The sequence below is a fragment of the Acanthochromis polyacanthus genome, chromosome 7, assembly GCF_021347895.1.
Source record: "Acanthochromis polyacanthus isolate Apoly-LR-REF ecotype Palm Island chromosome 7, KAUST_Apoly_ChrSc, whole genome shotgun sequence".
NCBI classification, from domain to species: Eukaryota; Metazoa; Chordata; class Actinopteri; family Pomacentridae; genus Acanthochromis; species Acanthochromis polyacanthus.
The window spans coordinates 38,982,326-39,118,460 of record NC_067119.1 but is presented as its reverse complement, the minus strand read 5'-3'; the positions used below and the strand labels follow the sequence as shown (position 1 = coordinate 39,118,460).

Sequence of the window (136,135 nt, the reverse complement as noted above, 5' to 3'; positions counted from 1 at the left end):
AGAAAACAAATCCGAAATAATAAGAAAAAAATATGTATAAAAATATAAATAAAACTCAGTAGAGTCTATACTGGTGGGATGTGTATGAAGTTTGAATTATTCTGATCCATACTGTATCTTAGAACTGCTAGTGATTGTTTCCTTGATAAAAACAAATTACCCCTGGTTGATTTCTAAAAAAAAATGAAGATAAGAACAAGCCAGTATTTTGAAAGGAACAGTTCCTCAAGATTGGGCTCCTTTCAAAGATCCACAAATCTCATCTCTAGCACAAATGTCACTTGCATACTTTACCAGAAAAAAAAAGAATTAAGTCTGATTTTCATTTTGATGGAAGTCATCAGGAAACACTTTTTACACTTTACTGTTGCTTAAGGTAATTCATCTTGTAATTATGAAATACTGTCTCATAATTAGGAGAAAGGTAGGACTCCATTTCATACGTGGTATCTGACTGAATGCAATGAATGTAAGCTTGGGTGGTAATCTAAGCAAAACAAATGAGGACTTGAATGAAGAACATTTTCACTAGTATAATATGGCAAATGAGGCTGCACAGCGGCTTGGTGGTTAGCACTGTCACTTTGCAGCCAGAAGATCCCTGGTTCACATCTCGGTGACTCTAAATTTCCAGTGGGTGTGCTTGTTTGTCTTTATATGTAGCCCTGTGATAGGCTGTTACCTGTCCAGGTGTCCCCTGCCTTCACCCAACACGGTCTCACGGGGATTCGTGAAACTGTTACGTAAATTTTTTGTTTCTTTTTCGTGCGCACCAACACGATTTCGTCATGTTTTTCGTGCCGCTCACCACGAAATGTTTTTCGTGTTGCTCACAACGAAACCCGCTGTGGTAATCACAGCTGAAAGTGGTTTATACCAGCGGATTCATGACGATCTAAGCTGTCCATCGGCGTATACTGCTTGTGTGATCGCGTTTGCGGCCGCCGGCCGCCGGACATTCTTGAAATTCCTATGCAAATTGGGGAAAAAAAAAAAAGGTAAGTGTACCACCGGGTTATGGTTATGGTTAGGGTTATGGTTAGGGACGATGTCATGCAAAATATAGCGTTGGATTCGCCATGGTTTTACATTAAAAATATAATACACACATTCGTTTGAAATACGTTCTGGGTGGCACGAAAAGTCCGCCGTTTAAAATACATTGGTGCGCATTTCGTGGTGAGCGGCACGAAAAACATGACGAAATCGTGTTGGTGCGCACGAAACCGAAACTAAAACTTACGTGACAGTTTCACGAATCCTCGTGAGATCGGGCTGCTTCACCATAAGTCAGCTGGGATAGACTCCACCCCCCTGCATGAGGATTAAGTGGAGTACAGATTATAGATGGATGAATATTGCAAATGGGTGAATAAGAAACACATTGTGAAAAGTAGAGAAGCATCAGAAGAACAAAAAGAACTAATCTGTGCAGAACCCTGAATGTGACAGTATATGTGGCCCAGTGGGGCTCATTTCCCATGAATGAGTGTTTGACAAACCACTGGACATTCTACTTCTTTCATTAAAAAGTTTACATCTGTTTATGCAAGTGTAGTCTTTGTGTGATTGTTTCCAAAATACTACCCCCCCACATGCACAGACAGACAGACAGACAGACAGACAGACAGACAGACAGACACACACACACACAAAAAAAAAAAACATGCTGATGTTCACTGCATTAAGTCAGGTAGTGCCATCGGCCCTGTCCTCTCAGATGTAGTGATGATTTATAACCACTTCAGCCTTTCCTATGATAATAAGGTCAGAATTACAAGAAAGTGTTTGCATTTTTTTCTTTTATACATAAACTACTTTTCCATACTGACTTTCAGTTTCTGGTTACATGTTTTAATTTGCCCCTTCTGATAACTAGCCAATTATAAAGTGTAGATATAAAGGACATTTCTTACATATACAATGGATTTCAAAATGAAAAAAACTTTAAAAATGAAGAAGAAGAAATGGTGAGAAAGACAAGCTTGCTAGAGAAAATATAAGCAGAGGTTATTTTGTTTCTGATTTGCCAAAAAAAATTACACCTTCACAGTAAAGTTCAATGGAAAATGACTTGAAATGATAGCAAAACTCTCTCACGTCTTCTTTTGATGTGATGGTTGGGGAATGTAGGAGATCACTAACAGAGGCTGTCAAAGCAGGTTAAAGGGAAACGTGATCACCAAAAAGTAGATTAGTACGTCACACTGTACTGTAACACACTGATGGAGAATAACAGCATCAGAGAATCAGAGGGGGGAAGCCTTTGTTGAATCTCACAATCTCCCTGCATACATCCCCTTTATGTGCACTTTCCCACCATTGTTGAATGGAATAAAAACACAGTTGTGTCTTCTGATAATTATCTTAAAAGATTGGGAAGGTGAAGAACCTGCTGGGCTTGGAACCATCTCCTTTCCCAGGTTGCCAAGCAGCGGGACGCCAGGTTGTTTAAAGCAGTCCCACTGGGCGTCTCTGAGGCAGCGTTCAATGAGGCGCCGCCGGCGACACTTTCCCCCAACAGCTTAGTGCTCATCAACTATTTAGATATGCACTTAACGCTCCTGGGGAAGCTAACGTCTAACTGCTGGAGGAAGGAGGGAAAGGAAACACTTGTCAAGATAATGGCAGTAGGATGAGAAAAAGGGAGAATTCTTTGCAAGACTGCATTGCCAAAATCACACTCGATTAAAACCAATATTGTGGTGGCTGGGATAGTTCCTCTTCAGGAGAGTGGAGGGGAGAATGAGGGGTGGTGGTGGTCCCAGAGGTGGCCCCTCCCCTCACTATTCTGCCTGTAAGTCAGTCCCCAGGCACACAGCTATGAGGTTTCTTCCTCTTCTAGAAGACAATATCCCTCGCCTGTACAGACGCATCCCTCTCTGTCTGTTCACAGCCCTCTCTCTCACCCAGGCTTTCAGACTCCCCATAACCCCGTTCTCCAACACCCTTACCACCCCTCCACCACCACACACCTCCACCATCAGCCCTCCTCCCCCGCCTCCTCCTCAGTCCTTCCATCTCCATCGCATCCCCAGACTCCCACAAGCAACTCCATGAGGGGTCGCATGATGAATGAGCAGACAGTCAACAGGACCTCTGTGTGTGTGTGTGTGTGTGTGTGTGTGTGTGTGTGTGTGTGTGTGTGTGTGTGTGTGTGTGTGTGTGTGTGTGTGTGTGTGTGTGTGTGTGTGTGTGTGTTGGTCAGAGAGTGATGACCACAACTGCCAGAGTGATCACAGTGGGATTCATTATGGCGACAGACAGGGCCGCCTCTGAAACACTGACCATGTGTGTGTGTTTGTGTGTCTGTGTGTGTGTCTGTGTGTGTGCGCATGTCTTGACAGGCCCTCCACTAAAATGGCGTCTGAGGATTACACACTGACTGGGATGGAATAAACAGTGCTGTGTGTGTGTGTGTGAGTTTGATAAATTATTTACATCACTGAGAAAGCAGCGTCGACACTGTTTATGCCCGCACCTGCTCTTCTCAGTGCTTAAAAGATGATTTATGTGTTATGGTCACATTGGATTTCTGCAACTATTGGTCTGCCGTCTTCTGGGACATAAAGTGGTGGTTACAAAGTGCCGCAGGCTCGTTTGGGAGGCGGCACACCAAGAAGAGAGGAGCATCATATAACTGGACCAGGCAAACTCCTGTCCTGAGAGCTGTTACAGCAGTTTGTTTGCTCTTACACTCAAATGAGTTATGGACACACTAAGGGAGGGAAGGCGGGCAATGCTCGCCATGAATCTTGTAGTGTAAGAAGCTATCATCAGGATAGGTTGACTCTACTGGAAGTTAAAGTCCCTGCTAATGCTGAACTTAGGAAGAGAAAAATCAGGCATTTCTGTGTGTAGCATCGGAAACGTCTACATTGCAAAAACTTCTCACATCAGCAAATAGTACTTTAACAAGACAAATTTGTAAATTTCAAACAAAATACTCTGCAATTTGCATGTCCACTCCCATCTGCACCTGCAAACCATTCCCACCTGCACACTGTGGAGTTCCACCTATTCTGCATCATCTCCCATCCTGCAGGAAAAGCACAATATTTTACTGTGTGGCAATATTAAGAAGATGCAAAATTATATTTACTTTCATACAAATTAGTTATTCCAGGGCTGCACAGTGGAATAGTGGTTAGCACTTTCGCCTTGCAGCAAGAAGATCTCTGGTTCAAATCCCGGCCTGGGATCTTTCTGCATGGAGTTTGCATGTTCTCCCTGTGCGTGCGTGGGTTTTCTCCGGGTACTCCGGCTTCCTCCCACAGTCCAAAAATATGCTGAGGTTAATTGGCTAATCTAAATTGTCCGTAGGTGTGAATGTGAGTGTGTTTGTGTGTCTGTATATGTAGCCCTGTGACAGACTGGTGACCTGTCCAGGGTGTCCCCTGCCTTCACCCGAGTCAGCTGGGATAGACTCCAGCACCCCCCATGACCCTAGTGAGGATAAAGTGGTGTATAGAGAATGGATAGTTATTCCAGGGCAGTAAGTACACGTCATACATTACTTATTATTACATGTGCAATAAGAATGTTGTTATGACTGCGGTCGTATGCATGTGTGTAGTTTTCCCTGCGCTCTGTGTGCTTCCTGTCTATGTAGCTATCTTATATTCAAATAGGGCTGTGCTGACGACAGGATTGGTTGAGCTAACAAAGGTAGAGGTACAAAAGGCGGAAGGATGACGTTGCCAGAAGTCAGAGAAGGTCAGATGGGCGGGCCATCCTCCATGACGTCCCAACCAGCACACACAGCAAGCACAGCCTTCGTTGTGTAGTAGAATCCAGTGCTGTGGTAGTTATACGACGGGCTGAGCTGCTACTTTGTGTTTAACTTATTTTCAGCTGTTTGTCGAGAGGGAGGAAAGACTTGGTATTTAATTTTGCCCCTTTATTTTGGTAGGAAAGTCAAACTCCCTGTTTTTGTCCACCATAACCTTTGCTTATCAGTTCACATTTATTGTAAATAAATTATTATTTTCTCAGAGGAACGTGTTTGTGCAGCTGTTGAGACCTGTGAAGGAGGGTACTTCAAGTTGCATTCGAGTGTCCCCAAGGCTGATCGTAACAAATGGTAAATGGTTTCCTCTTAAATAGTGCTTTTCTATTTAACACACTCTACACAAAGACATTCACACAGCCATGTGCTTGCCTACCACTGGAGCCACAGCATATGTTATGTTATCTCATAGCACTTAACATAGTAAGGTAAAGACCTTTGTGCACAACACAAAAAGCATAATTCTTTGGTCTGTCTGGTTTACTGCCAATAAATATGCTTGTACAATTTTTGTCTAATGCAGTTCAATATAATTTTATTCACAACATTAGTCATCTCAGAGCACTTCACATCATGAGGTCAAGACTTTACAACACAACAGGCAATCAAAAAAGTGTTTAGACTTTCATCTTTTTAGTGAAATAAGTAATTCGAACAACTTCAGATTAAAATGCAACTATATGAAGTCATAATAGAGGCAACATTTTGTCATGAAAAGCCTTTCTGATTGGTGGAATATTTAAGATATCCCATTTGTTTGTTGTGCAACTCAGCTAAAGGCTTTCATGAAGAACTAATTTTATCTTTTCTGTGTCTCTCCCAATCCATGTACAAGCCACAGTTTAGATTTACATGCTCAGTTGCTTGAACTTTTATCTACATCAGTACACATCTCACATTAATTTATCTGCAAAGTTGCACCAACATTGCTCCACTGTAGCGAGCAGAATGTGAGCGGCGACTTGTCTGAAGCAGCTTAGCTTCTGATTGCATCATTTTCCCCGTAGTATCTCCCAACATGTCCCAGATATCAGTCTCCTGCTGCAGACAGGGGTGTCACAACTAGATTTACATACAGCTGCAACAACACAGACACCCAGCGGTACCACAACGCCACACACCAACTCAATATTTCATAGCCGTATGAAATATGCCTGAATGTGTGCACGGCATCTGCCATCTTTAGGGCTTTGCAGGCCCCAGAAGGCCCGTTTGATCTGTAATTGGGAAGTGTGCTGAATTAATCAGCAGTTTATCTGCTTTTTAATTGAAATAACACTTTCAAAAAAACACAGATAACACAGAGAACAGCAGCACTGATCCTTCCCATATTGTCTTTTGCCTATTGTCAATTTTCGTGTGTGTACTCACTAATGGCCCGTTGAGATTCAAGTAAAAATAACAGTGCTGGGAATCAGAAAGAGCTAATAAAGAGAGAAACATCTTCACTGTGTAGACGGAACACTGTCTGACTGTTCCATGGAGGATTCATCTGATGTTTGGATTTTTTTCCTTTTCGATGTTCTATTGTTTTTGGGGGGCTTTTGTTCATTCCTTATCATAGTCCTCTTCAGCTATAAACAGTCAAATTATAGTGGATTATGTAATCCATAAAATATTTCTTGCAGTTTTGCTTAGTAAAGCCTGAGGCAGTAAGCTTCTGGCACCTGCTATGTTAAAGACACAGTAGGATATCTGCTACTGCTTCCTGCAGGTCAATGTGATTTTGAAAAATGTCTTTAAAACTGTCACACGGAGCAGAATCTTCAGCCAGTAGTAATTACATTTTACATTAACTAGAAAAGCACTCAAAGAGCGTATAACTCCACCAAGGCTGTTCATTCCCCCGTATGTCATTGTCAGAAATGCAGCATTTGCTTATTACTTATTGATGATCAGAAATCACGGCAACATAGAATGTGTCCCTTTAATACAGATGAACCCACAAACAAAATGACCTTCCACTGATCACAGATGTGTGTGGATGGATACCGAATCACGTGACCTAAATATGTAGCGGGCGACGGGAATGGATGGGACTCAGAAACACCCCCACTATTTAATCAGTTGTTCCTTGCATCATTTCTGATGGATGAGTCCCGATAAGTTCACAGCGGTTGATTTGTAGTAGGATCACAATCATGTGATCATCAGCAGGAAGCTGATGTTGTGTTCATTTGTTGTCATGGTTACACTGACGCCATGTCGCTGCTTTTTAGTCTCTTATGGATAACGGTTTTGGTTGTCAGACTTGCCAGTGTCGTTCTCATCAAGCTTGATTTTCCAGCTAAAGAGCTCTGATAATCTCACTATGTACACTACTACCTGCTGAGCATTAAACAGCAGCCAGACACAGCTGGTGTCACCATACTGGAGCTCTTACAGGCTAAAGGGGTTTTTCTCAGTAGGTGGTTAGGAGTATGAATATTGGACTACCATCTAGTGAACACAACCATGATCCCAAATAAATGATTTGGATCTTTACTGGATATGCTGAATGTGTAGGCAGATTTAGATTTTTCTGATTTATTAGTTTATCTGAACAGTGTGTAATCACTGGCTACTGTGCATATCATCATCATGGTATATATTTAGTCAGCAGCCTTGTGTCTCAGTCCTGCCCAGCTGAGAAGCCTGTTTTAACTACATTCTTTGTTTTTCAAAGAAAGTCGCCATGTGCTGTCAATACAGAACAGAAATTGATCCTCTTGGTTTCCTGTGATGTTGCTATATTCATGGTGATTGTACTGACTGTTAAACAAAAGTATGGAAGCGTCTCCCACCATCCCCTGACAGCAGCCATAGCAGAGGTGATATAATAAATTGTTATGGTGGAGATCAATGTCTGCGGGAAGAGGCGAGGGAGGAAGGGAATGAGTCTCATTGTTTCTGCTCTCTGTGCTTCCGCTCTTTAAGGAAGATCCCTGGCTGCCCACATGACGGATGGCAACCATTCTGGAGTGGCCGTTTGGTACTTGGCATCACGGTGGACTGGGAGCTCCGGGCCGTCAGGTCTAAGACGGCGGCTGTCCCAAGTGCTCTCCAGGCAAGGCCCCGAGGGGTCTCTGCACTGCCTAGACGGAAACGAGGCACCATAAATCAGCCCATCGAGGGGGCTATGTTCTGCTTCGCCATCCATCTCAGCCCCAGGTCCCTGACGGAGAAGACGGGGCAAGAGGGGTTGCGAGGCATAGGGTAGAATGGGTTCATACACCTGGGAAGCAGGAGGGGGAGCTGGAGGGAGGCAAGACAGGGCAGGGGTCTCTACCAGCCCAATGATCCAATAACCCAGGGGCCAGGAGAAGATGTGAAGAGAGGAACCACCAGAGAGGCCACACCAAGAGTCATAGTCTGGAACAGATCCTGTACAGCACCAGACTGTAAGCAGATACAGTATGTACTGTACAGAGCAAATTAAAGGATAATTCCTGTTTATTTCAATTAACCATCATCCATACACCGCTTAATCTTCAATAGAGTTGTAGAGGGCTGGAGTCTGTCCTAGCTGACTAAAGGTGAAGGCAGGGACAGGTAACAGTCTGTCACAGGGCTACATATAGAGATGAACAAGCACACTCACATTCACACTATGGACAATTTAGAATCACCAATTAACCTCAGCATATTTTCCCTTTGAGAACCCACATAGGCACAGGGAGAACATGCAAACTCCACAGAGAAAGATCCCAGGTCCAGATGGTGATGTGACCCAGGGATCTTCTAGCTGCAAGCTAACAGTGCTAACCACCACATACATATGAGTCACTAGGACACCCAATTTAAAAAAAAAAAAAGAGCTACGTGATAGCTTTCATTCATTTTAATTTCTGTCAATCTGACAAACATTACGTACAATATATATTCTGCTTTTAGCTCAGTGTGGATCTCAATCAGTTCCTGACAACAAACACTCTGTAAGAATGAAACCATTGACAGTATGGTAGCATAACAAATGAACCAAAACAACAAATCTTTACCTGTCACACTGTGATTTGACAACAAGAGAAACTATCAGGTGCCCCATCACACTTTGTTGGTATCAAAGTCAACTAATAACAGAGAATGTTTTAAAAATTGAGCATAAAATAAATAAACCATCACATCATTAAATTAATATTCAGTAGTCCTGCATTAGCAGCAGTAGAACTCTAATCCTGGCTGCCATGTTCCCCACCCTTTCACACTGTTCAGGGGTAATCTGGCTTCATTCTTCTTGAATTACTGCTTTTAATTCTTCTAAATTCTGTAGTTTATGCTTTGAAACAGACATTTTGATCATCCACCACAGATTTTTACTGGGGCTCATGTCTGGGACTGAGCTGGCCACTCTGAGACCTGGATGCTGAGCTCCTGCAGCCAAGTTCTACTGGTCCTGGATCTGTGGCAAGGGGCATTATCCTGTTTTGACCTCGACAGAACAGTGTATGTGCAGAGGGGAGCATGTGGGTTTGGAGAATGCCACAATACTTGGCAAAGTTCAATGTAAGATGACCAACACCAGCAGCACTCATGCATCCCCAAACCATGATACTGCCTCCACCATTCTTGACAGTAGGTGCTGTACATGCTGGAGATAAGACTTCACCTGGCCTTCTGTGAATCCTCACATCAGCAGGAGGAAGATAAAGCTGGAAACTGGACTCATCTGACCACAGAATCTTCTTCCACTTCCTGGCTGTCCAGTTCTTGTGTTCTTGGGTCCAACGACGTCGGGCTAACCTCTGTCTCTCATTGATCAGGGGCCTCTTGAAAGCTTTGTTGGACCTTAAGCCATGATCTAAAAGTTGGCCATGTACAGTGCAGGTGGAACACTGGACACTAGTTTGGTTTGATCACTGCTGCTGAAGCTCCTGTGATGTCATTTGGCTGTTTTTCCTCCACATGTTGATCAGGAAGCAGTCACTTCTTGCTGAACAAACTCTTGGACGCCCAGATCTTGGTTTGTCTTCCAAGCTGTTGGTTGGTCTGTTTTTCTGCAGAGTGAATCCAACTGCTGAAGGACTGCATCTGCACTTCCTGGATATCTGGCAGCAGCTGTACCCTTCCTGGCTGAGAATCTGTATCTTCAGGTGTGTTTCCTTCATTAGGTTCCTTGTTTGAGACATTTTTGTTTCTGAAGAACTTTCAAATGTGCTGCTTTACATAGACATGAAGCACAGCTACAAAAATTGTGTCTTTTAATATAAAGCACAACCTTCATTAGTGGATCACTGGGACCAAAATGACTCAATACTCAAAATTTCTAATGTATTTTTATGGAACCAATCAGTTTTCAGTTTTTAATAGCTTTTTTAGGATTTTTTGTGTGTATTTTGGCTGCGACTGTATGAAAAGAAATTGCACTTGAAGAACTAATACTGATTCCAAATGCAATATTTCACAAATGCAACTTTTTTTCCACCTCTGTAGGACTGGAGATGCAAGACAAGGCCAAAGTCACTGGACACAGTCCTGGAAGGGTAAGACTGCAAGTTTTGAATTTCAGATTTAAATGTGTAATGACAGCAGCAATGTGAGCAGCACTGAACTTTAGCATACATCCAGACCTGTCACCCCTTACCTAGCATGAATAGTTAAAACACATCTAAATGAAATGTTATGCTACTGCTACATGGCCACTGATGCTGCTTGTTACTGAGGTCTGAGAGGGTGGGAGTCAGAGCATGAGCACATATCAAAGGGTAACAAGACGAAGCTGAGACTGATTTAGGGTGCATGAGAGGGAGTTGGTGTGTGTGCGTGTGTGTGTGCATGTGTGTGTGTGTGCGTGTGGACCATTCATGTCTATGTATCCATGTATGCGTGTGTGTGTGCCTGTGGCAGTAGCAGGGGTCGAGCAGAGAAGGCTTTCGCTCCATATCTTCAAACAGCGGCATGGTTTTGTGCAGCAGGACCCTGCAGACGGTGGCAGTGCCGGGGGCTGCCGGGGTGGCTGAGAGGAGTCACACTGCTTCAAAGAAACAAGACACAACTGCAGGGCAGAGCATCTGATCCAAGCATGAGCCTCCACCCTCGAACCAACCAAAGCAAGGAGGAGAGGGGGTTGGTCGGGGGATGGGGGGGATGACTTCTCTATTCACCGTTGCTGAACTCTCTCCAGTGCAAACAAGAGAGAAGCAGCGAATAAGTTTCAATTACAGGCCGTGATGTAGCTTAAACACCCGGCTCCATCTCCCTCCATCTCTCCTCCTGGGAGTGGAGCCCAGAAAAATGTGCCAAAAGCTACAGAATAAAGTACAAAAAGATACATTTTCTTAAAAAAAAAGAAACACAGCATGAAAAAGTTCACATGCTGACATGCTGTCATGTTTCCATTTTTCAAGCTGTATTGTTTGAAAAAGTAGTGGTAGTAGTAGGAGCAGTTCTCATCGAGGTTGGAATGGTTCACTGAGAAAAACAAAATCGTACCTGATGTATTTCTAAAAGTGCATGTTAATTTTTGCATCACGTCTTTGTGTAAACCACTTATTTTTGAGTAAAAAAGACATTTGTAAATCCACTTCATTTCAGCATGTCTTTAGTCTTTTTGTGTGTGTGTTTGTTTTCAAAGTGTGTGATCTAGTTCATTTTAGTAGTTTCCAATAAGTGTTTTAAAATAAGATCTAGAATCAGAATCAGAGTCGGCTTAATGGCCACGTACATACACAACAAACAAGGAATCTGGAATTTGGCTGTTGGTGTCACGCTAGGAATGAGGAAAGACAATAAAAAAACTATAGAAAGAAGGGGAGAAAAAATAACAAAAGAAAATGAAGAAAAAATAATAGTAATAATAAAAATAAAGATAAAAGTATATACCGATATTTACACGCATGAAATGAATATATAAATTCAGTAGTGCAAACTGATAATTGTTCGAGTGCAAAAACAAAGAATACTGTTCTCAGTCCAAAAATAATGTGCATATACTTCGGTATATTGTACAGGTGGGGCTCAGCGTTTTTTAAGATGATGGCAGTGTCGAAGAAGCTGTTCTTGTGTCTGTTGGTTTAAGTGTCCGTGGCTCTGAGGAGGACGGGGGGAGGACAGCTTAGGTCCAGGGTGAGTAGGGTGACACTCTAGGACTAGATCATTTTTAGAATTTCTGTATTACTCATTTGAAGTGTGAACTACTTTTTTTCCAGATGTGCATGCTTGATTGCAAGTTACATTTACTCACTATTTGTACTTATCAACTGACCATTTCTTACACATTACCTATGCCTTATTCAGATATGTAAACTTGCTGCTTTATCGGTAACATTCGCTTCACACAAGTCAAAGTATGTCGGTCTATCTATCAGTGTTACAGCATTCACTTTAAACTTGTGCCATGTTAGACATAAATGTTGCTAGATCTGACCTAGGTTCATTGCTGTGGCAACTTTTGCGGAAAAATGACCTGTTTTGTTGATAATCCAGATTTAACAAGAAAAGCACTCAGAGAGCGCAGTGCTCCGGCCAACGCTGCTCAGTCATTGTATGATTACCGACTGATGAAATCTTAAAACAGTTCATGGTCTGCAGCAGTCGATTGGTAGTAGGTCACAATCATGTGATCGTCAGCAGGTAGCTGACTCGTTTTCACATTTTCAGTGACGCCGTGATGCTATCTTACAGTGATACTGAAATACTTAAATCCTAGGATCCAATCACATAACTCTGCTGTGTTCCTTGGTGGAATAATTATGCTACATTTGCAAATTATCAGCTTTATCTTTTCAGCAGAGGAGAGCTTGGAGTAACAGCAAAAACAGCAAAAGTAAGCAAAGTAGTGGCAGAATTAGTACTGATAATGACGGTAGTAAAGGTGGGGCTGATATCAACAGGAGTGGAAGCAGTGTTTGTAGCTGCAGCAATTGCAGAGAAAGTGGAGGCAATGAAGTTTGGTTTCCTGATAATAGGTGGTTACACAGAGTGAGAGAAAGTAACATATTGAACTGTGGTTGCTGGTGTCAGATGTGAATGTCCTCCTTGATGTTTCTCCAATAATCCACTGACTCCTTGTCAGTTCCCTCCTTGTGGATACTGTAAGTTGTTTTCTTCAGACAGCTGATGTTCAGTTGCTTGTCCAAGATCTTTACCATTCAACAAATGTCTCTCACAGCTACACAGATCTTAGAGTGCCTAATATGACTTAATTCTCACACATCCACTATAGTCTTAGTATGACTGCTGAGAAAAACTATAGTTTAAACTATAGTTTAGTGCTTTAGTGGCCTTCAGGACAATTTTCAAAAACAGGCAAAGAAAGACATGCATCTTACAGTTTTACAACCTTTATTGTGATACTTCTATGTTTGCTCCTCTGTGGACCAACAGAGTTATCACACATTCATGGGTTTATTCTCTGAATAATATTCTTGATTGCAACCTGATAATACAGTTAGGTGTGGGGCAAGTTTCAGTATGTTGCAAGCGATTCCTGTTCACAGGTGCACTACCAGTCAAAGGTTTGGACACGCCTTCTAATTGAATGGTTTGTCTTTATTTTCATGACTATTTACATTGTAGATTCTCACTGAAGGAATCAAACTACGATTAAACAGACATGGAATTATGCAGTAAACAAAAAATGTGAAATAAGTCAAAACATGTTTTAGATTTTAGATTCTTCAAAAAAGCCACCTTTTGCTTTGATTACCGCTTTGCACACTCTTGTCATTCTCTGGAGGAGATTCATGAGGTAGAACCTGAACTGGTTCTCCAAGTCTTGAAGGAGTTCCCAGAGATGCTGAGCACTTGTTGTCCCTTTTTCCTTTACTCTGCAGTTCATCTCATCCCAAACCATCTGGATTGGGTTTAGGTCAAAAACCATCGAGCATCGTAGCGCTTGATGGTTTTTGCGACTGCACTTGGGGATACATTTAAAGTTTTTGCAATTTTCCAGACTGACTGACCTTCAGTTCTTAAAGTAATGGTGGGCTGTTGTTTCTCTTTACTAATATGGATTCTAACAGTTGTTAAATAGGGCTGTCAACTGTGGACCAACCTGACTTCTGCGCAACACAACTGATTGTCCCAACCCCATTGAGAAGGCAAGAAATTCCACAAATGAACCTTTACAAGGAACACCTGTGAAGTGAAGAAGTTTCAGGTGACTACCTCATGGAGCTCAATGAGAGAAGACCAAGGGTTTGCAAAACAGTAATCAAAGCAAAGGGTGAACATTTTGAAGAATCTAAAATTTGCCTATATCTAAAATATTGCACATATTGTCTAAAATATCCATATATTGCAACTGAAGAGTGAACGTGCATAGAAACTATTTAGCAAGCAGCGAATTCTGAACCAAGCCCCCGGGAACAACACTGACTGTGCAACAAGCCACAATACTACAACTTTCACATTCACACAATGCACACTGGCCCAAACAGTGTTTTTCCATGTAATCATTGAAGGAAAAATTTGAATGCACTTTTCTGAACATTCCAAATCCAACAAAATGACTGTATTATCAGATATTGATCCAATTTGTCCATTAACATTTGGAAAGGCAAGACAAGTCGTGTAATTGTTTTATTTCATTCAATTTCAAGCAGGCAGGAAGTCAGCAGAATGTCAGCCAGCTACATACTTGGCTGAGAAGGATGCTAATGTGCATTCTCTGTGGGTCCAAAATTGTGAAAGTACGTAGAATATCTGGGAACCTCATGGAGGAAACCTTTCCAGCTTTTGTCATATTGAACGAGTTTTATTCAACTGAAAGGAACACAAAAGCATTTCAAATACCTCATCTTCAATGATCAACACTTAAAATTGATTGTCTAAAACAACAGATTTACAGTTGAAATATTTTGTAAAAAGAATGGATAAATATTTGGTGAAACATCACGGATACATGGTCGAAACATCTAACTCCTCCCATGAGCAATGCCAATTTAAATATGACTGAATCAAACTATACATTGACTGTACATGCATAAATACTGTAATATCTGCTTATAACTGTTTTTTACATCACAAATTGCTATGCTGCTTATAAAAAGTCATTTGTGCTTAAAATAATTGCAGCCAATGGAGTCAATGAAGAAGTACTTGATCTAAAATTCTAAATGACTTCAGATTTTAACGTGTCGCACTCTGTTGGCCCTTTCAGATCTGCACTGCTTTCAGTTAACCTGACAGCATCTCAGATTGTGTTGACTTGACAATAAAAGTCATGGCCATCTCACCAGGTCAGACAGAGCAACATTTGCCAATCACTTTCAACACAACCCAAATTTAAACTTCAAGTTGTGTGCAGTGATTCAGGGAGTCCTTTTTTGACATTTCAGCAGCAACACTGGCCCAAAAACATTACACAGAGTGCCAAAGATGCAGTTTGTGGCCAGAATCATAAAACACCTTGTCATTCACTTCACTGTAAAATTTCTCATCTATTACAAACTGAAATGTCCATAGAAGTACACAGAGCAGGTCAGAGTAAAGAGGCTCACTATAATGTCTGTAACCTGGGATTTTAATGAGAGCAGAAGTTAGTTTGTTGTCTTTCCTCTGAATTTGTTAAATACCTAAAGCATTAAAAAGCAGCAGGATCCTCATGAGCGTCTCTAAAACATGAGGGAGAGCAGTGAGCACATGGAACAACAGTAGTAATTTCATTCATTTCTTATCATTTTAAATTGTCCTCAACATGGAAACTGGATCGGCTATGATCTAACAGCAGACCACATTATGTACTCTCCTTCATTTAAGACATGTGAGCTATCACTCACAGAGTCAAAGTTCAGAAACTGCTGTAAATAATTTGATACACAACGGATTATGATTTAGTGTTTTTTAATGATGATATGCATTTCATAAGTATATCACATATCCTGTGGCTCTCCACCACTGTGATGCATATGTTTAAATTAAACTGAGAGAAACATTACCATAACAGTGACCTATGTCTGAATGCAAAAAAAACTGTCAATGTAACAGACTGATGAGGGCAGCCATGTTATATATTCCATGGAAAAGGACCTATCTAGTAGTCATGGTAGCACTAGTCGTAGTGCTAACAGTCGTAGGAAGTTCCACTGGCACTGCGAGGTGCTGCACTGCTTCAAAGAATGAAGAGACGACCGCAGGGCAGAACATCTTCCACCCTCCAACAAGGAGGAGAGGGTGACTTTTCTCCTCACTGCTGCCTGATTCTGTGCAGTGCAAACAAGAAAGAAAAAGTGCAAAAGTTACAATTACAGCCCGTCACACATCTTAAACACCCGACTCCATCTCCCTCCATCTCTCCTCCTGGGAATGGAGAACCAGAAAATGTGCCAAAAGCTACAGAATAAATAAAAGAGCTGCAAGGGGGGGTGACTCTTCAAATGAATGCTAATTTTTACTAACACCCCCCAACACCACCACCACTGCATCCCACCACCAACAACTTTGTTCACATATTGATGCGTTCTGCAATCAACTTCAATGGCACGAGCCATCTTGTGGGAAGAGAGAGGACGATCAAGCCGGGGAACTGGAGAGAGCGAGAGAAAGTCAGAAAAAGAGGGGGAAAGTGAAATGGGGGTCCCAGATTATTTCTTCACTCAAGCCCAACCACTGCTTTCATTAGCCCCCCATTAATTAGCCTCCTTGAGCTCATTTGCAAGTCAATGGCTGTGGCTGTAGGACCGGCAGCTTTGAGCCGCAGCACCCCTGTGATCTCTGGGTCCTCCAGCCCCTCCACCCCTCACACAGTGGATGCAAGCCTTCCTGACAATTAGTACAAAAGAGATTCATGCTCCGTATAGCCAATACATTATTCATATTTTCTCCTCACTTAAATAAATCATAATGTTCTTGAGGGTTTTACTTAAACAACATGCTTTCTCTCCCTCTCTTTCTCCCAGTTATGGTCCATTCTGTTAGCTATCCACTGAATGAAATTGGTTTGCAATGACCTTGCCCCATATTGGGTCACTTCCTGAACAGTGTGAGACAAGCAAACCCCCCCTCCTTACCCCTCTAGTCTACCCTCTCATGTCTAAATGGATGGACACATCATACTCCAAGTGGTTAACTTCGAAGAATTCCAGTTTCAGAATCATAGAAAAAACAGTCAAGTTGTATTATGTAGAGTTAGTTTTGATGCTTTCGACTAATCAGCCTTTTTCCCACAGACACTTGGACAGAAAATCCTCTTGAGCTATGAGTGCTCGCTCTGAAAGCAAGCTGAGGCTTCGTCTGGAGGATCGTGGGCCCTGATGCCTCATGTGTCCTCCGCATTGATCTGTTAACAGTGTTGTGTTGGTCCAGCGCAGTCTGGACAGAGCAGAGCAGCTGTCTCAATGATTTAGCAGCCCTTTGTACTATTATTCATCTGACTGGAGGGAGTCAGTGTCCAGCTGAGGGCCTGCATCTTTTATGACCAATTGCAGTCCATTCAGACAAAGGTACTTCCATGGAATACTTTCGGGACCCACAGCACATGTATATTGATGTGTATGGCTGCATATTGATTTTGAACATCCTTCTTTCATTGTGAAAAGCAGAAGACTTGCTATGCTAAGATATGAATTTCTTGGGCTACCTTTTAAATTGTCTATCTTGCGTTTTCCCTATTTGACGTTGATATCATTAGACAGATGCTGTCATATTTTCTGCCGCACTTGTCACGTTAGTTAATCCATCAGTGCCTGTCTGACAGCTGTCTCTTTTAGCTGCAAACTTCGCCGCTCATTTGGAAAGTTGCACAGTGGGCTTCAAGGTACATAATCCTCCACTTTCTCCCTCAGAAGTTCTGCAGCCTCACTGTGGCTGTTGTATATTTGAGTGTTTTACTCCAGCATCTTGGGGTCCGGGAGATCTGAGGCTTCAAGTAGACACAGCTAGCCTGTCACTTGAGAACGGGTAGAAACAGGTAGTGCAATTAGCCAGCAGAGAACATGTTTATCTGTCAGCCCAAAGACAGGATGGGATGGCTTTGAGAAGCGGGTGGTGGGAGTGGAGGAGGGGTTGCACTGCCCCTTTTAACTGTATACCGGCTATTAGACTATTTCACAGAACTCATTTTCAGATACAAAAAGGGGAATACCCATGCTTCCATCGCCCCCCCTCCACCCAATTAGTAGAAGAATCCCCCTTTTTCAGCATTTATTACACCTATTCAGTATTCTGGATGCTGCTATCAGTTTTCCATAACTAGGCTGCACAAAGAGCAAACGCTCCATTTGGTGTGATTTGTTGCCCCGCTTGACCACTTCTTTGTCTCGGCCAGGCTGCCTAAGCGCTGTGGAATGGTGCACCCCCGCTGTTTTATCAAGTCTGCTGAATCCGTAATGAAATAAGTGAGGGTGACAGTGACAGGGGAGGGAGGGGAAGTGGAGGTAAGAGCAACAGACTGCCTTATTTGAATCATTTAAGCAAGACGCAATTACGGCTTTGCTCGACGCCGAGGAAACGGCCCATTTTAAAGGCAACACAAATCAATGGGCACAGCAATGGTGATATGTTTGACAGAAGTGCCTGTTAGTGGTATACGGCTGCTCTCGAGGATCATTACACACCCTGCAGACAATACATTATCACCAAAAGAGAGGAATGACAACAAAGAGCAGTGGAGGCGAGGAGGGGCCATTGGGCCATCTGTATCATGGCCCTGGACGGTCTTTCAATGAAAGAAAATGGCACTTGGTTTGCACATTTTCAAGTAGTCTCACATTCTTTTGGCACTTTTGCACACTTTAAAAAATATCTGCAAGTTTTGCCTGCTGCAAGGTGTTCAGCGTATGACTTATACAGTTCATGCTAAGAACAATGGAACTGTAATACCCTTTATATTTTGCCTATGTGAAATCTACATTCACACTGGTATGGAATGTGCTATATGTACAATGCAGTTACAGAATGTGTCTAAATTCAGAGTTAATAAAGTGCTTTGACAGGCAAAGCAAAAGCAGGATGCTCAGAGAGCAATTTAACAGAATGCCACAAAGTAAGGAAGAGCAAAAGAAAGCAAAAAAAAAAATCATTAAAATTCATGATAGAAGCAGAAATACAGCACACCAAATGCCATTATAAATACATACAACTGAAAGATTACAAGAAAAAACAGCAACAAAATTTCATCACAGTAAAATGGGTTTTAAGAGGTCACTAATTCTGCAGCCTTATCTACTCAGAAGCTGAGCACCACCTTAATCCTTGACCTTGGAACTGCCTGAAGGATCCTACCTTAGAATCTAAGGCTGCAAACTGGTCCACATAGAGTCAACATTTCTGTTTCGTGTTTACGTATAAAAGTCTGCTGTAAAATAAAGACGTGATGTTTGGTAAACCAGGAAGAAGCAGAACTGTGTGTGGTCTTTGATTTGTGATTGTCCCCATTTGGTGCACCTTTGGTCTTCAGTTGGGTCAGGTCCTTGGATCTGGTACATTTGCTTGCAGGTCTGGTTTTATTTAGCCACTGTTTCATATTAGTAATCTATCTACATGTTTACTGGGATGCTTTGTATATAAACTAGAGTGTAGATTGGACGACTAGAATCATCTAGCAGCATTACTGTAGTCAGTTCTCTGAGTTATAATCTCACCTGCCATAAACCTTTTCTGTTTCCATCCAGTTTAATATTGATGTACTACCCATCCTGTGGGTACAGTTGTATGATGTCAGAGTTTCTAAAGTCCGACCTTGATGATGTCATAACAATTGTTTTATCTTGTTACAAATCAGGGTTTAGGAGTTTGAAAGTGTTACCAGACAGGGTGTGTCTAAGGACTACTTCATGATCAGTCAGAATGAGTTTGTAAGACATGCTGTTCCACTGTGTCACAAATCAAAAGTATTTATAGTCGATTCAAATGGCCTCCCTCAAAGGCAGAATAAAAAAGCTTTCCTTAGACAGGAAAGATGTGATTTTGCTTAAGCAAGGGGATTATGGTGCTCATTTTCAGACAGCTTCTCCAGGAAGATATTCATCATGTTCCTCTGAGTCGTACACATGAAAAGAGAGAAGACATGAAAACCTACACACTTTTTCACCTCCACATGGCTGGCCAGTCATATATTGTTGGAAATTCAACCTCCTATTCAGAAACTGGAAAGGTGTGAGGGTCTCTGGCAGTCAGTATGAGCAGATAGTAAGGCTGAGTTCATGACTGAGGATGACAAGTTCATTTTTGGGCAATGAATTCAGAGTAAATAAAAGCAAGGGTCTGCTTTGATTTCCATCATTCTCTAATCTTGCGCTTCCTCCTTCTCACCCCTATAAATGTTCTAAATATAACTCTTTAAATCCATTTAGGTTGTCATAAGCCTACTGCACATGGATGGACTATTCTGCTAGTCAACTTCTACAATAAAATTTACCAAAAGTCATTTTTAGGGTTAGTGTTATTTGGTTGATTTCAGACAAGAAGTAATTATATGCAGTGAAGTGAAAGGAAAAGAAGAGAAATGAAAGGATGTCGGCTGCTATGACAGTTTTGTAGGATTTAGGCTTTTCTAGTTAGTTAGTCCTAACATTAGATGAATTCCAGCAGCATTCAGGCCCAGTGTTGGATGTAAGGTTGACTGAGCCTGGCACCTCTGGGACATGTCAAGCACCAGTGCTTTTTCTCACTCATTCTCACTTTCTGTTTATTTCTCTCTCTCTCTCTCTCTCTCTCTGCCTAAGGATGAGGCCATCTGGTGTATGTTGGTGGAGCCAGGCATGCTGACTGGAGTCTGTGCGGGCCAGGCCAGTCTGTGTACTGGAACACAGCTCACTTCGTATATTGCCTTGTTTTGGCCACAGAGCCTCATTGATCCCCCTCAGCAGAACATTTTACATTTGGAACACTCCTCACTTACACTTGTGCAGACGAGATGCACAGTGGCCGAGGAGTGGCATTATGAATAAAATTATCATATCAAAATACCAGTGGTAACATGATCTGTTTCTGTGTTCTTCCCTCCCTCATAAAGGGGGAAGAGGAAGAGGTGGATGGTGGGAATAGAGAAGCAACTATGAGAACTTGTCAGAGGAGAATTAGAGGAGGTCTCTGGACTACACCCTCACTGACTGAAAAACAGGAATCAGAGTAGAGACCCTCAGACTTCAGTCCAGTCATGCATGAAAGGAAAGGAGTCTCTCTCCTCCATCAGCATTTTTGGTCCTTCCTGCCAGGTTCCAGTGATCTCCAGTCCAGGTGTCCAGTCAGGGAAGCTTGAAACTGCCAAGTCAACACTGGCAATGCCTGCCTGTGGTATAGCCTTGTAAAGTTTAATGAATGCACAGATTGACGTTAACCCTCTATCCAGTCTGTTTCCAGGGCGAGCCTTCTTGTACCTAATGCCCCCCCCACCCCCCACCTCTGTGGCTGTCTATGGAGGACTGTGGCTGGCCATTGGAGCGCCATGCAGGTCCACCCCTCATCTATCAGTGACACGACTGGCTGACAGAGCACTTATTCACGCTCACTCATGAATATTCAATTTACTCCTACTTCAAGGGTACAAAAGACATATCTATACACAGGAGAGAGGAGCAGCATCTCTCTGTCTCTGTTTGCTCTCTTCTTGCATCTCTTCCCCCTCCTTCTTTTCCTCTGCCTAGCTCTTTATACATGTACAACCTAAACATCGGCAGCAATATGCAGGCCTTAATTTCATGCGCATGTTTCATTAGAGGTGTCGACCAGGAGACATTTTTCCCTGACACTTTGAGCAAGCCAACACAATCCTGCACCGTTTGCGCGAAGGAAAAATCCCATTTGTCCTTTGTCAGCACAAACACTTTAATTTGAGGCTTTCACTCCTGAGTAAGCAGCAGATCTCCTCAGAAGCCCGGAGAGACACAGGAAACGCATGTGGGTCCTTCAATCTCTCCCTCATCAGCAGAGGCACAGCTCATTCCGCATGGCCTCCGTGGTTTTATTAGTCAGCGGGGGCATGCATAAGTCAAAAGGAGAGGGGAAAGTTCAGGCGTGTCAGCGTATAAATAGCCGACAGGATTGGCGGTCATGCTATTGTTGTAAAGTCTTAAAATGCACAATGTAGCATCGCAGTAAGATATTAAAACAGGTGTGAATTTAAGTGTGGAGTCCCTTTTGTCATTGTTAGCCATTATTTCAATGATATAGACATGAGTCTACAAGATTCTGTCTGAGATGGATGCTCAGACTTTTAGCCTGTGGCAGCCAGGTGAGCAACTACTCAAAGCTAGAAACGGAAAAGCATGTCAGACCACTGCAGCAGACTGGGATAAAGAATTCTCACGTATAGTAAAGATTTTATGCACAGTGTTTGTTGGGTCACCCAGCAACATCTCTCACCACTTTTCTGATGAAAATTTCCACAACCTGACAAAAACACCCGCTTTAAAGCTCTTTTCTCCACTTGAATTTTTCATACATTGCAGTAGATAAAACGCATAGAATAAATGCTTGTTTATAGACAAGATCATGAATGTTTGTGAAAAGTGACTATATTTAAATGAACACCATTATCCCTATTACATTCATAGACACAAAAAATACACTACTGTTCAAAAGTCTGGGGTCACTCAGAAATGTCCTTATTTTTGGAAGAAAAGCAATGAATTTTTCAATGAAAATAGCATTAAATGAATGATAAACCCAGTGTAGACTTTGCTAATGTGGTAAATGACTATTCTAGTAGAAAACAGCTGATTTCGGATTCTTATTCAGTGTGGTAGGTTGATGCCTGGAGGTGTTTTTTTTTTTTTTTGCTATGTCTATTGGCAAACTGTATTTTTGTTGTGTTTTTCTTTTAGACCTTAAATACACCGGTGTTCAAAAGTTTGAAGTCACTTAGAAATGTCCTTATTCTTGAAAAAAAGACAACACTAAATGAGTGATAAATCCAGTGTAGACATTGTTAATGTGTTAAATGACTATTGTAGCTGTAAACAACTGATTTTTAATGGAATATCTCCATAGGGGTACAGAGGAACATTTCCAGCAACCATCACTCCTGTGTTCTAATGCTACATTGTGTTAGCTAATGCTGTTGAAAGGCTCATTGATGGTTAGAAAACCCTTGTACAAATATGGTTGCGCAAAAATCAATGTATGAGTTTTCATGGAAAACATGAAATTGTCTGGGTGACACCAAACTTTTGAATGATAGTGTACAGTATATAGTTCTTGCAGACGGATCAGGGAGGTGCAGCCAAGAGAAGGCCACCTTTGAGAAGAACGACCATTAGTGCTGTATTCTGTTCAGATTGGAGGCCAGAAATGTTTGAAAACCAATGTTTGAAATTTGATGGATGGGACATAAAATATCCTCCAATTCTGGAATGATCCTAAACTTCTCTTTTCATGTGGTCAGTTGACACGTCTCAGGACAGTTTTCTTAAACGTGGCCCAGATGCAGACGTGTCTGTTTTACTTTAGTATCATAAAATTCACAGTTTGGATGTAGCACTTGTTGCATCTTTAGACCTCTGTCCACCTGATGAACCCAGGTGAAAGTGAATGATCTGTCCTCACAGCCACAGCGTTCATTCCTCAAAATACCTAATAAACTCCAAATACAGGTAAAGAAGATATGTTTCTTTCCTGACATCCAGAGCATATTGTATGTTTGGTACATAAAGTGCTTGTTTTTCTGAGGCCCTCTGCCTCTGCTGCAAGTTTGTTTCAGTGGCTATCTTCTAAAGCTCATGTCATGGTACAAAGCTATGGCCTCAGGTAGGAATGAACATTAAACCTGAATAAAAAATCATCATGTTTTCAACACGAGTTTTCACCCCCAGCCTCAAAGATGTGTAGACTCTATACAACACACCTGTTGTGTTCTACAGCGTTTATAGTGATGTCAATGTCACTTTGTTAATTAAAACTTAACTCAGCCTCTCTTCACCCTCAGAACCCCAAGCAGGTTTTCTACATTTTCTTTACTACAGTCACATTTTTATACACTAAAAAAAAGAAAGAAAAAGAATTTCTATTTCTTACGTTTTTAATGTATTTCCATCTTGTATCTGCCCCCCCTCCAAAAAAATTATGGTCATCCGGAAATTTCTTAAGAAAAATAAATTGAATTTCAACAGTATTATGCCTCAGTTGATCTTTACACATGTGCATTGCAACTAACAGGTCACAGTCTTTCTACAAAGGCACAAAGCATTTCGCCTCAGCTATCAGGAACCGAACAGTGCAGCATTTTACTTTAAGATCAAAACAACTGGCCAAGGTCTAGAAATTATTTGCAATTTATAGTTAATGTCTTCTCTGTATTTTTACGCTTTGCAAAGTCGTCCCGCGGGTCGAAATGGAAAATCTGGCAGGCCGCTTTTGGTCCACGGGCCGTATATGTGGCCTGGTAAAAAATAATCTGAGGTAATGACGTCACCAAGCACGCTGGTGTTCCAATTACACATTAACAATGCATTCTCACATTCTCAGGAGTCCGTATTTGCCAAGTACAGAAATACACATGGAAGTACAGACTTGTGTACGTGGTATCGAGAACTGGCCAGTGCAGTTTTTTGTGCCGCAAAAAACAGGCCAACGTTAAGACAATAGTTGAACTAATTAGTTCCCTTTTCCTCTCAGTTGCTCGGGACCCCTCTTATAACTCTACGCCACCCACTCGCTCCCTACACTTTGAGAAACACCGGTCTAAGCACAGCCTGTAGTCCACCAATTTCAGCCAACATGTCCCTCCATTTTTGTCACGTGACTTCGTTGCAGCTCGATCACTAATGGCTTCACTATTACTACTACATTTTTATTCTTTTTTAGAATCTAGTTAGAGCAACAAAAAGGCATTTTAAAAGATACAGTGAAATATCATAATTATGAGGTTTGATTTGGTTAAGGCGCCACACAACTCAGCATGTCACAGCTGAGTGGTTCAAGAACTGTCTGAAAGTTCAAAAACTTGATGGTTCTTTTTGTTTTCACAGTTTCTGGGACCAATAAGCGGAGTGATTTTGGCATTTAAAAAGAAAAAAGATAACACACCTTTTTAAACCTTTTGGCAGTTTTGGGGTTCAGAGGGTTAAATGTCTTTTTTTTTAGCAAACGAGGTTTCAACGCTTCAGTAGCTTAATGATTAGCACTGCCACTTTTCTGCTGCTTGATTATGTATATGTACAGCGTTTGCATGACCTACCAGTGAAGTAGTAGAAATGTGATCAGCTGGCAACCTGTTCTAGCAGCCTGGTATGAATATTAAACATGGCCTGACTGGAGTCTGTCGAACACGTTTTAAGACCAATATTCACTACCAGTCAAACAGTAGTTAAGGGTGAGAGGTGTAGAGCATCCGACCTTCTGGGAAACAGAGATAGTCAAACCACACCAGCAACAGTCAGCATCAACCTTGTACCTTTCACACTGAAAGCAAGCAATCACACGGAATACATTTCACCAGTGTTAGTGTGATATGACTGTATAACTGCTGGTCCAAAATCCTTTTAACAAAATGACGTTTCATGGAACGGTGACATTCAAAATCAATGAATATCAGTAGAAATATTAGTGGCTGGCTGCCTCAGTGTTTTACAGGCCGACAATGCAACACTTCCAATCTCTACCTGGCAGTCTGGTAAAAGCAGATTTTGAATTCAGTTTAATGGTCCCTCAGAATTCATCAGTGCAATAAAAGGAGATGCTTCACAGAACATTGTGACGACTGGCGGGTTTGACTTTGACTTGAATTTGTGATGATTAGTGCTTGTAGCTCTCCAGGTGTGATGAGAACTTAATTAGCTGTTTGTGGATTTGGCTGCTGCGGATTGCATTGTGAATTGCAGAGATGACGCTGGGGCAATGAGCGGGCTAAGTGCAAACCTCTGTTCCCATAATTGCACATCTGTTTCCCGTTGCTTGCTCTTGTAATTGCCTCCTCCTCAGTCATCTCTGCGGAGGCCAGCTGCAGGTGACTGCAGGTAAAACGGGACCAGGAAACCTGTCTGCTCTCTGATCAGCAGAGACGTGCAGGGACAACTGGGATGGATGTTTTGACAGCTTCTCCTGGGCATGCACGGACACACACACACACACACACACACACACACACACACACACACACACACACACACACACACACACACACACACACACACACACACACACACACACACACAAAATATGCATGCATTCCTATTACATTGTCAAGTCTTACACCAGAGCACCACCCAGTGGTTGATAAGAGACCTGCAGGTGGAGTTACTGTGATGGGTGCGATTTCCCTCTTTGATGCACACATTACCTTTTACTATCGCCACCTTTGTTTTCCTGTTGTCTCCCGTTTCTTACTTTCCTCACACACACTCACACTATTTTCTAAGAACTAAAGACCTGTCTGTGTGTGAGCATGATGTTGACTCAGGATGCTGCTTTGCTTGGGTGCCTTGATAAACACCTTCAGGTAACAAAATCAGTAATGCCCAGTGGTAAGTCTGGTAGATATAAATGACAACAGAGAGATTTGGAGAGTGGAGAATATGCACAAAACCATAGACGTTGTCCGAAAATCAAAAGTTAAAATCCCTTTCCCTTCATAAATCTGTTTTTTGTATTATAAATCACTTTTAAAAATCTGACCCATACTTGACACTGCTGAAGGATGAAGGTCTTTCTGTGACATCCTAACTGACCTTCAACAGGACTTTTCTATTTTTAAATGGAAGTATATTGATTTGAAACATTGTTCTTCCAACCATGTCGCCTGTCCTAAGATCTACCTGTTGGTTTGCCGAAGAATTCGTCCAGATTAAGTAATTGTTGCTTTCGTTTGTGGCTATAGTGTATTAAGCAAAAAACAAACAAGAAAAGCACTCAGAAAGCGCAGTAATCCACCAAGGCTGCTCAGTCTTTGTATGATTTCTGACAGATAAGTCCCAATAAGTCCTCAGTGGTGGATTTGTAGTAGGATCGCAATCACGTGATCGTCAGCAGTCAGCTGATGTAGTGTTCACTTGTTGTCATGGTTACATTGACGCCGTGCCGCTATCTTGCAATGATATGAACTTTTTTATCAAATCTGTAGATCTAGACTATAAGCTGCGTCACTGCTACAATCTTATGACATGTGCCTTGTGCCAATTCTGACCTTCCCTGAACATTTCATCCAAATCTGTTAGCAACATTAATAAAAAACAGGCTAACAGACAGACAAACAGATTCACGGATTAACAGAAGGACAAACATATACCGATCATCACATAACTCCGCTGCGTTCCTTGGTGGAGTAACAAACACATTAATAAAACTTACAACACTGAATTCTCAGAGGCTGTGCTGTCAACTATAAGATCATGTGTGTAACTGCTGACAGTGGAAACAGGGTCAGCTGAAATCTTTGCAGAAAAATATTTATACTTTACCTTGTATTGCCCTATATATGAATGTATCCATGTGATACAAAACAGTAGCTTCATGTTTGCAACTGCACACACCATGTGTCTGCAAGTAAATATATTTGTATTCTTGGTATTCCCATTCGACAATATAATTTTGGGGTTGGATATTAAGTCATGGGGAGGAATGCATAGATGACTATGTGTTAGCTATGTACTGAAGTTTACCCAAAGGAAAAATGTAATTGATGCTTTATATTTTAAGATACAGAACTATAAAATATATTCACAGATGATATAATCTGGATAACATTTGCTGAATCCTGGTTTAGAAACCAATCTTGGTTTAAATTGTGAATTAATTAGAAGACAGATGCAAATATTTAATAGAGGAAATAAATGTGATGTGATGTATAAATAATGGATGAATGGACATTCTCAACTGTTCAAAAACTTGGAGTCACTCAGAAATGTCCTTATTTTTGAAAGAATCATTTTTTCAATGAAGATAACATTAAATTAATGATAAATCCAGTGTAGACATTGTTAATGTGGTAAATGACTATTCTAGCTGTAAACAGCTGACTTTTAATGGAATATCTCCATACAGAGTATGGAGTACAGAGGAACATTTCCAGCAACCATCACTCCTGTGTTCTAATGCTACATTGTGTTAGCTAATGCTGTTGAAAGGCTCATTGATGATTAGAAAACCCTTGTACAGTTGTGTTAGCACATGGATAAAAGTGTGAGTTTTCATGGAAAACATGGAATTGTCTGAGTGACCCCAACCTTTTGAACAGTAGTTCAGATATATCGTGCCTTTCTTGATTTATCGATGTGAATGGTAACTGGGCTTTACTGCATTAAGGATACAGCTTTTGCTTCTTTACTCTGGACTTATTTGCATTTATATTTCAGTTTTATGTTTAGCAGAGCAAACTGTACAATGGACGCTCTACAACATTTAAAACATGATAAATTTGAAGTTAACAATTCCTAACTTAAAACTTCAATAAAAGAATTTTAGAAATAAATTTAAAATGCACATGCAGTTACCAAGGCTTATGCTGTTAATTACATGATTTTGGAGTGCACACATGCTGTTCACCCATTGGTCCAACCATGGAGTAAAACAAATAGGAGTTGAGGAGACACAGGTCAAATGAAAAAAATATTAGGTGAGTTGAAAACAACTTGAGTTTTCTTGACTCATGTACACAGCCTTTCTGCATGTAGAAGAAATGTGTTTTGGTCTGCTGACGCTCTAGCAACATCTAGTGGTCTGTATGCTGATACACAACCATAAATAAGCATTCAGGACTTACAGAGTTAGTAAATTAAACACATCTTCATGTTTATGACTCCTCTTCCTGTGTCGTGAATGTCTGATCGGCACAAATTCCGTAGGTGATATATTTTGAATTTAAAATGGAAAGTTTCTAAAAGGTGAGGTGTTTGTATCTCTAAATGTTAATGATGAATGAAGACAGAACCACAAGTTTACCTGCAGTTCAAGTTGGAATTTTTCTCACACTTACATGGTTGTCATTAACATCTCCTCAAAGTTCATGTTTGCAAATTATAGTTTTAGCAAAGTGGTTGTGCCAAGTACTTTGCGCGTGACACAAACCATTTCTTCACTCCCACCTGTCCTCCAATTCATACGACCGCATCGGTCATTTGCACCGTGCACCGGAATACGACCTATGTGGTCGTTTTTGGTTTGAGGACAGACTCATTTCTTCAGTGCTTGTTTACATGTCTGTTTAACTTTTAGTTCACTTTATCACAATGCCAGTGGATCAGAAGTTTATTTAGGCTACATTAAGTTGTCTGTGCCTCAGTCTGATTAAAAAACAACAACACTAGAATGAACATAAAGACGTTGAGAAAAAAGGAGATAATATCTGCATGGCAAGACCATTCTGACCCTAAAGCACGGCGGTGGCAGCATCATGATGTGTGGTGAGACATGGTGGAAAAATGTTTATTTGCAATTCATGACAAAACTAGGTAAAATACTTAAAACATAATTCCAAACAAGGAACTAAACAAACCAGAGGGCTGAACTAGTGAAGGTGAGAAAGCAAGCAAACTAAACTAAAAGCAAAATAAACTAGAAACACACTCAGAGAGTGCAGTACTCTGCCAGGCCTGCTCAGTCTGTATGATTTCCAATGGATGAAATCTTAAAAACATTTGTGGTCTGCAGTGGTTGATTTGTAGTTGGATCACAATCATTGGCTTGTCTGCAGGCAGCTGACATTGTGTTCACTTGTTGTCATAGTTACAGTGACGTTGTGCCACTATCTCGCAATGATACAGAAATCTTCAATAAATCTTATAGTCTAGAACCAAAGTGGATCCAGACTATAAGCCTCATCACTGCCAAAATCTCATCACTTGGTCCTTGTGTCATTTCTGACCTTCCCTGAAAATTTCCTCCAAATCCATTTTTCGTTTTTGAGTAATGTTGCTAACAGACAGACAGACAAACCAACGTTGACTCTGTTCCTTGACAGAGTAATTAGTGGGAACTGAACACAGAAAAACAAGAACAAAAAATTGATAGGATAGGGTTCTAGGACTGACTGAAAGAGGATTTACAAGAACTGATGGGATGAATAACCAGGACAGACTAAACACACAATCTTTGCTGTTTGGAACCGTCCAACATCACTGTGCTCTAAAAGCCCTCTATTTATCTCCTGTTAAATGGCCTTAAGACAAAAAAAATACAAGGTAATGATATATGCCTCCCCTTCACTCTTCCACTCCTGCAAAGAATGATCACATATTTAAGGATGGATGTAACAATTCAGCCTCACCATTTCTCTCTGCTCTATTCTATAACGCTCCAAGACTGGTACAGGAAAGAAAAGTTTATCTTAATTACAGTGTCTAATTCTGTATTCTATGACATGTTGTCTGAGAAGCCCACCTCAAGAGCCTTTCTTTGGACGAGGGAAAACCCTCATTGCTTCCCGTCTTCGCTTCCTCTGCCTGTACTGCTGCTGTCAGAGCGCTACACTGCTGATTCTCTCCACATGGAAGCAGTAGCAACTGCATCAATCAATGCTCTTGTTTCAGTACTCAAGGCTATAGCTGATAGTCTTCACTTGCCATTTAATATCACCTCCTTCGCATTGCTCAAGCTCTACTTGATACTTATAAAAAGCAGCCTGCCTTCATCCTAGCGCTTCCTTTTGATGCTCCATCTGATGTAATCAATGTCACGTCTGCTGTCACTGATGCCTGCTCTGCTCTGGACCAGGGGGCTCTTCCTGTGTTGACTTATTTATGCATGTGAAATGATAGGGAAGTTCCAGAGCATAGGCCAGCAAACATAAAAAGTGCAATTTTTTTTAAAAAAGTAAACTTGTCGTGATGGAGCTACTTTGTTAGAATGAGGAAAATGTCATGCTTTGGGTTAAAACTGACCCTCTCACTAAGCTAACATGTTAGAAGCTTGGTTAGGTTTAAGAAAATGTCATAGTTTGTGTTTAAAAAGCCTCTTTTTACAACACGTTTGAAGCTTCTCCTCCATTTTCTGGGTTGCCAGGGTGACAGTTGGAAAGCAATACAATAAATGGCAAAGATTTGTTTCTTAGAAATGTGTCCATGATTCATCACAAACGAGCAGAATTCAGGAGAAATGTGTCTGCTTCAGAAAATTATTTAGAATGCAGTTTTGTTGTATAGGTACATCATTTTTGGGAGACAAGTTCTGAAATTTATATCATCTGTCTGTTTATTTCCAAGTAGGTAAGCAAACAAGCCAAACCCTAAAAAATCAGACATAGTGTTATAGTGGAGGTAACAATTATTACATCTTCAATTGTGAGTTTTGCTAGTGTAAGTCTACAGTACGTAATTATTTACATTGCTATATGTCACACATCATATCAGAGGAAGTTATCTAAAGCTGTCAAACAAGTGATGTCAATTAAAAAAACTTCTTTTGTGTTGGATGAGCTCCATCTGCAGTGAGAGGACTTGAATTAGCTCAGCATTGTCTCACTCAAGCTGGAGTCCAATTCTGTCCAAAGAAGACACAACTAACACCGGACTTACCCATCCTGCTCTCCTTCTGTCTTTGTCATTCTCTTTGTTTGGTGCCAGCACCCTTTATCGTTTATAGGGCTGCTTTTAAAGGTGGTCTCCGTGGCGACAGCGTGACCCCTGCTGCTGTTCCTCAGTAGCGGGCCTGATTGATGGCAGATGGGCGGCCATAAAGGCTATCTGCTGGTACCAGATTAGGCCCGACAAACATGGCCTCTGATTGCTGATCAGCCAGAAGTTATGTTCAGGCTTTACAAACATGTATCCTCTGAGCTTTATATATGCAGACTTGTGCTGTTTGAGCAGTCAGTTATTTACTCTTCTTATGCTATATTAAAACTATTCCTAGCATACATCAAAAACATGTGTTTCCACTACACACCTGCTTCTGTTTCATGTCATGTTACGCAATGCAGATTTACATGTTAGTGGAGCTGGCTTCTTCTACAGGGAAGCTGTACAACTGAGCAGCTGCGTGACACTAAAGAGAAAAAAGAGGAGCTTGGAAGGGTTGTCAGTGTTTTTGTGGCCCATTCTCTATTGCTGTGCAGAGCCTGTTCTTCTGGGAAAAGTCTTCATCTTCACTCCGCATGTAGGTCACTGGCCTTTTGTGTGTGACGATGCACGCCCACCGACTGTTTGACGTTTCCATACCTCTCTTACAATCCCCAGGTTGTCATGGAAATGCATTGGGTGGTAGCGGCTGCAAAGTTACAGCGGAGGGAAGAGCGAGCAAAGGGAGGTCAATTAGCCCAGGCCTCTTTTGTGAGCTTCTGCTTACTGTGGTTTGTTGATTAAAAGAGCGCCGCATTCTCTGAGCAGAGGTGTTTGTTGGCATCAGGTAAAAGGCACGACAGATTAGTCTAATAACTGGGAAAAAACACTACTTTCTCATGCAGGAACCTTGTTAAGGACTGCACCTCTTTAGTGTTAAAGATGCTACATTTATGTTGCTTTACTGAGTTTTTCTTTTTTTAAACAGGCTGAAAAACCTGAATAGACTTGAATGCTCATCTATAGAAGTGAGTTTTTTTCAGTTTTTTTTCTCAACTGTGCAGTGTTTTGTTGACTTGAAGCCAGTAAAAGAGCTCTGAACAACTGTTTACACACTGAGCTCAGGGCCCCTAGTGTAAGAAAACACTGCATGCATAACCACACACACAACTTTCCCTCCAGCCTCCACATATGTTGCTATTATGTCTGTGCATATGATAAGACGACATGCGTTTGTGCGCCTAGACATGTGAATGTACGCGTGGGTGCAGCAAGACCCAGGACAGATTGAGTAAATTATATTTTTTTAACAGCACGATATCTTCCAAATGTTGAATGTAGTTAAGTAGGTCAGGGCTGTTTTCACCATGTTGTGTTGCTCTGGGATGCACAGCCCAATGCCTTAGCATCTCTTGTTTTACATTTCTGTTGACTGCCACTGTTTTTATGACACAGTTCACTGGATTGTAGTTGACCCACTCTCTGTTTTCACCAGCTGTTGGGTATATGAGGAATTTGCTACATCATAACTAGTGCTGAGGTTGAAGGAGAATTCAGCTTACTTCTTCTTATTTCTGAAGCCCTATTAGATATGGAATCTAATGTGCTGTTAAAGTAATAGTTTATTTTGTCATTCAGACTTGTAGTATGTGGCTGTTCCATAAATGTGAGAAAAAGTTTGATGTCACTCTATTTTACCCGTTAAATCCTCTTCTGCTATATGTTGACCTCTATAGTCTGCAGGGTACATTTGGTCTTTGCCACATAATGCAGATGAGAGCCATGAAAGTTAATAAAACCAAAGAGATGCTAAAATAAGACCACTGAGAGTCAATCAAAGTAATAATTTTTTGAGCAGGACATTTTAGTGATGAGCTGAACAAGAGAATAAGCATTCTGAGGGATTGAGGGGTGGACTAAAACGTTCCCCTAGCACCATATTTTAGCCCTTAAATGAAAAGCAGCATCAAAACCGACAGCTTGAACATTTAAATCCATGTTTAGCCCCACTGAAGGATTCATAGCTACTTCCTTTCACTTGTACATTTCATAGTTTACTGATGGAAGGTGTTGATCCATGTTTGGCCCCATGAAAGTACCCTGTACCCTGCAGTGTTTCTGCCTGCTAGGCTTCAGTCTGACAATTACTTTTGTCCTTCAAGGAATTAGTGAGTGGTCACACCTCGCTAACAGGATACGTTGATGTTGACGAGTGAATGCAAAATGTCACTGTGGAAAACAAAATGACAGTACTTTGTAAAGAAACAGAGGGCAGGAATGTAAACCCTCTGTGAAGGCAGGGGGAGAAATGCAGTGAACATGTGTTCTTCTATAAGAGAGACTTAGTGTGAGTAGTATACTTAAAGGATCAATCCACTCACTCCCACTGGGTACATTCTCGGGTGCACTTTTGCGGTTGTTTTGACTTTGTCCTAAAGAAAGCATTTTACTGTCACATGAAAGAGATCTCCTCTCCTGTTGAAGCCAGCGTAGAAGAATCCATAGCCCCCCTCACCCAGCAGGTTCAGCTGCAGGTCCTTAGCCTTTGCTCTTTATGATGGTCTCCTCTGTGGGACTCTGTAGTGATAGAACACTTATCTGAAGTAGCAGGGCACAGCTTTGCTGAAGTATCTGGTTTATAACTTCCATTTAAACTGCTATAAGGGTTATTCCAGAATTGGAGGACATTTCAAGTCCCAGCCATTAAATTTCAAATAATCCTTGTACAAAATAAATGTGTCCTAAAAGAATGTTTAAATATTTTAAATACCAAATAGGTCCCCTAAAATGCCATTTTTCTCTTGTCCCACCTCCCTGATGACCAAAAAGAATCAGAAACAGTTGAAATGAAATTTAAATCTCCTTTTTTGTTTTTTTTTTCATTGATGTCTCTTGTAATTGTGGAAACTTTTTTAATCAACATAATATTTTAAATAATTATTATTTTTCCCTTGTCCCTTAACATGTTAGCATAACCTTTTAGCTGGTAGAAGAAGAAGAAAGTTTTATTTTTCAAACATTTTGAAGCTCAAATGTCCTCTAATTCTGGAATGACCCACAAAACAGAAAATCTCTTTTTTATTTGGCATCATGGACCAGAAAATTAGGAAAACATTTTAAATGAGCTTCTAAACCCTATCTCCAATTTGGATGTCAGTAAGTGTCTTAGAACAGCCTTCTGCGTTTGCATGGCTGGTTAGTTACTTCTTACATACAGGGCATGACTGAATTAAAGCAGTGAAGTTAAAGTTGTTGACCAGAGAATTAACTCAATGAGCTGAAAGAGAACAAAACGCTACATAGCTGAGAACTGCAAGGTGAATGATTCCTGCTGGGTTTGTCGCTACAAGAAAGACTTTGGTCATGTCCTCTGTTGTCATCCTAAAAATATTAGGAACAGACTGAAATGTACAATAATGTGTGACCAAAATACATACAAATCCATAGGATTTCTCATGTTATGTGTCACACTTGCTGTCATTTTATTAAACAGACAGATACATGGAGGAAGTGTAATTTCACTTCTCTGGAAAACAGAACTGAATGCACATGTGGTTGGAGTTAACAAGGCTACAGCTCTATTCACATGAGTAACACTATATGGGAACCTCTTTTCATTTTTAATGCATATTTACAAAGGTCGTCTGTGACATTAATTCCATGTTAATCTACCATATCTGTAATTTGTAAAGTAAAAATTCCACCTACCAGTTACCTGGCATGTTTTCCCGAGGACAAAGGTCTTGTAATAATGCATTGTGAATCAGCATCTCTGACAATAAGGACCGATTTTTAATGCTATTGCAAGGTTTTTTTGTTCTCTCCAAACCTTTCTTCCGCACCTTTCCTGCTTGAGAATTATGTCTGTGTCAGCTATTATAACTAAATGTTAAAACAACATCCTGCAGGAGGTGTTGCTTGTCAGTGAGAAACCTATTCACAGAAAACTCAAACCAGTCACAAGAGCAAAATCTTAAAGAATGATTAAATGGATGACATACATGGCAGAATGCAGGAAGAAACACATGACTGTCTTTTAGTAGGCTCAATGATTATTATGTGGCAGTTTTTTCATGTAATATCTGCAGATAATGTCAGCAAACTTGAGTTAAACACAGACTTTGCTTATTCCATGGCACTGTGCCACAGAAATACAAACGTGGGCACAAGAGGCCGGTCATACCAGACCTGAGGGAGTATCCTTCTGAGGCTACATTCCAACAGCTCTAAAAGCAATAACTAACTCACAAAAGGGATTTTAATTAAATGCTAGCATACAGGCACAGAGCCCCGGAAGGGACATGGAGAACAAAAACAAAACAGGAAGAATATCAGGAAACTTTTGCGAGAACTTGCAAAGTTTTGCGGGATCCTGCAAAACTTTCTCAGGATGCGAGAAATGTAACAGAAATGTGCACTGAACACACTGAGTAAAGTCTCTGTAAGATTATCGACAAAACATGCATTTCTCATCACAAATTTCTTTTTATTCACCCAAAGTGCATGAGCAAAAATACAAAACAGATGAAGTTAAATAAGTTAAAAGTAAAATAATTTACAAATAAGATTTTTTTTTAGAAAAGATCAAAAGTTGTGGACAATGCAGTTTATTTCTTGGACAGTCGCTCCAGCACTGACACGGTACGTCCCATCAGTTGAACCAAAGTGTTTGAAGTTGCATCCATCCTCTGGATGTTCTGGAGCATGGCAGTGGTCAGGGCTTGGTGTCGTCTGATCTGTTCTAAGAACCGTTCCTCTGACCTCTACAGATACTGCAGCAGATCCACAGCAGCTTCCTGCTTCCCTTTTCCTGCATAAAAGCACCCAAAAAGGTATTAGTTATTTTCTATCTTCATAAACACAGTTAAAGTAAATGTTTTATTTTGCTATTTTAGGATGAGCCAAAAGATAATGTATTGACCATGTTGATGCCTGCATAGTCTAAACAGATCTTACTTTATTTGGTCTGTTGAGAGGATGGTGTGGAGGAGCTATAGGATGGGACCGGTGAGCTGCAGACTAGTGCTCCTGGTCACTGGACCTCATCATCCAAGGCCAACAACTAAATAAACTAGAAAAGCACTCGGAGAGCGCAGACCTCTGCCAGGCCATCTGTCTGTTTGTCTGTTTGTCTGTTAACAGCATAACTCAAAAAGTCATGGACGGATTTTCACCAAATTTTTACAGAATGTCCGGAAGAGCAAAAGTAACAATCGATTAGATTTTGGAGGTGATCCGGATCACTGTCTGGATCCAGGATTTTTTTGAAGGACTCTGTACAATTGAGAGATGGCCGATTGGCGGCCTGGCAGCCTGGCAGCCATCTCTCTCAATTGTACAGAGGCCTTCAAAAAAAATCCTGGATCCAGACGGTTATGCATGTATACATTACACACGGATACCGAATCACATGACCTAAACATGTAGCAGGCGGCGGGAATAGATGGAACTCAGAAACAGCCTCACAATTTAATCGATTGTTCCTTGTATTATTTCCGATGGATAAGTCCTGACAAATCTGCAGTGGTTGATCTGTAGTAGGATTACAGTCATGTGATCATCATCACTCAGTTAACGCGGTGTTCACTTGTTGTCGTTGTTACAGTGACGCCGTGCCGCTATCTCGCAATGATACAGAAATCTTTAACAATCTGTGGATCCAGAATATAATCCACATCACTGCCAAAATCTAATCACTTGGTCCTTGTGTCATTTCTGACCTTCCCTAAAAATTTCATTCAAATCCGTGAGACCATTTTTGAGCAACGTTGCAAACGGACAGACAGACGGACAAACCAACGTTGATCGTCACAACTCTGCTGTGTTCCTTGACAGAGTAAAAACATCCATCATTCCAAAGAATGTCTTTGACAATGAACACCACTAATAATATGAGCTGAAGATATTTACTACCAACACCCAAACAAGCTAGCATGTTTATGAACTTACTGTGTGTTGCATTGCGACAAGAGATGCAGCTTTCACAGTTAACATTCACAATAACATTTCAGGTAACTGTTAATATAAAGTAACAACCGAACCACTCTCTCACCTTGAATTCAGTGTACAGTCGTAAATACCTGTCTTTAGGCTGTTTGAGGTGTTTCCTTTGTTCAAAATGTTTTCTTTTACTGTTTGCTTTTTGTTGTTGTTTTCTTGTTTTGCGCTTCCATCCACCATTCCACATGCGGTTGTCCAGTATCCCCAGAACTCAAGAGCTGCTGTGCAAGGCTTAACACTGACTTACTAAACTTGCAGATGACGATGTTGGTTTGTTAAGTTTAAAGAGGAGAATTACTGCTCTTCTTTTGCCCTGAAAATGTCCTTGTTGGTGAGCTGCAGAGCAAACCATCACTGCTCTTTTTCCTGCATGCTCAGAGAACTCCATCATTACATCCAGTAAATACTGTTGACACACTGTGAATTATCCTTGTGGTTCAAACTGTTGAACCACAGTAGAAACATGAATGTTTCTGTAAACGGTTGTGCCACTTTACACCTGTCCGGAGGTCCTCCAGTGCAAAGCTGCCTAATAATATGCCAATTAGCACTAAATACTGAATAAATTCATCCAGTGAACATCAAAAAATTTCACTTCATACGTGAAAATTCTGACTTGCTAGTATCAGTTAAAAGTCGGGTGATCAGTCATATTAAAAATGTGTATCTCTTTATTTTTAGAATGCCTAATTCATTTTTTTGTTTGTTTTTTTTAGTAAGTGATTTTTAAAATCAGAGAGCAGAGGAGCTGCAGTATCTATCAGTCACTCTTTTTTCAGAGGATCAGAAGAGTTCATAGCAAAATCAAATCAACAACAGACCTTCAAATTAATAACTGCTGGAAAATCTTAACAAAGGCAGAGCGATCTGAGGCACGGCAACAAAGTTTTACATTTATATTTGGCATTGGCATTTTGACATTGCTGCCTTTCTTAGGAGAGCCTTGACGATCCTTGTGTGAACCTGACTCAAGCTGTAATCTGTCTTTTTTGAACTTTTCAATGTAAAATAAACTTATACATTTGTTAAGTCACAGCAGTCGAAATCTTTCTGCATTTCACATTTTTTTGGAGCAGACAGTGAGAAGAATAAAACATGGACTTACTGTGTGATTGATACCAAAAACAACAGGCTATGCAATCCATATCTCTGACAAGACAAGATTATGTCAAGATTGTGTACCCTAGAACTAGGGTGTGTGCATAAAGCTCAGGTGACAGTTTTTAGTGTGGTTGTTAAGTTTTATATTTTAACCTCTAATGAGTTTTACTGCAATGACTCAGCAGTGGGGCATCTGATTTCCTGCTCTATTGTTTGCAGTCAAGCTGAGTTGAATGATTGTACTGTCTAAAGAAAATACTCCACAGCATTCACTCACGATGAAAACGACAACCTGGACCAGTGTTGTTAAGCGGCTTTACTTTACATTAGAGCTGGGACATGAACAAGTTAATTTTGATTAATTAATTACAGAAAAAATAACGTGTTAAAATAATATTGCATTTATTTCCACCTTTCTCAGTTTCGTATTTTCTGGCACACCAATAACACTGATGACCACTCCAGCCCAGTAGGTGACGGTAATGCACCTAAAGTCTGTTTGCAGCCATGAAGAAGATACACCAGAAAGTTTGGTGAACGGTGATGGAAGACAAAACATTGTGGGCAGAAAACTTTGTTTTGAAAATCTTCTGAATGTCAGCTTGGATAAAAGCATGGTTGTGTACAAATTGTGCGACAAACAGTTTTCTTATCACTGCAACACTTCAACCCATCAGTATCACCTCAATGCAAAACATGTTGCTGCGACACCAGAGCTAACGTTAGCTACGATAGTCCTGGCATCGGCAAACGGTTTAACTATCCATAATAGACCACTTTTCAAGACAGTGAAAGTGCCTGAGTTTATGAAAGTCTTAAAATGTTGAATATAATCGCTATAATTACACTTTGAGTTTGCAGTAATCTGTGAATGTGGTAGACAGATGAATAATGCAGATAAATAGAAAAGAAACAAGCATTTTTGTTGTAAAGGCTTCTTTGTTAAAAGTTTTGTGATGATTGGTGTTGGTATTCTGTCTGTCATGTAATAATTTAATTATAAACTTTAATTTCTAAAATATGTATATATTTTTTTAAAATAAAAAACTCATCAAAATTATACCATTCATCAGACCCAGAAACTCTGAAAACAGAATGAATCCATGGATATTCAACTTCTTGAAGGTCCTTGAACTACTAATGCTTATGTTATGTGCCATACAGTGGGAAACCTAATTGAATCCAGTCTTTAAATCATCAAAACCACTTTTTTCTATGTTCATTTTTAAATTTTCTACATTTTAAATTATAAACATGTATATATGTCTATTAACTGATTAATCTATCGACCAAAATTGATTAGCTGACAGATGAATTGAAGTTGAAAAACTTCACTCATTGTATCAAATATTGCTTTTTGACAAATATGTGATTCATCGCGATTAACTAATTGCAAAGCCTCTAAATATTTAGATTACTCTCCATATTTTAGACCAACTTGGGATCCACCACAGCTCATTAAAGTTTGCTAACATGCCATAATCGCATTGGGTTATTCTTACAAAAATTAATGTTACTTATCTAAATACACACTGCTCAGCTACAACATTGAAACCGCCTACCTAAAATTAAATAGGTTTCTCCGAGGCTGTCAAAACAGCTCTGAGCCGTGGAGACAGAATAAGGAGCTCTGGGGGTGTCTTGACATTGGCAGGTCCTGCGGTCTTTGGGGTGCAACTTCCATAGTTTGGGCTCATTTGGATGCATCCTACAGATGCTCAATCAGATTAGGAACATCTTGGGCTCTTGATCATGTTCTTCAAGGCATTCCTAAGCAGTTTTTGTTGTGTGGCAGGGTGCATTGTCCTGCTGGGGGGGTAGCTACTGTCTGGGAGTGCTGTTGCTAGAGGATGTGTGCTTGGTCTTCAACAGCGTTTAAGTCGGTGATGTTACAGCAACATCCACATGATTACCAGGAAAAGAGCGCTGCATTTTAATCAGAAATATACACTGCCGTTCAAAAGTTTTGGGTCACCCAGGGAATTTCATGTTTTCCATGAAGACTCACACTTTTATCCATGTGCTAACATAACTGCACAAGGATTTTCTAATCATCAATGAGCCTTTCAACACCATTAGCTAACACAATGTAGCATTAGAACACAGGAGTGATGGTTGCTGGAAATGTTCCTCTGTACCCCTATGGAGATATTCCATTAAAAATCAGCCGTTTACAGCTAGAATAGTCATTTACCACATTAACAATGTCTACAATGGATTTATCATTCATTCAGTGTTATCTTCACTGAAAAAAACTGCTTTTCTATCAAAATAAGGGCATTTCTAAGTGATCCTAAACTTCTAAACAATAGCGCATGTTTCCATTATCGTCTGAAACAGCATGATGTGGTTCTGTTCAAACACTGTATGTTAGAAGTGCTTTAGAAAAGTCAGTGAGATTTTGAATAAGACTAGCTCTGAAGGAAAAAAATGAACTAACAAAGCCTTTAAATCTCATATGCCAGGTTTAAAGAGCAGAGTGAAAATAGGCAGTTTTACACAAGAAAAATGCACACAATTGGACAAAATGATGAAGTGGTGATTTTCTGTATATATTCCAAAGGTCATCTTTACGGTGATATAATAATGACTCTGTTTTAGCTTTCTCTTCATGAAATCATACAACTCAAAGTCTTCAATACAGCTATTCTTTCTAAAGAATGTGTGCGTCATTGTCCCTAATTCTTTGGTAGAAAATAGTGTAAAAGAGCTCCAGTAAGTCTATGGATTGTCCCTTGACATTTTTGGAGAAAAAAGAATGTGTCTGAATTATATAAAAATTTAACTTTCAATTGATTTGAGTACATCTAGAAAAACTCTGTTCAGCTCAAATGTTTTGAGGTGCAGCAAGAAATCCTGAGTACTGCAAAACCATGTAGAGCCAGCCTATTTGTATTCATATAGGGAAGGCAATAGCCTTTTGTTGAGTCCAACTGAGCTACGAAACCTGAGCTTTAAACATTTATTTATGATTGATGACCTTTAAGAACATAATTCCCTGAGTGTAGTTTGCAGAAACCTTCCAGAATTTGTTGTTCCATAACAACTTTTCTGGTATGGAACTGCTGTCAAGCAAACACAATGGTTTTCACAGCAACATCTAACCTCCTGTGTAATTGAAAGAGAAAGTCGTTGTTTAGTTTGATGAATAGTAGATGGGAGAGGCGAGCACGAGGGAGAGCAATGTCCAGGAGTCTCAGTCTGGAGGAAGCTTTGTTCCTGTGGGCTCTGGTCCAGTTTTCACACTGTGAGCGGGTACCTACGTGGAATACTAATGACACGCTTTGTCTCAGTTGGTCATCTAGATCTCTGGGTTCCAGGCATTAACGATGTTAAAGCTCTATTCCAGCAGTTTTACAATCAAGGACATCAGCCTCCATATATGAGAACTTGTCACAACGGCACAATGATCATCTTTAAGAATTAGTCCAGTTGTTATAACTTTGCATCCACCATGTTATTAGTGAACTGAGTTCCAAATGCTAATGTTTCTTAAAGGCAATCATAAAGAGAAAGGAAACAAGCAAGACAGTCTGAAAGACTAGCAAACAATTTAGCCAGACTGGAATTGAAATGAAGTCTGCTGTGATGACCCAAAATGTCCACTGCAAACAGGAAAACCACTAATAGTATTTTCCAATGAGGGAACTTCCCGACCTGTCGTTGAACTTGCAGCTATTGTCCCAGGTCCTGCTTTTGTTTCCAGTGTCCTCTCTAAGCCTTGTAAGAGACAAGTTCTGGAATCTGAAATTTTGGTGATACTAAAGGTACTCACGAACGGAGGTTTGTGTAGGGCTATGATTGGTCCAGCAGTTGCACCTTGTGATTTTTTTTAAACACGTGACTCATGTAGAGCAACATGACAAAAGAGCAGTAACCATAATTTCACTTGTGTGTACACTGTGGACAGTCTCACCTCAGCCAAGTCTGACTGGAAGAAGTAGGAGCACCACATGTGGGCACACACAATGCTACTACAACACAAATTTACTGCACCAAAAAGACAAACACATCATTTGTGTAAACATTTCTGACTTGAATTTACTTATCAAACAACACTGTCAAACCCACAGTCATTAGAATTCGTATGAATTAGTGTATAAGCTTATACAGCTACTGTAGGTCCTCTGGTTCATTATATTAGTGGTCATCTCATAACATGTTGACAGATTAATTGAGCAAAGGCTTAGATTTCACCATCGATCACTTGGGCTTTACCTTATAGACCTTAATGGTCCCCTTAAGCACCTCCCATTGGTAATATTCCTTTAAGCATATGTATGCTAAAACAACAGTATAAATAGCTATATTGTCTAGATTAGCTGTTGGTTTGCATACAACCTGTCAATGGAGACACTGTTTCTGTTTCCTGCATCTTCTTTTAAGCAAAGTTGCCATGTCCCACCACCTCAACAGTGGTTTAAATGAGTGCAATGCTTTTGGACAAAACTATATAAAAAAGATCCAGTGTGAAACAAATGTCCTTTAACAACTCAAAGGTCTCATCAGAACAAGTCAATCCAGTAAGTGCATGGGTGGGAGTGTTTTGCTGGACTCAGAGGACTTGAGTTAAGCCAGACTTGAGGATCCAACTTTTAAAACTATTTACAACCTTTGCAACAATATAATTACTTGTTCATCAATCTGGTGTTGTGCAAATGTCTGTGAAAACAAACGTGCACAAAACCACCAGATGAAAGACTAAAAAGACAAACTTTATGGCTTACTATACACCAACTACATGAGTAGTACAAATCTTTTATTGACAATGAAGTAAAGCAATGAAACAGATCTTCCAATTAACTTTAGAGTCCTATAGAAGGCATAAATAAAGGCTATGTGGTAAAAATGTCCACAGCCCGGCTGCTGTTGATGAACTCTCTTTGCCAAATGCTTGACACTGCTTGCGTAAGTAGGGTTCTTTTAAATAATGACTCAATTTGCATGACAAAGCAGATGGCTTACGGTTGGTAGGGTGGGTGGGTGGAGGGAAGGGGAGAGGAGGCAGGGAGGGTTGTGGGTGTGTGGAGGGAGAAGGAGGCAGGAGACAGGCTGGACTCTGGGACAGATGCACTGGGATCACAGGCGCTCTCCCAGTCAGGGGATCAGAAACAGCACTGGACATGACTGGATATGGTGGACGTTGACGCTGGACGTGTGGTTGATTGTTCCATGTGCGTTGCACTTGTTTCCAGGTTACTCCAAGAGACGTTGTGCTGTTTGGAAGCAACGAAGGCATTCTATACGTGACTAGACAGCAACTTCTGAATTGACAAAACCCTCTTCAAAATTTTTGAAAAGCAGCTGCTGAAGAGCGATGCCCTAAAATGCTTTTGGCTTGCCTTGCCCTGCACTACTCACAGTTGTATTTGAGATATTACAGGCCGAAATACCCCAAATCAGTTTACATTTATCTGGTTTCCGTGGAAATATGATTTTCTAGGTAAACTGGTTTGGTTTATCTCAGTTGGAGACAACACTGGCCTAGAGATGACTGGAGCCCTGCTTACCGGATTCACACTCTTCTCTTTGGTGGTAATAACCTTTTTATTCCATACTACAAAATATAACAAAGCCATGTAAGCAACTTTTACTTCTGGTGCATTTTAACTTTTTAACACTGATAACTATGTTCTGAAAACATTGCATTACATCAAATGTTTGAAAAGTCTGATGAAGCAAAATAAATTGGACTTTTAACCCTGCAGGTGGGATGTGAAAGTGAGCCAACAGATGCTGGACCAGAAAGAAAGGGAGGCCCAAATGGTGAGGCCGTTGATCACTTTCAGTGGCCACTAGTTTCAGTTAAAACTACTGGCTTCTCTACTTACGCTTTCAAATATCAAATAATTCATATTTGATTTGAATTTCATGACTTTTCACTTACAGTGTCCTGAATTCTGTGTCTGATTTCCCAGGACAGTACCCACTGGTTCACCTAACATCACACTCAGCCTTCCAACTGGTCAATGACTCACTGTCCTTCTCCAGAGCTGACTACTTCTGCAGAGGTCAGTTTAGCTTCCTTGTCACCATGGATCAAACAAATGACCAGGAAGAAGCCTTGGAGCTGCTTCGGCAGACTGGACTTCGCTCACCAATCTGGATCAAGGATCCCAGTAGAGCAACGTCCAAGCCTGTAGCCCTGTCCAAGCAGTGTGAGTAGAATCAGTGGATCTACAAGCTGTGAGTTCGTTTGTTTGTTTGTTTTTTCAAAATTAAAACTTCTTCTTCTGCTCTTCTTGTTTAGATTTGCCGTTCTCAGCACTCAACTTCCCAAAGGAATCTCGGGAAGGCTTTGTTCGTGTCAACATATTGTTCCCTGCCCTGTCATCTGTCAGTGTGTGTGTTCGAGTTCAGTGGGACCCAGAGTGGAATGAGGTGTCCACCATCTTCTCCTATGCTGCGCCTGTGTTTACCAATGAGTTCCAGCTGCGAGGCCAAGTGGACATGCAGGGTCGAATCCTCCTCGCACTCATCATCCATGGAAAGCACCTGCCGTATAAGGCATCGTTCCCAAATGATGGAGCATGGCATCACATCTGTGTCACATGGCACCGGAGCAACAGTCACTGGGCTATATATGTGGATGGTGACAAGAAAGACACAGGCACAGTTACAGACACTTCCAGGGATATCTATGGGAATGGGATCCTAATCCTGGGTCAGGACCAAGACTCCTTTGGTGGGAATTTTACAGAACCCTTTTTTGGAAATATCACTGACCTGAATGTTTGGAACATGTCTCTGGAAACAAGACACGTCCATGCCCTCAACGCATGCTCACCCATGACCCAGGAAATTCTTTTCAGTTGGAACCTCGATCTCTTACACTGCCACCCCTTGGTCAAAGAGATCCAGGTCCTTCTGTTTTGTCCAGGTAAGATAACAGTGACTCATTCCAAATGTTCCAGTAAGTGCATCTGAGTTCACACACCAGCGCCATGATATGGCCTTGCAATGTTGTGCACAACCTGTGATTGACAAAAAGCTTCTGAGATGCAGGGCTCTGAAAGTGGAAGATATCCTAATTATGGGAATATTTTGCAAAATAAACAAATACATTGTCAATAAAAAGCCTATAATATCTGTGATTTAATGCTGAGAAGAATGGAGGGCAGTGAAAGTGAGACAGGGAGGGACAGATGAGTGGAGGGGATTCCCACAGCTCCAGCAGTGTGGGACAACATGAGGAAGAACAGAACTCACTCCCTTTACAGTCACTCCCTTTGCAGTCACTCCCCCACTGTCCACTTTCTTTTTCTCCAGAAAGTTCCATGCAGCAGCTTTTCTTACAATAGCAATGACAAGGTTTCGTGTGTGTGTGTGTGTGTGTGTGTGTGTGTGTGTGTGTGTGTGTGTGTGTGTGTGTGTGTGTGTGTGTGTGTGTGTGTGTGTGTGTGTGTTCTTGTACTTGCTACATGGTGAGTACCATTTTCTGCATTTAACTATCAAAGTGAGGACATTTTTACAAAGTGAGGACATTTTGGCCGGTCCTCACTTTGAAACAGCCATGTTTGAGGGTGAAGACTTGTTTTTAGAGAACAGGTATGAATTGAGGTTTGGTTAGGGTTAGGGTAAGGATTAGGGTTAGGCAATCAGTTGTGATGGTTAAGGTTAGGATAAGGCTCTAGGAAATGCATTACACCTATGGATGTCCTCACTAAGATAGAAGTACAAACATGTGTGTGTGTGTGTGTGTGTGTGTGTGTGTGTGTGTGTGTGTGTGTGTGTGTGTGTGTGTGTGTGGTCAGGTTCTGGCTATACTTGTGGGGACCAAATATCCCCACAACTGTAGGAAAACCGAAAACAATGTCACTTGGCCATGTTGTTACTGAAAAAAATAAAAGTGCAAAAACGTTTCTTTAGGGTTAGGCATTGTTTTGGTCTGGGTTAAGGTTAGGGTTAGGGTTAGGGTTAGGGGTTAGATATGAATGGGAGTCCCCACGGGAATAGCAGAACCAAACATTTGTGTGTGTGTGTGTGTGTGTGCGGTATGGGGGGGGGGGGAGACATACACTACCATTCAAAAGTTTGGAGTCACTGAGAAATGTCCTTATTTTTGAAAGACAAGCGTTTTTTAAATGTAGATTGATTGTATATTGATAATGTGTAAAATGACTATTCTCGCTGTAAACGGCTGATTTTTAATGGAATATCTCCATAGGGGTACAGAGGAACATTCCCAGCAACCATCACTCCTGTGTTCTAATGCTACATTGTGTTAGCTAATGGTGTTGAAAGGCTCATTGATGATTAGAAAACCCTTGTGCAGTTATGTTAGCACATGGATAAAAGTTTTTATGGAAAACATGAAATTTCCTGGGTGACCCCAAACTTTCAAATGACAGTGTATATTTTCTCATGCAATGCAATGCTAATTTAGGAATACTTGTTACCTGGTATACACGTGGATGGTAGTAGTGTAACAGTTGTGTATATTATCATTTGCTGTATTTTGATTTATATTCAGTTCCTGATTACTCAGTTTCCTGTTCACACTTGGTGGCATCTTGATTAACCTGAAAACATTCCTCTGGAAAAAAAAATGCAATACTTACCTAATCCATAGCTTTTCACTGTCAAGAGCTTTAGAAATGCTCAAGCGTCCTAATTGTGTGCCCGCTTTGTGATTGTGATGATATGACTGTGCAAACAGCAGGGCACCAGCAGATGGAGCTGCAGGGCTGCAGGACGCTGCAGGGCTGGACAGACCAGCTTCCGTCGCTGGGCCGGACTGACTGCTCTGATCTACTGCCATTCATCTGCAGAAGCAGCAGAGGTGACCCTCAAACACCGTGCACAAGCTCAAGGTTTTGTCAGTGTAATACATAGTAGTGCATTTTGCACAAGTAGATGGATATGATGGGACAAAACCTGCATTTACATTAGATCAACACATTCACTTTGAAATGTGACTGAGAATGAAGTGCAGTAATGTGTCTTAAGATTAAAGTAGGATTTGAATCATAATCAGGGCCATATTGTAAAATGTTACTGAGGCTGTAGGGAGTCTTTTTTGGTCATGAGTCCAAACTGACCTAAATAACAGGTTCAGTGACTTGGGTGCTTCATTACAGTGTTAGGGGGATAAACAATAGGTAATGCATTGGAATACTTTCTCATGTAGTAAGATTCAGTACTGTTAAAAAAGCACTGTGGTGATCTGAAAATGCTGAATAAGAAGTTCGTGTGATGTTGATATGCATGATATATACTAGAATTTAATGCTTAGTTTCTTTTGGAGGTTTAGGCTTGACTAAGTAAAACAGAAAGACCCCTTCGTATTGTCTACAGTACTCACATATTGCAGGGTGATTCTGTTGCTATGCTAAAGTAATGCTGTTATGATTTTTACTATTTGATCACACCATAAGGAACTGATTGTTTGGGGAAGTTTACTTAGAATACACAACATTTACAAAAAACACATTTTCTTCCTCTAAAATCCCCACCTGTTGCTCCATAGTTCCCCATAGTCTTATTTTCTTCCTCTATAGCTGCATTTAAACACCAGTAGAGAGTATGGATGCTACTCAAAATTGTTATCTGACTTAAACAAGGAAATTCCATAAGTCACAGACTGCAATAAAAATGTTTTGGAAAAGAAATTAAATTTAGTTGTTAAAAATGATGTCATCCAGGACTTACTAGACTTAAAGTCTTTGACTGAATGATAACGTTAAGAATGCAGATGCATAAATCATATTCCTGCTGTAAATGAATGATATGTTTCATGTGAGCCTTCGGCAAGAGAACTCTTTTTTTCCTCTGGAGTTCAATGGTTTATTCTGGGATGCTTCAGCAGGGGAATGGTAGAATGATGAGTAGTCTGAGCAGCAGAGCATCCTACCATTACTAATCTTCACTCACACTCATATTGTTGTTGGCACAGAGCGCTACCTCAAGATGAAGCAGATGAGGGAATCTCAGGGCTCTCTGCCCACTGCCTTTATGAGCCAACTGATGAAGCTTTCCAACAAGAGCCAGGTAGTTATGCACTGCTGTACATCTTCATGTAGCATAGTCTGACCCACCGGACGTAGGATGGAGATTCATTTCAGATGACTTTCTCCTGTCTTTCCATTATCTGCATGTATGCTTATTTGGGGGCTGCACAGTGGCTTGGTGGTTAGCACTTTCATCTTGCAGTTGAAGATCCCCAGCTTGTGTCCCCCCGCCTTCCTGGGAACTTTCTGCAAGGAGTTTACATGTTCTCGCTGTGCATGTGTGGGTTTTCTGTGGGTTCTCCAGCTTCCTCTCACAGTCCAAAAACGTGCTGATGTTATCTGGTGATTCTAAATTGTCCAGAGGTGTGAATGTGAGTGTGATTGTTTGTCTCTATGTGTAGCCCTCTGATAGACTGCTACCTGTCCAGGTGTCCCCTGCCTTCACCTGTCAGCTTTATCCATGCAAATTAGAGAATTCTAATAATAGGAGGCCTTTAACAAGAACCCAAATCTTCTCAAATTGAGAGCACTTTTAGCGGTAAGCTATTGAAGGACCTATTTACAACTTGTTAGAGCAACTACCAGCAAACATGGAAGCCATTTCACAAAAGTAGTAAAGAAACTGAAATCCAAGCCCACAAGGGTCCATGTGGTTCCATAAACCAACTGTGCACAAAAAAATGGCTTTAAAACAAATGTGTGTGATGAGGAGAGGCAATCCAAGAACATTCTCAGTCATTTACACCTAATAATTCATCTTTCAAAGAGTTGCAGTTGAAATAATCAACTGCAGTACTTTGGAGGTGCTTTGGTTTGTCCATGCTGTCCATCCAGCAGTACTACGTTCTCCTGTCCTGTACTTATCTGTCGACACAGCTCAGGAGTAATCACTGTCACGGTGTTACAGCCCCATCTGTGAGCAGCTACTATGTCCTCTAAGAAGAACAAAAGTACTTTCAGAAACATCCACAGGTGACCTGTGTGTGTTTTTGTGTTTAATATGAGGGTCAATGCGATATTCTCCAATGCATTCCTATTATTACACACATTTGCTGTCTACTTTCAAAGTCCTCATTGGTCATACAGGTGTCTACTCTCTCAGCACACATTATAAACATAATATGCTGTGTTACATCGCTGGAAAAACTCCCTGGAAAAAAATTCTGAGATGTCTTTTGTATGATTTTGACATTCCTATGTCACTTTCCTTTGTCTCAGCAAAAAGCAAGAAAATAGTCAAAAGAAATCAATTAGAATTTAAATTTCAACACAAAGCATAACCATCCACTGGAGGTCTGAACACTTACCTGTTATAAAGACAGAGAAGATCTGGTTTTATTCATTTATTTATTTAATTGCAACTTATTGGCTTCTGGTTCAAATAGAGTCTTATTTGTGTTTGGCAACAGACAATTTAGACTTGATGAAGGGACAAAATACAACAAAATGATTTTTAAAAAGACATCTAATCAAGTAGACTACAGAATGTGTTGTAGAGTGCTGCTGAATTATTATTAAAATGTTGACATAATTCTAATGTTCATAATAAAACTGTTTTTGAAACAATTGTTGGAGTTGATGTTTGATGATAAAAGTTTAACAGTCTCTGCTCTCTCAGCCTGTACTGGGGCAGCAGTCCTCGGCCCTGAGCAGCCTGACCCAGGCATCAGCCCTACTGGAGGTCTCTGCCCAGGCCCTGGAGGACACACAGCAGGAGGGCCTACAGCCAACAGACATGGTCTCCCTCATCCAGCTGCTGTCTCTGGCTGCTGACGTCCCCTCACAGTCGGTGGACCATGTCAGCAACCAGAGCCAGGACAGCGTGCAGGAGCTGAGCCAGCACTTCATCAGTGTGGCCGATGGTATCATCAGTGAAGACAACGCCCTCAAGTGGCAGGCCATCAAAGAGGTAGGATGGATAGAGAAGCACTGCATATCCTGACTTTTGTTATTCTTTTTGTCATGGCAGATGCCTGCAGTGTTTCCAAAGCTGATAAATTTGTTAATCTACACCTGTTGTAATAGCCACTCTACAGGCAAATGCCAGGACACAGTTTTTAAGCCTCGACCAGGTCATCGTATGCAATGGTCTCCAGTTCAAGTCTAGTTTAAATAAGTCTGTTAGAGTAAAAAAAAAAAAAAAAAGTATAATGTTGTCATCAGTGATAAAATAGGCTTTGAAATAATGGTAATATTAAAATTTATAATGGCATATATTATATTAAATTAATTCTTTTTGCTGGTTGTGAGGCAATCGATTTCACCTGGAGACTGACAACATTATACAATGCCCCAAAACACCGTTTTCACTCTTTTAATGCTGCCAAAAATTGCTGTCATCAAGACATTGTGAGTTAGTTTTAGTAACGGGAAATAGGTAGATGCTGTCTTTTTTTTTTTTTTTTTTACCTAAATGTGTATGAATTAAATAACATACCTTATTTCTGTTTTTTTTTTTTTTTAAATCTGTAATATTTTCTTCACTGAAAGTTTGCTAGGTACAGCTACCTACAACTAACACTGCCCAACAGTCCAGCTATTAATCCTGTCTTCATCAGTTTGAGTTCAGTTTTGGATGGAACTGTGTTAGAGAGCTGTCAGTCTCTTATTGTCTCCATTTCCAATTTATATGATTCCAGGATGGACTCCACAACAGCAACGCCTGTACATACATACACACACACACATACATACATACGTACATACATTTGTGAATATATATATATATATATATATATATATATATATACACACACACCAAGGTGCTCTTGTCTAGCTGCAAGGGAAATTTTTTTTAAAAATTAAGCGGTGTATGGATGGATGGAAGGATCATCACTGAGATTCACTGATTTCTGTGAAGATTTTTTTTTGCACTTACACATTTAAATGAACAGAGCACTGCTTTCACTCCTATATAACGCTATATTCCTGTTAATATACACTATAATGTACACTACTGTTCAAAGGTTTGGGGTAACTCAGGAAATTTCATGTTTTCCATGAAAATTTCCACTTTTATTCATGTGCTAACATAACTGCACAAAGGTTTTCTAATCATCAATGAGCCTTTCAACACCATTAGCTAACACAATGTAGCATTAGAACACAGGAGTGATGGTTGCTGGAAATGTTCCTCTGTACCCCTATGGAGATATTCCATTAAAAATCAGCCGGAAATAAAGAGAATTGGTGTCTGTGTTAGACCTGCATTTGGGTGAATGATAGTTAACCAGTAGATTACTATTATGTCATTTTAAACCACTAGAGGACAGTATGCCTCTATGAAAGCAGTGCTCATTACCAGCACTGGAATTATATGGAGCAGAACTGACAAAATCTGCCTCCAACACATTGCTCGATCATCTGGTTTTTCTACTGATTTCTGACAGAGAACACTGTATTTACTTCACAGCTGGTACAATGTGTTTCCCCCAAACCCTTACTGCTATTTTTTTTCACTTCTTCCTCTGCACTATTGATGTGTCTGCAGTGTATGGATCTGTATGGAGGTTGCCTTATGACAAGTGCTGTGTTTCTCTCAGCACTTTGCCTCCCTTCCCCCTCAGGCCTCTCAGTGCTCCAAGGCCACCTCAACCCAGACTCAATGGATGAGAATCACTCTGAGCAACTGTAGCTGTACTCATCCACAGACCTCCCTCGCTCTGCTCTCGGCTCTGTCTCCAAGGCTCAGCTCCTAGATGGGCATATTGAAATCAGAATGCGGGGTTTCAAAACAGACAATGACTAAATCTATGATTGTACCCTGCATTATAGGCCTATCTACTGAGCTGTATGCGCCCTCTAATGCTAAACTCTGCAGTCTCTGGCAAACAGTTAACAGTGCTGAAAGCATTTTCTTATTATGTGGCAATGAATGGTCATTTTGAAGTGTGCCTCTTGAGCTTTGACGACTGCGCTGAGCAGAGCAGAGCTGGTGAGTGTTGCTGCTGCTGACACGCTGGTGCTCTGTGTGTTTTAGGTGGTGAACGGGCCCATGGATGTGGTCAAGAGCATTGACCGAATGGTGACCAGCCTTAGCCCTTGCTTGATGACAGAGAACGATCACCTCACCATTCACAGCCCCAATATCAGTGAGTCATATTAGCAAAGGCATATTAAAATACATGAAAGATGAAAATACAGCAAAAGCATTTTGGTACAAAGGGATGACAAAATTTAAACCACGATCTGGGCCCATCATCAAGGAGCTTTAGAAACTACAGAAAAATGCAATTATGTAACAGCTGGCCTTCAAAAAAAATCCATTTACCAATGGTAACAGAGAAACAGTAATAGAACTGTGAAAAAAAAGATTTTTTTAAAGTGCTAAAGAAATTCACATTTTACAAAATAATGCTGTATGATCAACTGCAGATTTAATGTTGGCTTTACATTCCAGATCATTGTAGACTGTCACTGAAGGCATCAAAACTATGAAAGAACACGTATGGAATTATGTGCTAAACAAAAAAGTGGCAAATCAGACAAAACATGTTTTATATTTTAAATTCTTCTAAACCCTTTGTTCTGATTACTGCTTTCCACACTCTTGACATTCTCTGGATGAGCTTTATGAGGTAGTCACCTGAAATGGTTCTCCAGCAGTCTTGAAAGAGTTCCCAGAGATGCTGAGCACTTGTTGGCCCTTTTGCCTTCATTCTGTGGTTCATCTCATTCCAAATCATCTGGACTGGGTTTAGGTCAGGTGACTGTGGAGACCAGGTCATCTGACGCAGTGCTCCATCACTCTCCTTCTTGGTCAAATAGGCCTTCCACAGCCTGGAGGTGTGTTTGTGATCATTGTCCTGTCAAAAAATAAATGATGGTCCAACTAAACGCAAACTGGATGGGATGGCATGTCACTGCAGGATGCTGTGGTAGCCATGCTGGTTCAGTGTTCGTTCAATTTTGAATAAATCTCAAAAAGCGTCACCACCAAAGCACCTCCACACCATCACACCTCCTTCTCCATGCTTCACGGTGGAACCATGCATGTAGAAACCATCCGTTCACCTTTTCTGCGTCTCACAAAGACACTGCAGATGAAAGGAAAGATCTCAAATTTGGACTCATCTGACCAAAGCCCAGATTTCCACTGGTCTAATGTCCATTCCTGGTGTTTCTTGACCCAGACAAATCTCTTCTGCTTGTTGCTTTTCTTTAGTAGTGGTTTCTGAGCAGCTATTTGACCATAAAGGTCTGATCGGTCAGTCTCCTCTGAACAGTTGATATAGAAATGTGTCTTCTACTAGAACTCTGGGTGGCATTTATCTGGGCTCTAATCTGAGCTGCTGTTAACTTGTGATTTCTGAGGCTGGTGACTCAGATGAACTTCTCCTCAGCAGTAGAGGAGACTCTTGGTCTTCCTTTCCTGGAGCAGTCCTCATGTGAGCCAGTTTGGTCATAGCGCTTGATGGTTTTTGCGACTGCACTTGGAGATACATTCAAAGTTTTGCAGGTAATTTAAATCAATACCAAGTTGTACTGATGAAATTTGAATGGTAACCTCAAAAGTGCTTTACCCAATCTAACATAGTCTCTACTGAGATGACCTTACATTCCCAAACACTCATTTCCAAAGAACAGCATTAAGGACTTGACCATGGACTTGATTGTTAATGGCAAAGGGCAATTATTTTAACTGAAATCGTTCTATAGGTTTTGATAGGAAGATTCAATGGACAGTTTGTCTCTCAAGACACACTGGGCATGCTGGAGTAGTGTAAGCTTTAGGAGAAATGCTTGTTTAATCAGAGTTTGGTGAGAAGATCACCATCAAGATTTGTCTGGGCGTTAAAGCAAAGAAAATGTGGGTCTTATTTCTGTTGTCTGGTAATTAGTTCTGCTTGTGATGATATCCCTGTAACTGAACCAAAGTAATGGCTGAGATCGCTGAGAAAATATGCGTAATGGGTCAAAAACACGAGCAGTCAGAGGATGTAATGGATTGTAAACAAACTTCATACAAACTTGTTTAGAGGAGAAAATAAAGGCACACCCTAAAATGATGTTGATGTCAATAATGTCAGACATCTGAAAATATCTACTTCCAACAGGTTGATTTTTCAAAATGCCAGCCTGTTTCTTTAACCCCAGAACACTCAGCAATGAACATTCTGCCACTGGATTTGAAATGGCTTTGGCCCCGGTTATGCATGGTTTGAAAGCACAAGACCTCACAAGTCAGATGGTGTACATCATTTCAAGATGCAAATACCACAACAACAAAGCCAGCAGCAGCAATAATTCCTTACTATGTAGGAAGAATGCATACACAGCTGAAACAGCAGTTTCTTACATTTTCTTTCATTATAGAGGCACATATTTGTGCATCACTATGCATTCACACTCCTTTCATTGTCCATCAGACAAAACACCTCCATCCTCAAGCTCAGAGTTAAATAGAGAACTTCCACCACCACCATCATTTCTGTTTTCAGTCTCTCGCTATAACTTTGTGGCTAAACGAAGGTAGCCCATGTCTTACAAGTATCATTAAGAAAGCATCATGATTCAGAACTGAATAACCCTAATCTACCCATAGAGTTAGTGTTTATTGCAACAACCATTGCATCTTCATTATCATTGAAAATAGGTGTTGTTTCAAAACAATAAACTCCTGTTGGAAATTTATCGAAAAATGTTGGTTTTTATTGTGATACTCATCGTTCACCACCAAACCACCCCTAAAAAGGTGTTCATGGAACTTCTAAAACTACAGCTTCATTGATAAGTTTTCTTTCAAGATGTCCAAATCGTCCTTTCCTCTGTATTGCTCCTAAGAAGGTAAAAGGAAAAAGATTTAGCAAAATGCTCAGACAGAACAAAGCACTGGCTTCTTACAATTCAGCAGCCATGGCAACCCATTTGAGCTAAGGTTCAGCAATCATCGTTGAAATTCAGACAAATGCTATTGTTTTGATAGTTTAGTTAAGAAAATAAACTGTAAGGTAAGTGTGATCTGGACACAAATGTGTTCGTCAGCATGGAAATAGAATTCAAACATTTGGACATTTTTCTTTAGATGTAATCATAAAACATTAGTTGTGTAAGGGTAGTTCTTTATGAGGTGTGAACACGGATTCTTTATGAAATTGAACGTTGTCCTTTTCAGAGCTGGAAGTGCAGCAGCAGAGGTTGCAAGAAGGTTCCAGAGGATCAAGTTTCTGTGGGCCTGAGACACAGAAACACGCCAACTTAGACTGTATTTCAGTCCCACATGAGAAGATACAGGATCTCCATAACAACGGTACAAGATTGTTACAAAAACCAATCGTCTTCCTCCACTTGCTCTTACAGCAACCACTTATTCAAAGTGAAACCTTGCAAGTGAATGCAGTGGACAATGCAGTAACGACAAACTTGTGAATGTGTAGCATGCATTTACCTACTTACACTCCCAAGGTCACACAGTAAAGTGCAGATGGAGGCGCAGTGTTGGGCTTTGCAACAACTCTTCATTGTGAACAATACGTGATCCTTACTGAAGTACATTTCTCTTAGTACTGTTTTCTTTGGCTGTCTGGTGCAAGCTGAAGAAACATTCATCTTGGTGTTGTGTTGAATGTGCAGGCTTCCACAGACTCACGTTGGTCAACACGTGGTACGGCTCTTTGCGGCCTCTTTTCAATCCTGAGGAGAACATCACCATGGTGCCCACCGTCACTGATGGCAGCCAGAGGTGACATTTACGCACAAGTACAGCTGAAAAAATACTTGCAATTATAATACAGCATACCAATGGTTTGTGCTGTATGCACAAACCAGCATACAGCATGGTTTGTGCACTTAAGGACTGATGAATTTGAAAATATTTTCATATTTGAAAGCAGTTTTGTCTGCCAGAGTAGTGATTGCTTATACACTTTTGTCAACACATTTTTGTTGCTGTGTAAGTGCTATCTTACAGGACTGCACTGACTTCCTGAGAGTTTATTCCACTTCTTCACCTACTACCATTATAGAAAAAGCACAGATGTAGCTAATGCCAAAGGGCTTGCAAATGGCACACAAACGTAATGGTTTGATATTACATAGCTATAGTTATTATGTTGTACTAATAATTTTCTCCTTGATATGAAGGTAGATACAGTATTTATGACTAGCCCTCACAATGACCGAGATAAGAGATTAAAACTAAAAGTAGCAAAATTCTGTTTAATATAGCCATGGACTTAAAGTAAAATATCACTTCAGCACTGGCAACTTCTATTTTAACTTTTAGAATTAAAATATACAGGACAGTCTCCTTGCTCAGTCAGCTGTTTTAATTGATAAACACTCGCAAAAAAATAAAATGACAAAAACATTCAGCACATTCATTGATATGATGGATGCAATCAAACTACTGAGTATAAGTTGAACAAATTCTAAAAATGAGAACTGACAGTTTTAACAGAATTTACAGCCACTGTGTGAATTGTGGGTATCACAGGTGACGTATGCCTAGTTGTAATTCAAATGTCAGATATCTGCATTGTAATTCAGACTGATCATAAGTCTCGCTTAAGTTATGTTTATTTGCCTTTGATTCAAGACATCTGTTTTGGTTTTAGCATCTTCTGACATTGTATAGTACAGTATTGTTCTTGAATTAAGCTTGAACTAGTCAGAATGTTGTGGCGGATCTGAAACTGGAATTTTGCCTTGTCAAAATGTAATTACAGATATCCCGAATTAGAACTTTGAAAAGTTTGAATGACACTGCAGATATCTGTAGATAAATCAGAAGCTACAGCGGATCAGAGGGGGAGGCAGATTGCTTGTGAAACACACTGTGACATTGGAACCATAACTGTAAATAACAGCCATGCTAGCAGCATGTCAGAGAAGCCTGAGGCCAAAGTTCCAGTCATTTTTAACCACAAGTCTTTAATGCACAAATTTTCTTTTCTTAGAACAACATATTACACATTCTTTCATTTTAGGCCACGGCTTGCTATTTGTGTTGATATATTGCCATTATTCACTCATTTTTGTCGATAACTAGGTATTTGGGGACTGTTCTGGGCTCTTCTGTCATCTCCACCACAGTGCTGGGAGATGATCACCCGGTTAGCACTGCAGTTCGCTTTCAGCTCCAACACAGAGTACAGGTTAACTGAAACTGTCACAGCTATCCTCTCTGTTCACGTATTTTCTTCTCAGTTAAATGCAATTCTCATCATATCTTCTACATTTCAAACAGAACCCCACTGGTACTATGTACGATCCAGTCTGTGCCTTCTGGGATTTTGATCTCATGTAAGTACTCACGTGTATACTGGATTTCTGAGATTCCCCTGCAATGCCAAAGTTATCAGATCTGGTACATCAAAAAAGAAAAAAGGCAAAACCTTTAGACAAGACAATATTTCCATCCCGAGCAATCCTCTGTATGTAGACATGTAAGTATGTGCTGTTTGTGTCTAACTAGTCCAGAGGCTGGTGGATGGTGGAACACCAAGGGCTGTGAGGTAGTGTCCAAACAATATGGATACACTGTGTGCTACTGCAACCACACCACCAATTTCGCATTGCTGTTGCAGGTGTACGAAACCCAGGTAACATTCCTCTGTGCAGTTGTAACAGTAAATTTAATGTAGGTTTTCATCTACAGTACTTGCTGCTATGTATACAGCATACACTCTTCCTGTGTGTCTGTGTGTGTGTGCTTGTGTGCCAGAGGACGGCAGAGAACGAAAAAGCTCTGCAGGTGCTGACGTTCATCGGCTGTGGAGTGTCTCTGTGTGGCCTCCTCTTCACCTTCATCCTCTTCATCGCTCTAGGGTGAGTCACAAACGTCACGGAGTGCATTCTGTAAAGCATCAAGGGTGAAAAGCATTTCATAAAACCCTGCCAGATTCACATCAATAAATGGAGAAAAAAAACAAAAACACAACACTACTGCTGTAGATGTGTGAACAGCACTGCAGGGAAACATTTTTTAGAGAAATCCTGAGAACTACTGTGAGAGCTTTACTCACACATCGTAAGCAGAGTGTGCTTGTATCTGTGCAGTGTCCCGAAATCTGACCGCACCACCGTCCATAAGAACCTGATAGTTGCTCTGGGCATTGCTGAGCTGCTGCTGATGTGCAGTGACTGGGCATCTGAAAATGAGGTGAGTTTTCACATTAAACATATTTGTGAATGTGAAATGTGGTAGTAGGAATACTCACATAATAACAGTAGTACTCATTTAAATGAACTGTCACATAAAATTAAATTAAAAAAAATAGATTTCATTTCTCAGGCCACAGTAGCCTCAGTGGAATAGAGCTAAATGCAGACGTGACTTGAGGGTTGTTATGAAGCACTTCACAAATGATCTTCACTGTGTAATGAATTGCAGCTTTGAAAGCAACAGGTTCTTAGTGAATATATATTCATAACATCTTTTGTTCTTATGAAAAATGGCGTTATATATTTGAATGAAGAATGTCGCATGTTGGGTTTCTAAGCACCTGGTTATAAAATGTAAAGCTTCTGTGAGCAAAAGTTTTATGTGAACAATGGATCAAATAACTATTTGCAAGGTGGAAAGAACTGTTCATAATGGCGGCAGAAATATTGTTTTGGTTTTACGATACACAGATTCTCTTTTTTGTGTGAGAACTCTAAGGAGTGTGGGGTAGCCATGGTGGTACAACAAGGTGTCCATTGATTTGAATTTGATCCCTGACCCCTCTATATTCCGAAGTGTCCTTTGGTACATCACTGAGCCCATTATGAAGGGCTTCACGGGACTTATTTAATGCCCTCATGTTGTCTTAGGGTCAAAAATGACCTGGCCACTGTGTTTAATAGCAGAGACAAACCCCTAAATGACCTTTTTTCAACTTGAAATTCAATGACTTTTAATAAAGTGACCTCAACATTAGAAAAAGTGAAACACTGTCTTTTCATTAACGCTGTACACCAACAGGGCACAAAGACTGTCTTCAGATCATTTTTGACAGTTACAAATCACAGCCAGTGGACAAAAACACACAGATTTTTGCTTGAAAATTCAATTAGGCTGCTTTATTTTAGAGGTTCAGTGCAGGTGAGTCATTTTTGACCCTGAGGACAAGGAAAGTGTTCAGGACATTAAGACCACACACGGGTTAGGAGCTATATATGAAGAAGAAGATGAAGCAGTTGGCAGCCAACTGTCCTTGCCGAACAAGTCACATTTTTCGACAGTGTCCACTCATTTTTAAGGTCCCTGGAGGTCTGATGGCGATTCCTGACAGGAATGGATGAGTGAAGGTCATCTGGTGGGTAGAAAAACGTTTCCTGCTGCGACCAGCTGGCAGTTTGGTAGAACCATGTTTGACTTGTTTTTTCCTTTGTGTAGTGAACGGCTGTCTAGGAGATCTTTACTTTTTTTCACTGCCTGTCTCTCATTCATGCCAATTTATAGCAGTGCCAAGATGGCTGCCTTTGTGGCTTCACATAATTCTTTGTTTTCGGCATTATGTGAGAGCTGACAACTTCTGAGTTGTGCTACGACTTGAATGTCAGCAGGAAACCACTCTAGACCTTTGCATGTGCTGTTGATGACATGAAATGGCCTCTTATATATCCTGTCAATAAAGTATTATGGAATCAGCTACATTTTTTTGTTATGCGCATTGTATTCGTCAGGTAATATCTTCAGTGGTTCCAGGAATTGAAATGAACAAGAAATTGAAGAAAACAAGGGTGGTCTCAATTTTTTGTCCATGACTGCATATTGATTTTAGGGCTGCACAGTGGATCTGTGGTTAACACTGTTGTCTTGAAGCTAGAAGATCCTTAGTTCCAGTCCTCACCTTCCTGGGATCTTTTTACATGGAGTTTGCATTTACTCCCTGTGCATGTCTGGGTTTTCTCCAGGTTCTCCAGCTTCCTCCCACAGTCCAGAAACATGCTGAGGTTAATTGGTGATTCTAAATTGTCCGTAGGTGTGAATGTGATTGTTTTTCTCTATGTGTAGCTCTGTGATAGACTGTTACCTGTCCAGGTGTCCCCTGCCTTCACCTTCAGTTAGTTGGGATAGGTTCCAGCCCCCCGTGACCCTAATGAGGATTAAACAGTGCATAGATGATGGATGCATGGATATTGATTTTAAATTTTGATTTGGTTACTTTTCATGAAATAATCGTGTGATGTGCGCGTCACACGTCACACACAATCAGTTCAAGGATGGTTTGAATATTGAAATTTTGACCATTTTTGTCTTTAAGTTCCTGGCTGTGATAAATGGTGCAATTTTAATGCATTTCTAAAGAAGAAAACAGGCCTTTTCAAACTTGCTGGTGGGTTTGAGGGTTCAGAGGTGCTGTTAAAAAGCTGCATCACAAATTTTCAGTTCATTCTGGAAAGTCCAATAAACCAGCATTGGAGAGTCTTAGTGAATGTGAAGACACATGTAGAGAAAGAAAATCTGCAAGGTAAGCAACACCTAGACCAAATACAATTCCTGTTTTCAGCCTTATATAGTAATACTAGAATCCAAAAGAAGTGGAGCTGGGTTCTGTTTTTTCTAGTAAGGTAGAGAGTGTAGATCTACAAGAAAGGCAAGCAGAAGGTGACCTGTAGAAATCGAACCTGCTGGACGCGTGAATTAGCTGACCGAAGACTGACCCCTGGAAAGATTTCTAAAATGTAAGAATGCTGTCCAAGTTAATTGCGGACTTGTTTATGATATCATCTGAGGAATCGTATAATTTTTAGCTGTTGTATCTACTTTGGTCTGTCTGGGTGCCCGGGGAGCTCAACAGGTCAGGTTGAGCTGGCGACCCATTAACAGCTGCACAGCGGCCATGGGTTGGACTCGAACCCATGGCCATTTGCTGTATGTCTTTGCTCCACTCTTCTCCCCCATGTTTTCTGTCTCTCTACCCACTGCCATCTATAATATAAGTCCAAAAAAATAACTTAGAAAAGGTATCTGTCACTTGTGAATCTAAGCTATCTTTGTGAATATGCTCCATGGAAATATGTAACTGTGTGTCATTGGCATAGCTACGGAAGTCAGTGTGTTGTTTTTTTTTAATGGTTGGGTTTCTTTGAAATTCTCTATAGTCCGCGCATGCAAAGTATGAATGTGTTCTTAAAGTGTCTGACCTCAGACTGTAGCCATCATGAATTTTTAAAACTTAAATATCAATACTACTATAGCATCACTGTTTTGAATTCAGAATGTTTGCTCCACTTCTGTTAAGACTTACAGTAATAAACTTTCATCCAGCACACACTATGACCCAGCCCACAAATCATCTTTAACTTTTTTGTTTCTTGAATACTGCAGGCAGCATGTTTCCTGGTGACTGTACTACTCCACCTCTTCTTCATGGCCTCCTTCTCTTGGATGCTGGTGGAGGGCCTGCTGCTTTGGAGCAAAGTTGTGTCCGTTAACATCAGTGAAGACCACAGGATGAAGCTCTACTACATCATTGGTTGGGGTAAACTCTCAATTTTACTGGCTTGTCATCTTGTCATTTGACTTATAACCAAAACAGAGTTTGGAGAGATACTGATCCATGCCAAATATACCTGAAAGTTTGGGATAGCTTGTCCAGCACCTCTTCTCTCAGTTGAATTGCTCTCAAAGTGTTCCAGTGCATCACAAAACTTTCGTTAGACGTCCAAACTAGCCATTGTTGAAGTAAAGCCAGGACAGATTCAGCTGCTTATTTCTCATCTCATATGCTTTCAGAAATATTTCTGTGGTGAGTGGAGCGTGGGGACAAAATAGACAAAAATGTCTAGAGGCAGGCGTGAATTCACCCAACAACTTAAAATAGTTACCGACAATGCCACCTTGGTACTTATAATGTAGGAATTATTCAACCGCTAATGGTCACCTTAAAAGCGCACAAGTTCCCTACACATTTAAGGCTGGAGACGTGGTTCACTTACAGTTCAAAAAGTTTATTAACCAATTAAAATTCCAATTAAATCAAATATACTAAAACAGGGAAGGGGAAAGCAACAGGGTAGAGGCTGGCTTACCAAGTGGAAAGTGTCAACGGGGGAAGGAGTAGATCTCAAGGGAAGGGGACCAGGTGAAAAAGACACTGCACACATGTGAAGGACAAACCAAAAAAAACACAAAAACCCAAGGTTCACGAGCCAAACAAGGAAGGGGTACCGCCACTGCAGACATCACCACAGGTGCTCAGCTTCTGAAAATAAAAATAACACAATTAGTGGGGACACTTGAACAACAACAACAAAAAAAATTAAAGCTGCAAGCAGCGTTGGTCAGGTCCTCGCATCCGAGCGGCCCAGCTGGCCCACACATGTCCACCAGGTGTTGCTAAAACTGAAAGTGTAAAGTTTCAGCCAGATTGGACTACGTACAGGCTAGTTACACAGCACTTCCTGTTTCATGGCGAGAATTCCAAAATGCCCGCCAGGTGTCACATGGATATGATTAGGGCCGGACTCTGATGACACTTGTAAAATTTGAAGCAGATTGGAGCATGTAGAGGCTAGTTACACAGCACTTCCAGTTTCATGGCAAGAAATCCAAAATGGCCACCAAGTGTCACATGGATATGATTAGGGCCGGACTCTGATGACACTTGTAAAATTAGAGACAGATTGGAGCATATACAGACTAGTTAGACAGCACTTCCTGTTTCATGGCGAGGCATTCAAAATGGCAGCCAGGTGGCACTATGACTGTCAGTGTATATCGGCCTATGTATGTGACTGTGAATGGATTATGATGACACTTGTAAAATTTGAGACAGATTGGAGCATGTACAGGTCAGTTAGACAGCACTTCCTGTTTCGTGGCGAGGCATTCAAAATGGCCGCCAGGTGGTGCTATGACTCTGAGTGTATATCGACTTATGGATGTGATTGGGGCCGGACTCTGATCACACATGTAAAATTTCAAGCAGTTTGGAGAATGTACAGGCCAGTTAGACAGCACTTGCTGTTTCGTGGCGAGGCATTCAAAATGGCCGCATTCCGTGGGTCGCTATTTCCACACTCTCAGGCTTTTGTGGAGCGTTTTGATAACTTTTGATCACCCATGACTGGAGTACATTCTGGCCAAATTCGACCTCTCTCGATTTTGGTGGGTTTGAGTTTATAGATTTTGAAAATGTCCAAAAATGACAAAATCGTCCAAAATATGAATCATATTTCAAAATGGCTGCATTCCGTGGGTCGCCATGGCCACGCCTTCAGACTTTTGCGAAGCGTTTTGACAACTTTTGATCACCCATGACTGGAATACATCCTCGCCAAATTTCAGCTCTCAGTGTTAGTGTGTTTGAGTTTAAAGCTTTTGAAAATGTCCAAAAATTACAAAATCATCCAAAATATGAATCATATTTCGAAATGGCCGCATTCCGTGGGTCGCCATGGCCGCGACCTCAGACTTTTGCGGAGCATTTTGATAACTCTTGGTCACCCATGACTGGAGTACGTCCTGGCCGAATTTCAGCTCTTGGTGTTAGTGTGTTTGAGTTTATACCTTTTGAAAATGTATAAAAATGACAACTTTGTCCAAAATATGAATCATATTCAAAATGGCCGCATTCTGCTGGTCGCCATGGCCGCGACATCAGACTGTTACGAAACATTTTGAAGACGTTTAATCACCCATGAGTAGTGTACATCTGGACCAAATTTCAGCTCTCCAGGGGTTACACTGTTTGAATTAATAATTTTTGAAAATGTCCAAAAATGACAAAATATGAATCATATTTCAAAATGGCCGCATTCCGTGGGTCGCCATTTCCATTCCCTCAGACTTTTGCGGAGCATTTTGATAACTATTGATAACCCATGACTGGAGTACATCCAGGTCCAGTTTCAGCTCTCTCAGTGCAACACGGTCTCACGGGGATTCGTGAAACTGTCACGTCAGTTTTTGTTTCGGTTTCGTGCGCACCAACACGATGTCGTCATGTTTATCGTGCCGCTCACCACGAGCGAAACCCGCTGTGGTAATCACATCTGAAAGTGGTTTATACCGGCGGATTCATGACGATCTAAGCTGTCCATCGGCGTTTGCGGCCGCCGCCGCGGCCGCCATTGCGGCCGGATGTCTGGCGGCGGCGGCGGCGGCGGCGGCGGCGGCGGCGGCGGCCGCAAACGCCGATGGACAGCTTAAATCGTCATGAATCCGCCGAATTTGCATAGGAATTTAAAGAATGTCCGGCGGCCGAAGCGGCGGCCGCAGTGGCGGCCGCAAACGCCGATGGACAGCTTAGATCGTCATGAATCCGCCGGTATAAACCACTTTCAGATGTGATTACCACAGCGGGTTTCGCTCGTGGTGAGCGGCACGAAAAACATGACGACATCGTGTTGGTGCGCACGAAACCGAAACAAAAACTGACGTGACAGTTTCACGAATCCCCGTGAGACCAGGCTGCTCAGTGTTAGTGTGTTTGAGTTTATAGCTTTTGAAAAGTGTCCAAAAATGACACAAAACTGTCCAAAATATGAGTCATAATTCAAAATGGCTTACTTCCTGTTGGATTATGGGTAATGGTCCAAGAGGCTTTTTTGTGCGTCTTGACGAGTTGCATATGTGTACCGAATTTCAGAAGTCTAGGTCAAACGCTGTCCGGGGGCTGAATTTTCTTAATTTTGTAGGGGGTGCTGTTGAGCCATTTTGGCACCCACACATTTCATTACGCTGAAATATCAAATTTTTCACTGGTCCTGGTGTCTGCGGCAATTTTCATGCGTTTTCGTGTATGTTAAGGGTGTCAAAAATGCCAATTTCCCGTCTATTGAAAAAAAAAATGTCTAGTGTTTCAAGAATAAGTTAGGGAGGGGTTTGCAGACCCTATTAACAGTTCCTAGGGTGTCAATGGGTCGGTCCTTGATAATTCTTCGGGTTAAAAAAGGTAACTTCCTACAATTAAACCAGACATTTAACATGTGTATACCAGATCCTATCCCAAATGAACCATGCATAGCACGATTAGCAGTGACCTACCCGCAGCAACTTGAACGCTGTTGTTGAACGCTCCAGTCTAACGCCTAAAATGTTTGAAGCCGGCAGCCAACACAACAAAACAACCGAAATTGGAGCAATTGGAAGGGGTGTGGCCTCAGCCTCCAAGAGTAAGAGAGAGGGTGAAGAGAGATAGCCTCTAGTTTATATACTATGTCAGCGAGACACGATTGGCTGGCAACCCACAGTGATTTTAGAGCAGAACTCTCCTGCTACATTTCTTTCCGAACAGTTTTTTGTGATAAAAGAGAAAGTTTGCAACGGAGCTGTCATGTTGATCTACTGGGCTGGAGTGTTCATCAGGGTTACCAGTGTGCCAGAAATCAGGGAACTGAGAAAGGAGTGATTAAATGCATTATTTTTTTGTAATTAATTAATCGTAATAAATGCGTTAAAATCCCAGCCCTAAATAATAATAATAAACAAAACTGAAAATAAGTAAAAACGTTAGCCACATTAGCTACATAATGTGCTAGCAAGAGTATCTTCCTATTGCTATGGAGGCATTGACATCAACAATAAGGGTAGTTCGCTGCATGTTTAGATGCTGGGAAGACATTTTAGAGTTGGTGGAAGCACATGTGAGTAAGTAAACCAGCTGGACTGTGAGGAAGCTGCTCATTCTAAATGGTCCACATGGAATTTCTAGCTTGTTGGCTATTGGTTCTTTAGATTCTATATACAAAAGTAAAAATTAAAAAAAAAAAAAAATGTACTGGTTTCGGAAGGTTGTCTACTTGAGAGGGCATGAAGAATATCTATTGAAGCTTCTTCATATTTTTACAGCTTTTCCACCTTAAGTTTGGCCTATAAAACATTTTAAGAAAACAATAAAAACAGATTCTGACAATTTGAGGCCTGTCCTCATAACAACATGCAGTAATTAAAGTAGAATAACCATCTTGATATCTCAAGATTCAATCATATAAAAATGAAAATCCCAAACAATGTTCTAAAACTAAAAGTTTGCTTTCATCACTGTTTGTGTTTCACTTAGAAACAAGACACCAAACAAGTGATGCTCTTTTGAAAGCTGTTTGAAATTTGTCAGATCGGGTTGAAGAACAACAGCATGCACATAAGACAACTTTTAAGTAGAGAAAGCCTGACAAATGACTCTGCCTCTGAAGTGTTACAGCGCAGTTTTCTCGAAGGACATTGCAATAATCTCATTAAATGTTCATATTTACAGTTATATGTTCAGCTATCTCACAGCTTCCTTGGACAGTGCTAACACTGGACCACCATGCCACCCAGACATGCAATTCAATTCAATTAAATTTTATTTATATAGCATCAATTACAATCAAATTGTCTCAAGATGCTTTACAGAACCCATATGCCTGACCCCCAGAGCAAGCCCAAAGTCGACAGTGGCAAGGAAAACACAGTACGAAACATGCACTGTACAAATAAATAATGCCAAATCACAGCTTGCACACTTTATATTTACCTTGTAAACATCTTAATATGGTGTTTTTTTATTATGGTAGAAGATGTATCATGAGTAAAATAAGCTTCTTCCAGCGTTTAATCTGTAACAAACCTGAGGAGCTATTACTGTCAGGGTGGGACTTTCTGTATCATTATTCTTCTTCAGAATCAGAATCATTTCAGGGTAAGAGGGGTATACAATCATGGAAAAAATAATCAGACCACCCTTGTTTTCTCCAATTTCTTTTTCATTTAAATGCTTGGTGAAATTAAAGGTACATTTCGACAAATATAATGAGAACAACAAAAATAGTTCATAGAGTTTCATTTAAGAGCTGATATCTAAGACATTTCCCATGGTTTTCTTGATAATAAGCAAAATCACTTTGGTTCTTACATCAATAGCTATGGCATTGTATTGTTAAGAACAACTTTTAGGCTTTCCATGTTTTCTTTTCTGTCTGTTTCAGTCACATAATACACACACGCGATTTAGTACTTGATTTCATAACCCTTGTTTTTGATGACTGCAGCTATGCATTTAGGCATGCTCTCCACCAGCTTCTGACATTGTTCTGCTGTCATTTCTGTTGCACAAATTCTTTGTCTTTGGGCTTGTGGTTCTCAAATTTGCATTTGATGATTTTCCACAGGTTTTCATTTGGATTTAGAGCTGGTGATTGAGCAGGCCGAGGCATGGTTCCAGTGTTCTGGTTCTCCATTCAGGCTAATTCATAGAAAAATACAGTCCACAGCAGTGACGTGGAAACTAGATGATGATGGGGGATTGAATAAAAACATTGAAATATTAACACAAAAACTTGGCAATTTCAATAACAAGCCCTTGGTGGTTATGGAGTCACAGGAGTGCCAAATCAAAATATAAATACATAAATAAATAAATAAATGTGGAAATATAAAGAGAAATAAATAAATAAATAAATGTAGAAACATAAAGAAAAATAAATATGGAAATATAAAGAGAAATAAATAAATAAATAAAAGGGAAAAAACAGAAAATGTAAAAGCAAAGACAAAATTTTCCTTTTTATTTATTTATTTATTTCTCTTTATATTTCCACATTTATTTATTTATGTATTTATTTAGTATTTATTTATATTTTGATTTGGCACTCCTGTGACTCCATAGTGGTGTTATAGTCAGAGCCATGTAGAAAGAGGGTAAGCACTTATCTTGTCTTATAGGATTTCTCCTTGAGATTTTTGATGTGATTTCATGCTTAACATATAACACTGTATGTTAGAGCTGGAGCCAGTAAGCCCTTTTATTACTGATAATCACCAGACTCCAGTCTAACGTCAGTTTTGCAATGCCTGGAGTGGAACTAAATATATAAAGGAAATATATTAACAGCTCTTCAGATGTTAAAAAATCTCTGAGCTTCTCATAGAGAGTGGTAGAATGTATTCTACTCTAGGCTACCATGTTTTTAAAAAGTACAATGTTCAGAAAATGCTGACGTTAGAGACATGCAGACGTAAAAACATGGATTTCAGGTGAGGCAACTACATGAATAGAGTATTGCAGGGATTGTCAGTATAGCTTTGCAGTCTTTGTATTTTTCCAACTGTATCTGGGCGATATTTTATCCTACTTCTTTTGCACATTAGACCACAACAGCCTTTTCCTTCTATAAAGATGATTTTGGATGTGACTTTTTTGTATGGACGAGAGGCAGCCATCTCCATTCTGTCAAGTCCCAATGAACTGAGGAAACCTGCTGTAGCCTGGAAGGTACAGGATATTAAAATATGAACACAGCAGCTAATATAGTGCGATGAGAGGATGAAGATGATTTGAACAATCTGAACACATTCAACAATTTCCTTTAATCTTAATGTGGCAACATAAAATTGTTCCTACCAGTAATTCAATACAAACAACAAATGCTGTCATGCTGGAGATTTTCAGCCTCACCAAAACAGTGACCAAGTCCTAGAATTACTTCTTAAAACATGTGTGTGTGTGTGTGTGTGTGTGTGTGTGTGTGTGTGTGTGTGTGTGTGTGTTTGTGTGTGTATGTGTGTGTGTGTGCGAAGCTCCAGACTCTTAAACACTTTGAAGCAGTTTCTAGGCAGTGTTTTTTCTTTTATCGAAGGCTCATTTTTCACAACAATATAAATTCCTGCACCTCCATGGAAACAGCACAACCACAGCTAGAAGGTGAGAGAACTCAGAGAACTCACAAATGTCATTTGTGCAGTATAATACAGTTAAATGCCAAGAATCCTGACAAAAAAAGGAAGTAAACAAAAGTTAACTTCCTTAGAATTTTTTAAAACTGAATAACATTTTTCCGATGGTCCACAGGTGTTACCAATACTGGATAAAATGATGACTGCATACGAGAGATACTTTGCCACTTGTATTTTTGTAACATCTATTACTCGGGAAAGATATTTCACCATGTTGAATTTATCTTTCAGAACTCACTGAATATTCTAAAGCCATGCCGCATTCATTTTATTGATCAATACATTCTCTTTCCCCTCAGTTTCTGTAATTTGTTTCCATGCTTGTCTCCTCCCTGCTCTGTGTAAATACAACCTGCATTTTATCTGAATAATCGCCTGAATTTTTGTCATGTAACTGTTGGTCACAGCTGAGTTACTAATGGCTTCTCAGTAGCTCTGTGGAGCACAGAACTGTTTTTTGAACAGTCTGCTGCAAGGAGCTAATTTTCAGTGGTGAGTACTTCTTATTTTTATGAAATATCCCAAATTTAAGATCACATTTGTTTTATTTTTTTTGCAATAGAACTGCACATGATTAGTTTAAATAATCTGAAAATCTGAGAATTCTTTGTGTTTTAAGAATTTCTTGCTCTGACATATTATGTCATTTTGGCAATATTTAGGAGAGTTTTTTGTGTCATTTTAGTGACGTTTATATGGGTGTGGGATATGGTATACAAAAGATGGGTGTATTGAACATAACATTTTGAATCTGACTGGAGAAGCCAACGACATTATGCACAGTAATATGGCATCGCAACCAGAGCCCCCTGCTGGTTGCTAGAAACAATGCAAGTATATGGCACCTCTGCTTTAGCTTCGCTTTTCAGACCAAGAAGCTACGTCTCTCTTTTTTATGTAACTTCAGGTCTTGCTTTAGCAAAAAAGGTGAGCAACATGTTAAAGAACAAGAGCATGCTAAGCCAACCCGGTCTCACGGGGATTCGTGAAACTGTCACGTAAGTTTTAGTTTCGGTTTCGTGCGCACCAACACGATTTCGTCATGTTTTTCGTGCCGCTCACCACGAAATGTTTTTCGCTGTGGTAATCACATCTGAAAGTGGTTTATACTGGCGGATTCATGACGATCTAAGCTGTCCATCGGCGTATACTGCTTGTGTGATCGTGTTTGCGGCCGCCGGCCGCCGGACATTCTTGAAATTCCTATGCAAATTGGTAAGTGTACCACCGGCTTATGGTTAGGTTATGGTTATGGTTATGGTTATGGTTAGGGTTAGGGTTATGGTTAGGGTTATGTTTAGGGACGATGTCATGCAAAATATAGCGTTGGATTCGCCACGGTTTTACATTAAAAATATAATATACACATTCTTTTGAAATACGTTCTGAGTGGCACGAAAAGTCCGCCGTTTAAAATATATTGGTGTGCATTTCGTGGTGAGCGGCACGAAAAACATGACGAAATCGTGTTGGTGCGCACGAAGCCGAAACAAAAATTTACGTGACAGTTTCACGAATCCTCGTGAGATCGGGCTGGCTAAGCTGATGAGTAGAGAATCATGCAGGACACATTTATTGTTGTACTGCTGGACTGGAATCACTTAGCCTCTCATGTCACTTTAGTCCAAGGTTAGCTTCCAAGATGATGCACTGGAAAATACCATCCCACTTGTGTGCACTGCATTCTGCACAAACATGAAAATAGAGCCTATAAAATGCATAAAATAAAATAAAAAGTATTATATTGTGGCTTGTAATGCTCCTCAGACGATGAGCCCTGACGCAGTGACACTGTTCCTGATGACTCCTAATGGTCCCTGACCTTTAATGAACATTGCACTTTATTTATCTAATAACACTTCACTGACCTTATATCAACACCTAAAACGCATCATTGTATGATGGTATGCTGCATTGCAACCTTAACCCAGATTTTTTTTGAACAATCATCCTGCAGCTGCTGCTGGTCATGTTCCCAAATCCATCTGTGAGTTTGTGTTATGTCGCATGATGACCTGAGAACAGACAAACACTCAGTCTTCAGGTGCTCCTCTCATCTCCTCATGTAGATGTGCTGAATGTTACCACTTAGACTAAACACAGGGAGAAGACGGAACAGACCAAATATTCAGTTCAGCAGACACTGCAGCAGTCACTGTTGCATAAATATGTGTTTAAACATGCTGCTTCTGTTGCTGTCATACCACTACGACAGCTCATTTTGTGTTATTGAATTGTTTTTCAGGACTACCTGTTCTGATAGTTGGCGTAACATTGGCGATATCAGCGGACAAGTACAAGGCGGATGATCACTGTTGGCTAAATGTGAAGACTGACACAATCTGGGCCTTTGTGGGACCTGTTATATTTGTCTTAGCGGTATGTAATCCTACTGTCATCCTTATATTTACTAATAAGTACTATCTTTATGAGTGATGCAGCTGTGTCGAGGAGACTTACTCTTTACATTTAGACAACCACTGTGTTATGTCTTCTGTCGTGTTTGTTTTTACATTTTAAAACTTTATGACAAATATACAAACATAGGACGAAGAGGCACAAAATAGGAGACAAACACTATTGTTATCAGGGAAAGACAGTAATGGCTCGCCATAAACATAAAACAGGCTGCTAGCTAGGCAAATATGGACGTAAACAACACTAGTTTTAAAATATTCAAAATGGCTTTGCAAATATTGTGTGATGAAGGGAATGTATTTCACTTTCTTGCTAATCCCCAGAGATACACACAGTGCATGTTGGTACTGCTGAGTAAAACCTGACTTACTCACAGGATAATTTGCAAGACACAAACAATAAGTGACATAATCCCAGCTTTACCACAAACATTCTAAAATCACATCCTAAAGTCACAGAAGATCATAGGAATGAGCTTTTCCTTTCTCTGTGTTCAGTTTTATCCATCTCAGAAAGAGTAGGAGCGGTGAAAACTGAAATAATGCACATACATCACTGAGTACGGTAGGCTACTTGATTTTCTGCAGCCTGAGTGGGGAACATTTCTTTCCTCTTCATGTGAGCTTAAGGCCAAGTGGATCTGCAGCAGCACGTCTTGTGTTAGCTGGAGGCCATGTTGATGCTGTTGTCCTCTGCCTGCAGGTCAATGCAGTTGTGCTGTGTCGGGTTGTCATGGTGACTGTTTCCAGTGCTCGTCGTCGTGCTAAGATGCTCAGTCCAAGCTCAGCATCAAAGATGCAGACCTTTGACCTCACCTGGTGAGATACAATGGTTCCTCTACCTCTCTCTGTCTTTGTCTCTCCACCTCTCTGTGCAGCTGCTTTTTGTGTACTCCCTTTCATAAATCTTTTTTGCTCATGTGCCCACGCTCCCTCTCACGTACACACACACAGCAGTACTATCTTTCTCTCCATAGTCAATAGAGACAGTGTGAGAGATTGGGAGTTTACTGTGGGAGTTGTAGGAGCATATCAGCGTAACACCTGGTCCCAGCGTGTGTGTGTGTGTGTGTGTGTGTGTGTGTGTGTGTGTGTGTGTGTGTGTGTGTGTGTGTGTGTGTGTGTGTGTGTCTGTGTGTGTGTGTGTGTGTGTGTGTGTGTGTGTGTGTGTGTGTGTGTGTGTGTGTGTGTGTCTGTAATAGAATCCATCTGGCTAGTTTTAGTTTTCACTGTCAGAACTGTGGTTCTCAAACTTGTTCTCCAAAGGGACACATCTGACTTTTATTAAGGGTCAGAGGTCCTCAAAGATTTTTGATAATAACATAATATCACCAAATTTTTATGCAACATACATTTAACCTCAAGATAATTAAAATAGTCAAAACACCTTTGAGTACAGTGGTAGAAATTGCACTGTTTGTCTGAATATAGTTGCAAGGTACATAAAATGCAGTTTAATTAGTGGCTTGTAAAAGAAACTGCTGTGCAGAATATACAGATAGAAAGAAATAAACATGCATGTCAAGTCACCCTGAACTCTGATGCACGAGTACAGCAAAAAAGTGAAGCAGACAGTTCATAGTTATTTCTTACTAACATTCACAGTAACTGTAAAAGTTGTGTACTGGAGAAATTGAGACGGTCTGTGTGCACAATTTTGGATCAGAGAGCAAATTCTCTGAATGTAATGTGTGCGTGAGCTCGACAGATAGAACACATAACGCTTTTCAGTTAATGTTGACAACGCCAGTGATACGAAGCAAGCCGCATTAAAACCACATTCATCTGAGGACAGGATCACTGTCAGTAATCTCCAGCCACACTACATATTCCACATAACTAACAATTGACTGATTAATAGAAAATGTATTAGAATAGAATAATGTTGCACTTGACTGTACTAGAGCCTTTTCATAACATGAGGTATGGGATGAATCTGGCTTGACATCCCATTCAGTCTGTATGTCACGAGGATTCGTGAAACTGTCACGTAAGTTTTAGTTTCGGTTTCGTGCGCACCAACACGATTTCGTCATGTTTTTCGTGCCGCTCACCACGAAATGCGCACCAATGTATTTTAAACGGCGGACTTTTCGTGCCACTCAGAACGTATTTCAAAAGAATGTGTATATTATATTTTTAATGTAAAACCGTGGCGAATCCAACGCTATATTTTGCATGACATCGTCCCTAAACATAACCCTAACCATAACCCTAACCATAACCTAACCATAAGCCGGTGGTACACTTACCAATTTGCATAGGAATTTCAAGAATGTCCGGCGGCCGCAAACGCGATCACACAAGCAGTATACGCCGATGGACAGCTTAGATCGTCATGAATCCGCCGGTATAAACCACTTTCAGATGTGATTACCACAGCGAAAAACATTTCGTGGTGAGCGGCATGAAAAACATGACGAAATCGTGTTGGTGCGCACGAAACCGAAACTAAAACTTACGTGACAGTTTCACGAATCCCCGTGAGACCGGGTTGGTCTGGACTTTGAGAAGCAATGTTTTAAAATATCACATGTCAGTCATGAGGACACTCTCAAGGCTTTCATGGAACACATATACACTTAGGCACTCTTCATCTTTGTTAAAGAGCCTACAAAGAACACAGTTCTGACTCACCACAGAGTCCATTCATGGTCTCCACTGTGTTAGTCCAGCTCTCACTATTTTCTGAGTCCCCTGCCCTGTCTGTGACATTAAAGCCTTAAATCTAATGATTCCTCCTGAACTCAGAATTTTCTCAACATGTAGTATGAATGTACTGACTCAAACAAAGTGACATAGGGGGTACACACAAGATACTACCAGCATCAAATGAAAGTTGTTGAAACTGAAATAACACAATACAACAGTGATGTGAAGTGAGCACTTAGGAGGAATTAACACGAGTATTAAACCAAAGTAGCATACCTAAAGGTTCCTCTAAGCATAAGCTCATTTGCCAACCACAGTGGCACAAGATGTGATACAAAGAGGAAACCAAGCCACAACAAAACTCATGCAAGAACTTTAAAAATCAGCTGTTGTTCTACCAAAGCTACTAGGCCAAACTTAGTTTAGAAAGACAAACCACAGTACAGCCATGGCCATAAGTTTGGACACAAGTACCATGACGCTTGTGAATCTTAGAAAATACCACAAAATTGTCACTTACAATACAGTACACAACTCCTGAGAACTATATTAAGTTTCATATTTAAAAAAACATCAAAAGAGTTTGGTGTCATTTTGTTATTTTTACCAAATTTGGTTGTGAAAGTACTGCATTTTTTTGTTATTTTCTTCTAATATTATGTTTTGGGAACAAAGTTGTTCCAATTGTTGGAATTTATTGATAATATTATATCCCTTGTTGATTTGTTGACTAATTAAACTGGTGCTGTCAAAAAATATTAGTTATGTTCTGTAATAGACATCAAAACAGACATAGTAAGTCATGCTGTGTCCAAACTTATGGCCATGGCTGTACTGTCTCAATAAGGACTCCTAACTGACTGCATCTCTTATACTCTACTTACTAACTATACTATATGCCTCAGCATACAGTTGTACCATCCATCCATCCATCCATCCATCCATCCATCCATCCATCCATCCATCCATTCTCCTCTACTTCTCCTCTACTTTGCGGAGGCAGCAGATGAATCAGGTCATTCCAGACATTGCTCCCCCCAGCGATGCTTTTCCAGGGATGCTTTTCTGAGAGGTGTCCCAGCCCAGATGAGATGCATAATCCCTCCCAGGGTCTCCTTCCAGGCCAACGTGGTGGAAAAAACTCCAAAGGAATTCTCCTCGGAGGCATCTGAATCAGATGTCCAAACCACCTCAACGGGCTCCTTTTGATGTGATGGAGCAGCAGCTCTACTCCAAGCCTCCTGCATGGATCAGCTTCTCACCCTATTTCTAAGGCTGAGCTCTGCCACCCTGCGGAGGAAGCTCATTTTGGCTGCTTGTACCTGTGATATAATTCTTTCGGTCACTACCCAGAGTTCATGACCGTAGGAGAGGGTTGTAACGTAGATGGACTGGTAAATCAAGAGCTTTGCCTTGTGGCTCAGCTCCCTCTTCACCACAATGGTTCAATACAACACCTGCATTACTGCTGACGCCACACCAAGCCACCTGTCTACCTCTCACTCCATTTTCCATATTATACCATATTCAAACAAGGTAAACATCACCTGGCATCAGGATAACCATCACTTTTTTGAAAGTCCTTACCATTATATCTGTAACGCTGCATACAAACACCAGCATATGTACCAGAGAAGGTGCAACAGTGAAGTGAAAGCCACAGACAATTGTTTTGTTTTAGTAGCCCAAGCTACAACAAGCTAGTTGGTCTGTTATTGAGATTAGCCCCTTTACACACACACACACACACACACACAAACACACACAGACACAAACTAAAAATATAATACTATGCAAAATAACAACAAAATAACAAACAGGAATGTTAGCCAATAACTCCCAAAAACTACCTTCAACCCATTGATGCCTATTGTTGCGAATTCACATCATACCACTTTCCATTCAGACTGCAGCCAAAATAGCATATGCCAGGCATGTCCAAAATCTGGCCGGGGGCCAAATTGCCAGCATTTGTGACCACAGGGTATAAATACACATGTAAATAAAACTATTTTAGGTTTCACCACAAGGTGGCAGCAGGACCCATCCTGACCATAGGCTGTTTAGAATGGACACCGGCATTTGCGCAGTAACGTTTGGCGGGAAAATTGTTGTGATGTCCATTGTATTGTATGCTTCTGACCCTTCAAAGATGGCGACTATTAAGTCTGTTAAGAAAAGGAAAGTTGATTGCGAGGGCTGCCGCTTCCAGGACAAGTGGAAACTGGAGTATTTTTTTATGGAAATATGGAACAACTGTGTTTGCCTGATTTGCCAAGAGATCGTGGCTGTTCATAAGGAATTCAGTGTCCAGCGACAGTACCAGTCGAAACATGCTAATGTCTGTGACGGGCTAACAGGGAGATACCGCAGCGAAAAACTGAAGCAACTGAAAGCTGTTTTATTGTCACAGCAGCGTTTTTTTTTTTTTTCAAGAACGTGTGAGTCTAATGAAAATACTGCAAAGGCAAGCTACGAGGTGGTGACTTTAATTGCAAAGCACTGCAAATCTTTTTCCGGTTGAGAATATCTGCCCTGAGAAGAAACAACAGTTTGCCAAAGTTTACCTGGCATGAAACACTGTAGCGTGGTGAATTGAAGATGTTTCAGCAGACATTAAAAGACAGTTGGAGGGCAAAGGAGCAAATTTTGACCTCTTTTCAATAGCGTGTGATAAAAGCACAGACTCATCGGATACTGCTCAGTTGCTAATTTTTTGAGAGACGTGGATGATGAGATGAATTTGAACATTTCAAATGTGACCATGTCAAGAAGCCGGTGACAAAGACTATTAAAGCCCCGTCCCACTGCCAGTTTAAAGAGTCTCTACTGGACATCCAGGCTGAGTATGGGAATATTTTAGATCACACTGATATAAGGTGGCTCAGTCGGGGGTCCGCGCTTTCTTTTTTCTGAGGAGGGAAATCAGACAATTTTAGGCCGGTTTCAAGGTATTCGAACGTTTGCGAAGAAACTGCTGAGCATTTTTGGCTCAACATATCTGTGTGAGAAAGCATTCTCTGTGATGAACTTTAATAAGAACCGCGTTAGGACAAGACTAATGGACTCTCACTTGCGTGACATTTTGCGCATCCAAACTTTGAACTGCTTTGAACCAGACCTGGTCGATGTGATGCAGTCCAGAGCTCAGTATCACCCTTCACATTGAAGCAGTGATTTGGTTCTAAATCTCTCCTCTCCTATCCTGGGTCTATCCCAGCTGAGTAAAGCCTCCATCTAACTCTTTGTTTTGATTGTGTTTATGTGCCATTTCTGGATGATGTTGTATGGAGCTGCCATATGTTTACTGAATGTGGGGCTGATGTAAAATTGTTCCTCTTTTCTCCTTATCTGCTTTTTTTTTCTCTTTGCTCGTGATGTAATTCTGCACCTTTCTGCACTCCCTGTTCTTGTGACTGAAAATTTTTTCACTGACAAAACATTAATACAAGAAAATTATTTGTGTAGGTAATCTGAGATAAATATTGTAAATTACAGTTCATTTAATTTGTTTTGTGTTGGTCAAACTAGTTATAAATGTATCTGAACACATGGAATTTAAACTTCATTATAAGTTGAATGTTTTGTTCCTGTTCATATGTCTTCGGCAACAATAATTACCAACAACATTTAATGTTAAAAATGAACCTGAATCCTGATTTTTTTTCCTCCTCAGTTCAGCTTATTTCATTTTATTGGGCCTTTGGATATTAAAAACAGAGTGATTTTGGTAAGACCTGTTCAGATTTGCAAGACATACAAAACTGCATTGATTAATAAGAAGTCAAACACTTTTCAGAATAAAGCTCTCTTCACCAACATGCTTTGGCTTACGCCGATCTTACACTCCCAGTGCTTTGGTCACCCTTAATGATGGGATGTCTCTTTATACAGAGAGAAGTGCTGATCTGTCCACTGTACTCTCTGATCCCTCCTCTTAAAGTTTATGGAAACATTTCATTTTGTACATGTGCAAAATGAAAAATGTGTCTTTTACAATGAAATTTCCATCAGATAACCAATTTGCATTTGATTTCAATGGTTCAAAGACTGTCAGGCAGAATGGTTGGTCCTCACACATGTCTACCTCATCAAATCTGGTCCTCTTTGAAAAAATTTTGGACACCACTGGTGTATCCATTCCCCCGATGCTGGTTTGTTCATATTCAATATGTACCTAGGAACCTTTTGCAAGCACTGGTTTCTCATAGGACTAGTCGGAGTCGGACCTAATTATTATATATCTGTTATTATTATATATCTGTTCTATGTGTAATAAACAAATTAACAATCTTCCCTTATTTCAGCATCAGCTGGAACGCAAAAACACACTTTTTAAAAAAAATTATTTAATCGTAAATAAATTCAGGCGTCAAGGTGTTAAGACAGTTTCACAGTAGAGGTGTCTTTGAACGGCTGGGTAATTTCCTAAAAATTAGTAGATTACACCAGGCTTTGATATGCAGATGGTACTTTGCAGAATATGTCCAGTGTTGATTTAGGTCTTTTCATTGATTTTTTAAAAAAAAATAAATGCAGAACATTAGCAGTCTTGTCTTTAACCTTTAGATGCATGAGTGGGTCAAGAATGACCCAGTGAAGTTGTTTTCTGGCGATATCTTTGTCACAAAACGTTTTAGTAACAAATTCCAACTATTACTCAAGAAACATGTTTTTGATATCATTTCCATTTAGTTACCTTTTTGTACCTTTCAAGAAAAGTATAATATTTGTATGACTACTCCAAGCTCTTTATCACTGACAATGTCATACAAGAGGTGATGCGCAAATCGGAGGGACAGAGATCAGCAACCACTGGAGGAAAAGAGTGGAAAAATGTCCAAAAAAAATTGATGTTTCATTCTTCTATTGCTGTTCTATGTAATATTCCTCTATTTCAATTATTGAAATGTTCAAAATCTGTTGTAAAGTCAAAAATATACATATTGCAAACATAAAATCATTCCCGTGTGGACAAAAATATAATACAAGCAATAATGCAAACGATTGTTCTTAATCAAAAAGACAAAAATGGTATAAAAACACTGATTCTTATCCGGGTCATTTTTGACCCACTTAAGGAAGAGTATAGGGTCCAATCACTGGAGCATGTAAGGGTTAAAGTTGTTGCAGTTGTTTACAAAATGCCCCTTTGTTACTACAATCAATCCACTTATACTTTACCTGCATGTGGTAAGATTGCCAGTCAGATGCTAAGAAGAAAACGTGAGTTCTCTTTTCATTGTGCCAGGTCTGTTTATGTTGCTATGGTTACAGGATGACAGTCGAAACATTTCTTGTGATTCTGCTCCAATATGGTTGTGTGACATATCTAGCAACATGGTCTCAGACGCTAACCTATGGTGTGATGGTGGTGTTGACCGTATCCATCTACAGTGGGGCTGATGCTTCTAGCAAAACATTAAACACAAATGGAGATGTTGAATTTTCAGTTCCACTCATTGTATTTGAATGGAGCCAGAGATCTCTGTGCGTGAACTGTGTTTTTGTCATGAAGGTGAACTCATCCTTTAATGTATTGAATAACTCCCTGTGATTAGCTGAGTTATCCTGGCAACACATAAATGATTTTAAGACATCTATATGCAGTATGTGTTTGGAGCATTCATCTGTTAAGACTTTATGTACAAATGTGCTTTATCTCAGGTTAATAAACAGGTTGGTATACTTGAAATAAAAAGTATTACTAATATGTCTTATGGCAACTAAGAGACTATGATCTCTCATTGTAATATTTTCATACAAAAGTAAAAAAGTCCTTCAACTGAACATTCAGCAGCTCTCTACCATCTAGCTATCCTTTTTGCAAATTTGTCTTAGCCTGATGGAAATGCCACAACGCTGTTCCCACTCACTGTGTCTCTTCATTCCCACACAAATGCAGTGAAGGTAGACGTCTGTGCCAGCTGAAGAATGTTACGTCAATTCGGGAGATTAGAGGGAAAATGACTTTCAAAAATAAAAGGGAAGAGAGTGCAGGCTTTGTCCTTGCAGACACAGTGCAGTCTGAAAACTCAATCTCTCTACCCAGGTGCAGCAGTGGAACAACAATAGTGGTTTGAACAAAGGCAACCTTTTCTGCCTTGCCCCATGAAATGGTTATTGGCTGTGTAAGCACCAGGATCATTGAAAGGAAGATTGCAAAGGAACAGAAGTGTGACTGTGGTAGGTGGTAAAATCTATAGCTGAGCAGAGATCTTTGATGAGTATTCAAGGAGGAAATATCTGTGCAGAAAATGTCATCAAAATAACTTGAAATCTCTACTTTGCTGGGTCCTTCTGTCTGACTGTACTCATGTTTTGTAATGTTTGAGAAAGGGAAAGTGTGCAGAATACTCAGAAATCAAATGATACCACAACACACCAAAGTTCTCGTTCAGCAGACTTGAGCCTTATGCATCTGCACTTGCAGTCAGGTTCATAAATATTTAGACATCAACACAATTTTCAGCATTTTGGCTCTGTACATCACCACAATGGATTTGAAATTAAACAGTCAAGATATTCCTTAAGTGCAGACTTTCAGTTTTTGTTTGAGGGTATTTACACCCAAATCAACATATGTACCTCCACCTTTTTAAGGGACCAAAGATAATTGGACAAACTAGCAACCAAAAATCAAATTCTCACTTTTAATATTTGGTTGCAGTCAATGACAGCCTGAATTCTGGAACCCATAGACATCACCAGATGCTGGGTTTGGTCCCTGGTGATGCTCTGCCAGGCCTCTACTGCTGCTGTCTTCAGTTCCTGCTTGTTCTTGGGGCATTTCACTTCAGTGTTGTCTTCACCAAGTCAAATGCATGTTCCGTTGGATTCATGTCAGGTGATTGACTTGGCCATTGCAAAACATTCCACTTCTTTGCCATAAAAAACTGTTTGGTTGCTTTCGCAGCATGCTTCGGGTCATTCTACATCTGCACCACGAAGAATCGTCCAAGGATTTCTGAAGTATTTGGCTGAATATGAGCAGATAATGTTGCCTGAAACACTTCAGAATTCATCCTGCTGCTTTTGTCATCAAAAAATGTAAGAGAAGCAGTTCCATTGGCAGCCATACATGCCCATGATAATACACTATGACCACTATGCTTCACCGATGAGGTGGAATGCTTTGGATGTTGAGCAGTTCCTTCCCTTCTCCATACTCTTCTCTTCCAATCATTCTCATTTAAGTTGATCATTTGTCCATAGGATGTTCTTCCAGAAGTGCACGGGGTTTTTTAGATGTTTTTTTTTTTTGAAACTCTAATCTGGCCTTCCTGTTTTTGAGACTCACCAATGGTTTCCACCTTGTGGTGACCCCTCTGTATTCACTCTGGTGAAGCCTTCTCTTAATTGTTGACTTTGACACAGGTACCTCCTGGAGAGTGTTGTTGATCTTCTGTGTTGAGGATTCTTCTCTCAACCACCACACTTGTTGTCCATGGTCTTTCGGGTCTTTCAGCGTTGCTGAGCTCACCAATGCGTTCTTTCCTTTTAAGAATGTACCAAACAGTTGATTTGGCCCCACCAAATGTTTTTGCTATCTTTCTGATGGGTTTGTTTTGATTTTTCAGCCTAATGATTGCTTGTTTCACTGATAGTGACAGCTGTTTGGACTTCACATTGAGAGTTGACCCCACCAAATCCCAAGCGTAAATACCACACTTGAAAAGAGCTCTAGACCTTTTATCTGCTCCATGTAGATGAAATAATGAGGGAATAACACACATGTGGCCATGGAACAGCTGAGCATCCAATTCCACTAATTTTGGTGCCTTAAAAAGGTGAAGGACACATCTAAAATGTAGAATAACCTTACTAAATAAGGAAAGTATGTTTTTTTTTTTTACCTTGCTGACATGTCAGCAAGGTAAAAAAAAAAAAAAGAAAAGAAAAGAAAAAAAGAAACCCATGCTTTCTTTATTTAGTTGTTGGTTAAAAAGTAACACTATTCTATAATAAGAAACGGCAAAATGAACATCCAACTACATCTAAAAGGTGCTATAATTTCTCCAACATTCACCTGATTTGGATGTAAATACCCTCAAATTAAAGCTGAAAGTCTACACTTAAAGCGCATCTTGATTATTTATATTCATATCCATTGTGGTTATGTGCAGAGCTGAAATGCTGAAACTTGTGTCAGTGTCCAAACATTTCTGGACCTGACTGTACATTATTTGTGTTGTTTCTGTGTTGTTAGGGCTGTGACCCGTCCAGTTCTCATTCTGCTGCCCATCCTGGGTCTGACCTGGCTGTGTGGAGTCCTGGTCCATCTATCTGTTGTCGTTGCCTATGTCTTCATCGCTCTCAATTCCTTCCAGGTAAGCTAAGGCATAACCGTCTGGATAGCAAACCGTAAAGTAAGAAAGTTCCCAACAATTATGCCTGCACATTGTCATTTTTTTGGGAAAGACACAGTGGCAGACAACAATCCCCACAGATCTGACACAATAATACTGACATGGATCCGCTGAGAGCATAATTCTGGAAGGCAATGTGAGGACTTGCTGCTGTGTGATGCTGCAGGTTATTTAATCAATTCAGAGGAAACAAGTCTCGTTAAACAACCCTGTTCTGTCTTTATAGCAGGAAAGTTTTGTTTCTAAGGACATGTCAGTTTGTAAGAGAGCATAGTGAATGACAGAGTTATTTTGTGATTTTGGCACACAAACTGTGTCTTTTGCCCTCTGTGATGGTTTTAGAGCAACATTGATGCTGAAATGTGTTTCAGTTATGAAGCTGACATGATGAAGCTGTTAATAGAATAAAATAGAACAGAGTGCATTTTCTGAAAGAGGCTTTTGTGTTTTTGTTGCATGCGAGTTGCAGAGGTGCCATTGTGAGTCAGTTGAACGTAGTAGATTTCATTTAGGAAATGGAAGTGAAATTTTGGTGTTGATTGTTGCGGTAGAGGAAAGATCATGGGATAACCTAAAACAATGGACACATGTGCACATTAAACAACAATAAGACTGCTAATAGTCTTGGACATGTGTAGCTTTGTGCCTGATGACGGAATAAAGGTCAGAAGACAAAAATATGAAAAAATTCAAATTCTGTTTAGTAATGACCAATAATAACTCCACTTTTTCTTTGTTCTAAAGAGGGACAAAAAGAGCATTTTCAAACAAGAAAAGTTTTCAGAGAGCACAGTACTCTGCCAAGGCTGTTCATTTCCCCATATGGTATTGTCAGAAACGCAGCTATTTTTTTTATTAGTTATTGATGATCAAAAGTCTCGGCAACATAGAATGTGTCCATTTAATACAGATGAACCCACAAACGAAATGACCTTGCGCTGAGCACAGGTGTGTGTTATGCATGTGTACATTATGTACGGACACCAAATCGTGTGACCTAAATAGATAGCGGTGGCAGGAATTAAAGGAACTTAGAAACACCCCCCTAATTTAATCAGTTGTTCCTTATATCATTTTCAACAGACAAATCCCGATAAAGTGGCGGATTTCTAGTTGGATCACAATCACGTGATCACCAGCAGGCAGCTGATGTAGTGTTCACTTGTTGTCATGGTTACAATGACGCCGTGCCGCTATCTCACAATGATACAGAAATCTTTAACAAATCCGTGGATCCAGACTATAAGCTGCATCACTGCCAAAATCTAATCGCTTGGTCCTTGTGTCATTTCTGATCTTCACTGAAAATTTCATCCAAATCCGTCTTTCCATTTTTGAGTAACGTTGTACACAGACAGACAAAAGTACACCGATCGTCACATAACTAATGATTGACATCAAACATGCAATATAATAGTATACTATACTTGTCATATTTTAGAGGATAAACACTCACACAAGTGAGTTTAAAGTCAGTCAGAGAAAAAAAAGGGGGTTTTAGCTAACATTTTAAACAAAAGACAGAAGTAGAGATGTTCCACAGTTTTGGATTCCTTGGAAAGCAAATACACACTGGGCTGCAATTCTACAGTTAGAAGCTGCAAGAAGAGTTCTTTTCTAATGAAGTTACAACAGAGAATTAGCATGGTTCACTGTAGGAAATAGTGGACTAGGACCACATCACTGGCTGGCTAAATGGATTGTCCGAGCTTTGGGATCATGTTAATATCATTTGATGTTTCACCTCTATCTGCTCATCATACATTTGCAATGTTGACCGTGTGATCTCGCGTGCATGTATGCGTGTGTGTGTGTGTATGTGTGTGTGTGTGTATGTGTTAGCGTGGGAGGTGGCAGCCACTGCTTTGAACGACAGGTCATACCACATCTACCTCCAGCTCTCCTCCCCTGATAACGCAGCACCACTTCCTCTCTCTCACGGTCTTCCTTTACATCCCACTTTTCCATACACTGTCCCTGTTTTTTATACCTCTGTGTATATCTCTCTCTGTGTCCTTCCTACCCCTTCCACCCCTCTTAGCTCTTCCCAGGTCTTTAATTAATCAAAAGGAGCTAGCCCCTGGGTGACCCCCAGATTACTGCTAGTTAATTCAGATTTACTGCCAGTGTCCAGCTGAAGGCAGATAACACTACAGTAGAAGTTCTTCCTCTTCTAGGTAGGAGGATGATGCTGGGCCAGCCCGTCTTCCTTCCTACCAAAACAGAACGGAGAATAAGGGCTATTAGGCCAAAACGGTGCTGATAATACCGTCTAGCAGACGTTAGACAAATGTAGGGGACGGTGTGGTGCAGTTTCAACATTATGGGTCTGATAGTTCTGTCCCTGGCTGCTTACATAAACATTAATAAGTAGATTACATCTAATAGTCAATTTGCTACAGTTTGTTATTTTGTTACAGAGCTTCATGAAAATTATGTACTTCAACTGTCTAAGTTTCTATATAACATAAACTCATCCCTGTGTCTTTTGCACTGATAGTTAAAAAAGTTAAGGATGATCAAGGATATAATCTCCTAAACCTAATGAGGACACTATGGGGCTGTACTACGAAGACAGTTCAACATACCCAACATATCTTTTAACCCAGGTTTTCTTAATCTTACTCTGAGTACGTTCATTTAACTGAGGCAAGTGTTGACCAGCTGTTAGCATAAACAGGTCTAGAACTGCATATTTCTCATAAAAAACAACAAGCTATAGTGCTGAACAAAAATTAGGAATTAAAACAAACAGAACAGGCTAGCAGCTTTTATCAGTGTCTGTCTAAGTTTTAGTTCACATTACAGATTCTTAGAAAACAATGAAGTTGCATTGAACGTGCTTGCAGCTCTAAAAACTCTAGCCCTCAGAAGAAGCCCTCACACTATTTTTCTTACCCTCATAGAGGTCATTTAGGTCGTTTAGGTTTCTGCCTGTCGTTAGAAAAAATGCAGGTTCCAGGCTTCTCTGCAGTGGCTTTACTTTTTGGCCCTGGTGTCCACATCCATCTTTTCTATATGAACTTTTCTGTATCCCATGACTGGAATAATGATGGTCGAGTGAAAGGATCACATTTCTACACATCCCAACTTCTGGACATAGACAAGCGCAAACTGCAACCTTATGGAACAAAAGAGATATTTTTCCAGATTATATTTCTGTTATAGGTTTTGCTTACTAACACAAGACACATTCAGATTTGATTCAGTTTGGCTGAGGTTTGAGTGCTGAATCCAACAGGATCTCTTGCCAAAGGGGAGTAAAAACCCACACAGATAGAAAGCATGGAAAAGTATTTTGCAATCCATGCTTCTTAATTTTGTCTGTAAAGTGAAAAGCATAGTTTGACTTGGGTGGGCAGTAAATGGACTTGCGTATGGCAATATTGTCAGTAGCAGTATGAATGCAGTTTATTTTTCTCCATTTTCGAATTTAACACCAGCTCCAGTTCAAGTCTTTGTGAAAATTTAAGGCAACATCTGCATTGCCATTTGATCAGAAAGTTTGTGAGCCTTGGTCTCAGCAGCTGTGAAAGGCTGTGTTTCTGCTGGTGCTCGACTTAGGCCTCCTAGCCATTGTAGAGTGCCCATCCACCCTTCCACCATCCATACACCGCTTTATCCTCATTACGGTCATGGGGGGCTGGAGTCTATCCAGCTGACTGAGGATGAAGGCTGGGGACACCTGGACAGGTAACAGTCTATCACAGGGCTACATATACAGACAAACAAACACATTTGCATTCACACCTACAGACAATTTAGAATCACCAGCATGTTTTTGGACAGTGGGAGGAAGTCTGGAGAAAATGCAGCATGCACAGGGAGAACATGCAAACTCCATGCAGAAAGATCCCGGGAATGCCGGGACGTGAACTGGGGATCTTCCAGCTACAAGGCCAAGGTGCTAACCACCAATCTACTGTGCAGTCCCTGTAGAGCACCTGTGAACAATATCTGGTCAATTAGCAAACATTTGCAGATTGTGCTCATCCAAGCATAGCTGTGCAGAGTGACACGATGCAGTAGACCTGCATAATGATCAGACTAACCATGCAGCACACTCAGCCAGATTTCCTGCATTGCCTGTTTCACTCAACCTTCCTAATGTTCCTCTCTTCTCAACAGGGCCTGTATGTCTTCCTTGTATATGCGGTGTACAACAGTGAGGTAAGAAGCATTTAACCCATCATTGGAGCTGCTGTTTTCCTCTGCGGCAGAATATCCAAATGTATTTTTGTACAGTACATGAGGCTGCCAGCGCTTTAGACAAACCAGTGGGTTGAAAGACTGTTTCTCATTTAGGTGAGGAATGCCATAAAGAGGATCAAAGAAAAGAGAAAGGCCTTATCTTTCACGGTGAGTAAGCATGAAGCACACAGCAGTGATCACATCGTTCATTCCAGAGGAGAAAATAAATTCCATCCACTAATGTTTATTGTACTCAGACTCTTATTGCATTTTTATGTATTTTTAGAACTGCTCCCAGCCAACCAGCTTCCTACCTTCCCAGAGGGCCCCAATCACCTCCTGGGGCCGCAGTCCACCGTCCCCCTCCAGTCCAGAGACCAGTGAGACCTCCGGACCCACCAGCTCCACCTCCGCCTCACTGGTCATCAAAAATGGTAGGCTGATGACCACAGGCAGAGCTTTGGCTGCATTTAATATGTAGTTCAGATTCAGAGGTCCAAAATATGGAGGGAGCACTAGAATCGTAATCAGATAGCTTCTGCATCAGATTTATTAGTAGAAATTGACCAGTGCATCAGGAAACATTCTAAATATATTTTTTTCAGACACACGTAGAGGAAGACTTGAGAATTATCTGACGGTTTGCAGTGCAGTCTGACTGGTCATCTGTGGTAATGAGAGGGAGCAGATTGAAGTCAAAAACAAGACGATAAATTCAACACTATCTAGCAGAAAGATGTGAGAATGAAGTCAGGTTTGTGCATTAACAATATAAAGCCAGAGGTGTAGAGGTAAGCAAGACAAAAGCCTGGTGGGTTTTATTGTGGTCTGGTGCTACACGAGTGAAGCAGCCAGTACTTATTAGAGATGACTTATTAGACACGAGTTCAAGGGTTTTATAGAAACTCCCCCACTGATTTTTTTAAATTTTTTGTGGCTCTGTGTTTCCTCAAACAGTCTGTCCTCTGACGGAGCACTTTGCTTCAAGTTTAGCAGCAGAAAACATTTTCTTTAGCACTGTGTTGCTCTGCAGATTTGCCAAGCAGCCATCAGAGCAATACAGTTTCACACTTTAACACTTTCTTATGCAAATTAGATGAACAGATGGTGAGCTTATTAGTCAGAGTAAATATCCTCCTTCATTCAGGCACACCTCTGATGGTAATTTGCAACTGACTTAACAAATGTCCCACGATTGTCTTGTTTTCATTTCACTTTGTAACAAAGTATGTATCATGAAGATCCATAAACATTTCAACAAAAATATGTCCATGGCAATGGCTAGTTGTACAGTGTCAGTATCAGGCCCCTGTGGCTGGAAATCAGCGACTTTTACGGATTAGTTCATGCTTCCACCCCTGAATGACCACTGAGCCGGTAGCTGGTAATTTTGTAAGGCAAGTATATTTTAAAGGTGTGAACCAAAGAGTTCTGAACGCCTCAGCCCCCACACTCTCACATGCACAACTGGGTAGTGTTTTTCTGCAAAATTCACATGAGGTTCTCTATACTACAGGGTGTCCCAAAAAATGTATACAAACTTTAAATAATTGTAAACTAGGTGTTTAATATAATTTGTTTAATTTTCAACATGTAAAAGAATTTACAAGCATCATTCTATCGTTTTGTCACCGCCTGTTCTCAAACTGATGTCCGTTCTGGTCCAGACACTGCCGACAACGCGAAGCGATAGAATTACACACATCATGAAACAGTTTCCTTGGTATTTGCGTGCATTCACGTTCAGTGGTTGCTCTCAATTCAGTGACTGTTGCAGGTCTCATTGGTAGACTTTGTCTTTTAGGTATCCCCATAAAAAGAAGTCTAGTGGTGTGAGGTTAGTTAGTTATCAGCTGCTAAAAGGTGTGTACATTTTTTGGGACACCCTGTATAAACCTTTACCAGACAGTAATCATCATTTACTTTGTTCTTAAGGTGACTCTCTATGAATAACTGCAAACCAGTTCACTCCTTAACACATCACACTGTTCACTTTGTGTCAGAGAAGCAAGACTGAGGAATCAGACTCAACAAAATTATCCATCCGTTATTTATATACAGCTTCATCCTCTTTGGGTCATGGGGGGCTGGAGTCTATCCCAGCTACATACAATGATTAATGATAGTTGCAGTTCTCAGTGTTCTGTGCTGTACAGCATTAAATCGGATGTTGAAGACTCATGAAGCAATGAGGGAATTTTCTGAGACTTTTGTCCTCGGTTGTTTGTGTCCCGTACGTAGGTGTGTGCGCTCCTCACTCCATTTGATGTATATGCAACACTGCTCAGCTTGTGTGTGAGTGCTGTATCTGTTGGATGTACCAGTTTATGTTTCAGTGTGTGCTGGGTCTGAAGTGCACCGGTGTGTTGTGTGTTTCTCAGATACACCAGCTACAAATGGGATGACAAGTCGTTCCACCTGAACTTTTTTCTTCTCTGGGGAGACAAAACAATTGCTACACAAGAACATGTCAAAACACAGTCTCAGTTCCTCAGAATAAGACTCAGCAGGTCACCTGCATCTGCAAAGTCTATAATGGGCAACAATTTTTTACTTTTTGAATGTTGTCTAGATTTCTACAATTGATTTAGGGTATTTTTGCACTGCTGAATCAGGAAATGGCATCCGTTTCTCTCCATCAGGTCAGGTTTTTATGCTAAGTTGATTTGAAAAAAATCAGATCTTGTGACAAAATTGATTACATTTTTGTGGTAGCTGATTTTTTTTCAACACATATCATCCTAAATATGTTTTTAAGAGAAAAAAATGTTTTTCCAACTACATATATTGATTACCTGATAGAAACATCAATTACTGTAAACTGAATGGTGGGCATTGATAAAGGTAAGTACACGTAAAATTACATGTTGCTTCACCATTGTTCAAACTTCAGGGCTTGAACTTCCGTTTCTTCGAACTCCTGGAATGCTCAGCGGCAGGGAGGTCCGACAGTAGTCAGCCATCATGACTGCGTCCCAGCGACCTTGATACCTGGTCTCCATCTCTTTCATGTCCTGATGGAATCTCTCCCCCTGCTCATCACTCATTGAACCCAGGTTCTCAGGAAGCCGGTCCATATGTGAAAATAGGTGGTGCATCTTGATGCTCATGTTGCAGCCCAGGTTTCTGAAAGCAGTCAGCATGTTGTTGACAAGTTCTGCGTAGTTTCTGGCTTTATTGTTGCCAAGAAAGTCCTTCACTACCAGAACAAATGCCTTCCACGCTTCCAGTTCCACTTCGTTCATTGAGTTTTCGAACTCTGGATCTCTGATGAGCTGACGGATCTGAGGACCGTCAAAGATGCCCCATTAACTTTAGTTTTGATCCACCAACTTTATGCTTTGCCACACCAATTTTTGAAAGATTTCGAGATTTTATGACTTCAAACTGATCCCTTTTCGACATAATCCCCAGACATAATCACCCATAACTATCGGACTTGAACATTTCTTGTCATTAAAATAATCATTTCCAATCAAAACAATTATTCGACATGGCATTTTACCCCCACCAACTTCTACTAAAATGCGCCACACATGCGTACATGTGAACAAAAACATAAAGAACGACATGTGGCCATAGCTCAAAAACTTGACCTGATTGAGTAAAACCAATGCAATTTTTGGATTCAGCGCATCAGATTCATCCTAAATCAGCTGAAAAAACGCAGACAGCAAATTTGTTGTTGACCAGTGTAATCTGGACAGAGAAGACAGATAGTTTGTTAGAGGAGCTCCAGAAGAAACCCACACTACCATTCAAAGGTTTGGGTTCACCCAGGCAATTTGATGTTTTCCAGAAAAAGCTCACACTTTTATCCATGTGCTAACATAACTGCACAAGGGTTTTCTCATCATCAATGAGCCTTTCAACACCATTAGCTAACACAATGTAGCATTAGAACACAGGAGTGATGGTTGCTGGAAATGTTCCTCTGTACCCCTATGGAGATATTCCATTAAACATCAGCTGTTTCCAGCTAGAATAGTCATTTACCGCATTAACAGTGTCTACACTGGATTTCTGACTAATTTAATGCTATCTTCATTGAAAACAACTGCTTGTCATTCACAATATTTGGAGACTCCCCGAATATTCGGATCCATTGATCTGGTCTCCCGGACCGGAGGAGACCCGCCTGATTATTTGGATCCATTCGTCTGGGCTCCCGGACGCAAATTTTGCACACTGCCTTCGTTTTGAAGAAATCCCAAACAGCTGAGGTCTTCAGCATCTTGTCTTGTGTTTATGCAACAAAGTGAAGCGTGACGTCAGAGTCGGCAGCCACCCGGCCATTCGGGTGGTGGTAACAAACACGAATGGATGAGAACGAGATGAGCCGAACACGGCGGGATGAGCCGAAGTGGACCGAAGGCGAAGGGAAGAGACGAGCTCCGAATATTCCTATTTTCGTCTGGGGGGAGGAGGGGGTGATCACATAGACATATGTGTATATGTTTATGTGATCACACGACGGGATGAGCCGATGTGGGCCGAAGAAGGAGGGAAGACAGTAACGCCGAATATTCGTTCCGCCTGGTAACGTCCGGATGTTCGGATACCAAAATTAATATCCGGATACCGCCGGATATATCCGGATAGCGAACGAATATTCGGATATTCGGATCCAGCCCTATAGAGAAGTACAACATATTGAGCTTTGAGAGTATTAAAACTTTTAAGTTTGCTTGTTTGATGTACAAGGTGTTCCATGGACCCCCCATGTCTGACTTTCTTAAAAGAAGGACTCACAGCAGTCTCAGGACCAGGGCCTCCTCTAGAGCGCACTGTGAGGTCCCACACAGAAAAACAGCCTTTAGACCAAATGCTCCTTCTGTGAGCCAGAAAGATCCGGAAAGGTTTTCCACTGTCCATAAGGGAGTGTCCCACATTACCAACCTTCAAAACTCACCTTAAACAGTGACTGAAAGTGAACCAGTCTAGTGACCACTGACCTTTCACTTCTTTGTGTACTTTTTGTCTTGTCCTTTATTGTGACCTATTGTCCTATGTTTCACTGTGTGTTTCACTGTCATGTTTTTTTCCTGCCCAGGGACTCAATAAGCATTGTTGCTATAATCTGGCATATTTGCATCTATTGTTGTCTAAATAGGCATTCATTAATGTGCACTGTCCCTGTCAGATGAAGAAATAAATAAATAATGTCTTGAATAATTAGACCTGACAGGGGTGCTACAGGACAGATCAGTGGTCAGCCAAAAATCTAAGCCCGATATTCCATATTGCATTGTATTGTCCTGTCATTTCCACTGCTGCTGTGAAGAAGACTCTCCCACACCTTCACTGCACTGAGACTGAAGATGAGGCCCTGTCACTTCACCTGACATACCATTAGCAGCAACATAATGACACAAGGCTGTGATTCAGTTCAGCATTGTTTAGAAATAGAGACAAACAAAGCAAACAGAAGAGAAACAGAAAGAGCCAAAAGAATGTATGATGTTCATCATGTTCTTCTGTTGTTCAAATTATTTCCATTTCCACTTCTCTTATTGTGTTTCATGAATCTACCTTCATATTACACTCTGCTTGTGTGACTTGTTTCATATGTTTTGAACAAATGTGTGTCCTGAATGACAAATGTAAGCTTTAAATTAAACCACATTTCTTTTCTTTTCTTTTCTTTCAGAGAGTTTCAGAAAAGAGAGTTTTGTGAGTTTCTCTTTGAAACCAGCATCAGGAAACCAAGTAAGTAATGCATACTGTGTATATTGTACTAGATCATGTAAAATGTTACACAGGCTTTTTCCTGCTCAGAATGAATCTTTGGGTGACTCTGCTCAGCGCTAAGCACCATCAGTCTGCATACAGCAAAGACAGTGAGTCTTTGTTACGGTATTTGACAGAAATCAACATATTTTCCAGTTATTTCTGACCATTTGCTGAACAAAAATGTCAGTTATGCTAAAACAGATGAAACCCCAATTAGCACAACTGGTGAAAAAAAAAAGTTATCTCAGTTCCTGTTTTGGCACTGGTCACTTTCCTTTGGGGAGTATTAAAACCTCCTTGGAGGGCACCAAAAAGTTTTCTGTGCAGGAAAAACACTGTTCTGTATTGTGATACTGATTTACCTTGAATATGTTTTGTTTGCTTTTGTTTTTAACAGGTGGTGCAGCTGACTGGGTTCAAGCCATCAGGTACAAAGCTGGAATAAAATGGCATTCTTAAGTCATTTGGAAGTTTGTATTAGTTCCTACACAAAAAAATATGTCCCCGCGTCACAAATACAACAATAGATATCTCTAAAAACAGAATATTATTCATGCAGCCAGCTTTGGAAATCATTGTTAAACCACTGTGACCATCGTTTCTGCCTCCACCTTTGCGGTTCTTAGTGGAGCCATGCTACGTTTTCTTCTGGACAGGTATTATGCTAATTCCAGCTGATTGGCAGCAGCTCTGACGCTGTGCTGCTCATTGGTAGACACCAGGATCACTGTCCTTATACATACACATCTTATGTACAAAATAATAGTGAATCAATAGATGTGTTTGACCATCTCGTGGGAACTGAGACATTTTTATAGATATAGATCATATTGTTAACACAATGTTTTGCTTTTAGTTTATTATAGGACTTTTATTATGTATCTTAAAGGATACTGGATCTATTTAACCACTATGGTAAAATTCAAAACTCTCGATGTGGCTGGCCTGTTCTTTGAACTTTTAAAAGAAAACATTAGATGGTTGAATATTTATTTCCAAAGCTGAATACCAAATATGATTAGTGCTTTAAACATGTGAAAACATGACACAGAACTACAAACTATGTGCACCAAGCATAAATAGGAGCTATGTAGAGGAAGTTAAGAGAAGAGATGAGAACGTTTTGTTTTGTGTTTTATTTTTCCTTCTCACCATATCCAACTGCTTGCTCAAAGGGAATCCAAAGGCAATTGCCTAATTATGTTGTGGTGAGCACAGGCATGTGTCATGCATGTGTACGTTATGTACGGATACCGAATCGCATGACGTAAATATGTAGTAGGCAGTGGGAATTGATGCAGACAACTGATATAGTAGTCATAGTTACAGTGACACCGTGCTGCTATCTTACAATGATAAAGAAATCCTTAACAAATCGTATCAAGTCGTATCACTGCCAAAATCTAATCACTTGGTCCTTGTGTCATTTCTGACCTTCCCAGAAAATTTCATCCAAATCCGTTAATCTGTTTCTGAGTAATGTTGGTAACAGACAGACAGACAGACAGACAGACAGACAGACCAACAGCAATCGTCACAAAATAAAAATAATACAATTGAATAGTATAGAATGTGGCAGTAAAGGTTTCCATTCAAAAAGCAGTGACATGGTTGCAGGAGATAATAGTAAAGTGGTTTGAAAAAATTGTAGCCAAGCAGTTGTTGTGGTCCAAAGTAAACAGTAATGATGGAACAGCACAGTAAGAAGCAGCAGTGCTCTGCTGCACACACACACACACACACACACACACACACACACACACACACACACACACACACACACACACACACACACACACACACACACACACACACACACACACACAACACACACACACATTTAGACTAACTGAAAAAAAAATCATGTTTATTGAAAAATCTATTTGAGACCAAACAGTCGCCTAAATATTACAGCCAGCTCAAGCGCCCTGTAACCAAGTCAAAGGTCATTTGACAGACAGACAGACTGAGAAATTCATTTACCAATACTGCATTTAGTGCATTTAGAAGCACTCCTTGAAAAAGCAGATGCCCTTTGTAGGGATTGTAATCACGGTGAGATGGATTAAACGTCTCACTGTGATTCAGCACATTTATTATATTGCTTGAAATTATATCAACACAAGTGCTCCAAGTTCACAAGTTAGAGATGATTTAGGCTCTTTTTAAACAAATGACACAGCCTCTGATTGTTGAGCTCGTCTTACTCAAGGATTTAGCAAAGAGCATTGTTAGATGCTGCAGGGACCTTCCTGTGGAGTGGCTGATCAGTACTATTTCATCGTACTGGAGCAGCGCCAGCAACTCACTTGGTTTGGAGATGCCATCAAAGTGCATGAAGCATGACGATTACTCCAGCGTGTTGACAACAAGCATCGTCTGTCCTGGTTTTTGCAATGCCTTGAGCTGGGGAGTGAAAAAACTCTTCACTTTTTTTGTATTTTTTTAAAATTACTTTTAACAGGCTGTACAACTGAAATAGTTCCTCTGTGGTGGTCCAGCCTCCTCTGTGCTTTGTGGAGATCCACAGTGTCCCCATCAGAGAGGTTTCCTGTCATGGAGCACCAATTAAAAAGATATTTTGGAATATAAGATGTAAATGGATTATCCTTCTTCCATCAACTTCTTTTCTGTTTTCTGCAACTGCTCTTGTTACAGTAGCCAGGCCATCATTTTTTAATCACCTGTGTCAACAGATCATATTTGTCCTTTTTATATTGTCCTCCAGAAAGCATTCCAAATTACACTGTTCAATTTAATGTTAGCTTGTGGGCCAGATTGTTTGAGCTTGCTTCAGCTTGTTAAGAGCAGACACCAGCATATTTGTAATGCTGAAGTTTTACCTTCACCTCTTTTGTTTTGTCCTCCTTTAGTCCCACACAGCAATGTGCTACTAAAACCAGCAGCAGTGTAAACCACACTCACTATGTCCGAAGGAGCTTTTAGAAAGGCTAAAAAAAAACAAAAAAAAAACTAACAGACTAGTTTGGGTGGTGTTTCACTGGCTGAGCAGGTGATCCGGCTGAATAGAATAGAATAGAATAGAATAGAATAGAATAGAATATGCTTTATTGTCATTATACAGTGTATAATGAGATTGTATAGCAAGATAACTGAGACCATCACTCACAGTAGGGTGGCGCACAAATTGAAATCTTGTTTTTCCCAGCATGACAAATCACACTAGGCACTATTTCTTTTGGTCTCTTCCTTTTACCAACTGCCAATTTTGTCATGACTGCTATGTAAATGTACAACATGAGGACTCATGTAGAGAAAGGGCAAGAAAGGCCCTCAGAGAGCACAGTACCTCCCAAGGCTGTTCATTCCTCCATATGGCATAGTGAGAAATGCAGCATTTTTTTCTTACAAATGCAGCATTTGTTTATTAGTTACTGATGAGCAGAAATCACAGCAGCATTGAATGTGTCCATGTAATATAGATGTACCCACAAACAAAATGCACAGGCGTGTGTTATGCATGTGTACATTATGTACAGATGCCAAATCGCGTGACGGGAATTGATGGGACTCAGAAATACCCCCATAATTTAATTAATTGTTCCTTGTGTCATTTCTGATGGTAAAGTCCACAGTGGTGGATTCGTAGTAGGATCACAATCATGTGATCATCAGCAGGCAGCTGGTGTAGTGTTCATTTGTTGTCATAGTAACAGTTAGGCAATCTGGCAATAATACAGAAATCTTTAGCAAATCCATGGATCCAGACTTTAAGTCGCATCACTGTCAAAATCTCATCATCTTTGTGTCATTTCTGACCTTCCCTGAACATTTCATCCAAATCCATTAGTCTGTTTTTGAGTAATGTTGCTGACAGACAGACAAACAGACGCCCATCGTCACATAACACTGCTGTGTTCCTTGGCGGACTAATCAGATTTCTGGATTACACCCCTACAAAAGTTTATTTTGGGGGGAAAGAGGTATTTTCTCCTTTTTGGACATGATTACAAAAGAGTCACCGTACTGAAAAAAAGAACAATGGACCACGTCTGCCTTCATATGAAATTATGGATCCATTCATTAGCACCTCAAAATCTCAGTTTCTGGTACTCAGAGGGATATTTTTGTTTGATATTTCTGTTTATATCTGACTGAGTGACAAGCTGTTTTAGCCCTTAACTGTCCGTCCTTTGGCTCCATCCCTGGTTATTTATGGAGTGTACACAAAAAAGGCCAACCACAGACTTTATCATACAATCTAAAGTTTAAAAAAAAAACAAAAAAAACAAACTCCTTTTTCAGTTGCTAGGAGTTATTGCCAAACACACTGGACTGAAAGCGAGGAACCTAGTGTCACAGAGCTACATGCTGCCATGTGAAGCCTCGGTTGCACCAATCTTTCCCTGTTGAGCTCAAATGAAGCTCTGACGGCCGCAAAGGCAGCCTTCATCACACTATGTAAGACCAGTTTGGTCAACAGCATCGCCTACATGTCTCTGAAAACGACCGCATATACACTCTGAAAACCCGGCATCCACCTGTGGCCTCTGAACCGTCATGTGCAGAGCTTTACCTGCGTTCTCTGTAGCTGCCTTCAAACCACGCTATATACGCAGTATTTAAAACAGCCTTGAGGACAAAATGAAAATAAGCATTTGCATTAATAGTCATTGAAATTTCTCATTTGATATTTGAGTTGACTGAATGAAGTGACTCGCGCAGTATATTTCAGTCACCTTTTGTTAGTATTATGTTTATTAGTCAAAGTGTTCTATAAGGCTGTTTTAATATAGAATGATGTTTCTTTTATTTCTAATTTCCACTGGTACAGTAAACAGAGTAGTTGTAAGATTTCTGTCTTTCTGAAAGCCTGTGAGTGCTGATATAGACAACATCATCTGCTAATGACTTGAGGATGAGCCTCTCCCCGTGGGTCAGCGCACACGTTCTAAACACAGTCAGTTTAAGGATTCCCATGTGACACAAAAAGCTGATCTGAGGAGAAAGAGCAAAAGGGGTTTGATTTTTCTCCAACTGTCTCCATTTACCTGCACAGTGCACAGCATTAGGCCGATGTGAAAACTGCCGCGGCGTCCTTTGTTGAAGAGAATGTGCAGACGGACACAGCAGATGGTCCCCATATTTTCCGAGGGTTAAGTCACTGTCAATGGCTCTAAATTGCCCAGCAGTGTGGAGAAGGAAGTTTGTAATAGGTTCATTAAATGTTGAGGCGTCTGCGAGGAACGCCTCATGGACGGCGTTTGAGTGCTGCTAGGTGTTCATTGTTGACCGCCGAGACAAAACACAAGTTCATTCCCCTAATCAGAGAAGGACAACGCCGGCTATTCACACTGTCAGCCATTAACCACTCCAACACCTGCTCTCTCTCACTCTGCCTTTCATTCTCCTCCCTTCTTCTGTCCTCTTTTGTACACAAACACACTCGCACTCCCGTAACGCAAAAAACACTGAACGTCAGTCAGAGCCGGGAGCCGTAGCTAATGCCTTCTACTTTATTTCACCGCAGGTTGTTGAACTACAAATGGAGCGGAACCTGTACTCAATAACTACAAACACATCATCACCCCTCTGAAAGCAGAGCCGACTGGAGCCACACACACTGCACACAGAGCACGGAAGAAAAGGAGTACGAAGGAAAGATGGAGCTCCACCTTCTCCTACACTGTCACTGTCATTTCCACAGATCCGATCACAGCCACCCCGACCATTTGGTGTCTCACATTTGTTGTGTGTTTTTACATCAGTGAAGAGGTTTAAGTTCCAGTTCACTCACAATTCTGTTCTGGTTTCACTGTGCTGGATGATGTTTGTTTACTAGATGAGTGCTTTCTGATTGTTCTGCTGAAAGTTCAAGCAGGATTTGTGAATCAGAAATGATTATTAGCTGGTGCAGGTCCTACTAACGTGGAAATGTGAAGCCTGAGCGACACGAACATCCTGTATCCAGGAGCTAAACTGCTGAAATAACAAATAATTTCATCTTCATAGATGGATGGAGGCATAGATGTGATGTGAATGTTTTTTTTAATGGGAAACTCATATCAGACACAAATGATAACTAAAGCAGAGTATTTCATATATCTCTAAATGTGTCAGGGGATTGTATAGCCGTACCTCTGGAAGACGTGTCTGGGTCCACCTGCAGAAATACGTCTATGGTTTTTGTAAATTCTCCTGCACAATCAGGACACTGTATCTGGAATGACAGGATGCTGTTGCTGCAATGGAACAATATTGTGTACACATTTCTGTTCAAGTACACTAAAACTCACGAGTGTGGGGTCCTTATTTTTGAAAGAAAAGCAGTTTTTTCAATGAAGATAACGTGAAATGAATGATAAATCCAGTGTAGACATAGTTAATGTGGTAAATGACTATTGTAGCTGGAAACAGCTGATTTTTAATGGAATATCTCCATAGGGGTACAGAGGAACATTTCCAGCAACCATCACTCCTGTGTTCTCATGCTACATTGTGTTAGCTAATGGTGTTGAAAGGCTCATTGATGAGTAGAAAACCCTTGTGCAGTTATGTTAGCACATGGATAAAAGTGTGAGTTTTCATAGAAAACATGAAACTGTCTGGGTGACCCCAAACTTTTGAACAGTAGTGTAAATCATACAACGGTTGAGGAAAACTTCTCAGCAGCACATATCAACAATTAATGAAAGCAGGCTACTGTGTGTGCGGTGTTGTGTGTTTTGATGGGCTATCCAACCCTTCAACTTGTTTCTTCTTCTTTCTTTTTTTTTTTTTGCCTGATTTGGATGTTGTCTGACCACTAAGTATTCATTGTCATTACTTTTACATCCACACAGCAGTGACAATTATGTCTGACCATCAATGCCAACAACATTGAGACACTGCACGGGTCGATACCAATTATCAGTAACCAAGAAGACCAGTAATTGATATTTAGAACTGATGCACGTTTGCAGTTAAAATCAAAATCTTGGTGTCAATATTTAGAATAACACAAAAATCCAATACAAAACTTTGTTAAAATGTGTGTGTTTAAGTTTTACATGTTTAATTACAAGAGAACTTCGACACTAAGCGTCAGTTCTGGTGATGGGTGGAGCTGTGTGAGACACATTACTTAAGACTACACAGTGGTGAGTACAGATAGAGAAATGAGACTATATCAGAGCAAAACTACACACTTTTGAATGAACATTTATTAGTAATTTTGTCTAAAATTGATTTAAAAAACAAAAAAACAAAAAACATGATACCCAAAAACTGTAAAAATGCTGAATATCAGATGCAGTCTGTTGAGTCCTACACTTGATTCCGATTCTCAGAAATGTAGCGTGAATGAATATGGTCCTATGAGCACAGATCTGTGACTGCTGCTTTTTAGACTTCATTCTCATTCTCTCCTCCTGTGTAGTTTAAAAAACTCCACAATTCAATGTTAACTCAAACTTAGCTTGAAAAACAAGAACACGCTACCTGTTGTGCTATAGTTATGGTACAGTTTCAACATGGATCATCCAGTTTAATGGTGGTGTGCCACAAAGTGTGATCACTGCTCTAAAAAAGACTTTATTTTCACAGCTGAACAGGCAGGCACTTGCTTTGCAGTTCTGAGGAACATGAGGTGCATGTCCTGTTGCCTTCTCTTTAATTCCTGTCTATATGACCTGGTTGTTGTTTTTTTTGAGACACTGCAGAGAGACAGAGTCTGTATGGTTCCATCTCTGTCTTTGTGAATCTCTGTGGACACGCTGCCGTTCAGTGTTACTCTGGTTTGTAGATATCCTGACCTTCCAGGAGTCCTGTTGCAGCAGCTGATGTAGTATCATGTTATCTTTAATGTTAGTGTCTGTATTCTAAAGGTCTGCTATGGTCTAAAATATGTGTCTTGTGTGAGCTGATTTCTGTAATTTTCAACATGATCTGCATGCTATATGTTTAGTCATATGTGTAGTTGGACATTTGGGGAAAAAATCTATTTCCCTCTGAAGACTTTTATTGTGCCATGAAAGGTAACCACTATGTAAAACAAAAAAACAAAAAATGAGAATAAAGACATATTAAAGATGTGTTAAACTTTTGAAAAATTGCAAATCTCACAGTAAGACTGCTGTCTGTTTTAGAGGCATTCCTGCAAGGACTTAAGACAATGTTTAATGATTTAGAATATGTGAATGTTTCTACAGTGAGACAAGGCAGAGACAGCTGATGAACACTGTGCACAAATAGCCGACACGAAAGTGGAGCTTTACTTCGCAGAATTTTATTGGTTTGATGCTATTACAATAAAGTATATTTAAAGAAAACAAAATGTTTTAGTCACTCTCTCTTTCGGGAGAAAAGTACTTCAGTTTAAGACGGGACAGACTGTCAACTCACAGAAAGAAAAGAGTTAACTAAGAACAAAAACAAAGAAAGCAATATTAAGAGAATCAGTTCCACAACAGAAGCAATTTGACCTCAACATAAAGCAGAGAACTTTTCTGTGTTGAAATGTATCTTCATCTTGCAGTAGATATTCACTTCACAACATAAATATACTGTACAGAGTGAAAACACACAGCTGTTTCAATGGGAAAACCAAGGTGTGTGTGTGTGTGTGTGTGTGTGTGTGTGTGTGTGTGTGTGTGTGTGTGTGTGTGTGTGTGTGTGTGTGTGTGTGTGTGTGTGTGTGTGTGTGTGCGTGTGTGCGTGTGTGTGGGTGTTCAGGCAGACACTGAGTTAAGGCAGGCGGAGTGATTGTCTACGACACCTTGAAATGACGAACAAGGAATGATTTGAAACGGCCACAGTGAAGAAGTTGAGCTGCACAATTTTACAAACACTGCTATGTCTGTGTCTCTGTTTTAACTCGGTCATGGAGGCAGTGTTGTACCACTGAGAATCATGTTCTTTTAAAACAAGAAATTAAAAAAGGAGACCAGTAAGGGACTCAACACATGAGCGTTATAGATGATGCTACAGATCCACAGTGCAGCGTCTTTACCGACACTTCAGGTTTCTGTTACGATGAATGGCCCTGATGATTGTCCACTGGCTGTCTGATCTGTTTAAATGTACTCACTTCTCATTCCTACCAGTGCAGAGTTACAGTGAGCCGTAATGTCATACCTGCAGAACTAAATTCTGGATTAAACACTAACCTGTTAATTTATTCAATTGTTCATGAAGTAATAATAATCTAGCTACAGTCCCACCTACCTCTGAATCTTTACACCCATCTCTCATTCATAAAGTGATCCCAAAAAGACTGGTATTGTGCTCATTGTTCCCTATTCTGCTGGTCTGTTGACCAAACGTCGTCCCTCATAGCACGCTAGCTGCGTAACGACATCTGTGAAAAACAGCAACAGAAAAATGTCCACAAAGCAACAACTGTGGAGGAAGTTCAGTCAACTATACAGACTGCTTTAGGCCACCGACTGCTGTGTTGGATGAATTCATCACTGATTGATTGGGAAACACTAAAAACAGAATTTCATCTTCCAAACAGAATTTAAGATAACAGTGTGTTTGGTAACAACATTTAACTTCTGCTGGATGTCATGCTACTGATTTGCAGCATACATTTCCAAAGAAACTGTATTTTTAATAAATTATTTGCAAAATCACAAAATATGTGCAAAACAATCAATATATTTCATTTGTTTTGCCTAAATATTTGCTTGTGGCAATTCGAACACGATTCCTGTCTTCATGGTTGTGTTTAGGCAGCTCACAGCACTCAGCAAAGTTAGGAGAATACTGTGACGTTGGTTGAATAGTAAGAAAGTCAACAGAGACTTAATCTCCTGAACTATCTGTAACATTATCACTTTCAATAGCCCAAACTCAGGACAAAAAGCATTCAGACAAGCAGCGTCATTAACGGGCAAACTGGCTTAACAGTGCATGTTAATGCTGCCATAAATAGTGACTAGGGCACCAAACATGGACTAATCTACTGATGAAAACAGCCCTCACAGACACAGTATGCAGCTGGTTAAGTTTAAAACTAAAGGATGAAAATGAATTGCATGCAGATTTATCTCTCCAATCTTTAGCAACAGGCCTGGCTGAGAATGTGATAAGGTACTGAGAAACAAGCTCATACTTTGTCATTTTTGGTGTCCTTTTATATTGTCAAGAAATAATGTGAGTTCATTCATTTCAGTGTCGATCTCCAGTCCACATACAGCACAGTGAGATGAAAAGTGACACAAATGTGTTTGTGCACATGCCACCATCATTTATGAAGGTCCATTATATTCTTGAACAGTCCACTTTAAAAAAAAATAACATCAATTAATAAATAAATTTTGAAACCAAATGTGGGCTCCTTCTGCCTGCGTGTGTCACAAACTCAGTGAAAACTGAAGGACAAACATTGCAAATGCTTCTTTTTGCTTTGCACATGTTTACTTCAAAAAAGAAAAATGTGTCCCTTACCATTTACACTGCACTGATGTGTCTGGATTCCTTTCTAATTTTTCACCCACAAAGCGTTGCTGTGAACAGTTTTTCTCTTTCTCATTGTTTACTTTCTTGGTTTAAAAAGCGTTAAAGAACAACTGCATAAAAGTGTGTTTTTCTTAACAATTCTGGCTTTGATATATCAATATATTAACATTTAAATAGATTATTAAAAAAATTCACTGAACCTCATAAAGCTTTCACATTTCGGTTTTCTGCAGGGCTGGACACAGAAAGAAGTGCTGTGATACGAGCAGTGCTAGTCTGGTCTGACAAGACCACAGTGAGTTGTGTTCTCATCCAAAAATAATAATAGTAATGTTATTAATAATCTAGGGTCATTGTTGCAATTCACTCTTGGATCAAAAATGGCTCATTTTAATTCTAAAATCTGAATCTGAAAAGAGGCTACAAAATGTGTTTTAAAAAGTGCACAGTGGCCCAGCCAGCAGATAGTCCCATTCTGTGATGTGACGCCACCATCAGGCCCCCCCAGCACTGAGTTCACACTGGAAATTGTGTCAAAGTGACATTGGTAACTGTTTTGTAGTGATACCGCACAGATATTTAGGTATGAATGGTACAAAATGAAGCAAGTAGTTACAAATGACATTCATCAGGACGCCATGTTTAAATGGCTGTTCAACACTGGTGCAGGCTGGAGTCAAAATATTTGCTGGGCAGCTCTGAAATGTAGAAAATCTTGCCTGGGATTTTGGATTCATGTTATATTTGGTCAAAAAAGACATAATGTAATGTACAGGCAAATCGAGTTTTAGATGTTTGAAAACAGGGTAGAAAATCCAGTTTATAAAGGTCACATTGATGTAGTTTTGCAGAATATGAAAACACTGACATTCAACATCTCAAAACCACCTTGAGTACGGACTGAGTTGAATAATTCCAAACTCTAACAAAGCCCACACAGAGACAGCCCAGCGAGAAACTGTCTATCTTCATTTGAATTTTCCATCTCACTCACACTTTCACTTCCACACACATAGTCTCACCTAGACAATCAACACATGGCGGCGGAGCATCCTGTGTGCGTCCCTCACACACACGCTCTCTTAGCATGCAGCATCTCGATCAGCAGGTTGTTGCACGGCACCTCCCCACTCAGATGCATGTAGCACAGGTAGTCTTCGGCCTGCGTGCTGAGGGATCGCAGTTCTGGCAGTCGCACCACCAGCTGGCTGAACTTCTCCTGGAACTGAGGGTAGGTGGACAGGGTGTACTCCAGCAGAGCACCATTCACCTGCTCCTGGACGCCCTCCACAAAGGCCTGGTTCTCTAGCAGCTTTACATCTGCACACAGACACAGAGGAGGAACATAGGTCATGACATAATGAGGGCAAATAGGAATCTGCTGGTAGAGTTCAGGGAGTGGCCAGTGAGGGAGCATCCAAACATTGTTTAAATTCCACTGTTGGTTTTGTCGTAATTTTTCAGAACATTTTGAGTGTTATACTTTGGTCCAATTATGACAACTAACCATTTCCGTGTTCTGAACAAAATCCATGCACCAGACAGGACCATCAGATGCACCAGGAGACAATTTGCACATGGACCTTAATGTGAGATCAGACTTTGCTGTTTGATTTATTTTTTTAAATTTACACTTTGATAAAAGGTTGTTCTCAAGCTGCTCAAAGATAACATTTAGTTTAAAAATGAGGATATTTTTATTGAAGAAAAGTTTGGTCAGTAGGCCATTATTTTTATCTAATATAAATTAAAATTAAAATTGTATTTCAAAATGTTGGAAGAAATTAATCAGCATGAAGGTGCTAAAAATCCATACATCACTCCTTTATGGTATAAATGATAAATGTTACCTACAGAGCTCCATATACTGTATGCTGTGTGTGTGTGTGTGTGTGTGTGTGTGTGTGTGTGTGTGTGTGTGTGTGTGTGTGTGTGTGTGTGTGTGTGTGTGTGTGTGTGTGTGTGTGTGTGCGTGTGCGTGCATGTGAGACAATAGCCAAGCCCTCCGGTGGACTGGCATTCAGCATCAGCTGAGCCCATCTTGGAGAATCCATTCACACAGTAATTAAATGTTTTGAATCAATGTTTTGAATCATCTTTTCAAATTGCTTAAGGGCAATTAAATTACCCCTGACAAACCTGACTCTGAAGATGAGGGGGAGCAAGAGCGCTTGCAAAGAAGCCACTGGCAAAGACAGCAAATATTTTCTGCCTATGACAAGTGCTCTCTCTGTTCAAAAGCTCTTTGTTCATTGCTTTGCCAGCGCCAAACAGCAAACACTTGGGAATCTGGGCAAGCCGCATCTATGCTCTCTCCATCTGCACAAGCCGCTACATGAATGTCGGTCTTACTATGAAATGATAGACCTTTCCATTACGCTTCTTTTAAATGCCATTAGTGGACAATGGAGGGGGATGTCTTTGTTAATATTGGTTTTTGTAAACCCTGGGAATTTAATTAAGTGAATTTATTGGAGGGAAAAGGGCCAGTCTGGAAAACACTTGTAATCTTATAGATAAATAGGCACGGCAGATTATCGACAATTGTGGCATTTTTTCATTACGATGTCAGTGTAGCTATTCAAATTCTGAGAAAAGACAACATCAGTATGGCCATGCAACCACACCGAATTGAGTGATTGATTTATGAGTTATTCTTCTGAAAATACATAATCTACAGGCTATACACATGAGCTAAGGTCAACCAAGGGCCACTGTTGCTTTATTTAAAATACTACTATTCTGAATGGGAGACTTTGCATTTGAAATATATGGAACTCTTTTTCTTCTTCTAGCTGTTTTAGTCTGACAAACCTGATATGAGCACATCACAATAAGTGATGGCTTTTTTCTTAAAATATAATTTTTGATTGATAATGCTTATTTTTTATTCTTTTGTTTTCATTCAACACTTCACCTCATTGCTAGCCTAGCCGCGCTAGACAACCAACGGCAACAAATTTAATTCTCTGCCAGGGTGGGTCTAGTTACCCTCCATAAGGCTCGAGGTTGGATTCTCCTAAAACTGGCCGGACCAATCACCATGAAGTGTAGAGTCAGAAGGCGGGCGTAACGAAGTGACAACAGAGGCGCGACGATTCTGACAGAAACAACCGGAAACAACTAGCCTAGCCGCGCTAGACAACCCACGGCAACGAATTTAATTTTCTGCCAGGGTCGACAACAAAAACGACAACAGTCGTTGAGCTCCATTAACACCGACTCTGAATAATCTTTCTGTTAACATGTCTGTAATATACTTGCGCTTCACCCATTGACTGTATAAATAAGGCTTCACCGAACTCCCGCATCCTCTGATTTCCGGCGTTCTAGGAGCCTATTCGTTGCGCTGATTGGTTGTATACCTACCCAATTTCTGCAGAGTGATTTGATCGACAACCTTTTAGCCCGCCTCCCTCCCTGTCGAGTGGCCCTAGACCCTTGCGTCTTCAGAGCATGGGTCTAACGCGGCTAGGCTAGCTTATTGCAATAATAAAGCACAAACATAATGCTGACTCACTGGGGTTGAACAGGAGAAGGAATTTCAGACAGGCAATCTCTCTGCGGTCAACCTGCAGAGCCCTCAGCCTCGCTGCCAGCTCCTGACCTCTCTGGACCAAACTGGACAGAGTCACCTCAGCCTGGGACAAGATGGATGACAGCTCCACCTGCAACCAAAGATGACTCATTATTTCCTACAACCCTCTCAAGTGGAGCCCTTTGAAACTCAAACTATGGTGTTTTGTTTCTTTGTGTGTTTTTGGTTTCAGTCTATTGTCTCATTTCATCATTAAAGCAGTTCCCCAAGATTCAGTGTTAGGCTTATTATTGCTTATTGTGTACATAAATGATACATGTGTGTTTTATTTTTGTTGTGGTAATAATGTTAAACTTAATTTAAAAGACAAAATGTATACTTTTTCAGAATTATACATCACAAACACAAAGCAAGTGAAAGTGTCTTGAATTCAAATTCTTGCTGTGATAAATGACAAATTAATGAATTATGTGGGGAATCACATATAGTTTTGCTAAATCAATTGCAATACCTTTTAAAAGATTTTTTTTAAACCAAGCCTTATACTGTTTCCTAACAGTTCCAAATATGACTCATATGACTTCTGTATGACCTGCTAGGATAGCAAAGGACAAAAATGGTTCCAGTCCCCATCCCCACCTCACCTAAATATGTAAATTAGCAAAAAGGGGGGGGGGGGGACAATTCCAAAATCCCTCATCGGTTTGGTTTAGAGTTTAGTTCTTAACTTCTTTTGATAGACCAAGCAATCACAATGTTCATGAGGTTTGGAAAGAGCCCCTTTTCAAGCACGTTGAAAAGTGCAGAAGAGTGTGAGTGAATGAAGCTGACTGCACTGTGCTGATGGGAAGCTGTGCAGGGGAGTTGTTACCTCCTGGCCAGTCACCAGCAGGATACTGTCTTCCTTTCCATGTTGCACCTGTCTGAAAATGTGATCCAGGACCAGAAGTTCAGACCAGCAGTTATGGAGCAGCTTCATTTGATCTCCCACCTTCAGGAAACACAGGCAGACAGGCATGAGAAAGACAGAAGGTGATGTTAACTTAAAGCAAGACAACAGTTTGTGGTTCAGTCTGTTCATCTGTGTGTGTGTTCTGTGCTTTCCTTTCTCATTGCTGTTTAAAACTGAACCTTACTGACATTAGTTGGCCTTTCTGTTGTACTTTTTTAAAATTGAGTTGTGTGTGTGTGTGTGTGTGTGTGTGTGTGTGTGTGTGTGTGTGTGTGTGTGTGTGTGTGTGTGTGTGTGTGTGTGTTCAAAACAGATGAATGAAGCACTGAAGTGACCGTAAGTATATAAAGATGGTTATTTGTGTCTGCTCAGATGTCTTTTGGTGTTTGGGCTCTCCCCATGTTGTCCTGTGTCATGTATTTATGAGCATCACTTGAGACCCTTTCAACCTGTTCACCGTTCCGTAGCACCCCCACCGTTCCCAGTCACATCTGCTCTGCTCTCGGGGATGTGCATGTGTGTGTTTTCAGATTGAGTCCCCCCCCCCCTTCTTGTTGCAATATTGTCTGTAAACTGAAGGACACGGCGGTCAGTAATTCTGCAGCCACAGCTGCTAATAGGCCCGGAAACACATTCGTCTGACATGGAGCTGACAGAATTACTGTTCATCTGAAAGAAACTATATATCACTTGTAGAGGAGAGGGTCCAATTTTGCTGGCCACACACTCATCTGGACTGGTGCAGCGGTGGGGGTCTGAGCTGCACTGATAAAGGAAGGGGTTAAGGAAGCAAGAGGTCTCGGTGACCTCCTGTGCTTCCTCTCCAAGAGGAGTTGGACACTCAGCTGCAGCCAAAAAATTGCTCAGAAAAAAAATCCTCAAACATGCTGAATGTGGTGAGAAGAGTTGTATTTTATCCCCCACATGGATGTTTCTGTCTGTCCATTTTAGGTTTCAATCCAGTTTAGAATTGGATTGAAACTCATACATCAGGTTGTATAGCTGTCAAATGTCAGGTTTTATCTGTGAGAGCTGCATTTTGAGAAATAAAATGCCAGCAAACTGTATGTGTTGTCTCCTAACCAGCAGAAGAAGCACTTCCAGAGTCTTGGATGTCAAAAATTTGACAGAAAAGACTGTATATGTTGAATTGTTTAGGCAATAATGCTGATAAAATATTGATTTAAAAAATAGAGAATACTAAAATATAAAGTTTATGTTTGTTTTAGGCTGCTAATGTTCACAAGTATGTGTTCATTCCATGTTGTCCTTTAAAACCAGAAAACCTAACAGCAGCTTTTAACACTACATCCATGTTCCATCCACAAATTTAACGTTCCATCTTCATCAACCATATTAAAGGCTTCAAAGTCCACCATTACGTCACAAAATCCATTTTAAACATGGAAAACACACTCGGGTATCTTCATACACTCGTTTTGATTTCCAGTCCACTCAGTTCTTGTATTTTTAGATAAACTGCAGAGAGTGTCATTGCAATTGTTAAACTATGGAAAATAAAGTGTGCTGCAATAATGCTCAGAGTGTCAGAAATCAGTGCAGAGAGATCAGTGCTTTGGTCACATTCATAGAAGAAATGTCTGCAGATTTGAAAACAAAAAAACAACCAACAAGTCATCATCTGGTAACACCTGTGAGAACAGAGACATCCTGCTCAGCTTTTTTGGTGTAACTAAAACCAGTCCCATGTAAGCTGTTCATAACTAACACACAATCATACAGCACACTCTCTGACAGCTACAGGGACAAACTGCAGACAAACAAGCCAACACAGAGATGGCTCAGAGCAAATTTAACCTGTGCTGCAACCAACAAGAAACCTGTCAAGGCTCAGTGTGTGCAAAAGTGATGCCCAATCAAAAAACAGCTTACCTTCACCCTATCTGCATCTGTAGTATAATATTCAGTAAGTTTTACCTTTGGTCTATTAAAAATACTTCATTCTGATCCATATTTTCAAATGTGTCTGTAGTTTGCTAGATTTAGAATCGATCTATTAAATCAAGCAAAATCCTCCAAATATGTGTTACTCTAAAACTGTTCATCTCCAGTGTTTGCAATGTTCGTCATGTGCACCTCAGCAATATCTTCCATGTTCAACAGTTAGGAAAGTCATAGACAACATATGACAAAGGCCACCTCTGGAGAAATGCAGCAATCAATAGCTTCCATTCTGCAGACAAATTAATAACAATGTAGGCAAGCCCAGAGCAGAGCTGCAGTGGAGAGTTGACATTCCCCCGTTATCATCTGCATGGAATGTAATTATCCAGTCCAGGGAAACAGCTCTTTCACTGAGAGGCTTTCTTAGCACAGCTTTGTTCTCACTGTCCATGCTGACTGTCCACAGTGTACAGAAATGTTCTGACTGTCAATGGAAACGCATGTAAAGAAAATATATGTATAAGAGGAGGCTCTGAGGAGGTGAAACAAGGCTGCACAGTTCTGCTAGTAGTGGAGTTAGGATTTGGTAGTGGAGCAACTGTAACAGCAGAACAAAAGAGATGAGAACGCTGAGAAGCAGTGGTGTTGCCTTTATCACAATTTGCATGCTGATACAATTTGCATGCTGATACAATCTGCCGACACCTTCCTGTCAGGGGATTCATTTCACGCTACAAGTCATTTATTCACATAGAAAAATACATTAAAGTTGTAATATCTAGAAAGACCACAATCGAAATATTGGCTACTGTTGTTAATTCTCACAAAGAGACATTTCATTTTTGCCATAAAGTGCAACAAATAACTCAGAAAGTATGATGAAGCCTCATTTAGTCAGTCTAGAACAGCAGTTTCAAAAGCTTACATTGGGCTGTAAGTAAATTTATGCTGTTGGCTGAATCATCAGTTTGCTTTTGTGCTGTCTATCCAGCCACATTTTCTGCAACAGAATAAGAAAGGAGCAATAATTTCTTCATCTCAAAAACACAGAATGCATTTACCATATTGAGATTTAACATTATTCCAGTGTTTTTACAACATTTTTTGCCTTTATTGTCTGAGTAGTGTATAGCAGGTATAGCATGTGATCTCTAGTGTGAAACGTGTGCACTATGGTAGAGCATTAGCATCATTTTCCGGAGAAATGGTTGTTCTAGCACACTGCATATCAGGAATTCACACATTGCAGCACTGAAATTCAGCAATACTTCTGCAGTGTAGTGACTAGAAAACAAAGACATCTTATTTTAAATCATTCTTGTGCTATCCTATGTGTACTGTGCATCATTCTTGTACATGGGTGTTTCTCAGATGACTACAGACGCCATGGGATGCAGTAGCTGTTTCAGACAAAATGCAAAATCACTACAGTAAATCTAGAAAGCATATTTTGGATACAGATTCTTTATCCACTTTTATGTAGACGAAGAATCTGTATTTATTCAATCACAATGTGTTCCTACAATTTACTGTATGTCTTGATTTGCCAATTTGTTGAAAATGAAAGATGGCAGCCTCTGTGCCTCTCTCCTGTATCAGTAATTGTCTAACACAGGCACGATAAAGATACCTTGTTGTGTTAGTGTGAGAAGATGCAATAAATCTCGTCATCACCACAATGTGATCTTTGTTTCTGAGACAAGAAAGGTACAAAAGTAACAACAAAAAAGATTCATCCTTTTGAATGTTCTCGGAAACCAAGAATTAAATGATCATTTTCGTCACTCAAACACTGGAAGCACCGTGAAATATCAAACCAGCACTGTGAAATAAGGTCAGAGTTCTGTTCATTCAACAAAATGCTATGAAATGCTAGAATTCACCAGTGATTCTAAGTCTTATTTTTTGTATTGGATGAAGCAACGCCTTAATGAAGGCATGAAATAGGCCTGAAGTATGTTAGTATAGCGCTGATAGTTTGTACAGACACATCTGCTTGACTTTATTCACACTGTTGCTGTTTTGGTCTAAGCACTGAATCCAAACATGAAGCCACCAGCCAAAACTTTTCACATGAAGGAATTTGAAATATTGATGCGTAAGCAATCACAGGTCAAAGTATCAGCAAGTGACCGTGTGTGAAGCGGGAAAAAGCAGAACTGCTATGACTGTATCTGAGTACATAAAATACAGTTGATGGAAAGACACCAAGGAATCTCACCAAACCTCACCAAGGCCAGAATCAGTCTTTTGTTGCTTGGTAAACTGTTTAATTGGTTGAATGAGTTTGACCATGGCTTGTTGACAGATGTCTGTTAATCATCACATCATCATATCATGGCTCACATACGAAGGTAATATTTTCTTCATTGTTGTGTTATCAGCCTGACTTATCAGGAAAACATTTTATTTGTCCATTTTCACTTCAAACAGTAGGTGTATTCACACATACTGTCAGCACCAGTACAGACAACCACAACCTCTGTATTGATTTCAATTTGACTGTGATCTTCTGTTACAGTTCACAAAGACAAAGCATTGGAGACGATGGATTCGGACACAGATGTATATGTCCAATCATTATCCTCTGGGGTGTTTGTGTGTGTGTGTGTGTGTGTGTGAGTGTGTGTGTGTGTGTGTGTGTGTGTGTGTGTGTGTGTGTGTGTGTGTGTGTGTGTGTGTGTGTGTGTGTGTGTGTGTGTGTGTGTGTGTAGTCTGATCAGCTACTATTCAGCACAGAGAACACTCGTCAGGAATAATTACCCTTTAAAAGCAGGAAGTATGTCATCACATTACTTAGAAGACTCCTCATTAGCGAGTGCAACTTTTTTAGTCTTTTCAGAGCAAAGACATTAAGGTATGCTGAGCGTTCTGTAACTGTAAATTAATCAACAGTTGTCATAAAGAAAAATGAGGCACACAGTACAAACATGTCCCTGTGTTCAATTCTAATAAACATGACTGAACACAGTGAAGATGCAGTGATTTTGATGCAGCACAATGGAATATGTGACAGGAGTTTTACAGAGGTGAATATCTGTTGCTTCTTTACCTCCAGAGAAAAGTCACTGAAGTAAATGATCACTATTCTATGCATATTTTAAACAGTAGAGATTATAAGCATCACATCAAGTAAACTTTTTTTCTGCTATTTTCTAGTCATTTCCATGATTTAACACAAGTTAAGTAAGCCTCACTGTAAACATTAACGGAACATTTGACAAATGAAGAAAACCAAATATAAAAACTGGTATTAACTGCTTTTAAAAAAGTTTGCAGTCTCCACAAGGTGATTTTCAGAACTTATTAAAAGCTGTCACCAACTGTTCCTGAGTGGAATTTGTGAGTCAGTTGAAGACATATGAGTCAACTTCATAAAATCCACATGCATTCATATATTTGTTCTCCTTGAACGGGCAGAGAAACATTTGAACTGTATTGATACAGACCTAAAACAAGCCACTTCATCAAAAGAAAAAGAAAATCTTCTCTTATTCCTTTTCAGCAAAGAAAAGGTTAAGTAACTATGCTCTTGTTATTTTTAGTGCTATTAACATTTTTTAGAAAAATAAGCAGAAAAAGTGGAATAAAGGAAGGATAGGATAACATGTCCTTGTAAAAAGCTTTAAAGTATTAGCATGATGAACTTTTAATTGCATAATAGTAAAAATCAGCTTTTACCATTGACACATAACTGTCTTTCTACAACCTTTGAAATTCACAAAGTTGCATTAAGCATGCACTGTCTTGCTGTTGGATCTATCAAGGCTTCTTATTTGTTTATTTGATGGTTTTCTTGCTTGTTGGTGGCCAGGAAAATTAATGTGGAATTCAAAAAGTTAAATAAAATATTACATGAATTAAACAAACGGACAAATAGTGCTGTCAAAGGGTAACAGATTATTGTACAATCAGTGTAGAGCCACAGTTCAGCTGAAGTTAACCCTCATCTTCTCAAGCAACACTTTATCCGTCTGTATTAAATGGATAATTATTTCTAACGTGAGAGTAAAGATACGTGTTTTGGCACCAATTCCAATCATATTTTACAAGAGGAGAATTTATTTTTTGGGCATTTTGGTGGCATTAAATCTAATATCACCAAAAAGTCCTAAAAATATTACTGTCAGGTTAAAGGACAAAAAACAAAGCTGTTGTGTAGAGTATTTATAAATCAGAGTAAGAGGCATGAAGCCTGAATGGATCGGTTTGATGAGTTTTACAATTACAATCAAATTCTCCACCATTTGGAAACGTGTGTAGGCCAACACACCACAGAGAGCGAGGTACTCACCCTCAGTTCTTTGAAGAAGATGCAGCTCCGAGCCCACTCGACTATGGAGAACAGAGTCTGGTCGGCCATGCGACACATGAGGCTGAAGGTACTGGGCTTGTCCAGTCGGCCCCGGCCGCTCTGCTCCTGCTGCAGATGAGTAACGATCTTATTCTGCACCACCAGTTCATCTGGATCACAGCGCAACAGCTCTAGCACCAGCGGCGGTAAGCTGGGTGGTTGTGGTGAGGCTGAGGGATACATTTCTGGGTAAGGGTATCCTGTCAAAGGCTCAGGAGAGCTGGTGTAGTCGGGGCACTCTGCTTTGATCGCCCTGCCAGAAAAGGCTGTGTACTGGTACTGGGTGGTGAGGGGCACGTGAGACTGCATGGCCATGCCCAGGGATGGGGGTCCATAGAGGTTGGCCTCGTAGTCTGTGGGGGTGATCGAACTCGGAGTGGAGGGGAGCAAGCTTTTTGAGATGGTGGGCAGCGTGTGAAGGGTGCCAGTGAAGCTGTAGTCAGTCTGCAAAGGGGAGGCTGGTGGAGGGGCTGCACTCTCCAGCTTGAACCCATTGGATCGTATCAAAGCCTTCTTCTGCTGCTTCAAGGCCCTGTCTCTCTTGTACATGGGGCCAAATTTATTCCTCCCCCCACGCATGCGATCTGCACGCACCGCTGTCACATAAGAAACAAGAGGCGAAAACACATTAACAGAGGAAGCACTGATTTTACAGAGTTTTCCTCATTGCATAGCTTCTGATTGTAACAGAGAGTAAAATCTGAGCTCTCATTTTAGCAAATATCCTCAGCTATTTGTACAGAACAAAAACAGTCATGTTGGTCATTTTTGCTTTCCTTTTTAGGGCTGAGAAGATTCCCCAGAGTCTGTGCAGCTCTACTCCTTCTTCCCCGGGGAGTCTCTGAGGTTTTTATCAGCAAGTCAAGAATGTGTCCTTTTTCTGCTACGGAAGCAGGTGCTTTCCTTTGCATTGCTGTCTGGGAATTAATCCCATCCCATGTGTGTCGGAAATAACATGACAGCCACCAGCACGCAACTCAGAAACATTTAAAATTTCATAAAATAATATAAAAAAGATAAATGATTTAAAAAATGAATACAGACAAATAAATGTTACAACTACAGTTATATTTTTGGTATTACAGTATCATAAAATAAACAACAGCTACGACTTTTTTCGGCTAATAATGTAAAAAAAAAAAAAAAAAAAGTTTTAGCTCTCAAACTAATACCATAAATGTAATTCGAACATTTTTTTTTTTATCATCATCATCATCATTATTTTCGTGGCAAACAGCGGGCGGTGTGTGCAAACTGACCTTCTAGCCGCATCCCGACGTTGAGGCATTTTTGAAAGCGACAGAAAGGACATCTCTTCCTCTGGGTCTTGTCAATTTTACACTCCTGGTTTTCTGCACATGTGTACCTCTTGTTGTTCTGCACTGTCCTCTTGAAGAAGCCCTTAGTACAGACCGTATATTACAATCAGCGGATGGCAATATTCCAAATGCTATTTAACTTTTAAAGACGCACACATGCGCCCCCGAAATAAAAAAAGAAGAAGTGGCGCTGTCAGTTTTCACTTGTATTGCTTTAATATTGGGGCATTATTGGACTAACATCAAAAGCCGTGTCTTCGAGAAGCTGAGAAAATGCAGCGATGCATTTTTCAAATTCTATTTGCTAAAAAAAAGGTACGATGCATTTAAAACAACTACATATCTCTTTAAATGCCACAGTGTTGAATCAATCAATCCGACAGAAATTCACTTTGAACAGTTTTGATGGCATAATTCATTATATCAGACAAAAGGAAGAGATTATCAGTAGTTTAATAGCTAATTCTATTAGTGAAAAAGATCAAATAAATAACGCACTGTCGCCATGATAATCAATAATAATAATAATAATGATAAAGTAATAATACTACAACTAGTACCAATAATAATAATAATAACTTTATTTGCATAGCACCTTTAAAAAGAACATGCACAAAGTGCTTTGACAGGTTGAACATAAAAAATGACAAAAACGTACAGAATGGTAAGCGAATTAAACGCTGGTTAAAAGGACGACATCACACAAAGGGATAAGAGAGAAGCTGAAGAGAAAATAAAAGATAGAGACAGATTAAGATCAGGAGGGTAGACAGAGGGACTGCAGGCAGTAGGGAGTGCCGGGCTCACCTTGCAGCTCTCGCAGGTGAGCAGGCCGTAGTGGTATCCGGACACTTTGTCTCCGCACACAGGACACAGCTCTTCCAGGTCGTCGTCATACGTGTACTCCATAACCTTCAAAGTCACACCTGGAACACACACACCACACATTTTAAGTAAACCAGTCAAATGCTTATCTGTGCATAACCACAGCAGACGGACTTTTAAAAACATATATAGATTCAGTTTGGATATTAATCTCATTTATTTTGTAGATTAAATTACGTTTCATAATTGAGAGTAATTCTTACGCAGCTTTCAGCAAAATGTTTAAATTTGACAAAGAAATAAACAAAGGAAATAAAGATTTATTTTTTTTTACAATTTCATTTAATCACATAAATACATCTATAAACAGGTTACATTTCAGAAAGTAAATAATAATGCATCTTGAACAGGCTGTTAATCTAAGTCGGGTAGTTTTAATATGAAGACATTCGTCACTGTGTGTTCTGGGAGATGCTTCTGTGTCTTGGCTGCATGCTAAAAACCATTTAAAATAATCCTTATTCATTTGTCAGATGTGTTAGCTTATTTAGCCTTCCATTTGCACCGATAAAGCCTCGTAGAAAACGCACAGCTATCAAGTAGAAATGATACTATGATTAAAAATAAGTATAGATATTCATGCTTTCCCCTCGTTTTCTTGCCCTTGTATAATGCCTGAATTATTTAAACTAGTGGCGGATAAAACATTCTTCTTTAAAATATGGCTAAAAACAATTCAACCTGCACTCAGTCCTCCGCATTTCTGGACTCTTCGAGCAGCTTTAAGTGGATGTTTGAGCTACAGACATCTGCCTGACAGCTGGAAAACGAATTACAACTGAATTATTAGAGAACATAAAATGAGTGAATTGCTTAACGGTTACGTTTGACATAGAATAATGCATGTAATGAAAAAGAAAACTTACAATAGCTAATCCTTATGTTAACTAAGCTCAGCTCGGGTTGGTTCGGCTCCCCGTGGACAGCAGCGGTCAAACACACGCCTAAAACTGTACGTTTGCCATCTGAAATGTAAACTTGTTACCTAGCCGACAGCACGCCATCATGACAGAACAAAAAGTTGTATTTAATAAAGTGAAAAACAGAGGAGAAAACAGAGGAGATGGGAGTAAAGGCGGCAGATGAGGAGGCCGCAGGACGCAGGCTTCACGCGCCCGCTCAGCTACTCCAGAGGGCACGAGCGCTACTAAGGGTCTCACGGAACTATTGGAGGATAAAAGATTATTATTATTATCATTATTATTATTATTATTAGTATTATTATTATTACCCTAAAACATTAACCATTATAACCACATTTTCTTTTTTTAATTTCTATTTTAGCAGCAATATTATGATATTAACTGATTCCATGGAAGCAGGCATGGTCACTGGACTAATAATCTCTTATGCAATTTATGATTATGATGATTATTATTATTATTATTATTATTATTGTTATTATTATTATTATTATTATTATTATTATTAAATATTTTCTCTCTGTGTTTTTGCTTTTCATTACTCCAACTTTTGTCGCAATCATTTTTCGACAGACCTACATTTCTACTCCGATTTTGGCCTGAACATAGTTCATCTGACAATTCTTCTTTAGGATTGGGTTGTAGTGAAGAGCAGATTTGTGATCTCACTGCAGGGTCACTGCAGGTTCAAACCAAACATTTGTGTTTTCCACATCCTATTAGGTTAAAAGTGGTTTCTTGACAGGTACAACAAGGAAATAAAAACAGCCTTAACCTAGGCCTATTTATCACGGTCTGTGAATACAGAGGAGGATGTAGAAAAGTGCAGGGACTTACCGTGAGCCTTGTCTCCCAGCATGTGAACAGCAGACAGCAGGCAGTCAGTGATGATTGTCTGATAATTAAGACTTGGATGTAGGTGTGGCTGCAGCCTTGCATGAGCTGCGGGGAACGAAATAAAAAAAGAGGGCCAATACAAATCCGGATGGAAGATGATGTCTATGAGCGGGCTGCTTCGGGAGCCAGAGGGGTCAGTACATGTGTGACGATGACCATTGAGGAGCTCAGAGTGAAACTCCTTCAGTCCGCCTGCGCTTTACTGCGCTCCCATTATCGCCCAAGTTCGGCTGCCCTGCTGCTATTGGTGGACGCCGAGTCACGTGACGGACGCAGGCTGCCTCCCCTGAGGAAAATGCCTGGACAGGAGAGCAGAGCCGCACTCCACATGCACACAACGACCGCAGGCATCACGAAATTCTTCCTATTTTTAAAGAAAAACAGGGGGAAAACTAATACTATCAAAAAAGAAGAAGGAAAGAAAAGCATAAATACTCAGACAAGATTTCAGAGAAAATTTCCAGAGAGAAAATGTTGCTGTTTAATATCTTTAATGCCGGGTGAATGGCTATTAAATTCCCAAGTGCAGGCAGCTGCAGTAGACCGTACATTTGAAGGTAATAATAATAATAAAATAATAATAATAATAATAGTAATAATAATAATAATAATAACAATAATACAATGAAGGAAAATAATTGTTTTACGGGTAATTGTATTGCTGTCAATATTTCATTGCAATATCGTTATCATTGCACTAAATCATCCAAACAGAAATATGCCGTATATATTTACATAGACAATTATAGATACAGGACCCTTTTTTGTTTTTTTGTTTTTTTTTACACCGGCTACTGAAACAATGTGCAATGTTTCTTTCTGTACATTTCTATATTTATCTCCACCCGTTGAAGTGTGGTCCCAGCGTGTTTCAGCTAAATGAAATACATTAATAATAATTGAATCTGACAGGACGTTTTGCTTGGTAAGCGCGATGAAAAGTCAAACTGCCTATTGTTAGCTGGGACAGGAAGCGGTGGGTGGCTGCTGAGGATCCATCAGGCTGCTGAGGGTCACTGTGTGGAAACACGAACAAAGCTGAGGGCCCTCAACCATTAGGCCACCACGCAGATTTTAAAGACAGGAAAAACACACAATGATGACAGCAGTTAGCACACAACTCTCACATCCATTCACTGTCTCTGCTGCTTTCTGAGCTGATAGCTGAGCTCAGTCTCCACAGTCAGAGAAGGTACTTCATCCTCTTCATTTTGGGAAGATCACTCTTAGCAACAGTTTCTGGACCAGTGACTGTCCTTGGGGAGGTGGGGTCTGTAATTCTACCAGAACAGCATATGAAGAACTGTAGTACTGAACATTTTTAAAGCCAGTCTTATTAGGCAAAAGACAATGTCAGCCTTCTCTAAAACACCCTATCACATCTTACACATGCAAACCTTGATACCAGTGACCTCCTGAAAAATATGAAATACCTCTATAACTTAGAAGATTTTGAATTCATTCCTGTAATCATTTCTTGCAGGAACACACTTTAAAGGGTTTGCAGTTAGAAATCACTGAGCAAGTGGTCATATCAGCATATGATGACCTCAAGTCAAACGCTTTTCATCTGGTCAAACAGATCTAAATCTTATTTTATGCTACTTCTTGTCAAATTGCTTGTTTAGTTGTTATCTTTCAGTACGGAAATAACTGAAATTTCGTTTGCTCTGTTAAGAATCAGAGTTTGTTGAACCCTTTACTTCATTTCATCTCATCATTAAGATGGAATTAAGAGTTTAAAAGGATTTTCATTCCCTGAAACTTCTGCTTGGTGATCCACACAGACTAAAATATCTAGACAGGCAATGGTTTGTTCATCAAGGGAACCAAAGTTATCAAATTTGCGCTACAGATATTTACACCCTTCAACATGAAGGTATATAAATCTGTTAGGATGTAAAGTAGCTGAAGCTGTCCTCCATGGGGATTTTGCATCACACAATCCTTATTGTTGAAATTAAAGGTAAAAAGACTGCAAATGCATACCTTGATGGTGTTTCAGCCACAATTGGAAAATTTCTGCGTATTCACCCCCTAGTGGTGACGTGGGGCCACTGAGAGGAATGGGCTTCATCACTGTGGGGTTTTCTACAAAGTTGATAAAACAGCAAAAGGATCTGAAAGATGCAATAATCACATTGAAATTTTAAATGAATTGTGTATATGTTCAGAAAAATGTATAGATGTTTAGTTTTTATATGTGGTTTAAATTCAACATATTTTTGTTGTTCATTATTTTTGACGGACTGAGGTTCACTTCTGGCAGTAATCTCATTTACACTTCTATGCTTAACATCAATGTACAGAAAAGAAACCATTTAGACACACAATTGTGGTAATAACAACAACAACAACAGAAACATTCAAATGTCACATTACAGTACATAGCAACATGTAACACTAAAGAGGGTGTACAGCACTGTGACTCATAATGAAATATGAATGAGTTTTTCTTTGGAGCACATGACATGTAGATGGAAAACCAGTATTTCATAAACTCTTTCCATAGGGCTGCTCAGAGCCGGTTTAACTTAGTTTCAAATATGCCATGCTATAAGCATTTCCAAAACAATTCTTAATTCAACAAACTATAGTGCTGATCATAGCAGCTGTACCTTCCATAGCAGCAAGATTAGTGAATTCAAGTAACCACCTTTCTGTCGTCAAACGTTTCACCTTTGCATCTCCAGTTTACAAAATCATTCTTTTAGCACCCAAGAAGGCTGGACCTGCTATTTTCCTGTCTGTCTCACCTGTGCAGCCCTATTTTTCCTAATAAGCAAACCAGAGGACATGTGGAGACGTTAGTAACATATAGTGAGGGTTTACTTACCCTGGGACTTTAATCTAGCAGTAATTATTGAATAATGAAAATAAGATATTGATGTGAATCATTGGAGTTAGGATGTCAAATACAAATTTAAATATATGAAATGATAACCTGACAATGTCCATCAGTTATTGCTCAGTTTTTCCAATATATCTCCTTTATTTAATGCTTTAATGGGCACCCAGACAGCTCAACTGTTTGAGCAGGTGACCCCTAAACAAGGGCTACAGTCCCCAATGCAGCAGCCATGGTTCAATTCTGGCTCACGGTCCTTTGCTGCATGTCTTTCCCCCATTCTCCTCCACACATTACCTGTCTCCTCTCCACTGTCTACTACAATACAGGCTAGAAAAACCTCCCCAATATATATGAATGTATATACACACGTGGACAAAATTGTTGGTACCCCTCAGTTAAAGAAGGAAAAACCCACAATTCTCACTGAAATCACTTGAAACTCACAAAAGTAACAATAAATAAAAATTTATTGAAAATTAAATAATCAAAAACAGCCATTACTTTTGAATTGTTGATTAACATAATTATTTAAAAAAACAAACTAATGAAACAGGCCTGGACAAAAATGATGGTACCTCTATAAAAGATTGAAAACTATTTGACCAGAGTGACATGATTAACTCAGGTGTGTCATTTAATTGACATCACAGGTGTTTCCAAACTCATAATCAGTCAGTCTGCCTATTTAAAGGGAGACAAGTAGTCACCCTGCTGTTTGGTGGAAAGGTGTGTACCACACTGAACATGGACAACAGAAAGCGAAGGAGAGAATTGTCCCAGGACATCCGAAAAAAATGATAGACAAACATCTTAAAGGTAAAGGCTATAAGACCATCTCTAAACAGCTTGAAGTTCCTGTGACAACAGTGGCTCATATTATTCAGAAGTTCAAGACCCACGGGACAGTAGCCAACCTCCCTGGACGTGGCCGCAAGAGGAAAATTGATGACAAATTGAAGAGACGGATCGTTGGAATTGTATCCAAAGAGCCCAGAGCAACCTCCAAAGAAATTAAAGGTGAACTCCAAGGCCAAGGTACATCAGTGTCAGATCGCACCATTCGTCGTTGTTTGAGCCAAAGTGGACTTCATGGGAGACGACCAAGGAGGACACCACTGCTGAAAGAAACTCATAAAAAAGCCAGACTGGAATTTGCAAAAATGCATGTTGACAAGCCACAAAGCTTCTGGGAGAATGTCCTTTGGACAGATGAGACCAAACTGGAGCTTTTTGGTAAGGCACATCAACTCTATGTTCATAGACTCAAAAACCAAGCATACGAAGAAAAGAACACTGTCCCTACGGTGAAACATGGAGGAGGCTCAGTAATGTTTTGGGGCTGCTTTGCTGCATCTGGCACAGGGTGTCTTGAAAGTGTGCAAGGTACGATGAAATCTGAAGACTATCAAGGCATTCTGGAGAGAAATGTGCTGCCTAGTGTCAGAAAGCTTGGTCTCAGTCGCAGGTCATGGGTCTTCCAACAGGACAACCATCCAAAACACACAGCCAAAAACACCCAAGAATGGCTGAGAGAAAAGCGTTGGACTATTCTAAAGTGGCCTTCTATGAGCCCAGATCTGAATCCCATTGAACATATGTGGAAGGAGCTGAAACATGCCATTTGGAGAAGACACCCATCAAACCTGAGACAACTGGAGCTGTTTGCTCATGAGGAGTGGGCCAAAATACCTGTTGACAGCTGCAGAACGCTCATTGACAAATACAGAAATTGTTTAATTGCAGTGATTGCCTCAAAAGGTTGTGCAACAAAATATTAAGTTATGGGTACCATCATTTTTGTCCAGCCCTATTTCATTAGTTTGTTTTTTTAAATAATTATGTTAATCAACAATTCAAAAGTGATGGCTGATTTTGATTATTTAATTTTCAATAAATTTTTATTTATTGTTACTTTTGTGAGTTTCAAGTGATTTCAGTGAGAATTGTGGGTTTTTCCTTCTTTAACTGAGGGGTACCAACAATTTTGTCCACGTGTGTATCTTTAATGCTTTGATAGTAATTTTGGGTATTGCAGGAACTTCATATCAGTTCAATGTAAAGATAAGCGAAACGCAGCACATCTCTACCACCAGACTGTTTGCTCAGCAGAGGGTGCATGCAAGGGAGACAGGTTCTATCTATCAAGATGTTTCACCCCTGACCTCTCTGAGTCACAACAAGGTCCTCGCTTAGCCTATATCTGCTCCTCCGGCTAAAAGGGAGCACCGGCCGCAAAACAAGCCCGGTTGACTGGAACAGGGGGGCCTCCGCTGAGCCAGGCCCTCTGTCACAGGGACCAAGAAATATGGCCTATCTACTGTTTGTCTCTGGCACAATTTTGTTTTGCAAGTGTGCTGTGGCTACAGGTCAGCAGAGGCCCAGCATCAGACAAGCTCTGTCTCTGTCTCCCAGATATATTTGTACAATAAATAAAGGGGAAGGGCTAAGGCCTGGCTGGTGTTTTGACTTCATCATTTATATTTTGTTCATTTTATCCCCCACCACATACACACACACACACACACACACACACACACACACACACACACACACACACACACACACACACACACACACACACACACACACACACACACACACACAGCTGTTGGAGTGGCAGGATCTTTGTGGATAAAAGAAGATAGTACTGCAATCACTCTGGGTGAAAGCTACAGGATGATGAGTTTCTGTGAAAATGTGCAGAAGATAATTTGTAAGATTTCAGATTGTGAACACGCTGATCCATGGTTGATCAGCGGCCCCTTTTCTCTTCTGTGAACATTGCTGAAGTGTTACAAGAGGTTCTATGCTGGTAAGAGGGGAAAAATGGACTGAACTCTAAAGAAACACAGCCTCTTGAATACTGCACTCGCTCACATTCGCAGCTCATGCAGTGAAATGAGTTCATTTCATTGCAATAATTTCTCAAAGGCTAGGATGTCTTGAAGACAGAAATATTCTCATTGACTAAAAAACCTTACATTTTTGTATTATTTTGCCAGGATACATTAGAACTGTATAATGCAACTTTGCTTCATGGTGCTAAACTGAAATCAGACTGTGAATCATCCAATTAAAAACTGATTCAAAAGCCTTGGGATATGTGGAAAAGCTTTTTAAACACATGTCACGGTCAGTCATCAGAACTCTTCAGCTCTATGGAGCTTTGTAGCCCCGTTTAGCTGATTGTTTTACGTTTTTTCCCCACACATCATGGCTCTGATTCCTATCAAAGATATTCTGGTGAAGCTGTCCTGTGATCACAGGGTCAGTGGTTCAGTCTGCATCTCCTTCTCACTGCATATCAGAGTGTCCTTGAACAAGAGTCCGTGCCCCTTTTGATCAGGCTAATGCCGTGAATGGTAGCATGCTGCTATAGATGCATGTGAATGGGTGAATCAATAGCAAATTTGATGGAGCCTTGGATAAAAATGATATATTAATGCAGAAAGTTAGCAACTGGCTAATGAGGAGAGCAGAACCTTTTAATCTCTGCAAACATCATTCTATCCAGTAGATGCTCTGTGTTTGCTGGACATGTAGCCAATCACTTCCATATACAGGAAAGTGTGTTGATGCAGCTGTAAGTAACAACCACAATAAAACTGGGTTTATGCAAATACGCAATGGATATGATATGATTTTCTTCTGATCAAGCCTACCTGCAGTAATGGTTGATACTCAAGTGAGATAAACAGTTTGTAATCACTACGTTAAAATAGTTTCAAGGTTTGCAGATTAGCATTATAAACAGTACTTGAGCAGGAAGAATTATACTACATTTTGAATGAAAGAGTTACTATGAGGTTTAATTGCAGAATAGTTAATATTCAGTCGGTATCATCTTCATTAGAGCTTCAACATTTCTCCGTCTAAACACAGGTCACAATAACGTTGTAGCACACTTTCTCTGCAAAGTCAGGCTAAATTTATTGATGAAACTTTATTCTATGTTCCGTACAGACTTCGGTCAGTGCAAATCAGTTTATGTCTTTATGACTTTCCATTCCTGTGAACTACACTGGTTCTGATCGATGCACCTGAAGCCTCTGTTTCTGAATATTTATCTGTATTTCAATACACTGGGAGGTGCTTATTGATATCTAAAAATGGTGTATACTGATTGACTTGCGAGGGTTTGTAACGATGAAACCATTCCAAAAACAGCTGCAGAATTTTCACTTAGTACAAATGAAGGTTGGTGAAACTCACACAGTGTCTGAGCAGCCTCTGAGGCCACCTCTCCTGACTGGTGATGGCTGACAGACAGCAAGTGCCAAAATGCTTACAGCGAAACTTGTGTGAACTCTAAGTACAACATCTGACAATAACTGAAGTGTCTCATATCAAATTCAATGACGTTCGCCTGTAGGCTGAGTTGCAGTAGGACTTGCTTAGCACTGGCCCAGCATGTGTCCTAGGATTTGTCATTTGTTGTCCTTAATGTATTCTTACTGTCATTACTCAAGTGTTTCATTCTTTCTTTACACGAAGACTTAAGATTGATTCAGTTTTCGGTTAATTTTTATTTCCTTGTTCTGATTTACTCAGTAATTTTGACACTAATTTAAAGATCGTCAAACTGTCAAGAAAATCTGTGTTGAGTGACAAGCTTTGCTTTTCCCTCACTGGTTCATCTATACCACAGATGATGCTGTGAGCAAATGAGAGCGTCAGGGCTTCCTGTTCCTCAACAACAATAGAAGGATAGTAAGATTTTGCATGAAAAAGCCCACATTAAGTGTCCTCATGTTTGTCCTTGACCATGCTGGGCCATAACCACAACAAACCACTTAGAAAAGGGAAATTAAAGAGAATGACTACAATGGCGCAGAGAGAAAGCCGACTTGGCTGGGTTTTTCCTCAGTGTTGTCCAACAAGGTCAAAACAAACACCCTGATCCCTGTAATGAACTTCTTACAAAATCGTACACAGAATGAACCTGCATTGGCTTTGCATTAACTGATGGATTTATTTAAAAGGACAATCAATCATTGCTGTTAACTGGTTGACTCCTGCCCTCTGTTGGTATGTTTAAACCATTGCCATCTTTTGAACCATCATCAAACAATGTACACAGATAACTGTGACTACTATTTAAGGCATATTGTCAAAAATATGCATTGATATAATATTGTTTGCCCTCAATCCCACACAAAAAATCACAAACAAGTAGAGCGACATACAGACTGGAACTGGAAAACTCAGCATGCATCAAAAATGGACGGACTGTTCAGCGATTGTCTCTCATTCAATCTAAAGAATCAGTGTAAGTCTGACTCAGACGGTGTATTTTTATTACAATATTATTGTGTATGTTTGATGCCTAAATATTAGCATATAACTATTCACTTTTAGTTAGTGCAATATTTTAAAGATGCTTTAATATTGTGTGTGTGTTGAGATGTTACTAAATTTTGTGAGGATGAAAATCATGGTGATATGATCAGTGTCCACTCATTTTCAGATCTCTACTCTTACTAATGAAACTGGCCTCCAGTTATAGGGTACATTACACGTTGCAGGCAAATATCACAGCGCTGCTTTTTCCCACACCGTCAGTCAATACAACAACTGAAAATTCTGCAATGTTGAGCCTTTAGTTTAAAGCCAAATTTTCAATTCATTTTCACTTAAAGTGGTTGTACAATGCATCCTGAATGTTTTCTGTAATTTACTCTCTCTTTAAATGTTGGTTGTATTTTGCCAAGTGATGACTCAGTTTTTGCTGTGAGAGAATATGGTAAGAATAGAACCAAAAATGTTGTTTTTCACCTAAAATAATGTCAAGGGATTTTATGATTTTTACACATAATCCAGAAACTTGTGGAAAATTGCTGATAGATAAAATATCAACCGTGCTACAACCTTAACAAACACCTTAGCATCCATTACTACTGGGTCAATATATAACTGAGGGATTTTTGAAGTCCATGGGCTATATCTTACATTTATTTTTATCAAAAGTTAAAAAAAATAACTTTGTTATGTTCATTATGATCATGTCTTTACAAATTCCACAATTATTTATTAAGGAAACAATGATTTATTAATAAAAAACTGGCTGGATATCAAATCACCATCCCAATTTAATATCAACTACCTTCTAATTAGCAAAACAATAATAAAATGAGCTGATTCAAAAATAATTTTGATTGTGTTCTTTTTATTAAGTTGAGATAATCATGACAGATATATCTTTTTGGCAAAATATCACATTTTATATGAAAAATAACTAATTGTATCTGTGTCCGAGAAATCGTTTAAGTTACTCGTTACAAAAACAGCTCTGACGGAAGTGTGTTAATTCCAGATCACATGACCTGCTCCTCATGATGTCATTTCCTCCTCAAGAAAAGACTGGCCAGACTCCAAGGCTTTCTGACTTATTTAATATAAAGTCGTCAACAGGTTTACTACAATATCTTTATACATAACTTTCAATTTCAATTTTACTCAGTTGTAATATTTTAGAAGAATCTTTCTGTAGAAATGCCATGTGGTGTTAGGTGGTCATGTTGACTTTAGGCCTGAAAACAGCAAAAATATCAACTATGTTTCTCTGGTTCCAGCTGCTTTCCACTGAAAAAGCAGAAATACAATTCAGAGATACAAAGTCAATTTTAGAATACTTCAGTAAGCTTAATGTTTGCATTGGTGTGATTTGTGTTTCCATGAATCCAGTGAGAGAGATACAAGTCTAAACTGGTGGCACTTGGTCAATAGAAACGTGACCAACAACACACTGTAGTCTGGAAATTAGCTGGTAGCTAACTGTCGTTAGGTAAGTAGCTGCATCCAGTGACAAACGATGGAAACCTCAATTTTGTACCTGAGTGCAGTTCAATAGCATAATTTGCAGGGTGGAGGAAGAGGTGAGGATTTCATGCATTCACACATTCTAAAGGAAGCAGCATTGTAGAGTTACATCTAAAAAAAAAAAAAAAAAAGTAGAGCCTAAGGAAAATGTGTTTTTTGTATTCAAAGCTCAGACTGGGACTTTGATTACAACCCAAACACTAAACAAAAATAGACTAATAATTGAAGCCGTATAGTATATAATCCAGATTTTTTTTCAATAAAACAATGCTTTCCTGGGTTCTAAACTTGTGCTGGAAATCAATTTACATGCTTACAGAGACCAGCAGTAGAAACACCTAAAACAGTATCTTATATTTAGATTCATGTTAATACATAGTTGGTTTTAAAGGCTGATTCAGTTTATCATATCTAATGTAAAATGGAAAGCTAACAACATTTTTCAATATTCTTCGAGCAAGACATCAGAATAGTGAATACCACCTGAATAACATCACAAAAACTGCGTCTTAGCAACATAACCCATGCAGAGGGGATTGTGTAAGGATACAGAGAGAGGGAGTGCAAGAATATGTGTGTGAGCTGGGGTGCACATAATAGCCTAAACCACCACCAATTCTTGCCCTTGACAAAGTTCCTGATTTTTAACAGCCCCCATTCTTGACAGCTCTGCTTTGCGAACTTGCTTTTGTGTTCAGTTAACAATAGGAAAGCACTGTTAGTTAAGGCTAAATGCAGCTGCAACCTTGCTCACTCATAAATATATCTCCTATATAGTAATCTATCACTGTGGGCAGCAGCTTTTGGAATGACTCACTATAAAACAGCCAGCAATTATACTATGAACTGATGAGGTACATAAAATACGATGTGATATATATGTGTGTGTGTGTGTGTATATATATATATATATATATATATATATATATATACACGCACACACACACATCATATAACCTTGTTGTGGTTACTTATTGTTTTTTTGTTTTTTTTGTCCATAAATCACTTTAAAGTCATTCTATCGACTTCATTTGCCACCTGACGTATGAACGTTCCATTCTGTACTTCTCCTACAGCTCACTCCAAATTCTTAACAGAAGTTGTCTTCCATTTTTACACGGGACATGCTCTCAAAACGAAAATGTTCCATCAATGTGGTTCTAAAATGTAAAAGTACAATATACAGTGGGTACAGAAAGTATTCAGACCCCTTGAAATTTTTCACTCTGTGTCATTGCAGCCATTTGCCAAAATCAAAAAAGTTTATTTTATTTCTCATTAATGTACACTCAGCACCCCATCTTGACAGAAAAAAACAGAAATGTAGAAATTTTGCAAATTCATTAAAAAAGAAAAACTGAAATATCACATGGTCATAAGTATTCAGACCCTGTGCTCAGTATTGAGTAGAAGCACCCTTTTCAGCTAGTACAGCCATGAGTCTTCTTGGGAATGACGCCACAAGTTTTTCACACCTGGATGTGGGGATCCTCTGCCATTCTTCCTTGCAGATCCTCTCCAGTTCTGTCAGGTTGGATGGTGAACGTTGGTGGACAGACATTTTGAGGTCTCTCCAGAGATGCTCAATTGGGTTTAGGTCAGGGCTCTGGCTGGGCCAGTCAAGAACGGTCACAGAGTTGTTCTGAAGCCACTCCTTTGTTATTTTAGCTGTGTGCTTAGGGTCATTGTCCTGTTGAAAGGTGAACCTTCGGCCCAGTCTGAGGTCCTGAGCACTCTGGAAGAGCTTATCCTCCAGGATATCTCTGTAGTGGCAGCATTCATCCTTCCTTCAATTGCAACCAGTCGTCCTGTCCCTGCGGCTGAAAAACACCCCCACAACATGATGCTCCCACCACCATGTTTCACTGTAGGGATTGTATTGGGCAGGTGATGAGCAGTGCCGGGTTTTCTCCACACATACCGCTTAGAATTAACACCAAAAACTTCAATCTTGGTCTCATCAGACCAGAGAATCTTATTTCTCATAGTCTGGGAGTCCTTCATGTGTTTTTTCAAACTTGATGCGGGCTTTCATGTCTTGCACTGAGGAGAGGCTTCCGTCGGGCCACTCTGCCATAAAGCCCCGACTGGTGGAGGGCTGCAGTGATAGTTGACTTTGTGGAACTTTCTCCCATCTCCCGACTGCATCTCTGGAGCTCAGCCACAGTGATCTTTGGGTTCTTCTTTACCTCTCTCACCAAGGCTCTTCTCCCACCATTGCTCAGTTTGGCTGGACGGCCAGGTCTAGGAAGAGTTGTGGTCGTCCCAAACTTCTTCCATTTGAGGATTATGGAGGCCACTGTGCTCTGAGGAACCTTGAGTGCTGCAGAAATTCTTTTGTAACCTTGTCCAGATCTGTGCGTTGCCACAATTCTGTCTCTGAGCTCCTTGGGCAGTTCCTTCCACCTCATGATTCTCATTTGCTCTGACATGCACTGTGAGCTGTAAGGTCTTATATGGACAGGTGTGTGCCTTTCCTAATCAAGTCCAATCAGTTTAATTAAACACAGCTGGACTCCAATAAAGAAGCAGAACCATCTCGAGGAGGATCAGAAGAAATGGACAGCATGTGAGTTAAATATGAATGTCGCTGCAAAGGGTCTGAATACTTCTGACCATGTGATATTTCAGTTTTTCTTTTTTTAATACATTTGCAAAAATTTCTACATTTCTGTTTTTTTCTGTCAAGATGGGGTGCTGAGTGTACATTAATGAGAAATAAAATGAACTTTTTTGATTTTGGCAAATGGCTGCAATGTCACAGAGAGTGAAAAATTTCAAGGGGTCTGAATACTTTCCGCACCCACTGTAGAATTACAGCAATGTAATTATTTACCAATAATCACTGGTGGGAGCTAGTGATTCAACTTAACCCCGGCCTTCTGGCTCAACTAACCCCACTGTCACCACATTAACAAAAGTGCATCATCCAGGCAGTTTAGAGCTAACTTGATGCTAACAGTTTATCCTCACATAGGAGCGTGTTAATGCACTAACATATGTGTGAAATAGTTTCAGATGTCACAATAATTGTTCAGACACATCACTCCAAAAACCATAAAAATGAAAAATGTATTTTGAACAACAAAAGACAGAGAGAGAGAGAGAGAGAGAGAAAGGAGGGAGAGAGAGAGAGAGCAGTACTGATGTTCTGAAACAAAATTTTCCAGAACATCCGAAATATAGTGAAATAAAACATGTACATTATTTTAGGATAAAGACTATGACTTACTTTTCCTTTACTATTTCTCCACATCTCTAAACCAGAGCATTAGCCTTGATAAGACACAATCCTTGGAATATCCTGACACTATCAACGCATACAGTAGAATTTATATTCCAGATAAGCGTGGGATCCACTTCACAACAGGGACAACTGAAAACCTGAAAACAACTGAAGCAAACACACAATCTTGTACAACTCCTTTCAGCCCCTCTCTATAAGAACATTTGCAGTCCATAAAAACCTTCCAGCTCGCAGACAATATTGCTGTGGACCATGCCAAACAACCGACGAACCTCCTTCAAATAATCCTTGACCTCCACTCCCCTGTGATTGTTTGGAGAAAGATCTTAAAAGTTTTTGCACATATTTCACAACAACTGCAAACCAAAAACAAAACGTACTCTGTTTGGTTTCTTCTCCTCACTGGATAATTGCCAGTGTTATCACCATTTATGTGGATCGTGTTATTTTGTCTTCTTTCATTATGCACATTGTGCTGAAAAATTTTAATATCTGGACACCAGATGTTCAAGTGCAGATTCATGCCAGAATCACATTCATTTTCAAGGCCGTAGCAAACTGGTTGGTAATTAGCTGTCATAAAGGAGCGCTTTACAAAGCCTCGGACATCAGACCGAAGAACAAGCAAAACTGTGAGGAGAGAAAGGCAATTCTGAGTGCATTAACTGACAAAACACTGTGACAACACGTGAACTCAATTAAAATCAACTGAATCTCTTTCTTTGTCTATTTGTCCAGATGAACCTGAATAAGTATGCTGTCAGCAGGTACATTCAAAGACATACACACTGTTTCTGTGGATGCCTATAACACAGCAACAGGACAGTAAAAACCCGTTCCTTTCACACCAAAGACATGCTGTAGAGATGAGGTCTACCAGATATGTGACCGGTACGTGACTGTAACAGAATCACATAGGTACCAAGTGAAAGCTATATTTCTGTTTGAATGCTCAAAGGTTGTTTCTCAGTATCATGTTGCAGGACAGTTGTTATTGGCGCATGGTTAGATTCTGCCTGAAAAGTAATATGTGTTGGTATTAAAAAATTGAAGGTGAATTCATTTTTCTTCCAAATTGGCACATACAAGCAATCACACAAAACGAGGACACAGAGCAGAAAGCACCTGCAGTTTCATTTCAAACCATGTTTTTCACATGAACCATTTTTAACAAATCTTCTAAGTGCGACTGAAAATAAAAAACAGAAATCAGTCACCCGAAATGAGCACTTTAACTGCATCAGAGATATTTACGATCCAACCTAATCATCCTGCAAATTCATTTGTGCACACCAGGTTTTTACATTTGTTAGGATGAATTTCTTGAAATTCGACAGCTACATATTTATCGGAACCAAACAAAGAAGTACGTTAAATCAAACACCAGTCAAAGGATGGAGCAGAGGAAGAAAGACAAGAGGCAAAGACACCCTGAACCATTCAGGAAACTGGTGGTGTTCCATCATTTACTGTTCTGCTGCAGACTGAGGGTGAAAACCGTTGATAACAGACTTGGAAAATCTGTCCATGGATGAGAGTAATCTTATCTGAGGAACTTCAAAATGGAAAGCTCTCCACTCCCTCACACAGGTAAACAAATTGGCCTGCATGGATAAATAAGGCTGCTCATGTGCTGTATGATTTAAGACGGATGTAATCTTTAAACAATTCGAGGTCCGCAGCAATTGATTTGTAGTAGGATCGCATCACATGATCGTCACAGGCAGCTGACGTCGTGTTCACCAGTTGTCATAGTTACAGTGATGCTGTGCCGCTGTCTCACAATGATACAGAAATCTTTAACAAACGTGTGGATCCAGACTATAAGCTGTATCACTGCCAAAATCTAATCACTTGGTCACTGTGTCGTTTCTGACCTTCCCTGAAAATGTCATCCAAATCTGTTAGTCTGTTTTTGAGTCATGTTGCTAACAGACAGACAGACAAACCAACGCAGATCATCACATAACAGCCACATTTCTTGGTGGAGTAATAAGCTTTCTTATGTCGCCTTTAACTGGCCACCCTTTGACGCCATCCCTGGTTATTTATGGTGTATAAACAAAAAAGGCCAACCACAGACGTTTATCATAGAATCTAAAGTTAAAAAAAAAAAAAAACACAAACCCTCCTTTTTCAGTTGCTAGGAGTTATTAGAAAACACACTGGACTGAAAGAGAGGAACTCAGTGTGTAACCACAGAACTACATGCTACCAGATTTCTCCTTGTGTCATTTCTGACCTTCCCTGAAAATTTCATCCAAATCTTTTAGTCCATTTTCCGTTGCTAACAGACAAACAGACAGACAAACCAATGCTGCGTTCCTTGGCAGAGTTATAAGTCAGTGATGAGGATTGCAGCCAAGATATGTCTCGGAAGGAGATCTCTAATACATTTAGCCAAGTGGCCATTTCAGGAAGCTCATTCCTCCGTTTATTTTGACTCGGGATGCTGGAAGTCGGCTGATGCCACATATTCTTTGTTAGTTTGTGAAGTATGATACTCGCCAGCTGAATTATAATTTGCGTCCGTGTGTGTGAGTGAGTGTGCACCTGTGTGGAAATGCAACACTACAGGAAATGGTAAATTATCCTGTAATAAGAATGATAGTACTGTATAGTAGTAGATAATATCAAACACACACCAGACGATGCAGGTCCTCCGCTGGTTGTCAATAATAAGAATTACCTAACTATAAAGAAACCAGCGTCTATCTACACCCAGACTATCATTTATGATTGATAAGCAGCAACATGATGTCACAGAGGAGTGGACAGTGAAGCGGACATTCCTTTCTGTTGTATTTCTATTGCTGGAAAATGTGTTATTAGACGATGATTTTCATCTGCACACCAATGATATAACTAATCTTGTTGCTACTGAATTTCTTAATATTACTGAATCTTTTAATTTCAGGCACTCCGTGTTCTTGGTGTTCTGATGTTCAGTTGGGTGACTTTGGACGTTGCCTGTTCTCCGGTCCTAGAATTTGATAACATTTGTTGTGAGGACCTATTTATCAGCAATCATAAGTTTATTTTCTTTGGCCTCTCTGCAACTGCTGAGCCTCTGTGTCCCATAACAGCATTGTGCTCAAACATTATTACACAGAGTACAGCTGATCAGTTCTCAGCACAGTTTAGTTGTGAAATCGATGCAGATTTTAATAATGTAGAGTCTTGAATGCAGTGTTTAAGTGAGCAATGCTCAACCTTGCTTGACAAAGCGGCACCATTAAAAGGTCCATGGCGATCAACAACACCTCTCCCTTTATGACAGATGCTGCAGTGAAAGTGTTGCAGGTCTGAACGCCTATGGAAAGCTGCTGGGCTAGACGTGCATCGCCTGTATCTCAAACATCTCCATTATTCCTATAATGTATCAGTAAAGGAAGCTCCGTCTGCTTACTTTGCTAACTTCATTTCTTCTTCAAAAACAAATCCCAAGGTTCTTTTTGAGACCATTAATAATACTGTTTCACTGCTGCCCTCTGCATTGCCATGTTTCTCAATTAATGATTGCGACAGTTCCTTACATTTGTTGTCGGTAAGGTAATAACTATTAAGTCAAGTATGGTTTCTGGGACTTGCCCACCCACCTGTAGCTCCACTTTATCCCCCACTGTCCTGGACTCCTTCCAGTCCACCAGTTTACCTGACTTGATGGATTTCATTAGGAAATAAAGATGTTCCTCTAGCTCTGTGGATGATATTCCATCCTCCCTGTTTTTAAAAGTTTTGCCAGCTATTGGTCCCACTGAGTTAGCAATTGTTAATTCGTCCTTGTCTACATGTCGTGTCCCTTCCTATTTTAAGAATGCTTCCATTCAGACTATGTTATAGAAACCTAACTTAGATCCTGCTCTGTTCAATAACTATAAGTCAATCTCTGAACTACCAGTACTGTCAAAAATTGTAGAGAAGGTCGTGGCCACTCACCTCACTGCTGCATTAAAGAGACGAAATAGTTCTGCTAAGTTTCAGTCAGGGTTAAGGAATCAGCACTCTTTTGAGACTGCTTTTCTTAGAGTTTCAAATGATATTTTAATGTCTTCTGATGTAGGTGACTGCTCTGTGTTAGTGCTACTTGACCTCAGTTCTGAGTTCGACACAGTGGACAATCACATCCTCATTAAGAGGTTATGTGATTGTGTTGACATGTCAGTATAGCATTAGATTGGTTTCCGTCTTATCTGACTGACAGGAGTTTATCTCTATTGGAGACTTTGTGTCCACAGGGCTCAGTTCTGGGGCCTCTCCTATCCTCTTTATATTTGCTGCCCTTGGCACAAGTAATAAATCACTATGGTGTCGCAAATCATTTACACTGTCGTTCAAAAGTTTGGGCTCATCCAGGCAATTTCATGTTTTCACGAAAACTCCCACTTTTATCCATGTGCTAACATAACTGCACAGGGGTTTTCTAACCATCAATGAGCCTTTCAACACCATTAGCTAACACAATGTAGCATTAGAACACAGGAGTGATGGTTGCTGGAAATGTTCCTCTGTATGTGTAGATATTCCATTAAGAATCAGCCGTTTCCAGCTAGAATAGTCAAGTGAAACTTTTGAATGGTTGTGCATATGGGGTAGCCTAGCCGTGCTAGACAACCCACGGCAACGAATTTAATTCTCTGCCAGGGTGGGTCTAGTTACCCTCCATAAGGCTCGAGGCTGGATTCTCCTAAAACTGGCCGGACCAATCACCATGAATTGTAGAGTCAGAAGGCGGGCGTAACTAAGTGACGACAGAGGCGTGACGATTCTGACAGAAACAACCGGCGCACAATAAACAGTTATCTTTCGACTCGGCTTTGGCCACAGCCCTTAAAGATTTGAAGCTAAAATTCAACTTGAAAGATAAACAAAGGACGGCACTTAAGTGTTTCATTGAGAAGAAAGACGTATTTGGACTTATGCCGACGGGATATGGCAAATCCTTAATATACCAGTTGGCTCTGCGGCTCCACTGGTTGGGAAGCTAATGGGACTTAGCCACAATCCGCCGGTGCTCTCGGAACTACGTCAGCCTATTCGTTGCATTGATTGGTTGTATACCTACCCAATTGCTGCAGAGGGATTTGATAGACAACCTTTTAGCCCGCCTCCCTCCCTGTCGAGCTTCCCTAGACCCTTGTGCCGTCAGAAACATGGGTGTAGCATGGCTAGGCTACATATGGGGGTGATATTCAGCAGAAAACTCTCTGCAGCTTAGAGCATTTAAGACAGAGCTGCTGGTTGTTGCTCCAGAAAGTCTGTCGCTGTGATCATGTAAAGTATTGGGCGTCTTTCCACTGCTGCTCTCTCAAAGGGTTAATATTTGATAAATCCTTGTCATTAGAAATCCATGTGAAGCACCTGACCGAATCTTGTATTATCCATTTGAGAAATATTAGTTAATGAGATCTGTACTTTCAATTGTGGAGCTGGAGATGATTACTCTGTCAAAGAACGCAGAGTTATGTGACGATCGGCGTATGTTTGCCTGTCCATCTGTTATTCCATCTGAGCGCAATATTACTTAAAAACGGACTAATGGATTTGGATGAAATTTTCAGGGAAAGACAGAAATGATGCAAGGACCAAGTGATTAGATTTTGGCAGTGATGCAGCTTATAGTCTGGATCCATGGATTTGTCAGATTTTTCCGTATCATTGCATGATAGTGGCACTGCATCACTGTAACCATGACAACAAGTGAACACTACATGAGCTGCCTGCTGATGATCACATGATTGATCCTACTATAAATCCACCACTGTGAACCTGTCAGAACTTGTCCGTGGGAAATGATCCAAGGAACAACTGATTAAATTGTGGGGGGTCCCATCAATTCTCACAGCCCGCTACAAATTACTGTCACACAATTCGTTATCCGTACATAACGTACACACGCCTGTGCTCGGTGGAAGGTCATGTTGTTTGTGGGTACATCTATATAAAATGGACACTTTCTATGTTGCC

The 136,135-nt window shown here is 40.2% G+C and overlaps 2 protein-coding genes across 5 annotated transcripts; one reads left to right on the top strand and one right to left on the bottom strand.

The window, feature by feature from the left end:
* Window positions 1-43,185: 43,185 nt before the first annotated feature.
* On the top strand, window positions 43,186-100,107 carry adgrd2 (adhesion G protein-coupled receptor D2). Of its 3 annotated transcripts, none has more exons than XM_051950529.1 (25): window positions 43,186-43,707; window positions 43,881-43,938; window positions 44,091-44,330; window positions 44,423-45,052; window positions 46,835-46,954; window positions 48,068-48,162; window positions 49,741-50,031; window positions 52,102-52,213; window positions 55,237-55,371; window positions 55,695-55,803; window positions 57,112-57,217; window positions 57,310-57,365; window positions 57,538-57,664; window positions 57,787-57,890; window positions 58,122-58,224; window positions 61,381-61,534; window positions 70,958-71,091; window positions 71,833-71,948; window positions 81,991-82,111; window positions 86,279-86,320; window positions 86,456-86,509; window positions 86,628-86,775; window positions 91,992-92,050; window positions 92,472-92,502; window positions 97,566-100,107. In XM_051950529.1, exons 1-25 carry the CDS (start codon window positions 43,663-43,665, stop codon window positions 97,571-97,573), a joined length of 3,198 nt encoding a protein of 1,065 aa, XP_051806489.1. In that variant the 5' UTR covers window positions 43,186-43,662; the 3' UTR covers window positions 97,574-100,107. The 3 variants fall into 3 exon arrangements, with proteins under 3 accessions (XP_051806489.1, XP_022063039.2, XP_022063038.2); XM_022207346.2 differs by having other exon boundaries at window positions 43,187-43,707; window positions 46,832-46,954; XM_022207347.2 differs by lacking the exons at window positions 81,991-82,111; window positions 86,279-86,320; window positions 86,456-86,509; ... (2 more) ...; window positions 92,472-92,502; window positions 97,566-100,107 and adding an exon at window positions 74,785-81,645 and having other exon boundaries at window positions 46,832-46,954.
* A 172-nt stretch (window positions 100,108-100,279) lies between these two features.
* LOC110960194 (steroidogenic factor 1-like) lies at window positions 100,280-117,465 on the bottom strand. 2 transcript variants are annotated; one of them, XR_007942945.1, is made up of 8 exons: window positions 117,192-117,465; window positions 115,354-115,472; window positions 114,487-114,628; window positions 113,168-113,823; window positions 106,888-107,007; window positions 105,999-106,146; window positions 102,534-103,798; window positions 100,280-102,423 (listed from the first exon to the last, which is right to left on the bottom strand). XR_007942945.1 is itself a non-coding variant. In XM_022207345.2 (7 exons), the coding sequence occupies exons 1-7, from the start codon at window positions 117,211-117,213 to the stop codon at window positions 103,545-103,547; spliced, it is 1,461 nt and encodes a 486-aa protein (XP_022063037.1). In that variant the 5' UTR covers window positions 117,214-117,465; the 3' UTR covers window positions 100,280-103,544. The 2 variants fall into 2 exon arrangements, 1 of the variants encoding a protein (XP_022063037.1); XM_022207345.2 differs by having other exon boundaries at window positions 100,280-103,798.
* Window positions 117,466-136,135: the final 18,670 nt, after the last annotated feature.

What these genes read in the sequence shown, in the direction of transcription:
- LOC110960194 (XM_022207345.2), bottom strand. Translation starts at nt 117,213, where the DNA reads ATGCTGGGAGACAAGGCTCACG. An exon ending in CGTCGGGATGCGGCTAGAAG is followed by an intron (nt 113,824 to 114,486) that starts GTCAGTTTGCAC and finishes CTTATGTGACAG; the next exon opens with CGGTGCGTGCAGATCGCATG. An exon ending in TGCTGGTGACTGGCCAGGAG is followed by an intron (nt 106,147 to 106,887) that starts GTAACAACTCCC and finishes CTTTGGTTGCAG; the next exon opens with GTGGAGCTGTCATCCATCTT.
- adgrd2 (XM_022207346.2), top strand. Translation starts at nt 43,663, where the DNA reads ATGACTGGAGCCCTGCTTACCGGATTCACACTCTTCTCTTTGGTG. An exon ending in CTACTACATCATTGGTTGGG is followed by an intron (nt 61,535 to 70,957) that starts GTAAACTCTCAA and finishes ATTGTTTTTCAG; the next exon opens with GACTACCTGTTCTGATAGTT. An exon ending in CTGTTATATTTGTCTTAGCG is followed by an intron (nt 71,092 to 71,832) that starts GTATGTAATCCT and finishes CTCTGCCTGCAG; the next exon opens with GTCAATGCAGTTGTGCTGTG.